General features: G+C 42.8%; 3 protein-coding genes, 1 long non-coding RNA gene and 1 other non-coding gene across 13 annotated transcripts; 4 read left to right on the forward strand and 1 right to left on the reverse strand.

Annotated features, from left to right (window-relative positions):
- Window positions 1–10,051: 10,051 nt before the first annotated feature.
- On the forward strand, window positions 10,052–10,210 carry LOC125081562 (U1 spliceosomal RNA). Its single transcript, XR_007121755.1, has one exon. It is a non-coding gene; the product is annotated as a U1 spliceosomal RNA (small nuclear RNA).
- A 58,135-nt stretch (window positions 10,211–68,345) lies between these two features.
- NFE2L3 (NFE2 like bZIP transcription factor 3) lies at window positions 68,346–97,392 on the forward strand. 2 transcript variants are annotated; one of them, XM_047695506.1, is made up of 4 exons: window positions 68,347–69,206; window positions 88,803–88,979; window positions 92,742–92,825; window positions 93,418–97,391. In XM_047695506.1, exons 1-4 carry the CDS (start codon window positions 68,622–68,624, stop codon window positions 94,621–94,623), a joined length of 2,052 nt encoding a protein of 683 aa, XP_047551462.1. In that variant the 5' UTR covers window positions 68,347–68,621; the 3' UTR covers window positions 94,624–97,391. The 2 variants fall into 2 exon arrangements, with proteins under 2 accessions (XP_047551463.1, XP_047551462.1); XM_047695507.1 differs by lacking the exon at window positions 88,803–88,979 and having other exon boundaries at window positions 68,346–69,206; window positions 93,418–97,392.
- A 1,396-nt stretch (window positions 97,393–98,788) lies between these two features.
- On the reverse strand, window positions 98,789–109,428 carry HNRNPA2B1 (heterogeneous nuclear ribonucleoprotein A2/B1). 5 transcript variants are annotated; one of them, XR_007121580.1, is made up of 13 exons: window positions 109,214–109,393; window positions 106,185–106,220; window positions 105,977–106,087; window positions 105,640–105,786; window positions 105,123–105,333; window positions 104,880–104,981; window positions 104,718–104,798; window positions 103,944–104,006; window positions 102,498–102,617; window positions 102,116–102,238; window positions 101,408–101,490; window positions 99,890–100,027; window positions 98,789–99,342 (listed from the first exon to the last, which is right to left on the reverse strand). XR_007121580.1 is itself a non-coding variant. In XM_047695509.1 (12 exons), exons 1-11 carry the CDS (start codon window positions 109,217–109,219, stop codon window positions 101,429–101,431), a joined length of 1,062 nt encoding a protein of 353 aa, XP_047551465.1. In that variant the 5' UTR covers window positions 109,220–109,393; the 3' UTR covers window positions 98,789–99,342; window positions 101,408–101,428. The 5 variants fall into 5 exon arrangements, 4 of the variants coding, with proteins under 4 accessions (XP_047551465.1, XP_047551464.1, XP_047551466.1 ...); XM_047695509.1 differs by lacking the exon at window positions 99,890–100,027; XM_047695508.1 differs by lacking the exons at window positions 98,789–99,342; window positions 99,890–100,027 and adding an exon at window positions 100,751–101,251 and having other exon boundaries at window positions 109,214–109,392.
- On the forward strand, window positions 104,688–104,930 carry LOC125081081 (uncharacterized). Its single transcript, XR_007121581.1, has 2 exons — window positions 104,688–104,793; window positions 104,875–104,930. It is a non-coding gene; the product is annotated as an uncharacterized LOC125081081 (long non-coding RNA).
- Window positions 109,429–110,129: 701 nt separating the features above from the next.
- Window positions 110,130–121,692, forward strand: CBX3 (chromobox 3). Of its 4 annotated transcripts, none has more exons than XM_047695514.1 (6): window positions 110,133–110,269; window positions 111,713–111,764; window positions 114,639–114,781; window positions 117,203–117,365; window positions 119,712–119,806; window positions 120,172–121,692. In XM_047695514.1, the coding sequence occupies exons 2-6, from the start codon at window positions 111,741–111,743 to the stop codon at window positions 120,296–120,298; spliced, it is 552 nt and encodes a 183-aa protein (XP_047551470.1). In that variant the 5' UTR covers window positions 110,133–110,269; window positions 111,713–111,740; the 3' UTR covers window positions 120,299–121,692. The 4 variants fall into 4 exon arrangements, with proteins under 4 accessions (XP_047551471.1, XP_047551470.1, XP_047551468.1 ...); XM_047695512.1 differs by lacking the exon at window positions 110,133–110,269 and adding an exon at window positions 110,410–110,544; XM_047695513.1 differs by lacking the exon at window positions 110,133–110,269 and adding an exon at window positions 110,548–110,688.
- The last annotated feature ends 20,297 nt before the right edge of the window (window positions 121,693–141,989 follow it).

Genomic DNA, 141,989 nt, shown 5'->3' on the forward strand with positions numbered 1-141,989 from the left:
GTATTTCAGGCTCAGTGCTCTGAAGGTACTGGTCCACCCTTCGGATTCCAGAGAGAGTGGAAGAGCCCCCTGCTGGCTGAAAGAGGAAGCGCCCCGGATGGGCCCCGTGGCGGTCATTTTGAGCTGCCCCGTTTCCCTCTGTTCTTTCATTCTCCCCGTCAATATTTGTGGAGGCTTGCTGTGTGCCCTCACTGTTCTAGGCGCTTTTCTAGGCTCTGGAGGTACCGTGTTAAAGAAGACAGCCAAGGCCTCTGCCCTCTTGGAGCCCTTACGTTGTGGAAGGGGAGAGACATATAAGGAAACGTGCAAAAGAATGTCGAATAGGAGGGCACCTGGGTGGCTCAGTGGGTTAAAGCCTTTGCCTTCGGCTCAGGTCATGATCCCAGGGTCCTGGGATCAAGCCCCGCATCGGCCTCTCTGCTCAGCGGGGAGCCTGCTTCCCTTCCTCTCTCTCTGCCTGCCTCTCTGCCTACTTGTGATCTCTGTCTGTCAAATAAATAAAATAAAAAAAAAAAAATGTCGAATAGGGATCAATATGACCGGAAGACCCGTGACTCACGACAGAGCAGGGGAAGGAGTAGAGGAGGATGGGAGGCAGATGCTGCTGTAGAAGGAAGACTGAACGTTTGAACGGAATGAAGGGGGGTGGCAGATCCGTGGGATTCCTGGCGGAGGGCACAGCCAGGGAGAGGGCTTTGTGGGGGGCTGTGCACCTGCTGTCAGCACCGCAGCCAGAAAGCCAGGTGGCTGGTATGAGGGAGGCAGAGGGTATCAGGAGATGAGGCCAGGGTTAGGAACCCAACGATACAGAGCCTGGCAATGGTAGGAACTTGGGATTCTATAGGAATCCACTGGAGAGTTTTGAACAGACAAGTAAATCTACTTTCCATTGTAAATAGGTCATTCTGGGGCCCCTGGGTGGCTCAGTTGGTTAAGCTACTGTCTTCGTCTGGGGTCATGATCCCAGAGTCCTGGGATCAAGCCCCACATCGGTCTCCCTGCTCAGCTGGAAGCCTGCTTGGAACTCCTCTCTCTCCTGCTCCCCCTGCTTGTACTTCCAGGCTCTCTCTCAATCTCTCTGTCAAATAAATAAATAAATAAACAAACTCTTAAATAAATAAATAAATAAATAAATAAATGGTCATTCTGTGTGTGACAGGGAGAATTAACCACATGAGGGAAATGACACCCATCAGGAGGCTGTTGACATGGTTTTCAAACAATGTAATCAGTGAGGTTAACCAAATTCCTGCCTTTTGTGAAAAGGTTTACAGATTAAGATGATCTCTGTCCTCAGAGAGCTTTCCATCAGCTTGGGGAGATTATGATTATGGATCAGCAAAAAGGCCAATGAAAGAGGGAAGAATTAGAAGGTTGGGAAGAGAAGCAAATTACTGACAGGGATGGAGAAGCAGCTGTGAAAGGCTACTAAGAGATATAGGATGACTACGGATGCCTTTGAATGAGATTAGTGAAGTCATGGAAGTTCCAAACGCGCAGGTTATCTTGAAGGCCTCTGCGATGTGTCAGTCATGGATGCGGTGCTGTGCTACCCACACTTCCCCCTCTGGGCCCAAGGGCTTATTCCCCAAGGAGCACTGCAGGCTGACCACTCTCTGTTGCCTCTACTGAGGAAAGCCACTTTGTCCAAGGTCATGGGGAGTTTGCATCAGGCTATCTGGTTGCCATGGGGGTCTCAAGATCTCATCTCACAATTTGACTTCCCGGGGAGCATGACAGCCATGCTGTTTTATGGAAGTCAATAGAAATAAAAATGATAATATCAGGGAAAAGTTTGACATAAAGAGATCAATATATAAATAGTATTTAACACATGAATAAGAATAGTCTCTTCTAAGGAGAAAATCTGAAGTGGAAAGGAGTTAAATCAGAGGAAAGTTCATTGAAAGGGGCTTTTCTCCAGAACCCCAAACCCATCAGACTTGCAAAAATGAAATGGTGCCATTTGCCTTTGGTGAGAATAGAGCGCTGGGTTTCGTAACCCGATTGATGATGCTGTCACCCTACAACCTCACAATCTCTTTTAATCTCCGCACTCTTGTCACTTTGCTGCCATCTGGGAAGAGGATTAATTTCATTTGTCCCCAAGGAGATTAATGTCTCCTATTGGATTCCAACACTCAGAGGGACACCACTCTCTAACCCATCAGCACTAATCTGGCTTCAGCAGCTGCTCTGAGACTCCCCTACCCGCCATCCACCATCGGGAACACAGTCTCCAGGTCACCGGCATTCTCTTCACAGCTGAAGGCATGGACATGGACAGGGCACTAAAGTCCCTTCTGCTGCTCCCCAAGAAGGAAGAACTTCTGGGGATCCTGGGACACTGTCAGTGTGATGCCTTGCAAAGTTCTCTTTCATACTGGGTGATCTTACTAGAGCTGAGAGATCTCTCCGTAAACCCCGTGGGCTTTCCATAAGCTAACTGTGTGTTTGGAGGGGTACAGGGAAGGGCTATCTTCTTATGTAAGAGAATGTTCCATTGTACGACCAGGTACACTCTCCCACAAAGCGAGGCCTCCCTCCACAGGACTTTCTGGAGAGGCCCTGAGCTCTGGGACACATGGCCTCGGGAGGCCAGTGAGGCCTCATCCTTGTCCCAGGACACTCCATCAGCAGATGGGCCAGCCAGTTGGGCTGTTTTTTAAAGACCCATCCACGGACCTGAGTTTACTTTTTACTTTTGGCAGGTGATCCAAGCTCCTCGGAGCACAGCAAGTGTTCAAGCTCTTCTTGATTTTTCTTTTTTAATGGAAAGTGTTATTTTCAGGCTAAAAAAAAAAAAAATGCTAGGAATGGCAGGAACCACATCTGTTTGCTCACACCGTAGCCCCCCAAGAACCCAGTGAAGTGCCTAAGTACATAGCAGGTGTTGATTTTAGAGTGAATGAAAAAATGGTACAATATGGATGACTAACAAAGTAAAGAAAACAATTGGCAAAAATAGATGATAAAGATGGCTAAAGACAGTTTGACTCCATGTAACTCCTGACTAATTGGATTCCCCTTCCTCTTCCTGTAACCTCGGCATAGATCAGGCCCTACCTGTCCCTCAGTGATTCAGGTGCCCATGCAGATATGTAATAAAAGCCCCCTGGACTAAGTTAAATTATAATAAAATCTTATTGGTGGGTCCTAACAGCCCAGGCTCTTCTAAAAGGGCATACTCAGTCACGTCAGTACCTCAGAAGAGGATTTGTTCAGCACAGAGGCTAAGAGAGCCACAGGAAAAGAGAAGGGGACATTTTCTAATAATGAAAAGGAAAAAAATCCGAAGGGGTAAATTTTAAGAAAAATCATCAGTGTTCCACATTCATTGAACCATTCATTTTAAAGCTTTAAGTGTTGATCTGAGGGAGCTCCATGAAATTTGCTGTCTCAATGAATCATCATGAAGTAAAAATAACACATTAGAGGTTCTCAACAGTCCTAGGACCTTAAATGCATTGTCATTTCATCTCCTTGATAACCCCATGTGTTAGGTTTACGACTACTGCCATTTCCATTTTTCAGATGCGGAAACTGAGGTTTAGAGAAGTTAAACGACTTGCCCAAGGTGACACAGCTGGTAAGTGGTGCCACATCTTTAGAAAGAATGCTCTTGGACAACAACTGTATGACACATTGAGGCCCTAGAAAGAGTATTTCTAACATCATGGGCACTTAAAACAAAAGAAAAGAGAAAATAGACTGAGTCTGAGGGCAGTGGTTTTTGTCTGTTTTGTTCACAGTTAGCCCAAGAGCCTGGAGTAGTACCCGGCACATGATGGGCATTTGAAAATATTTGTTGAACTTGTGGTTGAACCAAAACGAGATATGCAGCATCTCCTACACAGGTACCATAGAACTTTATGGTACAATTAAGATCCAACCTGAAGGGCATGGTTTCTTGGAGGAATCCAAATTGCTAAGTCTCACTTCCCATTTGCTTTGTATTTTTTTTTAAGATTTTATTTATTTGACAGAGAGAGATCACAAGTAGGCAGAGAGGCAGGCAGAGAGAGAGAGGGGGGGAAGCAGGCTCCCCGCTGAGCAGAGAGGCCGATGCGGGGCTTGATCCCAGGACCCCGAGATCATGACCTGAGCCGAAGGCAGAGGCCTAACCCGCTGAGCCACCCAGGCGCCCCTTGCTTTGTATTTTTATTTGAATCATTCTGTGAGATGGTCAAGGCAGTTTTATAATGGTTAAGGAATGTCTCCAAAGTCACACAACTTGCTAGAGGAAGAAATAAAGAGGACTAGAGCAGAGGTCTTCTTGAATGGCCTAGCAATGGTGCAGGTATAGGACATGCTTTCTTAGCACCACGAACCCAAGTTCAAGAGTTGCTTTGTTAGTTAATCACTCAATGACTTTTTACTTGTATACTGAGGCAGGATTATCTCCTGGTTAAGAGGCACAGGCTGATGGTCTGACTTAGGCACACTTCTTAATGCCTCTGAGCCCTAGTTTCCTCATGCAGAGAACATGAATACTGTAGTACTTACCTCTGTCAGTCAGACTCCACTCAGGACAGAAGCATCACTCCAGACATCTCAGAGACAGGGCACTTAATATGGAGAACTGGTTACCTGAGTGATGAAAGGGCTTAGAAGCCAAGTAAGGTACTGAAGAATCCAGAGACCATCTGCACCAGGAAGCCACCACCACATCTAGATGGTGTCAGGACAGGTGTTGACAACTGCCCAGAAGCCAAGGCCACCACCTGCAGCAGAGCAAGAAAGGAGAAATACTCAGGGCACCTGGGGTGCTCAGTCAGTTAAGCATCTGCCTTCAGCTCAGGTCATGATCCTGCGGTCCTGGGATTGAGTCCCATGTCCGGCTCCCTGCTCAGTGGGGAGTCTGCTTCTCCCTCTCCCCCAGCCCCTCCTCCCCCGGATCATGCTCTTTCTCAAATAAGTAAATAAGACCTTTTTTTAAAAAATAAAATAAATAAAAAAGAAAAGAGAAATACCCTCACCTTTTCCGCCTTTCTGCCCACCAGCCTATACCATTGCCTCTTCTTGGTTAAACCTAACTAAAACCCGAGGAACCTGGGAAACAGGGTACCGAGCAGAGCAGGGGCAGGACAGAGACGGATCTGGGAGCACAGAGGCAAGCAACCAGCTCAGGACCTCACGAAGCCGCTGTGAGATTAAATGAGATACACATAATGGGTTTAGCACGGTGCCTGATACGTAATAGTGCTTAATGAAAGGTATTGTAGTTATGATATTTAATAGGCATGAGTGATGAAAAAGACAAACTCTGCTGTCCATAGCAAGCAGTCTGGACCTCGTAGCCCATTTTTTGGCTATGATGCCATCTGTGGGCCTCTGGAGTGAAATCTTCTAGTGGGTGTCACCCCGCCATATCGGTTCAGGTGACCAACTTGAAAGCACAAATATCTCATATCAGGCATCAGTGATTACAGAGAAAAACAGACCAACATTGGCCTAAAAGTGTTTTCCTCTCCTAGAATAAAAAAGGTCATTAACAATGCAAAATATTTTTGTGTGAGACACAAAATGTTGTGTCATTAAAGCAGGCATCAGCTCAATCAAGCTCCCTGATAAGACAGTGACTCGTGATGCATGATTTGCACAGCTGACCACATGTCTGATTTAAAAGGACTTGATGCGCTCCTGTCACAGAGATGGCTTTACCCTTGGAAGTTTATTTTGAGAAAGAGTTTTCTCAAATAAAACATGCGCGCCCCACTGCTGACAGGAGCCCTTGGGTGAGGGGTTTTAGCACCCTGGTACCAAGCAGAACCCATAGATGCTGCTCTCTGGAGGCCAGGAAATCCTATCTTAACATCTGTCCTTCTTTATCCCAAGCCTCTGAGTTACAGAATATTAGTGCTACCGCTTGAAAAACACACTAGTGGGTTTCACCAAGATGCAGAAACCACTCCGAAAGCAAAAATGCCAAGAACTGCTACTATTCATGGTCCGTGAAAGAGAAGTACAGAGACTGAGATAGCAACTTGACTGTGGCCTTGGGGCCTGGCCACACCGGGGCAGCATTGGATACTCCCTGCATTCTCATCCTGTCTCCATCAACTCGGGGAAAATGGGCTGTGGGGGAGATTTATACTCTACTTTTGAAGTAATAATGCTACCTTAAATAACAGGCATTCTGGAACATTCTAATTAGGTGAGAAGGCACCAGAAGGTATAATCTGTATCTTCCAATGGATGACCAAATGAAGTCACTGAGAGCTTTCCACTCATCTCTAAAGAACATGAATGAAAACAATATTTTATACAGAGAAAAAAAAGAGGTGGTAAAGATGGAGTGAGTTTCCAAAACTTATGGGTAAAATTGAGCTGGATTAATAACCTCTTTCCTATACAAAATGAATCAGCTTGACAACCTAGTGACTCTGAAGTCACCATAGGCTTAAGACAATGGAATGGGTGATTCTCCATGCTCATCCAAAACCTTTCAACACGGAGAGTTCCTGGACACAACAAATTTCATTCTGATATTGTTTCCTGGTTCTGTCTTTTGGGTCCCAGTATAAATGATATCATTGGTCCCATTAGTTTGACATGAAGTACTGCCAACTCGTAATTACAAATGCCTCCCCACCCCCACCCCCACCCCAGCATTCTGTTACATGGAGCTGTCAGTGAGTCTCATCTCCAAATTGTAATGGCACTATTCACTTTATTTAGGCCTGGGTGATACAGGATGGATGCCCTTCTAGAAAAGCATGTGCATTTAAGATGGCAGAGCAAGAATGATTTATACAGGGAATAACTCCTTAGTCTGTCAAAGACCTGGCAGAATCTTGCTGGGAAAACTAATTGCAGCCAGTGCCTTCCACCGCTGAAGATGAACTGTCGGCATCTCTCCCGCTATCATAAGATGCAATCTGCCAGCCATAAGAAGAGAGGAAACCAGATTCCTCATTCTCAACATTTGCACAGGCCTGATGATGCTAAGTTTCTCCGAACCCAGTTCCTGAGATTTGAACGTCCCCTTGACAAACATACGCCATCTTCCTTTGATCATTACAAAATCGCACAACCTTTCTGGGCCATTTAAGATGCATACAAAAATAATTGTTATCCTACAACCCTGCTGACCTAGTTGCTGTGAATGTTGGGTCTGTGATGCCTTGTGCTCTCATAAAGGGTAGAGACGCAGGCTGCTCATTTGACGGAGAAAGGCGAGGAATGAGTCTGTCCTGAACTTCGGGGTCCAGAGAGTTTTCCTGTTCACTGAATGTTCTTTCTACTCTCCCTCTCGTGGTTCCTTCTCCCCAGACCCCTCTCCCTGTCCACCCTTCAGTGGGTCTGAGAAGCACATTGGACACTCTGCTCCTCCACAACAGTGGACAGGAGGTAAGGAAGGGAGCCCGGTGTCGGCCAGTCCCCTTACAAGACCTGGAGCCACCAGAACCTCCCTGAGTGCTCCCTGGGAGAGGCCTGAATTCAATCCCGTCTGATCAGCTAGACCGGTAGTTATCAACAGGGGTGACTTTCCACCAGGAGACATTTGGCAATGTCTGGAGCCATGTTTGGTTGCCCCAAGTCGGGAGCAGGGGTCCGCTCCTGGCATCTAGCAGGGAGAAAGGAACAGCACTTTTTAACATCCAGCTCTGCCCGGGACAGGCCCCCTCGACGAAGACTTGTCTGAACCAAAACGTCATGAGTGCCAAGGTTGAGAAATCCTGATCTCGATTTTAATCGAGGCGTGTAAATCAGAGGATTTAGGGAAGCCGTTCCCTCTTCCAGTTGGCACAAAGCCCCACACGGAAGCTACGCCCCATGCCGGAGCCCTGCTGAGGCCCCACAGTGGCCTGATTCAGCAGATCACACTTTCATAATGTAATGCAATTCTTCCTCATTTTTTTTAATGTTATTTGGGCCCTTTAATATAATTTGGCAAGCTATTATAGTTGTTACAGCTGCTAGTTTTGCCCTCAATACTGATTTCACTTATGACCTCAGCCAGAATAAGATTTAAAGTTTGAGATGATGTAAGTGAATAAGGATTATTAGATTTATTCGTATGGCAATTTAAATAAGAAACTGCCTGGCTTAGAATAAGTGGTAAATGAAAAATGCTAGTGATTTATAGACCTGTCCATTTTAAAGATTTATATGATGTGTGGGATGATTAAGTAAGAGACAGGCCTGATTATATGAAATATGTAATTTTTGTAAATGCAATATTGGAAGCAAGCTGCTAAGCAGTGCTGGATGGCATCTCTCAGCGAAGCAATTTTTATTCCATGATTATTGTAAACCGGTATGCAGAGTCATGTGCAAATTACGCATGGAGTCCTTGCTCTAATTCTTTATAGTCAGATGGGAGTGTGCTCAGAGAAAATGCATCGAGCTTCAGCCTTGAAACATCAGTCCCATTGGTACCCAAAAGACAGGGCAGGCTGCTGATTTCCGACCTGAGTCAGTGACCGCCCACCTGAATAATTCTCTTTCATAAATGACTCGGCCACTCTGTTCAGGTCACAGCCACCGACTTATGAAATGGACATTATCCATTTGTCACATTTTAGTGACACACTTTGGGGAAAATACTCCTGACTCTGAAGTACAGTGAGTCAGAAAGAGAAATGCAAGAAACTGAGATGGACTCTCCTTTCCCCACTGTGAATCCTTCTCTCATCAAGGTAGCACCTCGAGCCTGAAAACTCCTGAGTACTTGGAGGTGATTCATCAGCTCTCAGGAGCCACCCCCCGCACTCCCTCACCCCACCCCCACCCCCGGGCAGCAAGCCTCAGGATCCCCCAGGGAGTGGCAAGGCCCAGGGCCTCCCTGAGGTTTCCTGCAGAGCTCCAAAGTCAGCCAGAGGATTGCCGTGGAGGAAGGAGCCACAGTTGGATTCTTCTCTCTCACAAGTGAGCGAGCGGGGAAGATGTAAGAGATATTATTAATATTTAAATTACTTTGACAGCTGTTCAGTACAAACAAAAAACAAACAAACAAACAAACAAAAACACCTATCCTCAGAGAACAGAGAGATGTGGGTGGCGGTCATATTTCTCCCACAAATTGAGTGTAAGACCTTGGATAAATTGTCCAGGACCATAAGCTCAGGGCTGTAGTTGATACAAGGTGCTAAAGGGATCCTTGAAAGGAAAGCCCTGTATAAAGCGAAGGGCAACATCCAAATGCAAATAAAGAGGCTCAGAAGAGAAACAGAGGCCAAAGCGGAAACAGGAAACACCTTTGTTCAATAAACATCCGTGAAGGCCCTTAGAGTAACCAACCAAGAAGGGCAACTCAGGAGACCTTGAGAGAGCTCAGGGCTGAGCTGGGGATTATCTCCATGCCGCAGTGTTTAGACAACAGATTAAGTGCTGAGGGTCAGAGTCCACAGATGTGGGGCTGGGGGCTGGTTTAGCAAAGTAGGAAACTTCACTGAAGAAATAACATGGAGACATTCAGCTCCTGCAGAATGTGGAGGAATTAGACAAACAGAGAAAGGAGACTCCTAGTCTGTCCCCATGTTTATCCAGACTGGCTCTGAGATCACTGTCAGAAGGTGAAGGAAACTACCCACTTCTGTTTGGGTTGGTATCAGGAACCAGGAACACACATACACTACACTTTATAGAGGACAGGGACACAGGGTTTTGCAGATCTAGAAACTTGCAGAGCTGGCTGGGACCAGAAACTCTTCCTAAGATTCCAACTTTGTCTTGAAATTTAATATGCTTTGCAAAATATGTGGAATTTCCAGTGCACTATAGCAATTATGCCCACACCATTCATTACTCCTCTGGTGAAATATTCTTTTCAACTTTTAATGGGGCCATGGATTTTTAATCACTAATTTAAATTCTCCAGTACAGTGATTTTAATAAGATAAATATTTTTCTTTCATTTAACAGTAAATGGTTTGGTCCAGAGTCCTGATAAACTGATTATTACTTCTGAAAGGCTCATGTTGCCCATATTGATTAAATGTGATGGCACAAAGAAAGAATCGTATTTATATGGAATGATTTTTAAACATTCAAAATATATATCTAACCTTTTAGCTCTGGATTTCTTTTAATAACCTTGAAATTGATACTTACCTGGCAGAGGAGATACCGTGATCATGAAGGTGGTTTTCCCAGGGCAAGGCTTATCCACTGCACTCCAGATGTGCTGACCCCTGCAACTTCCCCAAATATGGGAAACTCGACTGCATAATTTGTGGTAGCGGGGGACTGCATTCGCGCTTAAAAATAAAAAATAAAAAATAACCTTGAAATAGTATGCTCAGCTTTTCCAAGACAGAAGAAAAGAACAACAAAAGGAACCTGATCTGTCGAATTACAGCTAGCCTCATTCAGAAAAGAGAAATATTTTTAGTGGCTAACTAGACACATTGCCACAGAACAAAAAGTATAGGTCAAGAGAGAGAAGAGCAAATTAAATAATAAGATGCATTTGTTTGCTGGAACTTTATCACCACACTTTTTTAAAAGACTACTTATCCAAAAGAAGTAGGTTTTAGATTTATTTCCTAATTACTACATTAACAGATCCCTGAACATTTTCCTGATCAGTTTTATGAATTGATTAATAAGGCAATCATAGTTTGGGATAGCTTTTATATGCCACTTGATATTGATGTCATCCATTTAAAAAATGGCCAACTGAGCACCTGATATCCAGTAAAGGCATGTTCAAAAATTGCAGTCTTAGAAAAATAATGGAATGACCATGACCTCAAGTACCTCAAGCCAAATAGCAACTGTCAACTCCTGATAGCAGTATTTGACCTCAGAGCCAGGTGACAGAAACCAACCTGAAACAGCCATTTTCTCAAATTCAGTTAAAGATAATAAACCATGTTGGGAGAAATCATCCACCTGAGTAAGGAAGCCTCTTGTAATCAATGACCTAGAAACGGGCACCATGATTTGGGTGGAAAGGATCAGTTGCTAAGGGACTCTGGGAATTTGTTGCTTTAGATTGAATGCGTGCTAGAGTTTGGCAGAGTTTTTGGCTGAAGAAAGCAAAACAGTAATTTGCTTTCTTCAGATTCATTTTTAGCTCTTCTCAAGGAGTATTTCAACATACATGAAAGTAGAGAGGACAGTATAGTAATATCCCCATCTTGACCCATCTTGGCACTCCAGGAACTACCATCTAAGGCCACTCTTGTTTCATATATACTTGGGCATCATATCATTTTATCCATGAATTTTAAGTGAATATTTAAGTGCATATTTCTAAACCATTTAAGTACACATTGCTAAAAATAAACTTTAAAAAAAGTACGAATCGCAAACCATTACCACCACTAAATAATTAGCAATAATTCTTTAGTTTCATCAAGCATCCACACAGTGTTCATTTTTCCTAGTTGTCTCCTTAGTGCTTTTTTTTAGTTTGCCCAAATCATCCAAATAAGGCCCACGTGTTACAGTTGGCTGTCACAGCTTTCGATCTTTTTTTAGTCTATAGGTGCCCCTCCCCCACTTTAATTTTCCTGGCCATTCAGTTATTGAAGACATAGAGTCATTTGTCCTAGAATTTCCCACATTCTGGGTTTTGCCCTCTGTGTCCTATTATTTTCCGAGAGGTGATGGTTAGATGGAGCGCTGATTAGATTCAGGTTTGATTTTTTTTGACAAGACTACTTTATTAGAGGTGTCATGTGCTTCCATGAGAAGCGTCATGGTGCCTGGTTGTCTCTTTCTGTGATGATGGTGGCCACTGTTGATCGATGGTCTCTGTTAATACAGGCTGTTTAGAGAAAAGCATTGAACCACAACCCTGAGGAGGTTCTGTTTGAAGAAAAAAAAATTATTACAAAGAATTTTACTCTGTGCTAGGCACTGTGTTCTGCCGCACACAGGCCTCACGTAATCACTCTAACGCCTCTATGAAGTGGTACTACGGGAGAATTTGAACCCCCAGTCAATTTGAAGCCCACTGTCTTAGCTACCACAGAAACAAAGCACCTTGAGAGGGCGAGGTGAAACTATAGCCAAAAGATTTATTCTTTTACAGTAGACCAAAGTACCACTTGGTACTTGGTAACCGTTTATTAACTGGCAAACGCAATCATTGAAAGGGCCTATCATCTGGTGGGGGATGTGAGTTTGACTGTAGTCAGCGCCATCTTGGAACAGGCAGGGAAAGAGGCACAGGAGGTTCAGGACAGCCTGCACCGGATAGCCCCAAGAATGTCACCAAAATGACTAGAAGCTATGAAGTGCTCTTTCAAGCCGGCTCCGCCCTCTGCACAAATCAGCTTAGAGTTATGTTACCCACTCTCCATGTGCAAGGGTTGCCAAAATTAGAGTCATTTCATTAATCTCCCATGCCAGGGAGAGGTGGCTATATATCACTCCAGGTTACACTGACAGCAAGACAATAACATTACATTTCCACAGTGCATCAATTAGCATTTCCCTCAATTCATTTGCCATCAGAGTCTCTACAAAAATACCTTACAGCTAAAATAGGTCTCTCTGTCTTTTAGACTTCAACTAGACTCATTTCAAGATAAACATTTTATTTTTTGATATAAAGGAAGAAAAGTATGGAGACTTCACTTCAAATGGCATCTCTAAGCAAATAAAAAGATTAATATGTTTTTTCAAATGCTTGTCTCATTCCCACCAGGGAATGGTGCCATATGATTAGGCGGGGGAAGAAGAGGAGACAGGGTAAGAGGAAGGAAAGGAAAAGAAGAAAGGAAGGACTCAAACTTATGGTATTTAATATGCTAGCTTTTAGTAGAATATTTACAGAATTTAAATAAGTGTCAAAAACAAAACGAGGTAACCTGATAGGGATGCTTTGTCATATAAACGTATCTTTAAAAACAAATGACCAAACAAACTCAAAATTCCTTCTTCTTCACATATCTTCCTCTCTCACAACTCACTTCTAATCACTTTGTTTAAGACTCTAATTCAATATTCTGCATAATTTATAAGCTCTGAAGGGGTCGCCCCAACTTCCTCAACAGTGTTTATTAACAAGCAATAGTGTCATGGTAGACATTTCTAGAAACTCTTCTCTGAAATAGTATTCCTTCTCAGTTCTTTTTTAAGAGAAATTTAAAGACAATCATGTACGATAGGAAAAGAAGAATCATTTTTAGTAGAGTAAGATATTATTAAAAATAATGAGATCTCAAAGAATGCATTATAAAATAAAAACCAGAGGCAGGAGAGAGTCAAGGGATTTGTGCTATCATCATTTCACTATTGCTACAACCTCCAAGAAGTCTTTACATTGCCCAGATCCACATATCTGGTTCTTTCAACTCACGTAACTCACTAGGTTTTGAAGTGTTTCTGTAACAATTTATTAAATGTTAGTCCTTGCATACAGTTCCGCTGCTCTGTTATCCAGCTTTTTGTCTTTGCCCCATGGACCATTTCATGTCACAAGACGGTGAACATAAATTTTGATAACACCAAACATCTCTCATACTGTGCTCTGAAGCAACCACTCAGGGAGTGAGTAAAGGTCTCGCAAAGGATGCAACAGACAGGAAAACAAAGCCGGGCTGCTTCAGACCAGGACGCGCAGAGCCCGGCTGCAGACAAAGGAGAACCGAGACTCCCGGGGCGCTGCGGGCCTCGCGCATGCGCCCTGTTAGCGGGATCAGGTGGCACGGGGTAAGGGGGTGGAAAGAGCGGGGACCCGCTACGGTCAGCAGTCCTGAGCAAAAATGCTGCTCTGCAAGTCACTAGCTCTGTGGGTCGGGGCAAGTAGCACAATCTCTCTTAGCCTCAGTTTCCTCATCTGAAAAATGAAGAAAATACCACCTTCCAGATCTCCACCTTGGAGATAACATGCATAGCTTCTTAGTATGTGGTAGATGCTCAATAAATGGTATTCATTATCATATACCGTTATAGCTCTGATCGTCATCCCACATGTGTAAGGGACATCACCATAGCAACATTGCTGTCGTTAGACTGATTATGTAGAAGACTAAATTGAAACAAATTTAAATAATGCCTACCCCTCTTTCAGACATTCTTTTAGAATCTGGGCTGTCTGGAACTGATTCGTGTGAGTAGGCTGCCCGCTCACGTGCTTCCTCTTGCCTGCCTGTTCACTGCTCCCTTCCTCTGTTCAGACAAGAAGAGAAATTCCAATCTGTGGGTGTAGCAAGAGTACAGTCTTGAAAAAGCTCCATGGAATGAATGGAGTCACCATTTTTCAGCAGCAATAAGTCTATCTATAGACCTCCAAACTCAGAATCCAAAACGTCATTATTAGCCTTAACATTCTGAATTAATCAATCCACCCTAAATCCACACCTCTGAGACAGACACAAAAGCTGAATATACTTCCCACTCACTATCTGCTTCAAAATGTTGTTGAAATATTGATGAGCTTTGAATATAGTGTATTAATATAAAGATATTATAGGCCACATCTGAAAGCCAAACTTGATCTTGGAGGTAAAAGGGATCAAAGACAGATATTTACTCTACACATTTTCTTTCTGAAGCTATGTGGGAATACCAATAACATCCAGGCCAACTATTCATTTTACTGGTTTTGTTCCTCCCCGTAAAAGAAGATTTCTGGGATTATTTTTTTTTTTAAGATTTTATTTATTTATTTGACAGAGAGAGATCACAAGTAGACGGAGAGGAAGGCAGAGAGAGAGAGAGAGAGGGAAGCAGGCTTCTTGCTGAGCAGAGAGCCCGATGTGGGACTCGATCCCAGGACCCTGAGATCATGACCTGAGCCGAAGGCAGCGGCTTAACCCACTGAGCCACCCAGGCGCCCTTTTTTTTTTTTTTTTTTAAGATTTCTGGGATTATTAAAGACTACCTAAAACTGACCTACTCTGAGAATAATAAAAACAAAACAAAACAACAACAAAAAGCTCCAAAGGAAATAAAAATCAACAGTTCTTTCCATTGTTTTCCCAGTTCCAAACACATACACACACCACATATATGCACATCTACACGTGGCTGAGAAGAAAAAAAATTAGCCTTTTAACAAAAAAGGCCATTTGCTTGGGAAAGTCTAACTCTGTGAGAATAATGATGAGGCATTTCTTCCTATCTTACTCTGCCTTAAACATGGTCTTGCTGAATATTTCCCTTCCCCAGTTGAAATTACCACAGGAATACTACAGAAAAAGCTCTGTCCAGTCATAGGGTCTAGGCTGGATCCATCATAAAACGTATTTTCCCACCTTTCCAGGAAGACTTATGACAAAGACCTATATTTATTCTTGGGAGGTAGACAAGGGGCTAAAAGAGATGCAGACGGATCTGGTAGGCTCAGAAACATATTCGTAGTTGACATAAGATTAAATGTCAATAACTGATATTTGGGATGGGAGAGAAGTACAAACAATTCCAAGAAAGCTCAGGAAACACAAGACAGCCAGGCGAGCCTGCTTCCCTTCGAGAAGACTGGCGTTCTGCTTCTCTGCTCTGTCCCAGGGCTTCAGACAACCTCCCCCACATATGGTACTTGGGAACGGCCAGATGGAACTAAAAGGACCACGAAGCTGATGCAACATCTTCCCATGGGCTGTCTGGCCACAGAGGGGGGGCGTCGAGGGTGGCTGTCACCGCAGAGGAAATCTGACTAAGGGACCAAGGAAGAAAGTCAAGCCTCCTGCATCTGGCTGTCAGCAATTCAATCTTATCAGTCAGTCAGAACTGTGAGTTCTGAACCATCTTGGCCACGTCAGCCTGTCTGGTGAAGAGCCTTTGAGGGTTTTCACAGGATGTCCTCAGTGGCCCATCCCTATCCACATCCAAACTTATCCAGGGGCCTGGGAAGCCCTAGGACTCTGGCCAGGGCCGGCCTCACCTATGGCTCTGTCTAGGTGTGATTTTAAGGGTAATAAGAATCTCTTTCTTGAAGCATCATTTTTCCCATCCCCAATGCCCCTCACCCATCATCCCAGGCTGAATGCTTCAGAGAGGCCAATCTTTGAACCGCTCTGTCCAGAAAGAAACTTTCTTTAAAATGCAAATGCATTAAGGCCAATTTTTAGAAAGCAATTTAGCTGGTGCCGGGTCCCTGAGGAAATGGAAGGCAGAGGACAGGGAGGCAGGAAAACTGCTGGGGCAGGCAGTCTATGCGGGGGTCCCCTGGGGGTCTCTGAGCACCCCAGGAGAGCAGGGAGGCTCTGGGTGTTGAGAGAGTGGCCTCGGGTGACAAGTGACAAAATGCACTGTGAGCATGAGAATTAAGGCAGACAGGGAGGCCAAATTTCTCCCCATCTTTTCATTTGGGCCCTGGCTGAAGTCCTAAAGGATCTAGAATAGGTTAGGCAAGCCTGTTATAGACATTTTTCATTCTCCCACAATGGGTCCTGTTTTCAATGATCTAAAATAAGAGATGGTCAACGAGGGTCTTCAGGCTAAATCGGGTCCACCACCTATTCTGTACCTATGAGCTATGAATGGTTTTGACATTTTGTAATGGTGGGAGATAAAATCAAAAGAATGACATATGAAGGGGCACCTGGATGGCTCAGTGGGTTAAAGCCTCTGCCTTCGGCTCAGGTCATGATCTCAGGGTCCTCTGATTGAGCCCTGCATTGGGCTCTCTGCTCAGCGGAGAGCCTGCTTCCTCCTCTCTCTCTCTCTCTGCCTGCCTCTCTGCCTACTTGTGATCTCTGTCTGTCAAATAAATAAATAAGATCTTTTTAAAAAGTGACATATGAAGAATGAAGAAGGAATAACATATGAAAATTGTATAAAATTCAAATTTTACTCCTCATCAGTAAAGTTTTATTGGAACACAGACACACTCATTTGTTTACATATTACCTGTGACTGCTTTCCACTCTCAAAGCCTCAAATATTTATTATATGGTCCTTCATAGGAAAGGTTTTTGGATCCCAGATCTAGAAAGTGGTTAAGAGCAGGTGCTCTGTGGCCAGTGGTCGGGGTAGATGCCCTGGCCCTTATTAACTTCTCAAGCTAGTCCCTTAATTTCCCTATCTGTAAAATGGGGACAAATCCTTGTAGACTGAGGGTAAGAACTAAACTAAGTGCCCAGCCTAGGGTCTGGCGCATTGTAAGCGCTCAATAAACGGTGAGCCATTATCGTGTTTTAACATGAAGTACTAGCATGTAATATCAGTTTTCTACACCTCCCTGTCCTCCATTCCAAGTTAGAATACATCTTGTGCTTGAATAAGATGTCCTTGAACAAGACTCTGGAGTGTAACCCGCTTCAATATGGCCGCCACCACCAAACGTTTTCAGGAGAAAACTTGCACAGCAGGAGTTGACAGTCATTTTGCACCAACTTGTAACCCCTTGAAATTCGACCTTTTATTTATGTCCCATGACTTCAGGTAAAGCAAATAAATCAGCTTATAACCGTCTTAACAACAACAGAAAGTTAATTAAGGCAGAGAGGTGATCTGACTCACAAACACCTCTGACAAGGTTAGGCTGACTTAGCAACAAGAGCTGAAATGAATCACTGCTTGAAGAGCTCTCTCACCAGAGTGAAAGCAACCAGTTGAAAGTCAGGTACCTTGGGGTAGAAGCTCTTTGCTTTAATTCAAGAATTTCCAGTTTTTTAAAATGCTCATTAGTCATCTGAGGCATGTGTGAGGGATTAAGTTAGAGAACAAACATTGGAAGGACCAAAAGCTCAGAGTAGCCTGAGGGTAAAAAGGGAATGGAAGAATTCTTGAAGATGTGAAATGAAGGGTGTCAGGAGCTACTGTGGGCACTGACCTTCTAGAAGCCACTGAGCACCACGACAGAGGTGGTGAAGGCAGGCCATGGCCACGATTTTCCTTGGTTCTAGCCTTTGAGCTAATATAAGAGGACAAGGGACAGATTCTAAATACCTGGGCCAGGCCGGGAATGCTAATAGCTACCGTTCTGTGAACTCTCACAGTACAAGTGCGAGGCCATCTGCTGGGTATTTCGTAGGCATTATCGTATTTAATCGGCCCAGTCCAGTCAGGTGGGCTTTCCTGGCTCCGTTTTACAGATGAGAAAACTGAGGATTCAGAAAAGCAAACAACTTTCTAAAACTTACACCGCTAGTAAACGGCAGAACTGGAATCTTTTGAATTTTTAAACGTGTGGACTTAGACATATACGCATGTGTAACTAAATTCAAAAGGCGTATAGTGAAAAATAAGCGAGTAAGTCTCCTTTCTTCTCTCCCTTCATAGAGGAAGCTGCTAGTGCCAGTTTCTTTTGGATTCACTCAAAGAAACTCCGTGCCATTAACAAACGTGTGCGCATGTTCATTCACTTGCAGGTTTAGCAGAGTAAGCGCACTGCCCTGTAGTTTGTTTCTCCCTACCTTCAACCCTTAGTAATATTTTTTTTCGAGAACTTTCTATGTTGGTATATGTAAAGCTGGGACTCAAACGGGACTACCCAGCCCCCAAATCTGTGCCGATGAGCACTTTGCCACATTGCCTCCACCTACCAGTAAGGAGGGACCCAGAAGGCACAAGTGCAAACCTTAGAGTCTGGCTCGTAGGGGGAACTCCGCATTGAGCACTTGCTATTTCTAGGACACGGCAGTTAATCCAAAGAACAGCAAGACCTAGTTTTTCCCTCTCTTCATTTGGATTTAAGCTGCATATGCTTACCATCAATCATGCAAGCAGGGAGTTCCCCAGCACAGACAGAAGGTGCCAGAAGGTTTCAGGGAGAGAAATCGTGGGAGGTGAAAACCATTCAGAAAGGAAGAGAGAAAGCTCAGAAGGGAAGGGAAATGGCATGAGGAAAGGGGAGGCTGGTGGCTGGGTGGCAGGTGTGGAGAGCTCATGAGGAAGGTGTAGCCTGGTCAGATGAACCTGCTTGTCAGCCGTGGTGTGATCCCAGGCGGCTGGTTGTGGTATATATTGCAAGTACTTTGCTATTAACAGGGGAAAGAGTCTCAACTTTGTGTGCACTTGCAAATACGAAAGTGGCTCCCAGCTATAGTGAATTTCAGAAGGTAGGCCCTGTCCTGTCTCCAGGACAGGTGGCGGGGAGGGGGGGATTACTTGAGAAGCTGTTCCACTTCTGTTTCCAAGACTTGTCACCAGATATTCTGAAGGTGTGTTGAGAAGGAGCAGCATATTTTAAAAATAATTCCACATCTAACCCCCAGAAGCCTATGTGAATGTCTCCCTCCCTTGCTCGCGGTGTGATGGGCTTTCTTGAATGCAAGTAAGAAACTGCATCATCTGGGCTCTGTACAGGATGTAGGGAGACTGTGGACTCAGAACTCATTTGAAAATGATGAAGGGTAGAACTGTAGTTTCTATCCAGTTCTGGATGGACACTCTAGACTGCCTAGATTTTGTACCTATCCACTATCTTTCCAATGAAACAGAGTAGAAGATATCAAAGGGCATATGGATAGATTTGTTTGTTCACTGGGTATATTTATACGTGTGTGTGTGTGTGTATGTGTGTGTGTGTGTTTGTATGGACTCTGAGTCTCAGCATAAAATGGATTTCTTACACTAAGTCATGGTTCAAAATTGTGAAATCCATGATCTGCTCTAGAATACGCTACCTCCTGGAATGCAGCAACCTGTTCCTGAGGAATCCAGGCTACTGGACCATGCCTAGGTGAGCAGATCTCATACCCAAAGGAACTTGAACCTCATTAGGAAAGCCAAACATCACAAAGGCCGAGAACAGAAGGGGAAGACCCCATTGGTGATATAACCCACTGCGGGAGTGTGTGAAAACACCATGCTTCAGGACCGAGTCCCAGGGAGTTGGCATCTAACAAGCCGACACTGGTAGTTGGGGCCGTCCAACGAGCCAGAGCCGAATGGCATCGGTCTGGCCCTTTTGGTGAAGCTCCGGCTCTGAACCAATGGAGAACAGGGTTTGTCTAGCCCGTGTGCGTTAATGTGAATGGGACACGTGGGCCAGGCTCCGCACACAACTTTAGTGTATAGGGGAAGTACCTGGATGCTTGTCAAACATCCAGGTTCCCAAGCCCTACCTCCAGAAATTGTGACTCAGAAGGGGGTAGAGTTCACAGCCCACGAACATGTGGAAACCACTGGAAAAGCAAAGCATTCCATTTCCATGATGACAGTTAGGTCAGTTTTCATCTATTGGCAAGCAGAATTGAGCAAGTGTACGGGGCTGGGGGGTACGAGGCACTGATAGTTTTTGAAAAATAGATCTTCGAGGGGCGCCTGGGTGGCTCAGTCTTTAAGCATCTGCCTTCGGCTCAGGTCATGATCCCAGGGTCCTGGGATGGAGCCCTGCATCAGGCTCCTTGCTCAGCGGGAAGCCTGCTTCTCCCTCTCTCACTCCCCCTGCTTGTGTTCCTTCTCTCGCTGTGCTCTCTCTGTCAAATAAATACAATCTTAAAAAAAAAAAATAGATCTTAGGGCCTTGTGCTTAGGAGTACCCTAGCGAACTGTGTGTAGAAGTGTGTGCATATGCACATAAGTAATTTAATTCAGGAAGGGCAGAAAATAGGGGACTAGGAAGAGGAAGATGACAAATGGGTAAGGGTATGGGCTTCCTTCTTTCTCATATAACATTTGGGGGACAAGATCCAATCTCCTCCATCTGTCAATTTAAAAAGGGTAATGATATGAATGAGGTTGAGGAGTTCCTTGGAGGCTTAGAGGCTCTTTCTAAAGAGGAGCAAGTAGAATAACTCACAGTCCCAGAACGAGCCCGTGGAGCATCAGATCAGGACCAGGAGATGACATTGTTCACATCCAGGTCTGATGTGAATAAGAGAAGAGACAGAGGACACATACCTGACCAGTGTACAATTTAAACTACAGTTGGTTCTTTTGACAGGTAGTGAAATAGAGAAACAAACTTTATAGAGTTATTATCCAGTAGAGGAAATAAAGGTTATTTGCTCAGAGCCATTATGGTTGAGCCAAGATATGCATTCAAAGCTTCCCTGATGAATATATTTTATATATATATATATATATATATATATATATATATATATACACACACACACATATATATTTAATTTATATTTAAATATATATATATATTTAAATTTAATATATCTGCTTATTCTGGATGTGAATGGCTGGCTGGCCACATAGGTAAAAATCAAGTTAAGGCCAGAATTGACAGTATAGGGTGTATCTGGTTAGCACTCAGCAAATATTTGTCAAATGAGTTAACGTCTTGTTTACGAGATACACGATGTCAGGTCAGATGGTTGTGAAGCACTTGAGCCTAGCCTGATAGCTTCTCTGTGACTCCTGGGCGATGATCAAACGAGCTGTTATCGATCCCTTACTTATGTGCCCAGAACGATAATAGCTAACGCTTCTTGAACACTTTCTAGGTGCTAGGCGTTTGCTTTGTATCTATTGACTGACCTCATCTTTACCACTATCCTCTGGAGCAGGAGCTGCTACGATCAGCATTTTACAGAGCAGGAAGCTGAAGGCTAGAAAGGTGGATTAACACAGGCCCTCGCTATATAGAACATATAAAAAAAATGTGAGAACAAGTAAATTCTAACGAATGGTTGCTGGATGGGATTCACCCATGCAATAGGAACTTAGAATCGTTGGGGCCATAGGAGTTAGCCCTATAAGGAAAACAATTATAGCCCATAGAACCGGAGAAAAGTTCATGGTGGAGGTAGTATGTGAGCTGCATCTTAAAATCCAAGCAAAGGGGTCCTGGGTGGCTCAGTCCACTAAGTGTCTGCTTTTGGCTCAGGTCGTGATCTAAGGGTCCTGGGATCAAGGCCCACATCAGGCTCCCTGCTCAGCAGGAAGCTTGCTTCTCCCTCTCCCACTCCCCTTGCTTGTGTTCCCTCTCTCACCATATCTCTCTCTGTGTCAAATAAATAAATAATATATAAATAAATAAATACATAAATAAATGAAATATAATCCAGGAAGTAGGAGAGTGAGGCATAAGAAATCAAGGAGACAGGGTAAACCAGGGTCCAGAGCCCAGAATGGAGGGGGTATGCTCAGAGGGCCTTCCTGCCTGGAATGGAGACTGTATGTCACGGGTTTGTGAGAAGTCAGTTTGGATAATATGGAATGAGATTATAAAGGACTTAGACCCAGGCAAAGGGGTTAGCTGCTTACATATGAAGCTTGTCCCTGTTCTTTTCTAGAAAATAGCCTCAAAAGAACTAAACATAAAGGACATTAGCTCAGCAACAGTCTGTGAGAAGAACAAGATTAGGCAGCAGCTTAAAGGCCCAGAGACCAACATGGCAGTGGCTGTGCTAAGCCAGGTCTGAAGACAATAGACAGGAAAGAAAAGAACCAGCTGTGAGACCCTATTATTAAAAAATAAGCAATCATCCTGAGTCCTCCTGTAGGCCTGGCCTTGCGCTACGAGCCTCTGAGCTCATCTTGATGCATTATCACAGCAATCCTAACAGTGGTATTATTGTCTCCATTCAAAAGAAGAGAAAACTGAGGTCCTGACTCCAGAGCCTGTGGTCTTAGTGACCGGAACAGGCTCCAGCAACAAACCAAGTGTCTCAGCTTCTTACCCAGAATGGCTCCTGTGAATGGTTTCTAAGACCTTTGAAGGCAGGGAGGCAGTTGGAGGTGATGAATTCTGTTCAGGGTTGGTTGAGTCTGAGGTGACCTTGTGTTTGTTCAGGGAGATGAAAGTACTAGATGAAGAACAGAGCTAATCTCTAAGCTTGGAGGCTCCTGGCCAACTTAAAGGTGGTGACTGTGGCTATGAAGGTCCTAGGAGCCTTTCTCAACTGTGCCTGACCTTTGCACCCCAAAATCTCATTTAAGCCATGTAACAATCCTAGAAGGGGGTAATGCTTCTGTAAGTTAACTCATTGAGAGTCAAGAAATGAGTCAGTAGACATTGGTTAGACCCTAGTCAAACACTTCCCATTCCAGAAGCTGCACAGTATGTTCTGTCAGCTGGATGAGGAATGAGTGACCCCGTTCTCACAAATCTCTGCTCTTGGGCCTTCCACTGCAGACTTGGGACCAAAAGGAGTCAGACAAGAAACATCCCTTTTCTGAAAGCATTCTGGCCTCCCAAGCCAGGTGTACTCAAGAGAAAGTCTCACCAAAGCAATACAACTCAGTAAACTGTATAATTAAGTTTAATTTCCTTTTACTAAACAGTCTTATTCCATGATTAACCAACAGCTCTTTTAGAAAGGAGATAGTATAAATTGTAAAAAAGTTGTCCATCTTGCAAACATTCCCCCTTCAGGGGCCTTTGGGGCATCTGGGAAAGTCAGTCTGCCAATTCACCAGCAGATGTCTCTGTTTTTCCTAAATGAGTAACACTCTCTGTTCTCAGCCACTACGTTTCAGATCCAATTAAAGAAAACCTTTCTCAACTTGTCCCCTGAGATCCCAAAACACATTTGTCTAAAAATCAAAAAATTCCCTTCCAACTTAATTTTTAAATGGAGAAATATAACGAGATCGTTTCTATATCTCCTTGAAAAAAAAATTCAGCTTTTAAGTCTCATGTAGCCATTTTCTAATAAATCTTTTTTTTTTTCTTTTTTTTTCAAGATGTTATTTGTCCCTTTGATGGGAGGCGGGGGTGGGGGGTGGAGGGTGTGGAAAGCACAAGCAGGGGGAGCAGCAGGCAGAAGGAGAGGAAGAAGAAGGCTCCCTGAGGAGCAGAGAGCCTATGACCTGAGCTGAAGGCACACAATTAACCAACTGAGCCACCCAGGCGCCCCTCTAGTAAATCTCATAAAACCAAGCTTATCCTAAAGCATATGCTACCCTCAGCTTTAACCCTCACTGTAGATACTACTCATTGACAAGTTTTGCTACAATTGGCAGAAGTAACTTGGGAAAGTAGACACATCTCAAGGATAAGATTTTATTTTATTTGTATTATGGGGGGGGGGGTCGCAGAGGGAGAAGGAGAGAGAATCTTAAACAGGCCCCATGCCATCGCAGAGTCAGACATGGGGCTCAATCTCACAACCCCAAGATCATGACCTGAGCGGAAATCAGGAATGAGGCGCTTAACTGACTGAGCCACCCACAACTTTTCAAGGATAAAATTTTAAAATCTGCGTGCTTGAAGTAAAAGTTTCTGAGTGGATACCTTTTGTTAATAATTAAAGCAGCCCCTCTTGAGTAGACATAGAACACCCCGGTTTGGAAGTCCTTATAAGAGACAAGATGCTGAAAAAGAATTTAACCTTATGGTGGAAGCAATCTTTCATATAAAATATTCACACATGGGGCGCCTGGGTGGCTCAGTGGGTTAAAGCCTCTGCCTTCAGCTCAGGTCATGATCTCAGGGTCCTGGGATCGAGCCCCGCATCAGGCTCTCTGCTCAGCGGAGAGCCTGCTTCCTCCTCTCTCTGCCTGCCTCTCTGCCTACTTGTGATCTCTGTCAAATAAATAAAATCTTTAAAAAAAAAAAAACATTCATACAGTATGGGGCATATGGGTGGCACAGTTGGTTAAGTCTCCAACTCAGGATTGTAAGTTCAAGCCCCATGTTGGGTATACAGATTACTTAAGAATAAAATCATTTTTTAAAAAGTACTACTACTTTCTTCCTGCTACGTCTTTTCTTCCCAAGACATCTAATTTTACAATTGCATGAAAAATATAATTAGTATTTGTTGAGTTTTTTCCCCTGAACAAATGGGGGTCCCATCTTCAATATGCCCATATAGGCCTTGAGTAGTGGCTTTCCCCATGTCAAAGCAGGTCAGTCCTGCTGGAACACTTTTCAGTAAGCACGACCCTCATGAGGCAGGAAAACCTTCTCACCCAGAACTTCTAAGGCCAAGTACCAAAAACTCAAAGCGTTGACTTGACCCTGGCAAACTGTTCATGTCAAGATTCAGATTCAGGTTTCTATGGTGACACCTTCTTACATCCCAACCACTGAGCCAAACTCATGGATTCCCATTTCATCACTTAACAACACGCAGCTACATAAAAAGGAGCACTGTAGGAATAGACTTGACCTTAACGGAAGTAAGGCCTCAAGAAGGTCCAATAACTATGCAGAAGATTTCAAAGTTCCACATAAAATTCAAATTCAATTAAACAAGTCAGCTTATACTGAAAAACACATTTTAAAATGAAAGGCCTATGTTTTTCCAGCAGAATCTTGGCCTGAGCCTTTCATTACTTACCTGTCCTGTGAGTGGAAAAGAACGTCATCCTTGGACATGGCATTGATCCAAGGAGTCTATGCTAAGCATGTCTAGATTTCACTTTTTCATTGTGTATCACTGTCTTACGTATTCAAGAGATATACTGCATACCCCCGTTCTGCTTCAGACTGTACTAATGCGTGACCAGAATTTACTGCCATGTTGGAAGACAAGGACAGCTGTGCTTTAGATATTTCCTTGTGCTGGAAATCACAATGAGGATGTGTCAATCAGCTGGGATTATCCCACCAATGGCAAATCACTGTCACTTACCCTTTTCTATTTTTAGCTCTTAAGTGACAGGTGAATATGATCCGTCTATTTTTTTTTTAAGATTTTATTTATTTATTTGTCAGAGAGAGAGAGGGAGAGAGAGCAAGCACAGGCAGACAGAATGGCAGGCAGAGGCAGAGGGAGAAGCAGGCTCCCTGATGAGCAAGGAGCCCGATGCGGGACTCGATCCCAGGACGCTGGGATCATGACCTGAGCTGAAGGCAGCTGCTCAACCAACTGAGCCACCCAGGCGTCCCTGATCCGTCTATTTTGAATGCTGCTCCCCTTATTGAAGACTTCAGGGAAATTTAAAGCTGGAAAAAGGTGCTAGCGATAGAGAGGACTCTTGGTCACATGGTAGAGGTGGTCACAATGTTAGGACAGGCCTAAAAGGAGTGGTTACTGCAGGCCCTCTGAGTCTATACTCTTGGGGGAGGAGGTGGGAAATGGAAGGCCCTCTAGTTCTGTAGCTGTTGTGTAAAAGGAACAAGTTTCTCCAAAGAAAATTCCCTCATGACCCAAGGGAAAAGGACCCGAGGCCTGGCAGGGAGGAGCCCAGGGGAAGGCTATGAGGTCATGTCCAGGCAGGCCTGCTTAGAGCCTGTTTGTGTCACCTGTAGCTGGGCGGCCTTGCACAAGTCACGGAAGCCCTGAGACCACAGTTTCTTCTTTCATCCAATGTGAATTGCAAAATCCATCTTACAGGTATAATGGGGATACTTTTCTGTACATAGTAAACAGACACTATCTTAGCAAACATTTTGATGAAATGTATTGATAGAAAAGTTGCACAAACTATAAACTCAGTGAATTTTCACAAAGCAAACACACCCAGGTCAAGAGACAACAGCCAAAAGGCAGGAACAACCCAAAAGCCCATCGGTAGTTGAACAGGTGAACAAAACAGGACATACACATGTAATGGAGAATTATTCAGCCATAACAAAGATGAAGAACCAATACATGCTAAAATGAGGATGAACCTAGAAAACATTTTGTTAAGTGCAAAAAGAAAAAAGACACAAAACATCACATATCGTATGGTTCATTTTATTTTAAGTATTCAGGGTAGGGAAGTCTATAGAGACAGAAAGCACACACTGGTGGTCATCAGGGGCTGGGGCAGGGAAGAAGGAGGACTGACTGCCCCAGAGGTACGGAGTCTCCTTTGGGATGGAGAATATATTTTGGAACCTGATGGAGGTGCTAGTTGCACAATACTGTAAGTCTACTAAATGCCACTGAATTGCACATTTTTAAATGGCTAACTTTATGTTATGTGAATTTCACCTCAATAAAGGAAAAGAATGAGAAGAAAAAAAAAAAACATAATCAGCACCTCACTCCCTCCCCAAAACAGCCACTACCTTGACATCTAACACCACAGATTAGCTTGTTGTTTTTTTGGTAAGATTTTATTTATGTATTTGAGAGAGAGTGTGTCCAAGCAGGGGGAGCAGCAGAGAGAGGGAGAAAGCAGGTTCCCCAGTGAGCAGTGAGCCCAACTCGGGGCTTGATCTCAGGACCCTGGGATCACGACCTGAGTCAATGGCAGATACTTATCCGACTGAACCACCCAGATGCCCCACCATAGATGAGCTTTGACTGATTTTGAACTTTAAATGAATGGGATCACACAGGATATAGTCCTTAGGTCTGGCATTTTTCGCTCGGCAAGAAATTTCTCTGATTTCTCCCATGTTGTCGTGACAGGCAGGATATTGTTCTTCCTCAGTGTTGTGTAATGTCCCGCTGTATGAAATATCATAGTTGTTTTTTTTATTATGTTATGTTACTCACCATACAGCACATCATTAGCTTTTGATGTCGTGGTCCATGATTCATTGTTTAAGTATAACACCCAGTGCTCCATCCAATCATGCCCTCCTTAATACCCATCATGGGGCTAACCCATCCCCCCACCTTTCTCCCCTCTAAAACACTGTTTGTTTCCCAGAGTTCATAGTCTCTCATGGTTCATCTCCTCCTCTGATTTCCCCTTTTTTTCATTTTTCCCTTCTTTCTCCTAATGTCCTCCATGCTATTCTTTACGTTGATGCAAAAGTCGGATCCTTTCTGATGGCTGAGTAATATTTCATTGTATATACAGACCACATCTTCTTTATCCACTCATGTGCTGAAGGGCATCTCAGTTCCTTCCACAGTTTGGCTATTGTGGACATTGCTGCTATGAACACTGGGATGCATGTGGCCCTTCTTTTCACTACATCTGTATCTTTGGGACAAATGCCCAGACATACAAATGGTTAACAGACACATGAAAAAAATGTTCATCATCTTTAGCCATCAGGGAAATTCAAATCAAAACCACATTGAGATACCCCCTTACACCAGTTAGAATGGCCAAAATTGACAAGTCAAGAAACAACAAATTCTGGAGAGGATGTGGAGAAAGTGGAACCCTCTTACACTCTTGGTGGGAATGCAATTTGGTACAGCCCCTATGGGAAACAGTGTGGAGGTTCCTCAAAAACTTAAGAATAGAGCAACCCTATGACCCAGAAATTGCATTATATTATAGTTTTTTAAAATCCACTTAAGTCAAACTCCCTTGCAGCCTGCTTCCTCCAGGGCCAAGCCACAAGGTGTGTCGTGTGTGTGTGTGTGTGTGTGTGTGTGTGTGTGTTTAGATAACAGCTTTATGAAGATATAATTCACATACCATAAATTCATCCATTTAAAGTGTGTGATTCAGTGACTCTAATCATATCCACAGAGTTGTGCAACAATCACCCCACCTTTAGACTGTTTTATCACCCCAAAAAGAAAGCTGTTCCCTCTAAGCAGTATCTGCCCAGGCACTTGTCCTCCAGACATCAGCAACCACAGTCTGCCTCTGTATCTATAGAGTTGCCTTTTCTGGGCATTTCACCATGGATTTATACTGCAGAAAACCTGGCAGGAATGACCTACAACACAGAGGCCAATAAGGAACTTTGAATTTAAAATCTCTTATTTTTATGTTTATGAAATAAGACGATGTTCATGAAAGCCAGATATGGTTGAGATTCAGTTGATTTCTAAACTCCATTAGCTCCCATTTAATATATCCCCACCAATATATCAAGGAGGATTAAAGGAAGGAAAGGAGGGAAGACAGGCAGTCAGTTCTGTCCTGACCTCCCCCATCTCTGGGCTCCACTTGCAAAGAGGAGAGGGAACTTGGTGAGAGGTGAGTTGAAGAGAAGGCCAGGGTGATATGGTATCTTCCTGTCTCTCTACAGATGGAAAATCTACTCAGACTGCCATCCCAGTGCATGTGTACACATCAGAACAATGTTCTGGTGCAGCATGGCTAGCCTGACACTTGCTTCCCCTGTTACCCTGAAGCTTACCACAGTATCCAGAAGCTCTCAGATGTCCCCAGGGGAGGACTGCAAGATGGAGCTGTGAGTCTGGCTAAGGAGCTTGGCATAGGTGGTCACCATGGTAGGGGTGAGGAGGCTCTGTAGGTAAGAGGCAGAGGGTAGACCTGAGGCTGTCCTAAATGGAAATCCGAGCCAGACTTTGGGGGGATCCATAATGCTCTCAAAGAGAGGCAAAGTCTGCTTAGCAAAGAGAACCACCATGTCCTAAATGAGGTGAGATCTAGGCAGTGGGTAAAAGCAGGATGAGAAATGGGACTGGGCCAACCGAACCTCACTAGATATCAATCAGTACACACCCAAGGGTCAATGCCAGACCAGGGCCCCTCTCCCGGTCCTGTGTCATGAGGTTTCATAAGCCACATATCCCCCATTGAGCTAGTATCTAGGAATTGAGGCAAAGTGCAATTTGGCAAGTCTGATCATTTTCTCCCACAGGGACTGAGATTTATCAAAAAAAGATTGTTTCACCTTTTGAACTGGACTAAGGTTGACTTAAATATCAAAGTTCTTGTATACTTGGCAGAGTGGGGATAAAGACCAGGTCAGCTCTAATGAAGTAAAGATACTGCATTTTCTTACGTATATAAGTGTGTAAGTGTGATTGGATTTGCAAGCCTGATATAAATGATGTCAGGAATTAAAGTATTGACAACACCTGGCACATAGGTACTCAATAAAAAATAGATATTACCACTAGTATCATTATTTTACCATCTTTATCACTGTTACTACCGCAAAAACTCACATAACCCAAAGCAATTCTATTTTCTTGGGCATTTTAGAAAAGCACCTCCCCGCATACTTCTTGAGAGTCTGTGCTTGCTGCCCATCGAGGAGAAATTATCCACGGTTCTGTTAACTGTACAACCTCCCCCCGTACAATCTCCCCTAGACCCCACCTACCCCTTTATCCTTCTTCCTCTGCCTTCCTTCACCCCACCTGTCTCACTCCTCAGCCCACAGCAACTTGGCCACTTTCTTCCGGGAAACAGAGTACTCTATAGCTAGATGCTTCCTTCAGTTAAAGAAAGAAACCAGAGGCCCCAAGAAGGGGAAGCTAGATGGTGGTCTTTTTAAAAGTGTGTGTGTGTGTGTGTGTGTGTGTGTGTGTGTGTGTGTGTGTGTGTGAAGAAAAAATGATGATTAAGTTACTTTTGAGCACTGATGATAGCTGAAACCCGGAAAATGTTTGATCTTCCACAGCTAAATTGAGCTTAACATACATATTTGCTTAAATAAATCCTTGCCGACATAACCTGGATGTCCATACCTCCGCCCCTCTTGAGTTATTGAGGATCATGAATTTGTAATCAGATTCTTCCTCTTTTGCCCGAACTTTGAAGGCCACCACATTTCTATTCCCCACCCCTCCTCACCACCAACTTTTGACGAGATCCAATACTATTCACCTTAGGAGATCCAAAATCTTATCCATATTTATAACTCGCTTTAGACACTCTCTCTCCCCATGCCTAGAGCTGCCAAATGCTGAGGATTTTCCTGTACAACCCGAATGCTGAGTCTTTCTTCCACCATTCCCGTAAACTCACTCATATTTTCACACCGTGCTGCAATTTTTGTGTCCTGAAAAGATGGTCTATGTTTCTATTCCCATTCTAAAAGAGGCCACAGCAAGTTTCCCACACCGTGCATACAAAGAAAAGGGGAATATTTAGGGACAGATTTCCAGAACCTCATCACAATCCCCCACTACTCCCTAGGATGGATGTCAAAGAGACCATTCTGTGAATCCAGCTGGTCATAAAATCCAAGCAAGAAGCCAGAGGACTGGATTTCCTGAGCTGTTACACTGGGGTAGCATGAGCTACCTGGTGCTTCTGGGCTATCCTCAGCGCCAGACGCACTGATGGCTCCTCCGTCAGCAAGGGGATAGTGCCCCATCTCACTTTACCTCTCCATCAAATGGGACCAACAAGGGTGTTATGAAACATAATTGCTGTTTATAGAGAACCTCAGGATCTAAGATGAAAGGCATCAGAGCTGGGCAAAGCTTGTCCAAGACAAGCTAACACTTTGATTAGTGGAGTCCAAGGAAGAAAAATACATCCCATGTCATCTGAGAATTAGCCTGCCTGCCAGGAGAAGCAAGGTTTCACTTTTCAGAAGACTTAATGGGGACTTTTTGTTCTCGTTTCAATTGTGCTTGGAATCCTTGAACTTCACATCAAGTCTGAGATTAGAGAAAGTCCTCAAACACAAAGGGAAATACAACTTTTAGAACCACAGATAGGACATCCAAAATATTCCTTCCGCATAGCCACACACTGAGTCCGCGGCCCAATAAATTACTTTGTTTGCTCAACTCTGTCCTAATGTCCGTGAAACAGGCTCCAGGAACCAGGTGAGCATAACAATTTCAAATCACCAAGAGATGAAAAGTCACATAAAATTACATGACGTAGTTATTTCGATTTGCAAGAAATGTTCACACTTCATGGAGAACAATTGAGAAAGCCACACAGCTCTTCCCTCAAGCTAAAGTCAGCATGCAGACAGCGAACTGAGAAATGGTTCAGAGTATTTGTACTGAGCCTAGAGAGAAAGAGAGAAAGTCTAAAGTAATGTGACAGATTTTTAAACAAACACATGAAACGTACACATGCCCCTGAGTGCAAACTTGAGGCTCTCCCTCTCGTTCTACCAACGACGGCACTCCTCAAAGCACTGGAAAATTCCTCTTTAGAAATTTTATACAGAGCCTGAGGCCTCTCCTTTTTGAAATCTGTTATCACGGCAAATCTTCATGTTTGGAGGGTACATTTGATTCTTTTCGACAATGGGCTTCAGGAACAGATGGGCGAGTGAGTGCTCCACATTATGAACCAAAGGGGGAATGGGACTGTGATGTAATCCCAATTAATTTTCTCACATAGCGGCTACACTAGCCCTAAAATGCAAATCTGAAGCAGAGTTCCAGAAGCTGTTTCCAAGGGTTGCTGTGGTAGATCTACTCACTCCTAGACAGGGGACAAGATCACCAAGGAGAACACGTCGCCAGTGTCATTCTACTGAACACTTGGGTGTCAGGACTGTCATTTACAAGGTGTTTCAGCATAATAGACCCACCTGTGCCCTTCACCACTGCCCCATCCCAAGTCTGAGTACAGACCCATGATGTGTATAGTCTCAAAAAACACCTACAAAATACAACATCGAGACCTTTTTTTCATAGCATTCTACAACTAACATGATAAATCTTTAAATACTCAATAATGAAAATATACCAGTAATCCTCAATTTTGCTAAGTCTCCCTAGCAGTCAAGTGAGTCTCCCCAGATCCCCAAGGGTCTCAGAAAAAAGTACGAGATCTAGAAGCCAATGTGCCAACTCAGCCTCAGGGACGAGAAAGTGACCTTTCTGCTAGGTGACCCTCGACACTTCCTCATCCCATACAATGGCTGAACCAACACAACCAAGGGGGAAAAACAGGAAGTGGAAAATGCACAAGAAAGGTAAAATCCTAATTCCAGATTAAGTATCTTTGTTATTATCCTTATAGTTGGTATTTCTTAGTATTTCTTACCTCCAATGCTTTTCTCCCAGACATAATTGTTGCATCAGAACAACCTGTCAGACGCTCATAAGCAGCCAGAAGAATTTCGAGGCTACCAAATACTACCCTAGATCAGTTTTGAAAAATATTGCAGGTGAGAGTTTAAGTAGTGTTTTCCGGTGGCACCAGGTGGTGGGGTGCACACGGGTAAATCTCTGTCATTGGGTTACTTTTGTCCTGCGGAGACAAGTCACTCCTCAGTGGTTGTCAAAATACATACTGAAAATCAAAATAATAGCTCTTTGTGCCCGTAGCTGTTTGCACGCGGAGTTTAAAGGGCACTTACTCAGTTTACCCGTGAGTGGTAGGATATAAATGTTTCCTAGGGTGACTAACTGTCCCAGTTCGCCTGGAACTGTCCCGGTTTTAACACCGGAAGACACACACACCAAGAAATCCCTCAGTTCCAGGCAAACTAGAGCAAAGCATTGATCACAGGAAAAAGGTGCCCAGCTGAGGGTCTAAGGTATATTACAGCTGCCCATGGAGAGTGGAAGTCAGCTCTCCTGCCATCATCCATTAGGCCGTTTTGTCTACTTTGGCTGGTGCTCACCTCCAAGAACTAACTTTCCCTAGCAAGGAAAGAATATGAAGGCTAGATCTGGGCCCCAACTTCAGCATGATATGTGGGCCACACCATACTACCCCCCCTGGACCTCAGAGCCATCCTGTGTAAGTAAGGGGCTTACACATCAGTGTTTTCAAACCCCAGACAGTAGCTTGACTTTCATGGGTCATGAAATTAATTTACTGAATTAAAAACACCATTTGTAATTAATGTGATAAAATGGAACAAAACAAGTGGAAAACACTAGAGGACATTACACATAGTAAGGAAGTAGTGTTTGTAAAGCATGTTTCAATGACATATACACATCCACACCTACTGGGTCTCACTGTTACACTCCCTGCTTAGTGCGGGTTGCAGCCAAACATTTAAAGCCAGCAGAATAGATAATCTCCGTTTCCTGCTGGTTCTAGAATTTTACAGTCTTACAGAAATCATTTTTATAATTTTTTCTCTTTTATTATTATAAAAGATCCTAGAATAAAAGTTATTGTTGCCTCATTTACAGCACCCAGCACAGAGCCTTACAGTTAGTTTACTCTCAGTAAATGTTTCTTATATTCCAACACCCACAAGAGCACACTCCAACATGATCATTGGTGCCATCTTTCACCTCCAGCAAAAGCAGAAATCCCAGGGCTGGGTGGCTGCCCAGTCAGTGGGAAAATGGCCTCATGAATATCGTTGCCTTTCAGCTTGAGAGAACTCAGAAAGCCCAGTAAACACCACAACCATGTGGGCAACAGTATCTGCAGATACAAACTTTGACACTGAGGTGAGATGCTGGCTTTGGGAACAATCTGGTTCAATTGCTGGAGAGATGAACACTCTAGCAAGGGAGATGCAGAAGAGAGAAAAAAGGGAACAGACATATCCTAGGACTGACAAACAGATCCACGCCAACTACACATCAGCAATGACTTCTAGGAGCATGAAACAGGACAGGTGCTGCTGGCAGGTTGCTAAGGAAAAGAACAAGAAGTGTAATTTTTATGGATTGCCACTTTTCAATAGCCGGGTAAAGAAAACATGCAAGTTGGCATTTTTTAACATCAGGAATCATAGGGAACACCTTTGTTTTTCAAAGCACCCCCTCAAATGAAGTTGTACGGGACTTTCCATATAATCAGGTCTTCAAGTTCTGGAATTCAAGAATTCCAGAATTCTGGGGCACCTGGATGACTCAGTCAGCTAAGTGACCAACTCTTGGTTCTGGCTCAGGTCATGATCTCAGGATTGCAAGATCAAGCCCTATGTTGGGGCGGGGGTGGGGGGTGGGGGGGTCCATGCTCAGTGGGGAATCTGCTTGAGATTCTCTCTCTTCCTCTCCCTCTGCCCCTCCCTGACCCTGCACACTCACTCTCTCTCTCTCTCTCTCTAAAATACATAAATAAATCTTTTTTAAAAATTTAGCCGAAAATGGAGAAAAATGAAGAAAAATGTCATTTCCTTTTTTTTAATGGTATTTCCTTTTAAAATCACATTTGGTTACTCCAATGTTAGTTAAAAAGATGGAAATGCAGAAGGCCTAATCTTTTAAAAATTAGGAAGTGCTATTTCTGTTCCAAAATAGAAGAACAGAGCAGAAATAAAAACTTAGCATTTTACACTGAAGCCTAAATCCCAGGCTACCCAGGAAGCACGGTTGGTCACGGGATGGGTTCATCCCCGAATGAGGACACCTGGGACCCTGCGGCCTCATCGCCCAGGGGTGAGGGAAGCCCAGCCGAGTTAGAGAAGTAATGTTTCAGGGAGTGAGCTGACAGGGGTGATGGGCTGTTGGACCGGGTGAGGAGGAAAGTGGAGTGTAGACACGGTAGGGACGGCAGGGATACACACATTCCCTGCAGCTGGCCAGTGCACTGTGCTAGTCCGGACTTGCAGCCCTGGGGAAACAAGGGTCACGGGAAGGACAAGCATGCCTCCAGTTGCAGGAGGAGAGGGTTAGCAGAGCTTTCTTTCCTGCTGCAAGTACTTTTTACTCATTCCTTAAAAGTAGGTATACATGAAACAACTTCTAAACTACAATCCCCTCAAACTACCCAATGAGCATGGCCTCTCAGCTCTCCTCACTCCAAACTCCCAAACTCCCAAGACAGGCACCTGGCTCCCAGCAACGGCCACACGCAGGCCTGTGTCCAGAGGGCTGGACGGTTCTTCTCGGGGCCACTCATCCCGTCAGCAGCTGCTGGAGGGGAGAAGGGAGCACCGCAAGGCCGGTCCCCCTCCTCTGACCACCCGGTCCAGGGCAGGAACCGGCTCCAAACCCAAGGGACTCCCGCTGCCGCCGACCCTGGAGGAGCAGAGAGCGGAGCCCCAGCAGGGATGCTGGCGCGGGAGGACGACACAGCTACGGAGGGGGTAAAACTGGGTCACAGGAGGGAGGCTTCCTCACAGGAGGAAGACAGCTGAATGTGGGGTCGCTGAATGTGGGGCACACCGTGAGCAGATGGCTGGGGACAGTCGCAGAATGGCCTCCGTCGCCGAGACCCAGCCCCGCAGCCCTGCACGTGGTAGGAAATTCATAAAGACCATCTTGCTGTTTCATCAGCGAACCCGGCAGCCTCCTCAGCTGCCGCGGGGTCAGCTTGGCCGTGGAGGACAAAGCGAATCCGGGTGTGAGTCCGCGCTGCGGAGGACCACGTGGGACCAGGCTGGAAAGGCAGATCCCGGCTCCAGAAGGGCCGCTGAAATTCCTGAGCTTCAGGGGTTGATTCCCAGGAATCTGTCCCTCTCCGCGGGCTACGCCTCGGTCCTTGTGCCATCTCGTTCCCCTGGGGAAACTATGCTGTATCAGAGTCTGTCTGCCCTCAACTTCAGCTTCAGATGAATCTTTCTTCAGGGCAACAAAATGGAGCCACTGATAGTATCGATAGCAACGTAGCTAGTGTGGTTCCCTGAAATGTGCCCCCCGCGCCCAGAGTGGGGGGACGGTTGTCTCACACCCTGCTGCATCCCCTCCCTGGCTTTTCCCAGACTGCTGAATTCACGGGCACCAGCTCCAGGGCCGGTGGGCCCAGTTCTGCCGCAATCCCAATGGCTGGATGTCAGCCCCACCTTCGACCCACTTGGCTGAGAATTAGATCATCCTTTCCAGACCTGACACCTGGGGACCAACCAACCCCGCTCCTAATTGTTCCCTGAAGGTGCAAAGAGCCAGAGTGCAATGGGGAGCCCTGAGGGCCTATAGATCTCCAGGGAGCAGCATCATCCCTGCCCTGGCCCTCTCTCCCCCAAGCACCCAGACCGTGTTATCGCCTTCATGTCCCTTACTAGTTTCTTGTCTTTTGCAGAGACAAATATCTGTGGAGCACCCACTGTACCCCAGGCCCTGAGTCAGCAAGATGAGAAAGTCCTCAGATGCACGGGGGTCTGCCGTTCTCCGAAAGAGTGTTAGTTGTGGGGGCTCCTGGGTGGCTCAGTGGGTTAAAGCCTCTGCCTTTGGCTCAGATCATGATCCCAGGGTCCTGGGATCGAGTCCCGCATTGGGCTTTCTGCTTTGCAGGGAGACTGCTTCCTCCTCTCTCTCTCTGCCTGCCTCTCTGCCTACTTGTGATCTCTGTCAAATAAATAAATAAAATCTTAAAAAAAAAAAAAGAGTGTTAGTTGTTCTTGTCCCTTAATTCATCTTTTCATTTTGCTGATAATCCTTTTTAAAAATCCGGTAGTCTGCCCAACAACCTAGAGTTTATATTTATATTTATAAACGCATTCTCACCAAGTGAGAGCAATGAAGATATGAAGAATATGAAGAACAATGAAGAGTCCAAAACCACCAGAACAGTCTAAGTAGTTAGAATGCCAAGCACTCTGGGACCCAAACTCAGAACCTTGTAGTAATCAGAGCCACATTCTCACTCTCTTCGTAAAGCCCATTTTGTACCTACCAGCTTGTAAAAGTTCATTTATGGAGAACGTAGCAGTAAGGGAGCAATAAAGAGCTTTTCTGCTTGTCCTTCCAGCAATAATGCAACAAGACACTCACTTAACTGCAGATTTCCAGGATGCGGCAATGCGAACCTTACTCTTGAGTGAACCAGACAATTCCATAGAGTTATCAAGAGGCACCGCATTAAAATCGCCACTTCAGGAATGCTCCAGGGCAGAACTTTAAATAACTATGAGGTCTGATTTTTCTGAACTAGCAAATAGGGCCAGTGTAACAGGCATTGTCTGCGTTAGCGTTGAACCCAAAGGCCAAAGTAAATCCAGACCGAGACCTGAGACCACCCTGTTAAACCCAACATGACCTGTTAGTTCCGGAACAGAAACCTCCTCTGGCGCATTAATTGGCTTACTTGAATACGATTGGTTTTGCAGATGTGTTTGTGTTTCATTCATACGTTGGCTTTGTTCTTATGATAATGTAATAGCTTGGTACTTACTGAGAGCTTATTACATGCCAGGAACTGTATTAAGCGCTTTATATCGATTAGCTCATTAGATCCTCACAACTCTGGCAAATAGGGAGTATGACCAGCACTTTGCCCGAAGCGAACTGCAGCAGAGAGAGAGCTTGCCTAAGCTTCCATACCACACAAGTGGCGGCTCTAGGATTTGAACCCAGGCAGGTTGGGCTCCAGAACCTGTGTTCCTAACCATAACACTACTGTTCTGTACATATATCGTTTTATATGTATACACATATACCCCTATATATAGGACCTGGGGCGGCATGGGATATATATATCCCATAGACAGATGAAGATATGGAACAATAGAAATACTGTGTGCCAAAATGTATATAGCTTTGTATTTTTACATACTGAAATAGCTACAATAAAAACCATTTGATCCAATATTCAGCTTGTAAGGATTTCTTATTTTATTGAGGTATAATTGACATGTAACATTAAATTGGTTTTAGGTGTCAACATAATGATTCTGTATTTGGATATACCGTGAAATTATCACCACAACAGGCCTAGTTAACATAGAATTCCTTTCCCGATTAAACAGACAAAAAGGTCTGTAGTCTATTCAAGTGAAAGAAATGTAGGTTTAGTGGTTTCTGCTCAGGATATCTGGTACCCAGGCTAAATCCCAGGGGGACTTGCAGGAGGAAAGGGTCTGATGCCGGGCTCAGTTCTGCAAGCTCTCCTTCCTCACGTCTCCTTCTCCTCATTCCCCAGCATTCCCTCTTCACTTGGGAAGTCCTACTGTGTATAGACCCCTGAGCTCATCTCTACTCACTGAGCTCCAGACATTCTCAGGGCCAAGGTTACCATCAAAGGTTATACTGTGGGGCGCCTGTGTGGCTCAGTGGGTGAAGCCTCTGCCTTCAGCTCAAGTCATGATCTCAGGGTCCTGGGATCGAGCCCGTCATCGGGGTCTCTGTTCAGCAGGGAGCCTGCTTCGCTGCCTGCTGCTCTGCCTACTTGTGATCTGTCAAATAAATAAAATCTTAAAAAAAGAGAGAGAGAGAAAGAAAAAAAGGTTCTGCTGTTAGGTTAGATCTGGTATGAATGGAAGCCTGAGTCACAGCAGACTCTGTGGTCTTTGAACCCAGTGTATTGTTCAGCCCTCCCCCTCCCACACTGCACATGCCCCAGTCTGCAGGGTGGATAAGTCCCAGCCCCCCCCACCTCCCATAGCTGGGGTCTCTATCAGGATCAGCTTGCTCATCTACCTCCCTGCCCAGTCTCATGGTTCTGCAGTCCAGATGCTTCTCCTTGGGCTCAGTGAAGCCTCAATAGCATATTTGACTGCTAAAGCCTGCAGCTCTCCAGGCTGGTATTACAAAAGTGAATTACACTACTAAAACTGCATTTCAAGGGCGCCAGGAAAATGCAAGCAATAAATGCTTCTCTTCTGCTGGAGGGCCCAGGAATTACCATCCTCCCTCTTTGCAATCATGGAAGATACGAAACATAATTACAAGTTAATGAAACATTTTTGCATGTGTCGTGGGAATTATGAAATTATAGGGCTGAGAGCACACTTGGACTTAGATCGTTCAGTTACAAATCATATCACTTGTTTACTAATGCAAGCACTTTTGCTAGCAGCGATGATTTCAACCTTAACAATTAAACCTCGGTGATCTTAATGCTCTGGGGTAGATTCCTGTCTACTGTCCAGTCGCAACTTCTTGAGTGCTGAAAGGCAGTCACAGTAACAGCTAAGTGCCTTCATGGTCGCTGTCACAGCTGAAGCATTTTATTCCTTTTTTTTTTTTTTTTTTTTAAGATTTGATTTATTTAGTGCGAGCGGAGGGGAGGAGCAGAGGGAAAAGGAGAGAGGGAGACTCTCCAGCAGACTCCGAAGTGAGCATGGAGCCTGACGCTGGGCTCTATCTCATAACCCCGAGATCATGACCTGAGCGGAAATCAAGAGTTGGAAGTTTACCCAACTGAGCGGGCAGGCGCCCCTGAGGCATTGTGTTCTTGAAGTCAGCTGTCCCTGTGATGGTCTACTAATGGTCTGCCTTCCTGCTGTTGGCAAAAGAAGCAGCTCTCCTGGCAGACCCGTTGGGAAGTGTGTTCCAAAAGCTGCTCGTTTCTCTAGCCTTTCATTTATATGTTCCTAATTCCATGCATCAAATTGCTTTTCTGCTTTAAATGCTCAGAGTGGTTCATGTTCTCCTGACAGGAGCCTGGCCTGATATACTTGCATTGGTTCAGGTAATGCCAACAACAACCCTATGTGGGAAGCACTATTACCCCCTATTTACGATCTGAGGAAACCAAGGCATGAGGAGGTTAATTAACTTGCCTGAGGTCCTATTCAGGAGTGGCGGAGCTGGGTTTCTAACTCAAACAATCTGGCCCACAGCCCATACCCCAAAGTCTGCACAGCTTCCTCAGCAGGCTACATTGAGTGCCAGGAAGTCATCGTGCTTCACTGCATTTAAACTATTTTTGTGACTTGATGTTATTCCACTGGTGACTTAAATTCCCAGAAGAGTCTCACTGACCCAGTTTGGGTCTCAGGTCTCCCTTCAACCCCTCATTGACAGTTCCATCACTTGTGCAGTGAAATATGGTGGTTCCACCGAGAGAGTCTGTTTCCCAAGGACAGGAAAAGGGATAGTGGTCGGACCAAAACAACAGATGTCCCAAACTGATGTGAATCTGGCCATTGCTCGAAAGTATTGTGGAAAAAAAGAGACAAAAAATGCCCGGATGTTAGGTGGAAACTTGGCCTTTGCCCAGTCAGTAAATAGTCCCATATGGATCTTGAAGACGACTCATGAAATGTGAAGACTTTGGTAGATCACATAGGCATTGCCTCAAGGCTGGCATGGAGCAAAGTCAGATATTCTGGAAGGAAAGGTGGAAGAGAGATGACTCTGAGAGGTGTGATGACCAGGAGACTGCCGTCAGCTCACCTCACAGCCACATGCACCTCACAGAGGACTTCTGGGAAACTCTGGTTGAAGGCATTTCACACGTTATCATGGTAACTAGCTAGACAAAGTCCTCACGCTGCAACTGGACAGGCCACAGAGAGGCCCTCAAAAAGCCTGGTTGCCAAATGAGAAACCTGACGCCCAAATTCCCAACTCAGAATGAATTTCTGGGCGCTTGGTGGATTCCTCCATTTCCTGGAGATTGGTCATTTGATTTCAGAGATCTGTGTCACGGTGTACCTGAGTGGTCCCAACACCTCTGATGTCATATTTTTGAGTTTCTGTTTAAAGATTTTTTTCCCCCAGAACTTTAAAAATTAAAAAAAAAAAGCCCACAACTCTTTCTTCCTCTCTCTCTTTCTCTCTTTCCCTCCTTCCTTCCCTCCCTCCTCTCAGTCTCTTATGTATATAATACTATCTCAGGTAAATCCCTAACTGGATTGTTTTATAATCCCTTGTTCTTAAGACCGAAAGGAAAATTCAGATTTTTAAACCCCAGAAAGGCACTCTTTGCTGCTTTTTGTAAAATTTCCCCTGCCCCATCACGCCCTGGGATTTCTCCACTGATAGCCTTCCACTGCTCTTCCCTGCTTTCTGCCAAATGTTGATTATGTGGCTGAGAGTTGGTTACAAAAACATATCCCTGAATATCACATTTTCCCAAAGCTTTGCCCTTCTCCCAGCCCGGACTTCATATTTTCACTTTCCCCTACAATATAAGCAATCTCCCAGCTACAAATTCCTAAGCCTCTGTGGTGGAGACTTCCCTCCCGCTCTGGTCATTTTCTAAACTGACCAGAGTAGGAGGGTCTCAGGCTTCCTTTTATGATCACCGCCTTTCCCACTGATCCAGACCAAAGGACGCAGTCAGTATAGAAGGGGGAAGAGGATTTGCTCTAGTGGAGGTCCTCCTCCCACAGTAGTCAGCAAAGCAGCCCTTTGTCACCAGCAGAAAGGATGCTGATGCTTTCTCTTATCTGTATGGACACAGTCATTGTACCCAGGAAAGAAGCAGAAATATATAAATCCCTGGGCATTCTTCCTTCTTTCAGAATAGGAAGGAAGAACTTCAGGAAGGTTGGGTCTTGCCTGATATGCCTGATATCCAATGAGCAGAAATCAGTGCCGTTTACCCTATCAGCTGAGAGAGATAATGTGTCGGGGAATGAAAGGAAGCAAACATTGTCCCTGACAGTGGTAAACAATCAGGTCACCAAGAGTCAAGCGCTTCCAGGAGTCAAAGCTCTCTGGACATCCAAGGAGAATTTCTGGAAGCTTTCCCTAAGTTGCTAAACAAGCATCTTCCAGTAGCAAATAATTTACATCAACCAGGAGGACAGTAGGGACCTGCATCAATACATGGAGAGACAGATGACCTGCAAATGACGAACGAGCAGCAGAAGCAGTCACACTGGTACAAACTGTGACCGTGGCGGGAGCCCCTTGTTAGGGAGCTCCAAAGCTGAGCACCCTGTTACTGGGACTGCATACTCAGAGCTGCCACAGCTTTGCTATGGCAGACGCCCAGTTCTTTTGCTTGGAAGTGCCAATAACAAGACTTCCCTGAATGGAGATGCTCCCTTGAGTTTCTTAACTATGTGTGACCTTGAGCCTGGGCACTTCCCTTCTCTATATCAGACATTAAAAGGAAATAAGAAAATGTATTTCCTCTTTTCATATCAGGATCCCCCGAAACTTATTTTAAAATGTATTTAAAATTTATTTAAAAATTTATTCTACCACCTCTTTTTTATTTGTTAACAAAATACACTGATGTAAGGCTAATGTTAAGAAGATATTTGGAGGGGCACCTGGGTGGCTCAGTGGGTTAAGCACCTGCTTTGGCCTCAGGTCCTGGGATCGAGAGCCCCACACTGGGTCCCTGCTCAGTGCGGAGTCTGTTCTCCCTCTACCTCTGCACCCCCCATGCTTGTGCACTCTGTCTCTCTTTCTCAAATAAATAAATTATATCTTTTTTAAAAAAGGAATGGAGTTTTAAACCCTATTTGGGGAATATTTACTATAAAAGCTCTTCATGACTCCCCCAGATATAAGCATGAGGCCAACTCAGCTGGATTAATTAACTCCTGCAGAGGAGTATAGGGGCTTCTGGAAAATTCCAGAAGCTGGAGCTTTATCATAGGACTGGGACTAGGATGAGAGGAGTAAGATATCTACCTCAGGGGCACCTGGCTGGCTCAATGTGTTGAGCCTCTGCCTTCAGCTCAGGTCATGATCCCAGGGTCCTGGGATCGAGCCCCACATTGGCCTCTCTGCTCAGCGGGGAGCCTGCTTCCTCCTCTCTCTCTGCCTGCCTCTCTGCCTACTCGTGACCTTTGTCTGTCAAATAAATAAATAAAATCTTTAAAAAAAAAAAGATATCTACCTCAGGTGCAAAAAGAAAACAACAAAAACCTCTGTATGAAAAATGTGGCCCATAATTAGTTATGTTTAATATTGTTTGTCTTTTGCCTTTTAGCATCTAAACCTTTAACAAGAACAAATTTTTTTCTTTTAACCACTACTTGTGTGTTATTTTTTTTTCCCTGAAAAAGGAATAAATGTATTTGGTTTTTAAAAAATTCAAAACAGAGCAGAGTATCTTTAGATCCCCAGACATCTACCTTTCATCAAGAAGTAAACATTACTAATAGTTTCTTCTGTGTCTTTGCAGAATTTTTCTTTGTATATACATGCATATTTACAGGAGCATGTCCCTTTTTATTGCTTACACAAATGAGGGCACACACTATATTGCATTCGCTAGTTTTATTTGACCTTGGATCTCAGATTGATGGATCTTGGCATATATAATCTACTTCATTATTTTTTAAAGAGGTGAATAGCTTCCCACTATATGAAAGTGCTATAATTTATTTAACCACTTCCCTGTTGAGAAACATTTTCATGTTTCTAGATTTTTGTTTTTGTTTCTGTTTTCTATTACAAATAATGTTGTAACCGTAATAATTTTTGATAGATTCAGGGCAACCAGAAATCTTCAATTTCCTTAGCAATCTTAATTTAATATAATAAATTATTTTCATATAAAATAAAGTAACTTATATAGAATCCAGAAAGATATTTGATAAAACTTAACGTTTTATTTCTGATTTTTTTTTAATTCTCAGAAAAGAAAAAAAATATTTTTGTATTTGTTAAGGAGATGATAGAAGCTATTTTTGTATTTAATAAGGAGATAATACAGGAGATTTAATATTATTTTTATATATAAAATATAAAATAACTATATATATATAATAATTATATTATATTATTAATATTGTATTTAATAAGGAGATAAAAAGGCAAAGATGCGCATCCTCCCCCACTGTTCTTTAGCATTACTCTAGAATTACAAGTCAATGCAAAAGGAAAATAGAATTAAAATTGGAAATAAGGAGGGAAAATTTTCCTTATCTGCAATGATGTATTTTATAACTGGAAAAACACACAGAAAATCAACAGAAAGACTATTAGAATCAGTAAGAGCATTCAGTAAGATGACCCTCACATTCTCATGACTGATAAACTGGCTCAGCCCCTGGGGTGGGGAGGAGGCATTGGAGGGGTGGGATTTGGACCATCTATCAAAATTAAGTGCGCATATCGTCAATGAGCCTGTTAATTTCACTTTCAGAAATGCACTCTTCAAATACACTACCCCACGGATTCAGAGACTCGTGGCACAGGTATGTATGGGGACAGACATTTCATTAGAGCAATTTTTTTTTATGATAGCAAGAAGGCCAGAAACAACTTGCTTTTCAAGAATCTGCTTGCACATGTATGAGGTGGTATGTCATACAAGCATTAAATATTTTCAAAGAAGAGCCAAGAAATCGGTCTCAGTGAATATCTCTAAGGAACAAAACCTCGAAAGGATAAGAAGGAGCTTTCTTTTTCATCATACGCCTTTTGAATGGTTGGAATTTGCCCTGTGCCCCCTAAATGCAGGCCTTTAAGTAATTTACTTTTTGTACTATTTGTAAGGCTTTTCTAGTAGATACATTTATTTCCCCCAAATCCTTGATCAAACCCAGAGTTGGATTCCCGGTTCAAATAGATGGATGGCCTTGGTTTGGTTAAAAAAATCTATTCATTAACATGAGGGGGAGGGAAACACACTTTAGTTTTTTAGTGTTTTGTTGTCATTGTCGAGGTGTACTTGTTAAGTTTTTTAGTTTTTTAGTGTTTTGTTGTCATTGTCAAGGTTGTACTTGTTACATTTTTTTAGTGTTTTGTTGTCATTGTTGAGGATGTACTTGTTACATTTTTATTTCTTTTATGGGTATATAACTGAGGGTTTTAGTCTTGATAGCCTTGAAATGGTAAGACTGTATCTCGATTCATCAAGTGACTTGACAGGTCAGTGTTCAAGTCCCGTGTCCAGGTACCAATTCCCCTCAGCGAACACGCTGAACTCTTCTAGCATGTAACCCAGGACGCATCTAGCTCTCCTGAAGGTCTTCAGGGACCCAATGGAATGGAAGGACATGACCCAAAGAACTTACTGCAGACCAGGCTAGCAGGAGAGAGAGAGCACAGCTCATCAGGTCGCTGCTATGCCTGCTGTTGCTGGCTCCTCGGTTGGCAGTGATGACACAGTTCCAATGTAACCTCCTTCTCTTCGTTTGTCCTCCTCCTCCGAAGAAGGGAGAAATGCTTGGGTAATTCTAGTGGGCAAGAGGAGGTAAAGATTTAAAGACGTGTGGTGTTACGAACAGAATATTATATGGTTAATGACATTAACATTACCCAGTATTGATCAGTTCCCAAACCCTAGTCCACCAAGAAGAGAAGCTGGGTTGCCCCTAAACCACTGCAGCAACAATGAAATACAAAAATTCCCAGGCCACATCCCCCAGAGATTCTGCTTCAACGGGTCTGGGGTGAGACTGGGGAATCTGTATTTTTAGGACACTCCCTAGGTAATTCTGATGGGCAGCCAGGCTAGGCAAACACAGGTATAAATTATTCAGTGACCCCCAAATTACTGTGAATTGTATAACAGTCTAATAAATTTTGATGTGACCCTTTGGGGGGAAAAAAGTCCCAAGACAAATTGTTTTCGTGAAAGAATTAAAGTAATCCTCAAGAGTGAGTAAATTAATCCCAGTAAACACATTATAGTTACTGCATTAAGTAAAAATTTTGTCTGCCTAATCAATAATGAAATAAGCAGAGAGAGGACCTTTTAAAACCTGCAGGAGATATAATTCAAACACTAGTGTAGGTCTGATAAATATTTTATAGACAATCAATTTTATTTCATTCTCCCTGAGAAATGAGTAAGGGCCTACATTCCTATCTGGCAACGTCAGGTTTTTAAAATTGAATTGGAAGCTTAGAGAGTTAGTTCAACTCATGTGAATTTCTCCCTTAAGGTGAGTATTAGCCACCTCGTAACTCAAAACACCTGGTCACTCTCTCCCCTCAGGGTAGGCCACTTCACGTGCTCTTTTGGCTCTGGCTCTGAACTGGGGTTCCTTCCGCCTGCCATCTCTTCAGTAACAGTGTTGAGGGAAGCGTCCCTGCTCTCCAGAAAAGGCCAGCTCTGTGCGTCTCTGGTGCTGGCAGGACCCCGTCCTGGTCTTCCCTGACTTCCTCCTTCTGAGAATCTTGCCACACCTCAGGTTCTTTTCATTCCTTCACTGACTGAACCAAAACAAAATGCGTCTGCCAACGGTGAGTTCATGAATACACACCCGGGGGTTGGGGTGTGAAAATGGGTCTGTTTCGGCTTTTCTTCCTCATCCTAAATTTCCCATCCGGGTGTTTTATAGAGGATAAAATCAAGCCCGCCTAGAAGGCCTTCAGGGTTTGACAAACATATGGAGATGTTCTCTAAATTACAAACAAGGAATAGAGACTGAAAATTAGGTGTTTTCGGGTCTCAGAAAGTTGCAGGACACGGCAGTTCAACTTCATGTGAAAATGTACCAGAGAAACTGGCTGTCAGAGTTACAGCTGAGATTCTTCTTCTAAGGGAAATCATGACTTTATTTTTTTTTAAAGATTTTATTTATTTATTTGACAGAGAGAAATCACAAGTAAACAGAGAGGCAGGCAGAGAGAGAGGAGGAAGCAGGCTCCCTGCAGAGCAGAGAGCCCGATGTGGGGCTCGAACCCAGGACCTGGGATCATGACCTGAGCCGAAGGCAGCGGCTTAACCCACTGAGCCACCCAAGCGCCCCGGAAATCATGACTTTAAAAGATTGTTTCCGGGTGCCTGTGTGGCTCAGAGCGTTAAGCATTTGCCCTTGGCTCTGGTTGTGATTCCAAGGTCAAGGGATCAAGCCCCACGTTGGGCTCCACCTCAGCAGAGAGCCTGCTTTTCTGCCTTCTTGTGCTCTTTCTCCATCTCTCTGTCTAATAAATAAATAAAATCCTTAAAACAAAACAAAACAAAAAATAAATAAATAAAAGAGCGTTTCCCCATTCCCCGGACCCACCTCCCCGGGGGCTGCTTACACTTGGTGTCAAGACCAGTGAGAACCTCCGCGCGATTTAACTGGGATGCCTGCGCTGGCCTCTAGAGGTCGCACTTCATAAAAGAACTCGGGCTTTGGGGGGAGGAGGGGAAAGAGAGTAGGCGATCAAAGGTCCAGCCCAGGGGTCGGAAGCGCTTATCAGCGCCTCAGTACCAATATCTTTATTATTAGAATCTTGGCCCTCAATTGTCCCTCCTTTAGGGGTGGGGAGGTTGTGGTGTGTACTGAGGAGAAAAGGGTAGCTATAGGTTGCTACTGCATTTCTCATATTTCTGTAATTATAATACACAGGAATACATGGCTGAATAAATTGGATAGAAAGAAAGCATGCTTCTTTGAGAATTAGATGATAATTCATGTGTGAGAATTATATGAAAACTATATGAAAATTCAGAGCCGCAGCTCTTTATTAAGCAAAAAAATATTACTTCAAGTACTTTCAGTATTGCCAGGCACTGGGCTCAGTCCCTTTTAATCTTTCCAGCCACCTTCTGAGGTAGGTATTATTATCCCTTTTGCATAGATGAGGAAGTTGAGGCTCAACGAGGTCTTGAGAATTTGTCAGAGTCACACAATGAGTAAGTGGCGACGCAGTTCTCAGCCATAATATCTGCTTCCTGTTTGGGACGGTCAACCTTGGCGTTCCATTGCGTTCTGATACTAATGCTGCCGTGAGGGGTCTCCCCCGTTATGTTTCTCATGGCGCTTCAGCTATTCCTCAGTGAGCCCACTTGTCACATTGCCTCATCAGGATGTACACGTGGGTCCGTGAGCTCATGAGAGAGTGCGTGGCCCATACTTTATTCCTCCAGCCCGCCAGTTCTAACCACCCAGTCCGCACCCCTGCGCCCTTACGATACAGCATTGGAAGTGCCTAATCAACCCAGCATCCCTGTCCCCTCACAGTAAAGAGAAGAGAAGCCATTAACATAGATTAACCGCGTGAGCGAAGAGGGAGCTCAGAGGCAGAGCGAACATAGCTGCAAACTTGCCATATGAGAGAAGGGGCAAGGTGAGATGGGAGGGGTCAACACGCCTGGTTACCTCGTGAAGAGGAAGGAACCTCTTCACCCCATCATACACCAGGCAGAAAAGTTTATTCTTTTTTTTTTTAGATTATTTATTTACTTATTTGATAGAGAGACAGTGAGAGAAGGAGCATAAGCGGGGGGAGTGGGAGAAGGAGAAGCAGGCCTCCTGCTGAGCAGGGAGACCGATGTGGGGCTTGATCCCAGAACCCTGGGATGATGACCTGAGCTGAAGGCAGACGCTTAATGACTGAGCCACCCAGGCACCCCATGAAAGTTAATTCTTCATGGAGTAAAAAATTCCATGTGAAAAAACAAAACTTTCAAACCTAGAAGATGATGAATAATTGTAATGGTGACTGGGAAAATTAAGACTTTGGTAGGATAATCATTTTAAATCCTCTAAATTGTCCAAAAAAGAATCAGAAAACTGATAATACTTAGTGCTGGTGAAGATGTGGATCACTAGGAATTCCTAATACGCTGCTGGTAAGTATATATATTAGCCAGTCATTGTAGGAAAAAGGTTGGCAATAGCTAATAAATTACCTTATACTTATAGTAGTGCACAGTTTATGTAGGAAAAAATGAGGGATGTCTGGGTGGCTCGTTCGGTTAAGCGTCTGCCTTTGCCTCAGGTCATGATCTCAGGGTCCTAGGATCGAGCCCCGCATCAGGCTTCCTGCTCAGTGGGAACTCAACTTCTCCCTCTCTCTCTGTCCCTCACTCTCACCCATGCTCTCTCACTCTATCTGTCAAATAAATAAATAAAATCTTTTTAAAAAAAAGAAAATAAAGAAGCTGGCTCAGCTGCTGTGGAAAACAGTATAACAGATCCTCATAACATGGAATTACCATATGGTCCAGTAACTCCAGTTTTGTGTATACACCCAAAAGAAATGGAATCAGGGACTCGAAGAGATATTTGTACACCCATGTTCATGGTGGCATTATTCTCTAGAGCCAAAAGGTGGAAGCAATCCAAGTGTCCATCAATGGATGAATGGATAAACAAAATGTAGTGTGTGTGTATGTCTCAGTGGACACTAGTCAAGGAAGAAAATTCTAATGCATGCCACAAGGTGGATGAACTTTGAAAACATCACACTAAATAAAATAAACCAATCACAAAAGGACAAATATTGTGATTCCACTTATCAGGCATCAAGAGTCAAATCCCCAGAGACAGAAAGTAGACTAGAGGTTGCAAGGGGCTGGGGGCAGAAAGGTTGGGGGAGTGAGTGTTTAATAGGTACAGAGTTTCAGTGGGGAAAGATGGAAAGTTTTGGAGATGGACAGGGGGACTCTTTCATAACAGCATGAATGTGCTTAATGCAATGAAACTCAATGCTTAACAGTCGTTAAAGGGTAAATTTTACATACATTTTACTGCAATTAAAAAAAGTGAATGAGCAATGTTCTCTACTCATTCTCCTGTGAGTGGACGTTTAGGATAGTTCCAGTTTTTTTTGTTCATTTATTTTTGTTGCTACAGCTGACAAGGCAACTATGGACATTCTTTTACGTGTCTCCACTCTTCCACCTGTGCAAGAAAATGTGTAGAGTATGGCCCTAAAGATGAAATTGCTGAGTCCATTTTACTATGCGCCATTGTTTTCCAAAGTGGTTGTACTTTTTTTTTTTTAAGATTTTATTCACTTATGGACAGACCAAGATCACAAGTAGGCATAGAGGCAGGCAGTGAGGGGGAAGCAGGCTCCCCGCTGACCAAAGAGCCCAATGCGGGGCTCAATCCCAGGACCCTGGGATCATGACCTGAGCCCAAGGCAGAGGCTTTAACCCACTGAGCCACCCAGGCACCCCAAGGAGGTACTTTTTGACATAATTTACATCATAAAAATAATTTATAAAAGATGTTCAGGACATGTTAAATAACCATCAGAAGGACCCAGGCGAATCTTACCTGACTATCTAGAAGTATACTGCCCAGAAGAGGGGGCTCTGACCAGACTATCAGTGCCATCTTTTAGTTCTTCGCTGGGGATCCCTTTTAAGACCTTTGACTAATTGATGCCAGCTGGTGGTGGACCACCAGGATAGCAAGAGGTCTGGAAACTTCGAAAGGAAGGAAAGGCTGAATGAGAGTGAGGGGAAAGCACTCATGAACTTGTTGGAGAGTTTAATTCAGAAGCACAGCTACTCTCTTTGTTTGGTTAACGCACTGTTCTCTTCTCTCTGGGAAATTCATCCTCTTTGATTAAGTGAGTTACCTCAGCAGGAGCCAGATCCACAGAACCAGCTGGAAAAGGAAAAGAGCAAGTTAGGGGACACATGAGACCCAACGTCAACTACTAGAGAACCTGTCTTAGAGACATGGATTCACTCTCGGATGTGCCAGAGGGCAGGTCCAGTGTTTAGAGGCCACAGGGGAGCTGGGCAAGCACCACCAGATAGGCTGCCTGTGAGGTCCTGGGCATGTCCAACCATCTAGATGGTCACAGACTCCAGAACTAATGGCTGGCAAAGCCAAAGAAAACGACAATGGGTCCTCTTCCACTCTGTGATAGTGGTTCACATATCTCCAAATGGAAGGCACCCCACCCACCGTAATAGCACTTAGCCTTGAGTCCACTCTGTCAACACTGGAGTTGGGTTTTCTGTCTAATTATTCCATTACGCATTCTGATGTTACCAGGAGCCAGATTAGCCCTTTTCATGTAACTTGTGGTTGCTGGAGAATTAAAACTGCTGCCCAGGCTTAGGTTTTACTATTTATAAAGTAAATCACACATTCCACCAAGAAAAAGTGGCTTACAGCAGATGCATATAGTTGTTGTTTTTTTTCTATATCCCAGACAGGTCATCATTTTCTACCTCTCCTATAAACAGCCTACCATCTTTTCAAGATTTTCTCCCACATGCACTTTAAAGGTTCTCCATATTCTGCACACAGAAGTGTTTTGATTACCTTTGATGGAAGCCCACTAGATACTGAACTTAAAGATTTATATAAATAGCCACAGTCCTCCTTTGATACGGTGCAATGCAGCCCCGAAGAAGGTCCCACAAATAAGTCAGAGGATTTCATGCACTTTAAAACCACTGAATGTCGAGTAAAGGCTGCTGAAAGATTTTGATCAATACTGACTCCACCCTGTACCCCATGAGAAATGTGAAGCATGAAGCCTATATCTTTTCCCAAGTCTGGCAATTTCTTTTCTAAGCAGTCATTAAATCAGTGAAAACAATACAGATGATATGAGTTGCCCAAATTGTTTTAGCAGCAGTCCCGGAACCAAAACCCCATGGATCCATTTGACAAATCTGCAATTGGCAAATGTTTAAATGTCAGGTCCATGCTAATTTCTTTTGCAAAACTACTCGGGGGAAGTCAGATATCAGCCCAAGCCTTCCCGGCTGGTCAGAGAAAGATTTCCAAAAGTCCTCCCTAGCTGATGTCAGAGCCCAGAGGGCTTTCTTTGTCCCTTCCCTGGCACCATTTGGTGTCCCTGTGAAATTTTCTGCTCCTGCTGCCGGTACGGGCATCGTGTCAAATCTGGTTCAACCCTTGAGTGTGTGCTGAGTCAGAGCGGGTGCAGGAATGAAGTAACTGCTTTGCAGCCATATTTGCATCTTTCAGCCCCTGAGCAAGCTGGCTCAGGTGTGCTTCCTCCTTTCATCTGCCATTGGCCTGCTCAGCCCAAGACCAGACCGGTTGTCTGCCCAGCAGGATGTGAACCGGTTGTTTCATCCTTGTCATTTGATGAATGACTGACAGCCTGTTTGAAGCTGTCCTTTCATTCTTTTTTTTTTTTTTTAAAGATTTTATTTACTTATTTGACAGACAAGTAGGCAGAGAGGCAGGCAGAGACAGAGAGAGGAGGAAGCAGGCTCCCCGCTGAGCAGAGAGCCCGATGTGGGGCTCAATCCCAGGACCCTGGGACCACGACCTGAGCTGAAGGCAGAGGTTTTAACCCACTGAGCCACCCAGGCGCCCCGCTGTCCTTTCATTCTTAAGAGGCAAATTCTCTCTGTTGTGGAATTTCTTCTCCAGGCAGAGCCTAGGGTTTGGGACCCCCACCCCCTCAGACTTGGCCCTGAGCCCAGGACTGGAAGCTGTCATAACAGGGAGGCAGTTGTGTCTTTGGCCATGGGATCACCTCTCCACGTTTCTCCTCACCCAGAGCAGACGCACAGGGAAGCACAGACCTCCTCCCTTAGAGACCCAGTAAGAGGAATAAGAAGCTGACTCAGAGCCCCAAAGAACTTCTCAATGAAAAGTAAGAACTTCAGCATCTCGTGCTTTCTAAATGGGCATTACCAAACCCTTTCCTACTTTTTAATGTTAATAGTGATTATGAATTATGGGGCTCGCAGACTGACATGGGCTGTGGTGCTGCCGATGAGGGAAAATCAAAGCAGTCTACTAGAGACATCAAGGTCTCCTAGACGCCAGTGAGGTTTGCTTTTAACACACCAAACTGCTCTGTGACCTCACAGCAGGAAGGTCTGAGCCAAGGGCTGAGATCCACTGGAATGGTATGGAGGTAGTGCTGAGAGAAGGCAGTGCCGTAAAATCAGAGGTGAGCGGTGAAAAAAACTAGATGTGTATCCAGAATGCTTTCACGCACAAGTACAGCACTGAGGCCGTGCCCTAGAAAGGATCTGGCAGAGGGGAGAATGACAGCCCATTGACAGAGTTAGAGGGGAAGGCAGTTGCATTGACATTCTCAAAAATAATTTTTGGGGGGATCCTGGGTGCTCTGTCATTTAAGCGTCTGAGGAGGCTGGATTTTGGCTCAGGTCACGATCTCAGGGTGGTGAGATTGAGCTCTGCGTTAAGATTCTCTCTCCCTCTGTCCCTCCCCACCTCTCTCTCTCCTTCTCCCTCTCTCTAACAAAGAATAGTAATAATAGTAATAATAATTTTAACGAAAACCAAAAATGTATTTTTGGAGCCCAAAGTGGAAAGGACTAAATTCTTCTAAAACAAAAACGGGAGTGGGTAGATGAAGGAGGCAAAAGGCTGTCAAAAGCAATCCTGGTCTGGTATGACCCAGTTCTCTAAGAAGATGAGATAGATCCCCAGTCATCAGGAGGGGATAGAGCTGGGGCCCTGAACTGAGCGGGCTGGTGAGGACTGGTACTGAAGGGCCAGTTTCCTTCCCGGGAAACTGGGGTCCGTGGCTGCAGAAAGCCCAGCAGCCAGTTGGCATGAAGGCATCTGGACATTGTGATGTGTGGACACAGTTCCATTTGCCTGGCAGTTTCCGGCACACCCTGCCGCCCACCTTCACCAAGCTATTATCCAGAGAAAGGAAAGCTATGTTTAAAGATCTTAGAGAAGGGTTTCCTTTTCTCTAGAATGAGCCAAATCTTTTCTCCTCTAGAAAAGAAACAGAAAAAAAAACAAGCTAAGTCATCAGAAAAAATTATAATCTGATACGAAGTTTAGTTGAAACTTTAGCTACCACTCTAAAGAGAACAGGATGAGAGACACATGGGAACTAGTGGAGGAGGAGGCCACGAGGGGAAATCAGGTAACCCAGGGATGCAGACACTGAACTTGGCCACCACCACTTTGAACCTAGAAAATAGCAGAAAACCGTGAACTAGGGCTGTCATCAATGAAAGGGGGTGCTGTAACTGTCCCTATTCCAAACTGCCGGGGTGTCTGGTGAGTTTAAGACCCATTTCTCCCCACACAGTCCTACTGACATGCTGTCTCTCTTCCCTCCCTGTTTTTCTGGCTGCCCATCTTCTCCGGGGCACCTGCCGCTCCCCCACCCCCCAGCTTACCCAGCTCTGCCCTTAACTTCCAGAGCTGCTCTCTAAGCCCACGATGAAATAATTACAGGTCACACTTGGCACTTTACCATGTGCCAGACACTGCTCTGAGTACTTTTGCTTGTCTTAACTCCTTTAATCCTCGTAACAACCCTGTGAAGTAGGTACTATTTTAATCCCTATTTTACAGATAGAAAGACTGGGGCACAGAGAGGTGGAGGGACTGGCCCAAGTTCACACAGCTAGTGAGTGGCAGAGTGATGATTTGAACCCCGGAGGTCTGGCACAGACATCTCTGCTCTCAGCCATTGCCTTACCTCTCAACACCAGCCTGTCCTAGAATGCCAGATGTTAGTCTGCTCAAGTTCATTTTGAGGCCATATGAGTTTAGCCAGTGAGGGCTCCTACAAGCACGGTCCTGCCTAATACCTGAGCCCATCAGGACTGAGGCAGGTGATGGTTGGAATCCTGGCATCCTGCCCAGCTCTTCGCAGGCCCCTTCCCTGGGGGCCTGGCACAAACTGTCTATCCCCAGCTACTGACGAGGGTCCCGCTGAGCGTGACCCCTCACCTGGGGACCCTCCACTGTACCCTGGCTGACTTCGAGTCAGTCTCTGGCTGGAAGCCCCGGATACAGAGCACCCGTCACAGGGCTGGACCCTCTTAACTGAGAGGTGCCCCAGCGTCACCACTGTTCCCCACACTGGATCGCTCCCTACTCATCCTGCCACCCGCTCCCACCCCCTACTCCTCACAAGCCCCCACTTCTGCACTGAGCCCACCTAAATTGTGAGGGGCTTCAATCTCCTGTGAGCGCAGGCACTGTCTTCTGCTTCTCACCTCAGAGGTGCAAACAGTCAACACTCCAGCTAGTGGACTGGCAAGAACCTTTTTAAAAACGAATGGGGAGGGGCGCCTGGGTGGCTCAGTGGGTTAAAGCCTCTGCCTTCGGCTCAGGTCATGATCCCAGTGTCCTGGAATCGAGCCCCACATCGGGCTCTGTGCTCTGCAGGGAGCCTGCTTCCCCCTCTCTCTCTATCTGTCTGCCTCTCTGCCTACTTGTGATCTCTGTCTGTCAAATAAATAAATAAAATCTTAAAAAAAAAAAAAAAAAAACGAATGGGGAGGTAAAACATACTCCAGGGGGACATTTCTTCCTAGAGGCCACATGGATGGAGTGTGGTCACATCTCTGACCTCCTGGGGCCATAAGTGGCTCATCGGTTAAGCGTCAGCCTTCAGCTCAGGTCATGATCCCGGGGTCCTGGGATCAAGCCCCACATGGGGCTCCCTGCACAGTGAAGGCCTGCTTCTCCCTCTCCCACTCCCCCTGCTTGTGCTCCCTCTCTCACTCGCTCTCTCTCTCTGTGTCAAATAAATAAATAAATAAATAAAATCTTTAAAAAAAAAAAATCTCTGACCTTGGAGAGTCATTCAGGAATCCTCTGGATCCTCTCTCCATGTGACCTCCATGTTTACCGTCCTCGAACCACCCTGACGGGGCCGGTGGTGAGACAGAGTCCACAGCGGTGTGACCCAGGGAAAGACACGAGGAGGGGGGCCCTGTGTGTGGTCTGGGGCTGTGTGGAGTACAGCAGTGAGGAGAGGAACAGCGAGGAACGCCATCCCCGAGGCCTTGCCCTAAGGCTTATCCTGTTTGCAGGTAACCCAAGGCATCCGGCAAACCCCCAGGGACAGACGGGATCAGTGGCATTGCTATTTCCTTGCTTGGCTTTAGCTTTCATCCCCAGGAACATAATCGTAATTTAAAGTTTCCGAGAAAGTTCTGCCAGAAATATTGCCTGTTCTGCTGTCCAGGGCTTTCCCAAGAATGCAGTCCTCTTTTGGCCCCTGAGGCAGCCTGTCATTTTGCTTCCAAACAGCAAAGGAATACGTGCCTGTCTTACTATGTAATATGACTGTACGTATCCTAGACATAAGACAAGCATTCTCCAGAACATGTCCTAGGTACGAAGAACTGGAAAGAAAAAAAAAGTGTAGGAAAGGCTACATACGATGGACCCCCTTGCTGCAGATCCCAGGGCCCCCTCACGTGGTGAGGCCGCTGGGAAGTTCTGCAGCCACACAGGCCGTGTAGTTTCATTTAATGCGGCATTTCCCTGGGCTGGGAGCCGGAGCAATTGGAGAGTGATGACTTCATGGGTCAAGGGTTTCTCTGGGGGGTGATAGAAAAGTGCTGGAATTCGTAGTGATATTTGTACAATATTGGGCATGTGCTAGATGCCACTGAATGGAACCCTTTACTATGGCCAAAATGGTAAATTTGCTGTTATATGTGTTTTACTGCGAAGAGAGAAGGAGGGGGGTGTACCTCCTGATGGGGCACACCAGGAACTGGGCAGTCTTGCCACAAAGTCCAACTCGATTAGGCCTCTAGAGCCACCAGTTTGTAGGAAAAACAGGGGAAAGAGGACTCAACAACTCCCTGCAGAGGCATTCAACAAAATTAGAAAATGAGGAGCATCAAAGGAATAAATCACTGGGTTTCTTTAACAACTAAAAGGTAAGGGGAAAAAAGAGGGAGGGTGAACAGTCACAGTTTAAAAGATGTACAGGACCTATCAGCCAAATGCAGTGTGTGAATCACGTTTGGATCCTGATTTAAACAAATCAACTAATTTTTTTAAAAGATTTATTCATTAAAAAAAAAAGTTTATTGGGGTGCCTGGGTGGCTCGGTTGGGTGACTGCCTTCGGCTCAGGTCATGATCCTGGAGTCCTGGGATTGAGTCCCACATCGGGCTCTCTGCTCAGCAGGGTGTCTGCTTCTCCCTCTGACCCTCCCCTTCTCGTGCTCTCTCTCTCAAGTAAATAAATAAAATCTTTTTAAAAAAAAGTTTATTCATTCATTCATTCATTCATTCATGAGAGACAGAGGGAGAGGCAGAGATAGAGGGAGAAGCAGGATCTCCGGTGAGCAGGGAGCCTGATGTGGGACTCAATCCCAAGACCCCGGGATCATGACCTGAGCCGAAGGCAGACACTTAACCGACTGAGCCACCCAGGGGCCCTCAACAAATTTTTTTAAGTATTAATACGACAACCAGGGGAGTTGGATTACTGACTGGATTTTTTATGGTATTAAGGAGTTATTGTTAAATTTATAGGTGTGATAATGGCATTATGGTGATGTAATAAAGAAATGTATTTTTGGAAATACATAGTGAAGCATTCATGGATGAAAAGATATGTCTGGGATTTGTTGTAAGGTAATTCAGAATAAGGAAGGGGAGGAGAGGCACCTGCGTGGCTCAGTCAGTTAAATGTCAGACTCTTGGTTTCAGCTCAGGTCCTGATCTCAGAATGGTGAGATCAAGCTCCATGTGAGGCTCCGCGCTCAGAGCAGAGTCTGCTTAAGAATTTCTCCCTCTCCTTCTGCTCCTCCCTTCCAAACTCTCTCTTTCTCTCAAATAAATAAATCTTAAGAAAAAAACAAAAAAAGGAAAGGGGAGGAAAATGGATGACAGTTTAAAAGAAACAGGACTAGCCATGAATTGATGATTGCTGGAAGTTGGGTGTTCTAATTTTGTATTAAGTTTGAAAATGTACATATAAGTAGTATTTTAAAAATACATTGCTAAGCAACAAATGAAAAGAAGGACCTAAGTCTTGGACATGGTGTAGTTTTCTAATAATTAAATCTCTGGTAGATGTAGGATGTTAAAATTAGCCCTAGAGATTTTAAGATCAGGATTTTTATATTTGCTTTCCATCCTTCCTGCCGTATTAGGGGAAAAAAAAATACCATGCTCATAAAGCAGGGTAGAGTCAAGGAAAGCAAAAATAAAAGCATTTCTTAAGTGTTTGCTGCGTGTATGTATTAATTTCTTGTTCACAGTCCTCTAATAGCTTCCCATCTCACTTGGAGCAAAATACAAATTCCTTACCATGGTCTGTGATGGGTCCAATATGACTTGGCACCTGAAACCCGTCTCCCTTCCTACTGCACTGGCCTCCCCACTATTTTTTGAAAACAGCTGGTGCTCTCTTGTCTCAGGGCCTTTGCACTCACTATTCTCACTGCCCAGAATACTCTCTCCCCCAGCTAGCTGTGTGATCCTCTCCCTAACCCGCTTGAAGTCAGACTTTCTCTAGGCACTTCCTTATGTAACATAGGTGTGAGCTCCCACACACATACCATCACTCACCTTTCCTTGATCTCTTTTCCCTTGCTTTGTTTATTTTTTAGCATTTATCACCCCCTGACAAATTATTTGTTGATTGTTTTTCTGCCCCACATGGACTGTAAACTCCAATAGACCTAGCCTTTGTTTATTCAAACAATGCCTGTTTTTTTTTAGCACATAGTAGGTGCTCATTAAATAGTTATTGACTTAATTTAGTGCATACCCACAAGTGTTTAGGTAAACATGCCCCCCCATGGGGGGCTGACATGTATTTCCATACTGGCCAAGACCCTCCTGGATTAGCTGGAGGTGCCTGAGCTGGGCCCAGAGGTCTGCAGAGCAGCCAAGTGCCTGGCAGTGATAGAGGGCTCCTAGTCCCTTCAGCCTATGGGAGGGACAGCTAGGGGAGACCTTCTGAGCTCTGTTGGGGCTGGGAGGACTGTTCTTTCCTTGAGAAGAGTGAGATTAGATGAAGGTCCCACTGAGGGGTGGTAGCATCTGCTGGAAATAAACTGGGAAGAAAGGACACAGCTAGATAGAGTGTTTAGGGGTCACAAGAGTGCTATGGACTCAGATGCTGCAGACGGTTTGAGGTTCTTTTTCTTTTATTTAAGATTTTATTTATTTGAGAGGGAGAGAGAGAGAGAGAGAGAGCAGGAGCAGGGTGAGGGCCAGAGGGAAAAGCAGACACCCCGCTGAGCAGGGAGCCTGATGCCCATGTGCGGCTTGATCCTGGGACTCCAGGATCATGACCTGAGCTGAAGGTCGATGCTTAACTGACTGAGCCATGCAGGCGCCTCTGGTTTGAGGTTCTTAAAGGAATTTGTTTTCAGGTGAGAGTTGGACAATGCATGAATGGATAAGCAATTCTGAGTGCTAAATATTCCACAGAGCAATACTGTGAGTATTGTGAGAACTGTGAGAACAGGCCCTGCTATAACAGGCCCAACTTATTTTGAAGAATTTCACTTCTATGCAAGTTAACCTTCTGAACTACTCTTTAGGTTGTTGTCCAAATGAATCTGGGTTTTGTTTTTTGTTTTTTGTTTTGTGTGTGTGTGTGTGTGTATGTGTGTGTGGTTTTTGTTGTTGTTGTTTTTTCCCAAAGGAATCCAGGTAGCTAAGACCCTCCTTTGGAACCCAGCTCAGAACTCACACTTGAGAAGCTGGGCATTGTGTGTTCCGCCTCCCCCACAAAACTGCCAAGGAACTGAGTTTCTACACGTGATAGAAGAGAGCAGTGAGCTTCTCTGCTGGGGACAGCAGGGCTGAAATAGTGGAAATCTGGGAGGGGAACTACATCTCATCAGCGGCTCACTTCCTAAAAAGCTGTACAGCAAAATGACTTGTTAATGATCCAAATGTTTAACTCAACAAGGAGATCCTGCTGGTTACAAGATTCCTATAGGAAATACTTTAGGAAAGTAAATAATCCTTAATTTGCAGTTTCAAACATGAAACACGCGTCTATACTTCCAGTTTTCACATGGCAAGACATTGCTTTACATCAGCCAGTTTCTGATCTCTCAGCCACCTTGCTGAATTCCAGTGTCAGCTATGCCAAATAATCATCTCTTGGCTGTGAAAAGATTTCCTGGCAGGCTCTCCAAGACAAGGACAGATGGCATCCCACTGGGGGGTCCTCCCAGCTCTTTGTTTCAGCAAATATTGACGCTTTTGTGGGAAACAGATCCAGATCCTGTTTTTTCCTAACTCATCTTGGCAATCCTGAAGGTTTGGAGACACGTAGTTTGATAGAATTGGGAAAGTACACTTGCGACTGACATACATTAAGGAGGGTAACATTCATGGTTAATTGATGTTTGTAAAAGTCACAAAGTGGTAAGCAATATTCTGTGATCACAAATCACTTCTGATCAGAAATGAGGGAGGATAGTCAGGGAGAGGGGGAGACAAGCGACCCAAAAATTCAAACATTTTTTAAGATCCCCAAAATATGTATAAAAAGTTTATCACGGAGTTATAATAATGGAAGTATGACAACAACTGAAACATTCATCAGTAGCAAATTATTTCACTAGATCAAATACACCCACATTAGAGGATATTTTGCCACCTACAGAGATGACAATGTGTGGCAATATTTGTTTAATACGGTAAGATGTAATCAATATTGGCAGTTTTTAAAAAGCAGGCACAAAAAACAATTTGTTACAAAACGAAATTATTTTTATAAAATTATTATAGAACTCCCATAAGTTATAGAAATTATAAAGAAATTATTTTTATAAAAATGATGTGTGTGTGCGCAAAGGTAGTGAAATTCTAGGTGATTTTAACTTCCAGTTTCCTTTCTGTATTATCTGTTCGTGGTGTTTTTATAAGGAGCACATATTGCTTCTATCATGAGGAGGCAAACTAAAAGTTATTCCAAGTTGTAAAAAGGAAGTCACAGATAACTTTTATTTTTTTTTTAAAGGTTTTATTTATTTATTTGACGGAGAGAGACACAGTGAAAGAAGAACACAAGCAGGGGGAGTAAGAGAGGAAGAAGCAGGCTTCCCACTAAGTAGGGAGCCCTACGTGGGGCTTGATCCCAGGACCCCAGGATCATGACCTGAGCTGAAGGCAGATGCTTAACGACTGAGCCACCCTGGCACCCACAGATAACTTTTAATCAACTTCTCCCACAAAAGCCTGATGTGGTATTTTGTTGGGGCCCTGCAGCGGGAAAGGGGGGAGGAACAAAACAAAGGTCAGGGCAGAGGGAGCCTTGAAGGTTAGACACTGGGATGAGGCAAAGTGTTCAGAGGGCTTCCAAGCCAAGCCTCCTGCCCATCTGCCCTGACCTGAACTGGCCTGAGAGCCAATGTGGAAACTCCCTCTTTCAGCAACACTCCCTCCCATGCCCTGGCTCTGAGGTTGCCATGAACTTGGCTGCCATGAACTTGCCATGAACTGCCATGAACAGAGTATCCCAATCTTGACTCAGGGGAAAAATAGTTCTTACATAATAACAAGAACCACACAAGAACTAAGGGAAATAGAAAACTTATCTGTACCCGTTTTCTAGAAATGCCCCCAGCAAATTACCACTCCAACAGCCTGGTGACTTGAAATGGCACTGTATTTCTCACTTGTGTGGGAGGTCAGGAGTCTGAAATCAAGGGGCTGGCAGGGCTGTGCTCCCCCTGCAGGCTCTTGCTAAGAACCATCCTTGCCTCTTCCCACTTCCGATGGCTCCTGGCGCTCCAAACAACATTGCTCGTGTCTCTGCCTCTGTCTTCACATGGCCTCCTTCTCTGTGTGTCTGCTTTTCTGGTTCTTATAAGGACACTCTCAGCAGACTCAGGGTCCACCCTAAACCCACATGATCTCATCTCAGTCCTCACTTTACATCCGCAGAGACCCTATTTCCAATTTAAGTCACAATCGGAAGTTTGGGGTGGATGTGAATTTGGGCAGACACTATTTGACCCACTATAATATTGTAGACAATATTTGTTTAGGAAGCAACAACTCTGATGAGAATTTATCTTTCTATACAGGAGGTGGAGGGCTGGCAGGGGATGGCAGAGGGCTCGGAATAGGCTCTATGGGGCCCAGAAAGCCTGCCTCTTTCTTGTAGTTTGGCAGTCAGCAAGCTGCCTTGGAGTTAAGATCTGATAGAGTTTCTGGAGTCCAGGATAATAAAACTAGAAATTGGATAAAAACAGCAAGGACAAAGATACAGTTAAGCAGGAATTGGTTAATGATGTGAATTAGCACAGAGAACATTACAGCCACTATCAAAAATGCAAATATGCTTGAAGGAGAAGATCAAGCAAATGAGAGAATTCAGGTGCTAAACTAACCATCAGTTCGGGAAATAAAAAACGCATCAGCTTCACTAAATAATGATCAGAGCCGTTGGCCTCAAAACTAGCTTTTGATAGCAAAGGGGCAATAAATCAGGCCGCTAGAAATCTGGACTTCTATTAAGTCCTGATTACGGATTCTTGGGTTTTCTACTTTCTGGATGATCAGTGACCTTCCTCACAACCCAATTCATGTGCGGCTTCCCTATCATCAAATAGTGGGAAAGTGCAGAGTGAAGATCAAGGTGATAAACTTTCCAGACGTCATCAGGGAGGTACACGTACTAACCAAAAAAGCGGGGAAGTCGCATCATAAAGTCAGAGAAAGATGCTTTCGTGTTCCCCATCCAGCTGGAGATTGAATCTGGAATAGAGTGTATCTTATTTTCCAAACTATGCGGTGGTGTTTTCAGAACTGAAAGCCTCATAGGCAGGTGAGAACATGAGTTTGATAGTAAGTAGTTTAACAGAACTCCTCATTCACGGCCAAGACTTTCAGACACATTGAAGGCCAGATGGGAACTTAGAAACCTGTCCAGTTCAAGTTCTCTCTGTGCAGGTAAGAGGTCCAAGGTCTAGATATATAGGTACCCCTTCCAAGATGACTTGCTTGGGCTAAACTAGGATTAGAACCAGGAATCCCAAGCACTGTTCATTTGAACATTCTCACCAGGTAGTCTTCCTTAAACACCTAGACTGTCAGAGTAAAGTGCTACTCTGCTTTGAATAAGCCACTCTGGGTTTGCATAAGTGTATCAAGTCACTGTGAGGGGCTAAAATAGTATCATCAGTCAAAAAGAGCTAGATACCAAGTAGGTGCTGAACGAGTGGTTTCTAAATGAAAAGAATTCAGAATAAGACCAAGGGACAGCGACTGCCCAGATATGCCCAAGACTGGTATCCATGGTTTCCTCTTCGTCTTGGGCACACCACAAAGCCCACCTTCCAGCTTTTCTGGCTTTTAAGCATGGCCATGAGGCTGAGTTCTGGCCAATGGAATGTGAGTGGAGTCACGGGGGCCACTTCCTGGCCTGGCCCACAGATTCCTCCCATGCTTGGTCTTCACTCTCTTTCTCCATCACCAGCTGAATGGAGGAGATGCTGAGGACCCAGAAGAAGATGGAGCCACTGTAAGGATAGGGCCTGTGTCCTCAAATGACCTGGAAAAGTACAGACACTCCTTATCCCAAACACTTTTTTGATCAGCGAAATAAGAAAGAAGTAAACTTGCACTGGGCCAAGCCATTGAGATTTGGGGGTTATTTATTATAGTGATTAGCCACTCTGATCAGGTTTGTGTGGGCAGTTAACCAGAACCAGGCCCAGAATAGTTTAGTGGCTAGACACTTTGGTTGTGATGGACAGGACCAAGGTTGTCAATGCTAATTCCCTGGGCTCCCAACTGTGTTTGCTGCAAACCTGCAGGTTTCTCCTTCCCTGCTGTCAGCCTCACTCTGTCCCCTCGACCTCTCTTCCTGATTCCCTTTCCATCCTCTGCAGGCCCCTTACACACGTGCACGTGTGCATGCCTGCACACACACATGTGCACACAGCAACTTCAAACTCTGAAAGCTTAACTAGAATTTAAAAATTCTAATTCACGCTACAGAGGTGAGACGGGAGGCAGCAAAGCTCCTTTGCTTGGGAGTTCCCTGGCATAGGCCTGGCCTCAAACCAATTGATTTCACACAGGAGGAGTCTTAGGTTTCCAGATCCGTGGTGTGCACTTCATCCTGTGAGCACGGAACTCAAAACTGTGCCCTAAATCCAGGAGTGGTTATTTTTGTGCAGGAGATAAAAAAGGAAGAGCATCCTAGGAGGGACAAACCAATACGTTATTTTCCCTGAAACTTCGCCGAGAAGGTTTTAGCAGGTTTGACACTTTCAAAAGTCATGGGAAGCATGCATTGACTGAAGAATGACATTTCCTCTTGCTGGAGGAGGAGGGTAAGTGATGAAGAAACCAGCCAAACAGCCCAGAGGAGGTGTGGATTGCAGTGAAAAGTGGAGAGATTGTGGGTTTGCATTCTGAGTATGTCATTGCACATGGGAAGGTCTTAGTACATAGTGGGGATCAGCACCTCGCTTCTACTATGAATGCTGCGTTCGAGCGCATCGAGGTCGGTCATCATCATCACAACATTCAAAACAGCTCCATAGTCAAACTTTCAGAAGATTCTGGACTAAACGAGAGAAAGAAGACAAACTCTTCCTCTTGATTAGGTATCAGCTGATTCATCGTCACGAAGGCGGGTACTAGACAGCAAATGAGGCCATTTATAAATCTGTTTCACAGAAGCCTTTGGCAAAATGTCTCGATAATTGCAGAGTCATTTAAATTCTAGTGATTATGCCTGGTTGGAAACTAGCTATGCTGAATTCTTCCTCCTAGATAAAATGACTTCTATCTCAATTCATATCTTGGACTTTGAATAGGCTCTTTTGCTCAATCCTGGAGTTTCCTCTACAAATTCAAAATTGCCTGTGGCTAACATTAGCAGAAACTTTGAAAAGAAGGATGCCAAAGTTCTAACCTGTTTTCCTCTTTGCTGGTTTTGGATCGATACTTATAAGAAATTGATGCAGAAGGCGGCACTGGTGCTCAATTCACAGCAGCTGTTGATGGCTGTGTTTTCATGGTAACTATCTTTCATGCCAAGCTACAATCTTACATTTTAAATTGGGGTAAACTAGATTATTGTGTCTCAGGACCAGCATATACTACTGCAGTGTTACTTCATAGTTATAAATTATTCATTGACTATCTCCTTAACCCACAGGATGTGTTAGTTATGGAGGCTGTATAACAAGTTACCCCAAGACTTAGTGGCTTGAAAGAATATTTATTTTCTTTAAAGGTTTTACTTATTTATTTGAGAGAGAGAGAAAGCTAGAGAGATTACAGAGGGAGAGGGAGAAGCAGACTCATTGCTACGTGGAGAGCCTGATGCAGGGCTTGATCCCAGGACCCTGAGATCATGACCGGAGCCGAAGGCAGACACTTAACCACCTGAGCCACCCAGATGCCTTTTGAAAGAATATTATCTTCAAGTTCTTTTTGGGTCAGGTATCCATGTGCCATCTAATTTTGTCCTATGGTTTGAGGGTCTGTCACAAGGTACAATGGAGGCGCCAGAGAGGGCTACAGTCATCTCAGATCTCAAGCAGGGAAAAATCTGCTTCAGAGCTCACTCGAGTGGCATTGGCAGGCCTCAGGTTCTCACTTGGCTGAAGATGCTAGTGTCTCACCACCTGAGCTTCTACTCAAGATTACGTACAACATGGCGGCTCTCTCCAAGAAGAACAGAGTAAGAGATGGAGAGAGGAGGAAAGTGCTGTGGTTGGATTTTTTGTGTGCCCCCAAAATTCATGTGTTGAAATTTAACCTCCAAGATGATATTTTTTATGTAGGGCCTCTGGGAGGTGGTTAGGTCATGAGGGTGGAACTATCATGAATGAGATTAGTGCCCTTATAAAAGTCACTGGGCAAGCTCCCTTGTCCCTTCCACCATGTGGGGATACAACAAGAAGTGAGCAGCTTACAACCTGGAAGAGGGTTCTCACTAAAACCAGCCCGGGCTGGCACCTTGATCTTGGATTTCCAGCCTCCAAAACAATAGATTCCTGCTGTTTATGAGCCACCCAGTCCTATGGCATTTTGTTATAGCCACCAGAACAGACTAAGCAAGCAAGCAAGAAGCCGCTGAGTCATTTTGTAACCTAACCTTGAGGATGGCATCCCACCACTTTTGCCATATTCTATTTGTTGGAAGTAAATCACTAGGTTTGGCCCACACTCAGGGGTTGGGAAGCACTGGGAGTCATCTTAGAACCTGCCTATCTCACAGGAATGCCACTGAAGGCAACGCTTTGCCAACTAATCCTGGTGAAGGACCAGCTTTCTTTTTTTCCCCAGTCTGTCATAGGTCAGTGCTTTTGTAATATAAAAATTCATTTCTAAAGACGAGAGCATAAAAAGGGAAACCCACTGATCATGTGTTGGATGTCGCACAATGTCAAATTGCTATAAAAATGTCTAAACTCTCTCAAGTCTATTACCAACCTCATCTGAGCCAGAAAGTCTTGGACCAGTCTTGGACCATCCCTTGACTAATACTGATTTAAGGACTTTAACAAACATAGGTGACTTTTCAAGGCTTTTACAAGATAATGGTTTGCACTTTTCATTTGGCTATTCCTGGATGGAGGGATTTTAGAAATTTTAAAGAACCGAAGTAGAAGTCATTCCTTCTAATTGCACTACTCTCTGCAAACCTAAAATTGGGACCTCTTGTGATTAAAGTCAAGAGCGTGTGGGATTGATTCTGAGTCTCCTGTTTAAGATTTTACTGCAGGGTCCTTTATGTGTTCCCCTCTTCACCAGTCTGTAAGCTAGAATTAAGACACTTTTGAATGAAGCAGTCTGATAAATATGATTATCTAAGCACATTTTTAAAGATGAGAGGGGAGGGGCACCTGGGTGGCTCAGTGGGTTAAAGCCTTTGCCTTCGGCTCAGATCATGATGCCACGGTCCTGGGATCGAGCCCCACGTCGGGCTCTCTGCTCAGCAGGGAGCCTGTTTCCCGCCCCCCTCCCCTCCTGCCTCTCTTCCTACTTGTGATCTGTCAAATAAATAAATCTTAAAAAAAAAAAAAAAGATGAGGGGTCAACCCCCTTCCCAATGATTGTTACACAGGAAGTTTGAATGCTTTTCCCGATGCTAGTCTACTATTCAGATCCCTCAAAACACTTCTCCAATCTAAATTCCTCAATTCAACTGAAAAAATATATATTTTGAGCACTAACTCTGTGTGCAAGATTCTGGAAGCTCTGACCCTGAAGAAAACACCATCCCTGTTCTCACCTGGTTTACAGCACTTCCTTTATTGTCATGTACATGTCAATATTTTGGCACGTGAGTACATTCTTTTTCTAGTTTCTGAGTGTTTCAAACACCTCTATCTAATCTCCATAATGAAATCATAAACCCGCCGAGAATTTCATGTTCTTCAGTCTTCAACACAGCGGCCGGTGGTGTAGTAGACATTCAGTTAAAAACCTGAGTTCAGTGGACATGAACTGAATCCAGAACATGAATCCCATGTCCAGGGACCAAGTGCTGTGAACAAGGCTTCAGTCCCAAACCTCACTAGCCTGGCAAGCATCTCTCCTCTAGCCTTTTTGCCACCCCCTAACCCATCCTTCAGGGCTTAAAGAGAAGCAGCTTTAAGAAGTCTGCTTCTGTCCCCCTAGCTCCCAGTGGGAAAAATGAAATCTAGTGTGAACTTTTCATACTTAGACCCAGAAGAGAGAACCAGGTAGAGAAAGGGACCTTTAAAAACAAGTCTTTCTTGGGGCACCTGGGTGGCTCAGTGGGTTAAGCCTCTGCCTTCGGCTCAGGTCATGATCTCAGGGTCCTGGGATAGAGCCCCACATTGGGCTCTCTGCTCAGCAGAGAGCCTGCTTCCCCCGCCCCCCACCTGCCCGTGCCTACTTGTGATCTCTCTCTGTCAAATAAATAAATAAAATTTAAAAAAATATATTAAAAAAAAAGTCTTTCTTGATCAACTCCTTACACAACTGCTAACCCTCAGTTGCTCATCTCCTCCTTCTTCCTCCCCCATCCGAGGAAGGGAGTGAGGGTTAGTAAAAGCTACATTTGCAAGGCCAAGGGCTGAGTACCGTGTGGGCAAAGAAGTGAGCCAGACAGGTTTGTTTTTGTTTTTTGTCCTCAAGAATTTACAATGGGCGAATGAAACCAATATTCAGCTACAATACAAAGTGCAATGTGCCAAGTGTTGTAATGTTGGCGTATGGAGAAAGCGCTGTGGGAGAACATATGGGGGAAGAGATTAATTCCAAATGGTGTAAACTCAGGGGGATGTATCTTTGGGGTTAAGCCTTGGAGGATGGGTAACATAAATAATGAGCAATACTTAAAAAAGACTTCCTATACCAAGTGCTGTGGTTGGTGGTTTAGATGCATCTCATTTGGAGTTCACAACAGGCCTGCTGGGGAATGTGTATTATCATTCCCTTTTTACAGGAGGAAACTGAGGCACAGAGTAATTTATCCAAGGTCGGGGCTATAAGAGGGGGAGTGGAGGATTTGAACTCATAGAGGCTAACTCTAGAGATGGTGCTCTTAGCCCTTAACAAGCAAAGGAGACCAGATGGGAAGGTCTAGCAGTGTGCAGGGAGGGCCCAGGGGACAGTGAGGGGTTGTGATGTTGGAGCACGGGACCTGGAGAGGTGAGGTGGGAGATGTGGGGGTGTGGGTGGGAACTAGGGTTTAGGTGGAGTGCTGTTTGATCTCAAAGGCAGCTGTGGAATCTGTATGTCAAACTCTGGGCTTTACATAGAATATTTCATCTGACTTAACCACATCCCTATTGCACAGGTACTCTTATCCCCATTTTACAGATAAGAGAACTGAGGTACAGAGAAGTAACCTACTCAAGGTCACACGACTGGCTGATCAGGGGGCCGGGATATGAAACCAAGGGTCGGACTCCAGAGCTCACTGTGCCAGCCAGTGTTCTCACGTGAGCGGTAGTCCTTTACATGCCGCCCAGTGTCTCTACTTTTCCCTCAGTCTACACATCCTGTCCCTTCCCACCCACCTTTACTCCTGACCCCCTATCCCACCCACCACATTCACCTACAGCCGCCCCGCCCACAAGCACTGAATTCGGACCATCTCTGGCCCCAACACTCTCTTCCCCCAGAAAGCTTTGTGTTTTCCCGCATAAAGAGCTCTTTAGCTGGGAAGCCCCGCCCCCTGCGGGCCCTTCTTACGGGCGCAAGCCCGGGGGCGGCTGTGGGCGTGTCCCCGGCGGCTGCGCCCGCGGCTCGGGGCGGGGCCTAGCTGGGAGGCGGAGTTTGGTCGCGTAGCTCTGCTGCCGGGCGGTGGGGGAGGCCGACTCTTCTTGCAGGTGGCTTCTCTCCCGCCTCTCGTGACTCCCCGCCCCCAGCGCCGTGCGGGCTGCCGAGGGAGCGCCCTTGTGCCCGGCCCCGAGAGCCCGCGACGGCTGCTACGCACCCGGGTCCATTGTTTCGCTTCTCTCTCTTCCGGGCAGGTGCCCGCGGCGCTCGCACGTGCCAAAGCGGCGGCAGGAGAGCAGGGACCCACGGGCGCCGGCAGGGGCGTCTCGGGCGCCCGGCGCGAGATGAAGTACCTGAAGCCTTGGTGGTCGGACGGCGGCGGCCTCCTGCACCTCACCATCCTGCTGAGCTTGGCGGGGCTCCGCCTGGACCTGGACTTGGACCTGGACCTCTACCTGCTGCTCCCGCCGCCCACCCTGCTCTGGGATGAGCTGCTGCTGGCCAGAGGCCCGACGAGCTCCGCCTACGCGCTCAGCCCCTTCCCAGCCTCGGGAGGGTGGGGGCGCGCGGAGCAGCTGCACCCCAAAGGCCGGGAGCCGGACCCAGCGGCGGATCCCGAGGGCCGGCTGCTTCGGGAGGTGCGCGCGCTGGGGGTCCCTTTCATCCCTCGCACCCGAGTGGATGCGTGGCTGGTGCACAGCGTAGCGGCCGGGGACGCCGACGGGGCCCACGGGTTGCTCGGCGCAGCCGCCGCCGCCTCTTCCGCGGAAGGAGTCGGCGCTAGCTTGGAAGACAGCAGCCAGGCTGCACCGGGGGATGGCGGGGACCCCCGAGCGGTTGCAAGTAGCCCCTCGGCCGCCGGGGAAGAGGAGAAGGCGCCGGCAGAACCGACGGCTCAGGTGCTGGACGCCGGCGGCCGCGCGAACCAGGTAACCGGAGAAGGGGACGCTAGCGCAGTGCTGGGGTAGCTGGCCAGGAGCCCGGCAGGCTTGTGACGGACCCACGGAGTCCACCCGCTCTGCTTCCACCCTCCTCCCCTGGGTGGTTGCAGTTTGGAGACCACCCTTGCCTCCCCTTTTTGTGAATCCAAACGAAAGCTGTTAGTGCGGTCGCTACGGCTTTTAGGTGTTTGAGAAAAAGTAGGCGAGACCATCCGTTTGGTTGTAGAGGACACCTTTCCTGTGTTCGGTGGCCGTCAGGAGTAGTTCGGGCCTGCGGAGGGGAGAAGGCATGCTGATCCTTTTCTTGCCTACGGTCTTCGTTCAGTACCTCATGTACACGGAGATGTCTTTTTCTGGAACCAGCGGATCCAAAAGGGGCCTTTGCCACCGGAAGGGCGCGTTTCTCTTAAGAATCCATGCTCCCGGTCTAACGTGATGGCCCCTACCCAGATTTTAACCCAGTTGCATTTCTTTTTTAGCTATTTACCCTTGATTAAGGAACCGTGGCCAGCTGGCAGACAGTGCTGCTGTGACCTAACCATCCCCGGCGCCTAACGATCCTCCTCCCTTCTGGACCATGTGTAACTTTTTTTTTTTTTTTTTGAGAGAGAGAGAGCAAGAGCAGGAAGGAGGGGCAGAGGGATAGGGAGAGAGACAAGCAGAGTCCTGCTGAGAACGGAGCCCGACCTTGGCAGGGTCCCAGGTCCCCAACACCATGACCTGAGCGGAAGTCAGTCATTTAACCGACTGAGCCATTCAGGCACCCATGTGTAACTTCTTAGGAGCATGAAGAAATCAGGTACCCTGACGGTCACCTAGTGACTTAACAAGTGCCCTTTGGTTTATGATTTCAAATCCTTCTATTTAACATCCTTCTGAAACAAAGTTCACTACGATGGACTGATGGAGTGTCTGGTGCTCCCACGGGCTCTTGGAGTCTAAAGACACTTATTACCAATTACCCAGGGTGCCTTCAACGGGGCCTTTTTAATTATCTTGTGGCCCAAACCTTAGTGTTAGCAGTCGGTATCGATCTACAGGTGTTCCTTGGATTTTGTTTTCGCGGAGTGCAATCTTATGCAAAGTGGGAACTAGGGCTAGACAGGTTTGTTTGCCGCCCTTCAGAATTGCCCTGTTAGTGTAGGTGGTTGCCAGACGAGCTTCTCCACCCTCTCCCGGAGGGGTCATTGTGCTGAAGTGCCTGTGATTCACTGTTATGCAGATCCGATTCCTTCCTCTTCCTGAGGCAGGAACTAATGGTGGTGGTGGGGGGACTGAGTCTTGGTGGGCTTCTGTCCAAAACAAAAAGTAGAAGGTTCTTCCTGCTCTCTCATCCGGTCTCGACCTTCACCTGAAACCTCTGCGTCCTAAGGAGTGGTGTGTGCTGCATTCCAGCCTTTCCTGATTTTGTAACTGGGGTGTGTGTGTGTGTGTGTGTGTGTGTGAGAGAGAGAGAAACCCAGTGCCCTGTGCTGTGGCAGATGCCACCCACCTTGCAAAGCATACCAGGGCCTGCAGGGAGGTGAAGCTGTTCACTCTGGGAGGACTTCCTTCCCCTTCTCAGCATTACTACCTATTTGGGCTGGCAAATCTGCTTAGGGGGAAGCTCTGGGGGCCAAGGACTGACCACATCTCCATGGAGAGTTGAGCCCCACTTTCCTGGGGTGTGGGGGGGAGGATGAAGTTTATACGGGCCAATCTCCTGGCCATTGCCTTCCGCAGCCGGCATGCGTGGACCTGCGGGATCGTGATAGCTGCTGGGGTGCCCTGGTTAGGTTGTTTTGGCCATGATCCGCTGTGGAACACCTTACAGTTTTCACCTTTATTGGTAATGCTTTTTAAAAACAAGCAAAGAAAAAAAAACCCAAGGCGCTTCTATCTGGTAGTAAGTTCGTATAGATTGGTAACAGAACCTGAGCTTCCTGACTCCCGTGTTAGCATGTTAATTAAGCACCTATGCTGTACCCAGCATACAGCTGTGTGGGGTGATGCCCCCGCCTCCCCTCCCGAGCCTCAGCACCACTGCTCTCTGATGCTGGACTGAATTTTACAAGCCGATTGCACCATCCATCAGTTCCGAGTTTACAATCTGAAACCTTGACTGGGGGGACAACGGCACCAGGGTTTGCAGTCAGCAGACCTGGGTTCAGGGCTATTACTTACTACTGTCAGGTGATGCTTATTTTAAGGTTCGTGCAAATTAAATGGAAAAGCATACATGAAGTGCCAGCTCAGTGCCTGGAATGTGATTGTTTCGCCTCGGATCTCCCGCTGCCCTCCTTAACCGGCCCCCACTCACTCTTCTCGCCTTTATCTTGTTGATGAGTCTGCCCAGGTTGTTTGCTTGCTCAGGAGGTGTGGTGTATTGCAGCCAGACCGCCTGGTTTTGAATCTCAGCTCTACTACTTACCGCTGTGTGACCTTGGGCCAGTTTCCTCACCTGTCTCTGCTTCAGTTTCCTGACCGGCGCAGTGGGAATCATGAAGGTACTCTCATCGAGGTACCTCCCCCGCCCAGGGGATTGTGGTGGGCCTTCGTTCATTCCACATCAGAGGCTCAGACATGTGCAGGGTCCCATCTTAAGCACTTGATAAAAGTTAGCTACTGGTATCTTTGAAAAGAGGGAAAGCTTTGTCCTATGGGAAAATCAGGGGTTTATGGTGTTTGTTTTTAAATAGATAATTCCAGTGGCTTATATTTGAGTTGTACGAGATTCTGGTTGTATAAGATAATTTTCCATAATTTTTGTCCATTTGCAAGAATGTGTTGGATTGGGGGGTTTTCCAGGTATCAAAAGAGGTACCGCTTTGGTTTCACTTTTTAGTGGGGGTGATCATTATCTGAAAACAGTATCCGGAATTCCCCGGGGCAGACCTGCTTCCCTTCAAAACCATGGGCATTCTCTCACAACCGGATGTAGCACATGTTTTCAAAGTAGTGCCTGGGTTAAACCGGGACTTGAATGGTTCTTGCAGATTTGAATGTGTGAGCATATTTGAAGACGAGTGACTGCCTGGAGCTAGCCCCAGTATTTGAGAGCGCTTGTCTCCATGTTGAAGAGGAGAAGCTTGTAGTCTTCTTTTTTTCTTTTTTTAAAAGATTTTATTTATTTGACAAAGGGAGAGCAGAGGGAGAGGGAGAAGCAGGCTCACTGAGCAGGGAGCCAGGTGCAGGTCTCAATCCCTGGACCCTGGGATCATGACCTGAGTCTAAGGCAGACTCTTAACCCACTGAGCCACCCAGGCGTCCCGCTTGCTGTCCTTTTGATAATGGTTTAAGCCCCAGAACCAGGACAGTGCACTGGGTGAGACCCCGGCAGGACCTCGTGGGCTGGACGGGGTGTCTTCAGGTCACTGGAAGAATCTGATACAACAATCAGTACTCCCTTCTAAGAGTAAAGAAGATGAGGAAGCTCCTTGATTGTTAGAGTAAAATTTGTTCTTCATTTCAAAAGCAGAGTTAATCCCTGGTGCCTGGGCAATTGGAGATAGACGAAATTTCAAACACTTGTTTTTAACTCACAACTGTGATACAGATAGAGTCTTAGACTTTCGTACAATCCAGTATAACAAAGCTTCAGAGAAGGCTCTTTGCTAAAAGACTCGGTAAAAATTCACCTGTGGTCTTATGGGGAAGGATGGCATAGGTCACACATGAGTGTCCTGGGGCTGCAGTAACTGGGTGGCTTGAACAGCAGAACCTTACCGTCTCCAGTTCCGGAGGTGAAAAGTTGGAAATCAAGTTGTGGCTCCTTCTGAGGCAGTCTAGGCCTCTCTCCTAACTTCTGGTAGTTTGCTGGCAATCTTTGGCGACCCTTGCTCCCTCCCTCCCCTCCTCCCTTCCTCCCCCATTTTAGTTTTAAGTAATCTCCACACCCGTGGGCCTTGAATTCACAGCCCCAAGATCAAGAGGCGACCCTTGGTTTCCACTGTGTCACCCCAGTCTCTGCCTTCTTCACAAGACATTCTCCCTGTGTGCTCATCTGTATCCAGATTTCCCATTTTGTTAGGACACCAGTCATCCTGGATTAGGGCCCGCCCTACTATCTTAATTACATCTGCAGTGACCTAATTTCCAAATAAAATCACATTCTTAGGTACTGAGGGTTATGGCTTCAACATGTGAATTTTGAGGGACACATGTCAATCCATTACACACTCATGCCCCTTTTCCTGGCAACTCTTGGGGTGTTCAGCTCGCTTAGCAAGTAGGCTGCAACAGTTTCTGGAAGCAGCTGGTCTTAGTATAGGATCATTGGCCGCAGGATTTGGTGTATGCTCTTGAGCGAACCTGAGTTGGTTGGTTTGTTTTGCTGACTTCATGTGCAGCTAACCCCAAGGAACCTTACTTCAAACTTTTTCCAGTCAATCCACCTCAGTTTGTGGTTTACAGAACTGTCCCCTCTTCAGTGTCCCTTGTATCCTTTGGCTGCTCTCCATTTTCCCTGCTTCTCAGCTCAGAAATCCAAGTATAGGGCCCAGGGCAGGCTGAGCTGGTGGGCAAGTGTGCTGGGCTCTGGGGTCAGACCAGCTGCTGCAGATCTCTGCCCCACAGCTGCCTGGCCGTGTGGTCTGGGGCGCACTCCTGAACCTCTCTGTGCCTTCATTCCCTTCTCTGTGAAGTGGGATGGTAAGAGTACCTTAGGGAGTCGTGGTGAGCATTAAATGAGATCATACACGTTAGCCGGGTTGGTACATAGCACGCCCTCAGTAATGTCAACGACTGCTGTTCGTTCAGCTGGGCCTGTCATGCCCCTTCCCCGATTTATTCCCATTCGTTCTCTTGCCAGGTACAGGTTTCCAGAGCTCACCTTTTCTCTTCACTCATCTGGGGAGCCTCCACCAGCTCACTACCTACCTGCCGATTTGATATTTTGTCATTCGAGGCTCGGCGTTTGGCTCGTGTGACCGAACTCCCAGCTCCCCTAGCTGAGCTCACCTCCCACTACCCGTGGCCTACTTTCCACCTCACACTTTCTCCCTTCCTTTTCCCCAGACAGCCCCGCAGCGCCTCACTCTGTTACCTTTGCCCAGAATGCATCCTTTCATTCCTTCCAAGTCTTCTATTGTTAAGATCTCAGACTCATCTCAACTATCATCACCTCATCGACAGGCATTTCCTGTTCTTCCTCCAAGCCCTGTCGCACTCTGTACCGTTTCTTCTACGGGCCTTGGTGTGCTCTACTTGGAACCGCAGTGTCTTGAGCATGGAAACTCGGTCTTCATTTAACCTGGAGGTAGCAACAGAGACAGGGTGAAGAGCAGACACCCGCCCCGCCAGCCTCTCCCAAGAACTGCTCATCTATCCCCCGCACAGGCCTTCCAGAACTTCAGGATCCTGTGAGTTTGAATGTATCTTGGGTCATTCAAGGCTAGAAAGTAGGTCAGATCTGAAGTCCTGATAGGCTGTCTGACCATTTAATGCCAGTTTGAGTGGATGGGGGCCGTGGAAAGCTGACTCTCGGGCATTGTAATTAATCAGGTGGTGAAACTTAGGATTGCTTAAAGTTCTATAGCAGGTTAGTGACCTTACCCAGAAGAGAACAAGTCAGCCTTCTCACGCACTGAGTAACCCGCCTCCCACCCACTACAAAACTCCAGGCTTGTGAAGGCACACTTCCCCCTTTGTGGCAGCCTTTTGATATGAAAAAGTTATTCTTGGCATCTCGTTGTTAAGGATCTGTGTGAATATTCACATATGCTTCTGGGCAGCTGAAGCGGGCCAGGGCTCCCGCACACCCCCGGGTCGGTTCCGGTTCCAATAGTTTTGGCAGAGTGTGGACGGGGGCATGGAAGCAAGGCACGGCCTTCGGAGGTTGGAGAGAACTGGGTTCCCCTCGGCATCAGGGTTCTTCAGAGAACAGAACCAGTATAGTCAGTATACGTGTATGTTTCAGAGATTAATTTCAGTTGGCTGGTGCTGTCATGGAGGCTGGCAGGTCCAAACTCTAGGGTACCTGGAAACCCTCCGTGGGCACTTGCTTCTGCTGCAGGCGTGAGGCAGAATATCGTCCTCAGTGAAACCTCCGTTTTGCTCTTAAGATTCTTCCACTTGGGGGCACCTGGGTGGCTTAGTAGGTTAAGCCTCTGCCTTTAGCTTAGGTCATGATCTCAGGGTCCTGGGATCGAGTCCCACATTGGGCTCTCTGCTCGGCAGGGAGCCTGCTTCCTCCTCTCTCTCTCTCTCTGCTTGCCTCTCTGCCTACTTGTGATCTCTCTCTGTCGAATAAATAAAATCTTTAAAAAAAAAAAAAAAAAGATTCTTCCACTTGTTGGATGGGACTCACTCAGATTCCCAAGATCATCTCTTCCTGAAAGTCACTTGGTTGATGTAGCTGTTAACCACATGTCCTGAATAATAGCCTATCAGCGACGCATTGGTTAGCGTTGATTGCGTAACGGAGGGCAGTACCCGAGCCACTCTGACACATGAAACCAGCCCTCACACCACCCCAGCTCCATCTTTGCTGGGCAGCCTCAGTGAGCCGTGGTTTCCAAATTGCAGAAGGGGAATATTAACCTGTTTCTGGGAGAGTTCGTAGGAGGATTACATCATGCCGTATGTCACAGGGCCTGTATAGGTCCCGGCATGTTATTAGATGTGTCACAGAATTTGCTGATTGCCCCGAGCTGGGGGTCGAATCTCCAGGAAACCGCTGTCCTCTGGAGGACCATACCAGACTGCTGGGTCATGCTGGGGCCTGCTTTGGTGTGACAAGAGGAATCCTTCTCTCCATGAGGGGGAAATCGTGCTGGAAGTAGCTGAGTGGATTGGGGATGTTGCATGCTGAGGGACTGAGGGAGGAACACGACGGGCAACTCAAATATTTGGAGAGCTGTTATGTAAGGAAGGCCTTGGAATTGTTGAGGAGGTAGACCCTGAACCTGAAGGCTCATCTAAAGGGAAAACTTGAAGGTAGGCTCTATGCCTAGTGTGGGGCTTGAACTCCCAACCCTGAGATTAAGAATTGCATGCTCTTAAGGACCGAGCCAGCCAGATGTCCCTTTTTTAGCCTTTCTTTCTTTCTTTCTTTTTTTAAGATTTTATTTATTTATTTGACAGAGACACAGCGAGAGAGGGAACACAAGCAGGGGGAGTGGGAGAGGGAGAAGCAGGCTTCCCGCTGAGCAGGAATCCTGATGTGGGACTCCATCCCAGGACCCTGGGATCATGACCTGAGCTAGCTGAAGGCAGAAGCTCAGTGACTGAGCCACCCAGGCGCCCCTTTCTTATCCTTTCTTAATTGCTGAGTGTTCTTGGGGCGCCTGGGTGGCTCAGCCAGCTAAGCATCTGCCTTCAGCTAGCTCAGGTCATGATCCCAGGGTCCTGGGATGGAGCCCCACATCAGGATTCCTGCTCAGTGGGAGTCGGCTTCTCCCTCTGCCTGCCTCTCCCCCCTGCTTGTGTTCCCTCACTAGCTCTTTCTCAAATAAATAGTCTTCAAAATATAAAAGAGCTGAATATCTCCGAGGGTGATCAGTTACTAAGTTGCTTGTTAAAATGCAGACATGGGGGCCCACCCCAGACGGGCTGAACTAGAGCCTCTCAGGTGGGGGACCTGGGAGTCTGCAGTTTCCCAACCTCCCGGTGATCCATCAGCCCAAGCCTGACCTCAACCCTAGTGCTCCTCTCCCTTGACCCCCCAGTATCCCACAGCCCCTGCCTGAAACGGGGGCCTGCCTGGTGAAAGCCTGCCCTTCCCCAAATTTAAGGCCCAGCGAAAGGCCTGGGCCGCAGGGTTGGGGCTAGTGGTCAGGTTTACCAGGTGCTTTCAAGCTGAAGCCACATCTCTCTAGATTCCTGCTGGAGGATGGGGAACTCGCTGCCCAAGAAGGTAATAATAATGAATGCAGAATGTCAACAATCAGGTTGGGGTCCTGACCCCACACATAGTTGAAGATCCATGGAGAACATCTGACTCCCCCCAAACTTAACTACTAATAGCATAGTGGTAACCGGAAGAGTGGAGGACAGGTACTCTGTGGGCTACGTGCATTGCGTTCTGTGCCCTTGCCATAAAGAAAGCTGGAGGAAATACAGTACGGGACTGTAGGAAATCCACGTATAAGCGGCATCCACGCAGTTCAAACCTGTGTTCTGGCATCAACGGGAGCTTGCACAGAAGGGCAGTTTAAAGCTCTTGCTTAAGTTCTAACACAGGCAAAGCCAAGGTAGAAACATCAGAACAGCAGAGAACTTTCTGGGCAGGTAGAAATGTCCCACGACAAGTGGAGATGTGAGCCAAGTGGGCGCCTCCGTTGATCAGAATGGTACAGCTGAGGCGTATGCATTCCTGCCTGTGTGAATCTGGCCTAAAACCCCAGGTGGACAGTTCTTCGGGGAGCCCGGGGACTGGTATTGATGACAGAAGCATGTGGGCACGAGACAGTGGCTGACACCGGCTCCAGGGAGATTTTATGTGTTTGAAATGTTCGATAGTAAATATACAAAAACAGTGTGTGTTTTGAGGCCCCCTTGGCCCGCCTTGCCTGCCTGGGTTAGCCGGCACAAAATTAAAGACTCATAAATGAAATTCTCCTGCTTACCTCCCTGCTCCCCCATCCCCTCAGCCCGCGTGAAGGGGCCACGTGGCAGGAGAAACAGCACCTGTTAAAATCAGAGCCTGTGAGTTGGTGCCTGTGCCCTTGTGGCCCAGGTGTGGGGGCTCGTGCTTAGAAACACGGCTTCTTTTTACGCTTGCCTTCCAGTGGCCCATCACACGGAATGTGTTCGTTGTAGCCACAGGGAGCATTTCTGCCAGGTGTCCCGCTGCCCACCCCAGGCACCTCCAGGGGATTCAGACAGGAGTTTAGCCTAGAACACGTGTTGTTAGGAAAATTCTCAAGGGTCTGTTCCAAGAGGAGAGAACAGGGACTCGAGAGATAGAGCCTCCAGGCACTATCATCTCACAGTTTGTGGCCAGTCTTGTTTTTGTCCATAACAGCCCTCCCCCCACCCCCTTATTCCGAAACAAATCCCAGACATCATTTCTTGTGATTTTTGTGCCAGTTCTTGGCAGGGACTTAGCAGAGAGAAAAGAAAAGCCCAGCTGCATCCCGTTCTTAATCTCTCCACGACCTTTACCGACTCCAACAAACTTCTGTAAAGATTTCCATATATGGAAGAACTCCTCTAAACATAACCAGAGGACAACCATGAACACCCCTAAAAAAGAGTCAACTCTTAATTCCTTAATATCCCTACATTGCCAGTCGATATTCAGGTTCCCCCCGAATACTCCATGGCTCCTCTCTCCACCGTTGGTGTGTTGGACCCACAATGGGAACAGGATCCACACCTGCCCCACAGACCAGTGTGCACGTGGAAAAGTGACGCTCACACTGCCAGGGGGCGTCGTCTCTGGCCCCCTCCCGCCCACCCACCCCACTCCCACCCCCAGGGTGGCGGAGGGCAGTCCTTCCCTGCACTGATCTCCTGCTCAGGGTGGGGTGACCCAGTGGCCGTGTGGGTGGGGGCCTGGCAGGAAGCAGAATGTTCCCTCGCTGGCCCATGTGAAGGGACTTCATGAATGACTTGGTACAGGAGCGGCGGGGGGTGGGGTTATTGTACCCGAGTTTTTGCATCCGAGAGACCACCAAGGAGCCAAGCACCGATGCAATCACACAAGAGTTTGTTTGACAAGCTTAAGCTTGGGCCCAAGTATACCCGACACAGCGGAGTAGGGACTTGGACCCCGAGCTTAGTTAAGGCAGGGGTATTTATGGGTTCCTGTTACTAAAGCAGGGTGGGGGGTCTCTGGAACCAAAGCAGGGTGGGGCTTCCTAAAATAGGGTGGGGGTCCTTTGAACTAAAGTAGGGTGGGGCTTCCTAAAGTAGGGTGGGGGTCCTTAGAACTAAAATAAAGTGGGGGAAAGTTCAGCCCTTGGGCACAGGGGTCTGAGATGGCTGTACTTATGCTAAGGTTAAACCTGAAGTGGGATGGCCTTGATTTTTCTCGGCCTCCACAGGGTGGGGGGGTGAGGGGTGTCAGAGTGCCCAGAGACCAACCACGGAGTGGGAGGAGAGGCGTGAAAGTATTACCAGAGCGTAGTGAGGAGGGTGCAGTCACCAGTCCCTGAAGATCAAGGGGGAGAAATGCCCTGACCTCAGCCTTGTTCACCCTCCAGTCTCGGGCCTCTGCCTCCCACTGGCGAGCCCAGCTGGAAGGCAGCCTGCTCCGGAGCCCCAGAGCTTTACCGGGGACAGCTTCTGCAGGCACACCAAGATCGGGAGGGGTAAGCAAGAACTAGTACAGTGGCCAAGAGGCAGCTAGGAAGTCTGCAGAGGTCTGCAGCCAAATCCTGGTTCTGTCACTTAAAAGCTGTGTGACTTAGGGCAAGTTGCTTAACCTCTCTGGGCCTCTGCTTCCTGCTCTGTCCCAGGAGGTAACAACAAGTCCCTATCTTACAGGGATGCTGAGCAGCATAAATGAGATCATGTATGGGGTGCCTGGCCCACAGCAAGTGCTCAATAAATGTGAGCTATAATTATTATAAACAGCTATTAAAAACCACCCAGGCCAAATAGGACACAGCCTCTCTTTATCTGGCTCCTTTTTTCTCTCTAGACCTGATGACTCCAGCTTGCCTCCAGCCTAGAGACAGGCCACACAATTCTTTGGCCTTTACCCCTCTCGCTCTGATGTCATGCTTCTCTGTAGGCACTACATTGTTCTTTGTCTTTGAAGGTTCATCCAGCCCTAAAGGTCAAAGCAGGTCTCGGTTGATCCTCCCCCAGAAGCACAAATGAAAGGCCCAGTTAAGGCAGCTGGGACTGTTCACAAAGACTTTTTTCAGGGTCAAATTCTGCATCACAGTATTCAGGTCCCAATACATTATAATAAGTACAGGCTTGGAAATCATGTTGCCAGTTATCAGGACCGTCAGAGAGTCAGCAGAAAGAGAAGCCCAGCTTTGCTCCTCTTGTCCCCTTCCCACCACCTCCACCGACTCAGAAAACCTGAGTGCAGGGTTCTGCCCCTTAACATTGGGGGCAGAGGTGAATAACAGCTGAAGGACAGCTTTCGTTAGTTTCCAGCCCCTCAGGAAAGAAAAGATCCAAATAATTGTCATTTTAGATGGAGTAGGATGGATAAGTGTTGTAAGGGAAAATCTGGAAGCCATTGTATTTGAGAGGAGGGCTGAGTTTTAGCCGAGGCGCCTAAAATGGCACGTTCTGGACCCATGCAGAGGAAGAGATGAGTCACCTCCCAGCCAAGAGGGCTGTGGTGGAGAGGACCTTTCTGGCCGGTGCCAGTTCAGCCCAAGTCACTGGGTTTTTTAGCTCTGATTATTAGGCGCCACAGCTCCCAAGTTTACGATGGCTTCCTATGGCAAGCATGGAAACTTCCCTTTTTTTTTTTTTTTTTGAGTCTCAACACCACAAAAGTAAAAATCACCTGCACACAAATAAAAAGTAACTTAATGATAGGTTTGAGTGACCTGTTCTTCAAGAGCACGGCCCATAAATCTCCAGTCTATACAACCATGCTTCTAAAGCACATATACTCTGTATGTATCCCAGGTCCATGTCACCGAGTGGAGAAACAGGAAGAGAGCAAAGATAAGAATTACTGGTGCCAGGGCCTTTACTCCTTTCTTGACCTCCTGATGGAGTGGTCAGCAGTTAGTCTTTAATTGCAACTCTTCAGAATCACAGAGTAGAAAGGAGTAATAATCAGTATAACATCTTAAATGTATAAAGTGCGTTTCCTCCTCTAATTCCTTAAAATGTTAGGAAATATCCTTTCACTTTAACGGACACGGAAACAGAGGGTCAGAGTGGCCCAAGGTCATTCAGCTGATAGGAGTAGGATAGGCCTTTTTACTCAGCCATTTTTGGATCTGAGCCCTCCAAATGGCCTTTTTTTTTCTTTTAAGATTTTATTTATTTTGAGTGAGCACAAGGGGAGGAAGGGGAAGAGGCAGAGGGAGGAAAAGAATCTCAAACTGATTCTGCTGAACACCAAGCCCCACCTGACCTGATCCTGACCTGAGCCGAAATCAAGACTCAGACTCTTAATCACTGAGCCACCCAGGCACCCCCCATAGGGCTTTCGAGGCCCTTTGTACTTAGACTACAAATGCAATAAGCCTTTTTGTACTTTTTTTTTTTTTTAAGATTTTATTTGACAGAGATCATAAGTAGAGAGAGAGAGAGAGGAAGCAGGCTCCCTGCCTAGCAGAGAGCCTGATGTGGGACTTGATCCCAGAACCCTGAGATCATGACCTGAGCTGAAGGCAGAGGCTTAACCCACTGAGCCACCCAGGCAGTCCCCCTTTTTGTACTTTCTAAATAGAAATGTTATAATATTGAATCTTCTACTCCTCCCTTCCTTGAGATCTGGTCTCCTTTCTTCCTGCCAAGATAAAATTTTTAACTGTGATGTCACAGATTGGGTTCCCTGGGAGGGGGACTCTGAGATCAAGTGCCATGGGCACTACAACTAGAGAAGGGAAGATAAAAAGAAAGCAGGATTGGACAGAAGCAGAAGTTAAGCTTGATGCAGGCTAAAGAAACCAGGAGCTTGGGCGCCTGGGTGGCTACTTGTGATCTGTCTGTCAAATAAATGAAAAAAAAAAAAAAAAATCTTTAAAAAAAAAAAAACCAGGAGCTTGGAGGCTAACGTGGTTCATTATGGTCATCCCACACTGGGCCAAGATGGCCAGGCCGTTATACTCTCCCCGCCCAGGGGAAGGGTATGACATTAGGGGAAGTGGCTGTCAGTAGTTGAGGTGTTCTTAAAGGCACAGCTAGAGGCTCTCTGCCCATTTGTCCTTCCTTGAGGGCAATCTGGGCTACACAGCTCCATGGGTGGCACACTAACCCAAGGAAAATTCTTCTCATTTGTCACTTCTCATAACACATCTCTGTTAGCTTTATGGCAGCTGTCAGTAAATGATAGTTGAATGAATGTGTGAAGAACCAGCTAAGAAAATACTGAATATCTAAGGCTGTGCATGTTAAAGCATCTCTCTTCCCCATGTCTGTGGAATTCCACCTGCCATCAAGATTCCCTTTTTTTTTTTTTTTTTTTTAAGATTTTATGTATTTATTTGACTGAGAGAGAGAGCACAAACGGGAGCAGCAGAGGCAGAGAGAGAAGCAGGCTTCCCAGTAAGCAAGGAGCCCAGTGCAGGGCTTACTCCCAGAACCCTGGGATCATGAGCTGAGCTTAAGGCAGACACTTAGCCAACTGCAGACCCTTAACCAACAGAGGAACCCCAACCACCAACAGCTTTCTTATTGCCAGTTCCCGTGAAGACGTTTCTGTCCTTACCTTGTGCAGCCTCCAAACAGCATTCAACACCATCAGCCACTCCATCCTTCTTGAAACACTTTCAGATTCCGAGACATTACTGTCCTCTGGCTTCCCCTGTACCTCACTTCCTACCCTCCTCAGTCTTGGCTGATTCCTCTGCGTGACTGCAGAATGTTGTGGTTCCTTGGGACCGACGCCAAGCCCCCTTCTCCTTGCTTTGTACTCTCTTCCTAGAACCCTGTGGGGTTTTGTTGTTGCTGTTGATGGCGTTCCGTTTATACCTCCAGTTCAGACATTCACTCTCAATTCCAGATTCCCATCTCAGCAGTGTAGTGGACATTTCTACTTGACTTTTCACATGTCAAATTTAACATATCCAAAATGGAAGAACTCACTGTGTTTTTTTTCCCGTTCTCTCCATAACTGTTTGCCAAGTTATTCAAGCCAGAAATCTAGGAGTCATCCTTCATTCTTCTCTTCACTTTATCTCCTACTTCCTGTCTGTCAGCAACCCTGTGTGTGCTTTCTCTGCAGTGCATGGGTTCTTCCACTTCTCTTTCCATTGCCACCGCCCTCTTCCAGATTCTCCTCTACTCTCTCTTAACTTATGGCAGCAGCCCACTCACTGGTCTCCCCACTTCTACTCTTGAATTTGTACAGACAGAATGGGAGGAGGGGAGTAGAATTCTGTGCTATTAACAATAAGAAAAAGACTGACAGCCCAATTAAAAAAATGGGCAAAGGCTACAAATAGTCACAGGAAGGAAGTACAGATGCTTTAAAGCTTGTGAAAAATGTCCAGCCTCACTCAATAGAAAGTAAAATTACAATGAGATACCAATTTTCATCTATCAAATTGGCACTTTTATCCACTGGGGGTATGAATTTAAATTACCACAAATATTTTGAAGGGCTATTGGGTAAAATCGAATAAAAAAATGCACTCATCTTTTGACTCAGCATAAATTTTGGAAATTTATTCTACTTGCACGTGTATGCAAAGAAGGATAGATGAGACGTTTTAATATTGTTAGAAGGAAATATTGGAAACTAAGGAAGTAAGTTATGGTAACGGCGCAGGAGTACACTGGAGGTTATCTGCGCCTTCAGTGCCTCCCTCTCTTCACACAGCTCCCTTCTGTTTCTTCAGATCTCAGCCCAAATACCACCTCTCCTCTGAGCCCTTCCCTGGCCTCCATTCTAAAGGAGGTCTCCTTTTTCTTTGACTTGCCATCGCTTGCGTTCATTTGCATTTCTGGCTCCCTCCCTTTAAATGAAAACTTGGAAGTGCCAAACAATGTAGGTTTTCAATGTTGTATCCCCACATCTTGTGTAGTGTTTGGCATTCGGTATGTATGAATTGAATGAGTGACTAAAAAAATTGTTGAATCTCAAAGTCCATATATTGTCCTTACTGGTGAGCCATTAAAAGCATTCCCACTGAAGTCAGGAGCAGAGTGAGCATGTCAGGTACGATTTTCTGATTTAACGATGTATTTGGTCTTCACCCCCCTTTCTGGCCCAGAGCTCCCAAAACTGTGGGTTTCCTAAAAGTTAAGAGCAATGGGAGCATCTTTTGCTATGTACTATCTGGTCTTTTGTCTTCAGTTCTTAAAGTATCTCCAGAGCCATAAAGGTAAAAGGAGTGTCTTTTTTTTTTTTTTTTAAAGATTTTATTTATTTATTTGACAGACAGAGATCTCAAGTAGGTGGAGAGGCAGGCAGAGAGAGGAGAAAGCAGGCTCCCCACCCAGCAGAGAGCCCAACGCGGGGCTAGATCCCAGGACCCTGGGATCATGACCTGAGCCGAAGGCAGAGGCTCTAACCCTCTGAGCCACCCAGGCGCCCCGAGTGTCTTGTTTTTTATAACAAGCCCGCTGCAAGCACTCTTGATCTGTTAATAAGGTGACTTTGGAAAGTCCCTAAAACGGAGCGTGCCAGGGCAATCAGCCAGATGATTAGAGGTTTGGAACTTTTGGCCCCTACCTCTCAGACCTCTGGGGAGGCAAGAGCTACTGGGGACTGAGTTGATGATTTATTCAGTTATGCCTACATAAAGAAGCCTCCGTAAAAACCCTGAGGGATAGGGTTCAGAGATCTTCCAAGCTGGTGAACACGTGGAGTTGCCGCCCTGCGTCTGGAACTTCTGTGAACTTGGTCTGTGTATCTCATTGTTCCTGAGTTTATCTTCTATAATAAAACAGTCACCTAGTATGTAAAATTTTCTCTCAAGATCTGTGAGCCACTCTAGCATATTAAATAAACCCAAGGGAGAGGATTATGGGAACCTCCAATTTCTAGCCAGTGATTCTGAAGCATATGTAACAACCTGAACTTGCACTTGGCATCTGAAGGGAGACGAGTGGGCAGTCTTGTGAGACTAAGCCCTTAACCTGTGGGATCTAATGCGGTCTTCAGGTAGGTAGTGGCAGAATTGAGTTAGCTTACAGGACGCCCAGCTGGGTTGCAGAAATTGCGTGGTGTGTGGAAACGCACATATCTAGTGTTGAATGAAGTAGTGTTGTAATAAGAGTATCTAGACACACCAATATTGTTTTCCTTGGATCAGGTATCACCGTTATTATTGAACATTACTCTGGAAGCATAACAAAAGAAATTGGGCAAGAAAATGAAATCTGAAATTTAAATGTTGGAAGAGGTGAAAACGATAAAGCAACTGATAAGACTACTGTACACTTTGGGGAGAAAATACAGGTTAACAAGATTTAATGCAAGAATATTTAAGACAACCTTTCCAAAGTGATTTTGCCATGTGTGGATTTTTAGGGCAACTCATTAGTGAGATGTAATTTCAAACTTTAAAAAAGTTGCAAGAATACTATATATCCTTTACTCAGATTTACCTGTTTGCATTTTGCCCCATTTGACTTTTCTATTTTGTAATTATAGTTACCTATCCATCTATATATATTCTTTTTGTTGGGAAACATGTAAGAGTGAATTGAAACCATTTTGTCCCTCAATACCCAAATACTTAAGTGTGTATTTATCAAAATTATCAAAATCAGGAAACTAACGCATATCTACAACTGTTATCAAATGTGCCCATAGTCTTTTGTCCCAGAAATGTCCTGTATAATACATTTTTCCTCCTGGCTCAGCATCTAACCCAGGATCACATTTTATGTGCCAGGTCTCTTAGTCACTTTTAATCTGGAAAAGTTCCTCAGCCTTGGTTTTCCTGACCTCTGGATTTTGGAAGAGTATCAGTCAGTTGTTTTATAAAATGGCCCCAATTTTTTTTTTTATTTTTGATGTTACCTCATGATTGAGATTATGAATTCTGGACAGGAATAATGGAAGTATGGTATCTCTGTGTCAAGAGGCACATAATATTGGTTTATTTCCATTCCGTGATGATGGATTTACCACTTGGCTGAGGTGGTGCTTGCCAGGTTTCTCCTATAGTGTCACTATTTAAATATGTTTCTCATCAAACTTTACTTACTCCCTAGTTTTAGCATCCATTGATTATTTTTTAACCCTATCATTCTCCCTCTGTATTTATTAGTTGCATTCTACTGTAAGAGATTTTCCCCCTCGTTATTATATTTTATTTATAAAATTTATTTGTATATTTTTGTATATTTGTATAATATATACATTTATACTCAAATGGACTAATTGATTATTCCTTTTAGTTCCGTTTAATGGTTATTCATTATTATAAGATAGGATTTTTAACCAATTTCTGCTTCTTGTAAAGTGAGTAGTGTTCATACAGAATTTCTCTATATCCAGTTTGTCTTTTCTAGAGTTTTTAGGCAGGCCATTACCACTCTCAAAGTTTTCCCCAACCCCCTAAAAAAAATCCTTCCCAGACTGAAGTTTACTTGGTTTCCTTATGGGCTTTATCCAGGCCTATAATAGTATCTGTTCCCTTTGTTTCATTTGTGTAACGTTAGAACATCGTCTCGTGTTTGCAAGTTCATGTGTTGTAACTCACATACTACACACTACACATTAACAAGAGACTTTGCTTCACAGCTCTAAAATAGGTCATGCAATTTAGAGTTCAGAAGCTCTTGTGCCCACTGATAGCAAATTTATAAAGGAAGTTAGCTGCCTCAGGATTCCAGAATTTTGGATTTGATTAAGCAGCTTGCCTTGGCAAAAGATAGACCTTGAAAGACTGATGACCAGTTACTTTTTCCTTCCTTCCCCCAATTTAGATAGGAATCAGAATTGTAATTGCAGGAAGGAGCAAGATAATGACAGTTCACCCATTGGAAGAGGATCCCTATCCAAGTCTGTGGATATTATGTCTGGGAGTTCATCTGTTCATCAAATACCTAGTAAGGGTCTACCATGTGGCAGGTTCTTGGATAGGCAGTGGGCATACAGGAACTAAACAGCCTCTACCCTCAAGAAACTAGCATTCTAGAAGGATAAATGACAGATAGATTCAGCTGGTGCTCAATGCTATGAAAAAAAAGTAAGGGATATACTAATGGGAGAGATGTCTTTTTTCTTTTAATAAAAGATGGTAATATTTGAATAGAGATCTAAAGCTTCAAAGCCATAGGGCTGGGGATGGGAGAGTGAGCAGAGGGAGAGAGCCCTGTAAGCAGGAAGAGCAATGAATAGGAGCTGAAAGATGGGAGAATGCCTGATATGCCTGAGGCTGAGCTGAAGAATCAGCCAAAGAGTTGGGGCGCCTGGGTGGCTCAGGTCATGATCCCAGGTCCTGGGTTCAAGCCCCACATCGGGCTTTCTGCTCAGCAGGGAGCCTGCTTCCTCCTCTCTCTCTGCCTGCCTCTCTGCCTACTTGTGATTTCTGTCAAATAAATAAAATCTTTAAAAAAAAAAAAAAAAGAAAGAAAAAAAAGAATCAGCCAAAGAGTAGTTGGTGAGGTAGGATAATAGGAAAGGTCCTTGGATGCCAGGTAAAAAACCTGTTTCCAGGAGGAGGGAGTAAGGAAGGGAAATGCTGCTGATGGGTCTGGTAAGGTGAGTGTGGAGAACTGTCAGCTTGGAGAGTGCCTGTTGAAATGTTTCAGAATGCCCACTGGAGTGGGTTCAAGAGAGAATGCAGGGAGTCCAGATGACTCTTTGGAGGATTATGCTCTAAAAGGGACCAGAAAAATGGGATTGGACCTAGAGAGTTATATGGGACACCAAGGGAGGGATTTTTAAAGGAGAGAGCTTAGCTGTTGGTTAGTGGTGAGAGTATCCATAAAGAAACACTGGATGCAGAAGAGGATAGAGCAGCAGCAGCAGTGTCCTTGAGCACATGAGCAGGACTGTGCACAGAGACTGAGGCAGGAACAAGACCAAAACCGTATCAGGAGGGAGGCCTAGTGTGTCAGTTAAGGGCAGTGAATAGAGAAGCACGTAAAATCAAGTGCCCGCTAGCATGTCAGCTTCCTTTTTCTGCTCATTTTATCTCCTTGCTTCTTTATCTGTAGATTTTACATTTCTTTGACCTGTGTGTGTGTGTATAATTAGCATTTCTTTGCTTTATAGTGTGGGGGTGGTGCTGCTGTCCTTGAGTTTAGTCCAGTGTGCTATGCTGCTGAAAGAGAAAATTTAAACATTGATCTTCTGAAAAGAGTTTGAGAGGCCTTGATGTTCGAGGGGGGAAAATTGTGCGCTTTCCGTATAATTAAAAGTATCAGTATATACAGTGTATGCTAATGGTTAACTTTTAAATCTCCAGTTAAATTAAAAAGTAGGACTCATCTGGGTAAGTAAGCATAGTTGAAAATATCTATGGAGATGATTGTTAGTCTAAGCTTTGTTGTTAACTTTTTTTTTTTAATAAAAACACACTTTTCCTGACTTTAAAAGAAACATTTGTTGTAAAATATTCAAACAATAATGTATAAAGTGTAGGCACTTCTTCTTACCCACACTTCCCCAACCTTATTCCACCTTTTCAGAGAGAACAATTAATACCTTGTAATAATACTTTTCCAGACTCTTCTATATATATTTAATCACTGTTTCCAGCTTAGCTGTTTGATCTATTTTCAACAGAAAATGAAGTAAAAACTGCCTATTGGCCACACTGATTTCTAAATCTAATCAAATTTTTAAGTATTTTAAACTCCAGGCTTTATAAATGCTTATATAATTTAAATTATGCAGATTCAACAGCCTGTGTCTCAGTGAGTTTCTTGGGCTTTGTTTCAGAATTAAAATGTTTCTTAAATACTGAAATAATGCAATGCAAATCTTAGCTTTTGACTTAACAGTTTTTATATCACTGAGCAGTAAGTATAATGCAGTTTTAAAGGTTGTTTTGACTTCTTTGGGGAAGTATGAACTTCTATGTAGCACATTTTTGGATACTTTTATAGGAGAATGAAGTACTAAGAGAGAGGCATGAAGCTATGGGTCACAGCTCCCAGAATGAGGAAAATGAGCAAAGAGTATCAGCCCAAGAAAAATCACTACAGCAGAAGAATGAGGATGAAAGTAAAATAGCAGATAAACCTGACTGGGAGGCAGAAAAGACCACGCAATCTAGAAATGAGGTAAGCATATCCGAGTAGCTCGGCCTTACCATTTTGGCTATAAGGTTTTTTTTTTTTTTCTTTTTAAGATTTTATTAATCTTAATAAATCTTAATAAAGAGACAATGAGTGCACAGGAGTGGTGGAGAGGGCCACGGGGAGAGGAACAAGCAGACTCCCCCGGTCAGCAGGGAGTTCGATGATGATGATGAGCTTATGGGTCTAGATCCCAGGATCCTGACCTGAGCCCAGGGCAGATGCTTAACCAACTGAGCCACCCAGGTGCCCTAGTAAGATAGATTTTATGGCTTTGACAATATGTGTTGGTAATGAATTTTCCATGTGTAAGTGCCCTACTATAAGCAAATCAGATACATGAAAATATGTATTTTTTTTTAATAGTTGTGGTAGTAGTTATTTGATTTACAAAATAATCAGCCCATAGAATTAGTCATCTTTGGTTAAACTCAAGATTGTGTTTAGTGGGGGTGTATTTATATACACCCCCCCCCGGAAGTTGCTTCCTGATTTTGCTGTTTTGCCATGGCAAGGGATAAAGAGGTAACTGCCATGCTAAACCCAGGAATCCTCAACCAGCCCTCTGTAGAGGCACCAAGCTGGCTAGGTCTGGGATAGTGAGGCAAAACAACTTGAAGGCAAATCACCCCTTAAAACCAGCTGGGTCTTGGGCTCAAATCCTCACAGAAGTCTCCATGCTGAATTCAGCAGCTCATTTTGTACCTCTGGCCAGGCCAAGTGGGACAGGCTCCTTGGCTATTCTAACCATACCCTTTGACTAGTAGAAGATGTATTATAGGAAGATGAATTCCAGAGGCCAGGCTGAGAGATGGAGTCTTTCTGCAGCCTGTGCTTCCTTTCCTTCTACTCTGGTTTCTACTCAGCCCTGCTGACATCCTAGTCCATAACCCTGGCAAATAAATACTCCGGAAATAGGCCTGGAGGTTCGAGAGACCCTTAACCCATGTGGCACTTCACTTGGAAGGTGTACCCTTATAGGTCTTGCCCTGATGACTCTCAGCCAGTGACTTGCCCCAGATGGGGAACCATGTTTTTATATTTAACATGACGTTTTAGTTAGAATAGTAAGAGTGAGAGACTGACCAGGGTCTCCTGGGTGGCTCAGTTGGTTGGGCCTCTGCCTTCGGCTCCGGTTGTGCCTGGGATTGAGCCCTGCGTTGGGCTCTCTGCTTGGCGGGGAAGCCTGCTTCCCCCTCTCTGCCTGCTTCTCTGCCTACTTGTGATCTCTGTGTCAAATTAAAAAAAAAAAAAGAAAAAAAAGAAAAAAAAAACTTTCTTGGCAATCGAAATTACACTTAACAGGCTGCCTGGGTGGCTCAGTTGCTTGAGTGTCTGCCTTCAGCTCAGGTTGGGATCGAGCCCCATGGACTCTGTTCAGTGGGGAGCCTGCTTCTGCCTCTGCCTGCCATTCCCCCAGCTTATGCTCTGTGCCTAATAAAGTCTTTAAAAAAAAAAAAAAAAATCACACGTCTCGGTTAACTCAAAGAATGTCTTTGTTGTCCATTTTTGTGTAAGATCTAATGTCTCAAAATTCTTAAATTTAATAGTAGACAGAAGAACTCTGTTGCATGGACTTCAAAGAGGTGTAAAGGCCCTTAACTAGAAAGCATGTAACACACCTGATGAGATTCTAAGGAGAAGGAGTTTTCAGGGCCTGGCTCAGTAGGAATCAGCCTCTCAGTTTGCCATCTCCATGGGCACTGAAGGGAACACATAAAGGTTTAATGAAACATACCTGATTGGCCTGAAGGATTAGTCCATAATTCACTTAAAGCAGAATGGGCTTCATACTCTACCTATGTTCTAAATATTAAGGCTTTCTTTTCTGCACATAGTTTTATTTGACCTACAATTTTAAGATTTTCACAGGAATCCAGATTTGTGCTGATACTCTTGCTCAGACACTTCTGACCACCTGCAAATTTTGGTCAGTGGTTGGGCCAGGACTAATGACTCAAGTTTGGGATCATTAACAGAAATAGAACTCTTCTGAAATATCTTAAACTAAAAACCATTTTGAATTAACAGTCAAGTTAGCAAATAAGTCTCCAGCCCACTAAGAATGTATGATTTGCTAGTTAAATGAAATCTTATGTACCAGCTGAGCTTAGATGGTCCTATAGCATCTATAGACACAGAAAGCCTTAGATTTATTGTATTTTATGTGCCTTGAAAACATTGCCTCATAGAACCCAAGGTATTTAGTGGAAAGGGAAACCAAATATTTGTATACACTTAAAACAATTAAGTCTAACACTGGCCTGAACCCTAAAAAAGCGGGGGGGGGGGAACCCTCAAGTACAAAGCTAGGGGAGGGGAGTTCAGGAATGTGAACTTACTAAAAAGTAAAGATAAAACCCCTATGATAGACCAGAACCAGAAATCTTGAAAAAAAGTATTTTAAGTGCATAACCGAACACAAAAGCCAGAAAGGGAACTCTGTAAATACAACAAAAAGGCGACTCAAATCCATAACTTAAAAGCTAATCAGACAACCAAAACTGAAGCAGCTCCAGTGAAAAAATGGATACAGATGTCACAACTGAGACTGGGGTTAAATGAGAAATGAGGTCTCAAGCCCATACCTGGGGATACCAAAATTCCCCTCTTAAAGCTCAGAATTTAAAGACTCTTCTGTTAGGAGATGGGACTAGGACAATCCCAGAGACATGAGCAGATAAGTAGTCTCTCCATCCTAGAAATCAGAACCCCAGATGAGCCTGGTGTTTGAAGTCTGAATCCACACTACCATTACTATCAGGAATCCTGATCCAAAAAAGCAAGGTCTACAAAATGGTATCAAAACTAGTCCTTGCAGAGAAAAAAAAAAGTTTATAGTTGATGGGTAACCCTCAGTATGTGGGATTCCTACAGAAAAAGTTACCAACAAAGATGAGCTCACCCTTAAATATAAAAAATTAAGACAGAGTGAGAAAAATCTGGGATGAAGATAAAGCAGTCTTCTGAGTGTTTATGGCAAAATATTTTGAAAATTAAAGTGATTTTAGGACTCAGATTAAAGGAGTACAGAGTCCCAACAAAGTGAGTAAAAACATTAAATCTCCAAAACATCAAACTGAAGTTAAGACAGCAGACTACAGGAGAAAAAACCTTTTAAAATTACTGGAGGATAAGAAGAGATTGGCATCAGTAGCAATACATGCCTTAGTGCAAAACATTAAATTTGATCATCTTACCACATAAACATGGTTAAGCATGAAAGCAAAATAAATCCAGGTTACAAAAACTGAGATTACCATTGGTGGAGCCTCTCTAGAAGAGCTGTCAAAAGGAGTTATTTCAATAAGAAACAAACCTGAAGACTGGGATAAAGCAACAATGAGTTAAGTTGTCAGAAACATTGTGGTAAATCTAAATATTTAACTTGTAAAAATTGCATAATCTTATAACCAATTTGGAGGGTTAGCCGTGGTAAAAACAAGGCAGGATGAAGAATACCAACCAAAAGTTATATGGAAGATGAACACTGAAACAGGAATGTAAAAATTCCAAAATAGGCATAAAAATCCAGGAGAGAGAGAAAACCTGGTTATCCTTTCAAGATTAAGCATACTGCTTTCAGCTCAGGTCATGATCCCAGAATCTCAGGATCAAGTCGGGCATCGGCATCCGCATCGGGCTCCCAGCTCCACAGGGAGTCTGCTGCTCCTTCAGTTGAGCCTAAAGCCTCAATTAACCTCTTCTGCCTTTTAACTTAATGGTGAACCTTATGTTTCTTTATAGAGATCTCTGAATGGGACAGAAACAGCTTTCTCTCTGGACGACTTATGTCAGATGCTTTTGTCACAGCCTGAAAACTCACTGGAGGTAATTAGAACCTTGGCTTTCATTCTTGTAGGAAATCACTGATCCATGAATGTTTAACCTCTTTAAATGGGATGACATAGTTTATATACTTTAACAGTACTACATTATGTAAGTGCACAGACTGAGGATTACTTTTTGCAGAACTTTAATTTTAGAGAATTAACCAAGTATGTATACTGTTCCTCTTCCTAAATGATCACAAGGATATAATAAAATTTGGGATTCACTGAATCAAAAACAACAGTAAATACTTGACAAACTAAGGCAAGATTATTTTTCTGGTAGCATTTATGTCATACTCGACTATACTGCTCTGATTTACTACCTTGCCCAGACTACTTTAGTGTGGATTTATTGCCAACAGCTTGGTTGATTCAAGACCAACTTTTATATTAACTGAATCAAACTAATTTCCAGGATATACCAAAAAAAAAACACTTTTCCCTACATACAGCATCATTCAGATTTGGGTTCACACTGCATACTGTATTTGCCTAGATTTAGTAAACTGAGGAAAGAAGAGTGCTATTAACTAGTTACTGTACTGCTGCTGAAATAGATTGTGTTTAAAGTGTTTTTTTTCCCTTTTCAGGGCATCTCACTTGGAGATATTTTTCCAGGTAGTATCAATGATGGCATGAATTCAACACATAACATAAACTTTAGCCAAGCTATAAGTCACGATGTGAATCTCCATGACGCCATGTTGCTATGTCCTGACAATACATTTAGAAGAGAACCAACAGCAAGGACTTCACAACCAGAAGAACCATTTCTGCAGTCAAATTCTCATACTACCAATCCTGAACAGACCCTTCCTGGAACTCATCTGACAGGATTTCTTCCCCTTGTTGGCAATCAGATGAGGAATCTAAGTCAAGACCTTCTACATGACCTTGATATAAGCATATTTGGTGAGACAAATTTAATGTCCTTGGCCACAGAAGGTTTTGATTCAATGGAAGTGTCTCAGCTTTTTGAAGAACTGGATTCTGATTCTGGGCTTTCCTTAAATTCAAGCAACAGTACCTCTGTCACCAAGTATAATTCCTCTTGCTCAATGTGTGAAGGCGGTGCTACAGGTTATAGTGACCTGGAAGGAGCTGTAGGAGGCTACTACCCAGATCCCAGTAACCTTTGTCACATGGGTTGGAGGAAGGATTCTGGCTTTCATGGGGACCTTGCCATTCAACACATACATCATAACCACACTTACCACGTAGAGCCAGGTGCTCTAGATTCCACCCCTAGATCTTTTTCACAGCATGGGAAGTCACAAAAAATAAATAAGCACCTGAATGACACAGACAGAAACTTAAGTCGCGATGAGCGACGTGCTAAGGCTCTCCATATCCCTTTTTCTGTAGATGAAATCGTCCGTATGCCTGTTGAATCTTTCAACAACATGCTAAGCAGGTACTACTTGACAGATTTACAAGTGTCACTCATGCGTGGTATTAGAAGAAGAGGGAAAAATAAAGTTGCTGCTCAGAACTGTCGTAAACGCAAACTGGATATAATTCTGAATCTCGAAGATGATTTATGTAACTTGCAAGCCAAGAAGGAAATCCTTAAGAGAGAACGAGCCCAGTATAACAAAGCTATTACCACAATGAAACAAAAACTGCATCACCTTTATCACAGTATTTTTAGTAGGTTAAGAGATGATGATGGTAGGCCTGTCAATCCAAACCACTATGTTCTTGAGTGCAGCCAAGATGGAAGTGTTTTGATTGTACCTAAGGAACTGGTTACCTCAGGCCACAAAAAGGAAAACCATAAGGGAAAAAGAAAGTGAAGAAACTGAAGGTGGATTCCATTATGTATGAGTTAAACTGATACACGGCCACAAACCACTGAAACTGCTTCAAAGTATTATCTTTTACTACTGCTACTTGAATCACTCAGGACTACATTTCGAAACTCTTATGGATTAAGTTTGTGGAAAATTTTGGGGGAAGCCACAACTTTTCATCAAGTCCAACTATATTTATGCAGAACTCAAATATCTATGTACAAAGAACAGGGTGACATGAAAAGCAGACAATCCAGTCATTTGGTTGCCTTTTTTTTTTTTTTCAGTAACATAGTCACTTCAAAGAGCAAACACTGGATGTAAATTGTTTTTAAACATTTTGGTTTTTTTGACTTGAAATGCAATGTAATTTAGCTTCAAGTTTTAATTTTTTAGCATTGTAGTTACCACTGAATATACGGAGCCTTAACAAAAGCTATTTTATCTTTCTATGAACACTTAAATTGCTTTCTGTGGAAATAAATTTGAATTTATAAAAATTTCTTATATAGAAATTCTAACCATTATTTACCTTGGATATTCTCCATAAAACCCACATTCAGGAATACAGGTGAGTATGTAGCCAATAAGGCAGCATAGTGTGGGTTTATTTGCACAAGAGACTCAGGCCAAACTAAAGTCATCCCTTTGACTTGGGTGCCAAGAAAAAACTGGACTTCAGAATGAGAATGCATTCACAAGAAGTTTATGCCTCTTCTTAGTACACAAAACAGACCTACCCAGCAAGTTAAGCCAGCCTGTGGAAATTCCACATCTAGAACATGGGCCTCTCCCCCAGAAGGCCTCATGTAACAATGTGAGAATGTTACAAGCCACACAAGAACACAAGCCAACAGTAAGGGGAAGTCAGTAGAGCATGGACTTCACACCCAAAAATGTGATCATCTGGTTAAGAACAGGACAGTAAATAAATACTAGAAATGGCATTTGAAATGAAAGCTCAATGAGCTTATTTCAACAGCAGTATGGAGATTTTCAGAAAATGTCCCAAGGTTTGCCAACATTAACATGCATACTAATGTTTAATTCCAAAAGTATAGTCAGTGTTGTCAGATGTTATTTCTGCCATAATCGTCTGCCACAGAATTATCACCAAGTATCACCTTGGTTTAGAGAAATGCAGTGCTTTCAGTGTTCAGATTTTTATAAATGCTTTTAAACTGAGCCTAGAAAGGCATTTAAGTCTAGATTTTGCCAACAAGATGCTTCTAAGGTTGTTATAGTTGGTTTTGTACAGTAACAGTCTATTCAGATTAAACTCTTCAAGGGAATACACCTCAGATTGTAACTTGGTAATTTCAGCTGCAAGGAGGGCACATTCCTACAAAGTCCTTCACATCTACAATTTAATGTTCCATGGTACAAACTTACCTATGAGTAGTCTTATCTACCCAACTGTTTAACACTTATAAGACTGGGCATTATCCTCAAATCCCTCAAAATATCAAGCACCACAATGAACTATACACCAAAGGTTCAAACTGAAACTCAAAACAATGGTTTGAAATCTGGAAGGTATATGGTGCATTGTGACCAAAGGTAAATGCACCAAAACTTCCAAAGAAAAATCTGTCTTCAAAGGATGTAAACTAGAGCTGCTTACTCTACTCTCATGATACACATTCCAGCAGTGGAAATCCCAGGCCAAGATTTTAGTCTAAATTCCCTTGCAGAAGAAATGGGATACCTGAAGGACTAAAATATTCCATCTACTGTTCTTATAGATTATCCTGGAGCTCAGAAAGATAGGTGAATGGTTGAAAAGGAGAAATCTGATCTGGCTTCTGACTATGTTCAAAATCTCAAAAGTTCTCACTGAAGTTATATGCACTTTACCTGGCAGAATCTGAACCAAGCTGCTCCCTTAGCTGCCACTCCTTCAACTGCTGTATCCCTCCCGTTACTCTAAGACACGACTAACAGTCAAGACTGTTTAACTGAGAAAGTTTTATCAAAATAAGGTTCTGATGGTGGGAGGAGTAGGTGACCTCATACCTCTAGTGTTTCAGCTTATTTGGTATAGGGTTTACAAATGCAAATTTCAAGGGGATCAGTAAGACAGCTGAGATCTGTATTGCTTATTACATTAACTTAAGCAACTAGTTTATTAACCCTTAGCTTTTAAAGACCTTTTCTGGTGAGTACCCCTTCCCCTCCTGCATCTGCAGTGGATAGGCCCAAACTTACAACCCAGTCTGAATTGGTCCCAAAAGGAAATTAGTCTTACCTTCTTTACCTATGGGAAATAATTGTTAATCTGGAAGGGACTCCTCCAATTATAAAGTTACAAGGGAAGAAATCTCAGCATCTCATTTGTCCTTTTCCAAATAAAGCCTTCATATTCCAAAAGTAGCCATCAACAGACATCCATGCTGAACCATATTACAGGTGAAATTGTATTTTCAAGTGTATATTAATTTCCATGCAACATGTACTAAAGAATGTCTGGATAATTTGGATTCCTCTTAAGGCTGACCTCAGTTCAACCAGGACCTTTTGAACATTCAGAAAACCCAATACACACATATTCAAGCCCCAGAACACTCATAAGACTACACTGTGCACATATTAAGACTTTCACACTTTTTATGTCTACATCATTCTTAACATCCCCCTTCTTGGGTAGTCTACTCACTTCACTAGTTAGATGCATCACCCAAAGATCTGTTATATCTAAATGATCGGCGCAGTACTAAATAGTGTCATTAAAACTGAATGGGGTCTATCAACCATCTAGAAGCAGTCATTCCAAAGACCTGAGATCAAATTTACATCCAATGTTGCCAAGAATGTGTATGTTTTTAGTATATTGTTAGTGTTGTCTCCCTTTTTGGAAAGGAACCCACACTTGTAAACTAGTAATTGTCATTACTGAGGAACAGAGAGAGGATTCAAGTTTCCTTAAATTAACTCAGTACTCTGGACACTTAGTGCAAATAGTTATAATCCCTTTTAGACCATCTTGGCTTGTATTCATACACCAGTTATTGAAAACCTTACATGCAACAGAATAAGTTTCAAAACTTCTAGTAAAGATTAATACTCCTAATGTGGAAGCCAGCCCTCAAATATGGCTCCCAATGATGCTAGTTTCCCAGTAGTCCAAGAGTAAACACCCTCCATTCACATGATGTGATCATTAGGATATAAGGTACTGCCAAACATTGATTCTGTTGAGGATTTTTTGACTGCTCCAATAGCTAAGTATAGGGAAAGGAAATAGCCAGCCCCGACAGTATGCCCTAGTGAAGCTTTTCCTAAAGGCAACCTTGAACTTGAGCGAAGTTCACATAGCTAAGTAGTTTGTTTTCAAGTTGTTGACCTGCAAATACTGTGGAAAGTAACAAATTCATTGTTACTCCAAACTGCCTAATATTGAACTTAAGGATTAAGCCTTATATAGAAATGTAATGCAGCAACATATGCAAAAAATATGTTCTTGTGTGGAAAACTTAACTACCTTAAATCTGAAGTTTTAACAGAAATTAGCAGCCTAATATACTTACACAAGGGAATGACCATGTGGATTATTCAACATTACCTGCTTAACTACAATAAGCCAGTTCTTTTCAGACTATTTTGTGCTATTATTTTTTAAAAAGTTTGTCCTGATTGAGGGTTCGGTACTTCAGGTTGTGCTGTTATACCAACTTGATTTACCTCCTTCAAAACCTTCAAATTATGTACCCGATTTTCAAATACTCTAAAGTTTAGTTGATGGACGCATCTACTGTATTTTAAACAAGTTAACAATGTAGCTTATCTTCTGTTAATCATCAGTCTGACTTACCTGTGAGATACACCTCATTATCCAAAAGAAAAAAAAAAAAAAAAAGCCAAACAGGTTTTATCAACCTATGTACCTTTCCTGTTTTCTTTCATTGTTTCAGGTAATATATACAAGAAAGCTACTGCTTGTTAAATTCTGTATACCATGTTTAAACCTTTAAAAAGACAACCACTCCGTTAAGATGCATATAAGTCATCAACATTTGAGTAGCTACTATGACAGACTGTCTCAGTGCTTTGCAGTCCCTTAACTGCGACAACTCTAGCGGTTTAAAAATATTTTTAACAACGCCACCAGCAATGTTTTACATACAAGGTAAAGCCAGAAAACTAGAGCAGTATTCAAAAACGCTGAATGTACAGTATATAAAGAATGGCATTTTATTAGGGACAGCCAATAATGTCCACAAATCCTTTTCTTATTGGACTATCAATACTGAAAGAAAAATGGCAATATGCATAGTTTTTTCAAACTGCTTTGAAAATTCTAGGGGATGGCAATCTTTTAGACAACTGAATGTTTATAGAACAAGATTCACACATTTTATGTGTAAACATTACACCAAGTATTTTAATACAAAAGTGTTTATTTTATAAACTTTATATTTAAAATAGAATTTTTATCTGTCTACTCACAAAACCTAGTTTAAAACATGATACATTTCTCTCTCTAGCTTATCTGATGTTACTCTTTTACAAACAACACTCATTTTGTAACTGTTTTATATTAAGAACCTGTACTAAATGAAGTTTGTATTTTTCAGAAAACATTTCCCCTTAAACTTAAAGTGCTTTTTTTTTTTAAATGAAGGCACCAACAAGAACTACTTTCAGATGGTACAGAATTTCTTATTTCTTGAAGACTCTGTGGTTGACCACTTCTTCATTAGTTACCTGCAGCAAGACACCTTCCTGCCAAAGGAAAAAAAAAGTATCTGAAGAAGTTTATCATGTTTGTCCAAAGAACCTAAATAACTTCAGTGGTGGTCTTAGGATCAAAGAAGACTCACTGGTGCATACAGTAGAATATGCCCTGATTATCACATTCCTGAAAAGGCAATAAAGCCAGGCAAATCAAACTCTGATGACATTTAAGAATTTCAGCAGCCAGCCTACATCTCTCCTATAAGATACGGGGTTGGGAAAAAATTATCACATTTAAACCCAAATATTTAGTACTGGATACATACAGGATTTATAACGTAGACACTTTATTTGTTAAGTATAAACTATCATCTGGAAATAGTTTCAACCATTTTACCCTACCTTCTCCTGAACCTGATCCTCATAAGCATGTAAAACTAGAACAACCATATAACAGAAGAACAAAATGTCTTTATTTTTAATAAAAACCACTAGAGTTCACTCAAAATGCTTGATCCAAGAAACGTGAATACACAAGGGTGTAATGATGGGTAATCTCATGATTTATTGAACTTGCAGCCTAACTTTTACCTACCATTTTACTACCAACACCACTGAAGGAACCAAGAAAAGCTTTATTAATGATCACTTGGCTTGCGCCTCAGCTGTTGAAATGAAGCACTTTACAGTCTTTGTGGCAGCAGAATATACTTGTCCATGGTTCATATCAATGCTAAAATTCCAGCAGGGAAAAAAATGATATGTTAAGCACCTGAATCTTCATAGAGGGGGAGGGGGTGGGAAAGAAGGAAAAAAAGGGGGGGAAAAAACAACCAAAATAATTTAAGTAAATGACAGATTGGAAAACAGGGTTTATAAGATTATTCTCTTGAGTTTATAAATTGTTAAACTCAAATTTATAGCTATGTTAAACTACATAAGAACCACTATACTGAAAGACCATTGAAGAGTAGTATTAGTTTATCTTTTGGGGAGGAAAATTAAGAAAGGAAAAGTAAATTAAGATCTTACCTAAAGAAGTTTAACTGAAGCTTAGAACTATTTTGCTCTACACCCTCAGCTTTCGTTGTCATCCTTATCAACTACTGTAGTTTAAAGCTTTGCAGAAACAGCACAGTTTTTTAAGACTGGCTGAACTTAGTAGCCGTCAAGAGTTCTCTTGTACTAGACCTGTATCCCTGAAGAGTACCTCGCTGGGGTTATTTCCTTTCCTTGCATTGAAGAAGCAGCATCTAAAAGATCTAAAAAGGTGTTTCTCTTTGCAGAGATATCCCTTAAGTTATCTAGATAATTTAATCCTGATGAATCGCAGACAACACACTTATATCTGACCAGCATTTATCTTACACAAATATAAACAACAGCTTTGCAACGGACCTTAATTATACTACCCACTCCTTAACTTATTTAAAATAAAAAGTCTATAATTACACAATTTCCTTTAGAATTATTTTATTAAATCATAAATGTACAACAGCTTCTTAACTCTACACACGCACTTAAATTTTTTTAAAGGAAAAACGTTATGTCTTATTACACCATGATCCTGGCTAATAGCTTTTCAAAACTTTGAGAAAAATCTTAAAAAAGGTTTCACATGTCACCTGAAACTTACAAATTTAACATTATCAAAGAAGGAATGCTTCTACACTCTTACAAAGACCACTAGAAAGAAACAACAATTAAAAAGCTAAGAAACTGTCTCAAAGGCATTTTTTTTTTTTTTTACAATCCTTCCTCCACAGTAAGGTAATGTTATTAAATAATCCAATCCATTCACAAAATGGCTCTCTGCATCTGCTCTGGTGTCTTCTGCCATATCACTGCATATTTATGCATGACTGAGATAAGAGTTTCCTTAACATTGTTATTTCGATAACCTGAAGCTGTTCTGTTACCTCTGGGCTCTCATCCTCTCCTATTTATACAGTGAAGCCTGTTTCAACAGAAGTAAAGAGTAAAAAAAAAATAGGTTATGAAATTATCCATCTAACCAGATTTTAAGGAAAGATAACATGATCCTAAAAAGCTTTTACTCCTGGCAGCTAGATCTCCCAAGACAATAATAATGTAAAACTCAAAAGCTACTTACCCATGGCAAATAGGAAGAAGCTCAGTATCGGCTTCTCCCTCCATAACCCCCACTTCCTCCACTGCCTCCAGGACCATAGTTTCCTAGAATTAATGAAACAGCAAGAGAAAGCAAACTTATTTCCAATTTCCATAATAAGCCTGATACTATCTATAGCTAGACATAACCCTCCTTGAAACACAGCTCATAACCTATTATTTGCTTATGGTTAACCTACAACCTGGGAGATGAATTACCCCAGACTCACGAAATTTAATTTTTCCCTTTACAATTGAAAACATCTTATTGCTGCTATTCCTTTATAGAGCTGTCAGTATAGGGTTAAAAAAAAGGTATTCCAAACATAAGTGGCATAAAAACATTGGTTTAGTACTACAACTGTCTCCAAACCTTAAATAATACTTTAGTAAGTAATCCCAAGTTTTTATTCAATTAATTTTCAAAGAGAATTCCTAGAACTTTATACAACTTATAATGTATTCAACTTCTTTGGCTTTTTCATAGGAAATAATTAGCCCCAAAAAAAGGATCCCCACCTGAAGTACCCAACCCACTTTCCCAAGTCCAAAATATTTATACCACTAATATCCCACCATTTAATACTGAATTAGAATATAAGTATTACTCAAACTAACAATCAGATATCTTCATTCTTAAAGTCATGAAAGTATCCTTTAATCACAAAATGTAAACAATCTAACAAATTACCTCCACCATATGGTCCCCCCATGTTCCTGCTACCACCAAAGTTTCCACTCTTCATTGGACCATAGTTAGAGGGTTGCTGGTTATAATTTCCAAAATCATTGTAATTTCCACTTCCATAATTTCCTGTGAAAAAATTTGAATAGGTTTTGCACAATGACCTTCAAAATAACATATTCAAGCATTAAACCAGTGAAACATGGTAAGCATATTAAGAACAAATCTCCCAGAAAAACAATCATCAGAATAAATGCAAGACCCCTATCTACAACTCTACAGTTTTTTAAGACAACTACTGACAACATTGTAATGCAAAATCTCATGTGTTAAAAGTCATTAATTCCAATCCAAATTCCCACATAAAGGTTGCAGGTGAATTTATTACCTCCTCCATAGTTGTCATAACCACCTCCGTAGCCCCCACCCTGGTTGCCATATCCAGGTCCTCCACCACCATATCCTCCTCTTCCTCCTCCATAACCAGGGCTACCTCCAAAATTGCCACCTATTATAAAATAAGCCTTTAAGTAATTACTTAATATTTTCAATGGCATTTGAACTGTCTTATCACACCCATTTCCAGCTTTCCAAAACACATTCTTATAAACAAAGTACTTATTTTATGAAATCTCTTCCTTAACAGCCTCAAGGGCAGAACAGAGTACCTATCCCCGGTAAACATTTAGGGGCAGGGAGCACTTGTTCACAAACTGGATAAAAACCTTTACAGAGACAAATACTTGCAATGCCACAGCTCTCCCCTGACAGCAAAAACATTAAGATTCTCTTGAAGATATCCTGAAACACTTATATTTTGCCTAAGGATTGTGGGAGCAGACAAGAGGCACAGGGTAGCAGGACCAAAAAAAAAGCCACATACCCCTACTGGTCCAAAAGATGGAAGTTCCAAGAAGTTGTTTCCCCATAAATTCCCATGTCTCTCAAATAATAAGCCCACTACACCCGTTTTCTGAGTAGAAATGGGGGGAGGACCAGAAATTAGCAAACTTGTATGTAATTCAGAAACTTAAATGGCAGTCTCCAATTACTGAAATACAAGAACTCATCTTTCTCATAATACCAAATTAGTATTTGGATTTCAAAGCAAAACTGATGTAGTTAGGATGTAGGATTAACTTAAGCGTACTCAAGGAGTGGCAAAACCAGCAATCAGGTCTATTACTAGCTCACCATTTTTAATATCCCATTCTTAATAGGACATTTATCAGTAAGCATGTAAACTTTTCTGTACTCCAACAGAACATACATCTAATACATCCCTTGTTATGGAACAGTGGATCACAACTTGAGCTGGTCCCAAGAACACAACTGTACAATTATGTATTTTAGGAAGTTCTTTCAGTTACTTTTTAAAATAAAATTACTGTGGGGGATTTATCCTGGTAAGGGACTAATTTTAAGATAAACAACCGATCTTACATATACCCCTCCCCTTACATGTTGACCACGATTATTACATCCAGTGGTCTGTTTTTCAGGAAAACAGCATACAGAATACATCTAGATCTGATTCTTTGCTTAAGAAACAATGGGATAGCGTAACAGCAGAATCTTAAAAGCTCTATATTAAAATCTTCCTAAATGATTTTGCAACTGGTATTTAACACGTATAAGCAAATAATACTTTCCACAAGATATACAACTAAAATGCAAATTATAAAGGAAGAGCCAAATAACTGAACCAGTACCACCTTAGTCCTTTACAAAGGAAAAAATGCAGAACATTAAAAATTAATGTATAACATGCAACTATACCAATATATTTTGCTTAAGTTTTTAAATCACAAACTAAAATGCAGCAGAAACTGACCTCCAGGTCCTCCTCCATACCCATTATAGCCATCCCCAAATCCACGACCACTTCCATATCCATCTGTTAGAGACAGAAAAAAAGTTATACTCTGTTCACCCTGGTTTTAATTTCTTACACCCTTTCCTCTGCATTATTAATACCTCCGAATGAAAATTATTAAGAACACCCTCTTTGTGCTAGAAAAGTACTGTTACTAATTTCTTTAAAGACAAAGGTGTATACAAACAAATCTCCTAAGGCAATTGTCTAATTTATGGGCTTAGACTTGGCAAGACATAATTTTAAGAGATCCCATTTATTTATGCGTAAGATCACTTGTTGGCCTTTTGGCTAAAATCAAGTTATTTATGCTTAAGAATGAGACTCTTGATTATTAGTAATTCAAATACATATGAAGTCTAAAAGAAAAAAAATACATTAATTGATACAGACCTTTTAAAGCCTACAGACAAACTCTCTACAGGTCTTCATTTCCCACTCAGGAGCACACCCATTTTTTTAAAGCTAGTTTCAAATCACAAAACTTTTTTTTTTTTTTTTAAGCGTACTACCCTAAAAAGGATCTCTGTAATTGATTTGTCTTGGATTACATTTTTTAGATTACGTTAACTATAACCTCCTACCTGGCAAATTTAAAATATTCCACTAGGATATAATCTACTTAAGTCTTAAAAAAACTTTAAAAAATTAGACTGCACTTCCTCTAATTCAAACTGAATGAGTTTTTAATTTGGCATATATACCCTTATAACATTTAGAACTCAAACTTACCAGATCCTCCTCTAAAGTTACTTCCTGGTCCTGGTCCAAAATTTCCACCACCACCACGAGAATCTCCAAAACCAAAGTTACCTGTAGTAAGTGACCAGGTTAGTAACAAACATTTATTCAAGTAAGTTTTAAAAAGAAAAATAAACACGAGTTAAAGGTTACCTCCTCTTCCACTTCTAGAACTTTGGACTTCCTGCATTTCTTGTCTAGACAGAGCCTTTCTTACTTCTGCATTATGACCATTGATGGTATGATATTTCTGCACTGAAATGAAGAGTTCACACTCCATTATATAAAAATTCTTTTATCAGTACACAACCTGTGCAATCTACCCTTTAATAAAATTAACAAACCCAAAAGCTTGTATGTAAAGAGCAACACAACCTACTGCTTATAGACACTTACACACGATCTTATCCACAGGATCATGATCATCAAAAGTAACAAATCCAAAGCCTCTTTTCTTTCCAGACTGTCTATCAGTAATTATCTCAATGGTATCAATCTTTCCATATTCCTCAAAATAATCTCTAAGATGATGTTCCTCAGTATCTTCTTTAATCCCACCAACAAACAGCTTCTTCACAGTTACATGAGCCCCCGGTTTTCCAGATTCCTGAAATGGGAGAAAAAAAAAATCTTAACAGAAGAAACCAAAACACGATTTAAAGCACGCTATCTGGGAACCAAAGACAGCCTTTATTCTACGATAATGCACCAGATAAAGCAACATCTTACAACTAAGAACCCAGTTTTTTTTTGGGGGGGGGGGGGGGGGAATAAATGTAAATCTAAGAAAAGCAAAGAGTAGAAAACTGACAGAGCTTGTAAAGATCCAAAACTTAATTCTTTCATAAGTTAGTCTAATCTTCAGTGGGACAGAATATTCTTTGTATTAACGGTACAGTTATATTTTGCTCACCTCTCTTGCAACAGCACGTTTTGGCTCAACCACTCTCCCATCAATTGAATGAGGTCTTGCAGCCATGGCAGCATCAACCTCAGCCATGGATGAAAAAGTTACAAAGCCAAATCCTCTTGATCTTTTGCTTGCAGGATCCCTCATAACCTTAAAACCAAAGGGGAAACTTTAGCCCCTCATTTCATTACTTATGTTATGAACTAACAATTTAAAAGACTAGTAGTTTTCCCAATGAACAGACATCAAAATAGTTTTCTCTGTATTTTACTCAACGTCTTAAACACAGTAACCGAACAGTTTAAAGACTAGTATCTGCAGGCGCTTTTCCATAACGTACCACACAGTCTGTAAGTTTCCCCCATTGCTCGTAGTAATTCCTCAAACTTTCTTCTGTGGTTTCAAAGCTCAAGCCACCAATAAAGAGTTTACGGAACTGTTCCTTTTCTCTCTGCAAAGGAGAACACCATTTCAATTTTTATTTACATTTCCTCTTTGTATGCAGGAAATTAAATTCTTAAATATGAGGTGACCTGCTGGCAGAGTACCTTTTTCCTCTCCAAAGGAACAGTTTCTAAAGTTTTCTGGGGGGGGAAAAAAAAAACTTACATCAAATTTAAACCATATGTTAAACTGCATATTAGTTGTGTTACACCAAAAAAATTGCCCCAGCTGATCTACACAAGTCTCAAAATCATTAATGCTCGATCTAAATTTACATGACATTAAATTATTTTGAATAAATTTAACATCCCTTTATCTTAAAACTTTCTGAAAAGAGGAATAAACCTATTCTCTGGTCATTGAAGGTTTAAAGGACTTTTATCAAAATCTGCATTCAATCCTATTGCCCAAAACAAAGAAATTGGCTTTTAAATATGCACTGTAAATATACCGCTTAATACAAAAACTGTTGTTTACTTATAACCCACAATTTACCATTTCAGGATTCAGTGTCTAAACAGTCACATTTCTTTTTTCTGCTCCCTCTGGTGGTGATTCTAATGCATCGCAATTAGGGGAAAAAAAAAAAAAAAACACAAAAACAAAAAAACAACAAAAAACCCCACCAAGAAAAATCTTTCCCCATATATCAACTCTCCATGAAGAACTTGGGGGGGGGATGGATGACAAAAAACTTAAAACATTCAATGTATGTACCAAAACATCCTTATAAAATCTGCCCCCCCCCCTTTGACCAAGGCACAAATAACTTATGACCAATGCTGGATATTCAGAGCTTCAATAGTTTTTAATCAATAGTTTTTAACCTACCTGCGGTTTTTGTGGGCTTATTTGTATTTGGTATTGACAGGACACAGAACAATCTGAATTATTACTGAACCATTAGTGCAGTAAACTTTGCTGTAATCTAACCTTTCAAAAACCATAAAACTTTAAATGATCACTGTCAACTACTCAGTAGTTTTGTACTGCTATGATTTACACTTCAGGGAAGGGAGGGAACAAAACCAACCACCCACAAAAACTCAGGTGTACTGGCCATCTGGCAAAATACACAACACAAATGTCTCTAATTTTACAAGTGTGTGTGGGGGGGGGGGGGGGGGGGAGACAGGGGACATGGGTAAAAAAATTCTAAGTACTCTAAGCCACCAAGCAAATATGTTGCATTAACAGCCCTGTATTTCTGGCTATCAGTTAAGAAAAAAAAAAAAAAAGTTATACTGTGTTTTCAGAAAACTAGGTTAAAAAATTAAAATATTCAAAAACCAGAATAGGTCATAATGTCCAGGAGCCACTATTATTAGTGTATAATACAAATCAAAGATCAAATATAACTTCCCATATAAGAGAGTATTATCAGCAAATAATATTACACCTCTCTCAGTTCTATGGAGGTATCTCCCTCCATGCATGAATTTCCAAACAGCTCAAAAAACAGTGATAAGCATTTAATAAAGATTTTTTTCCCTGCAGTTCTCAGAATTGTGAAAAAATTTGAAAGGTGAAAAAAACTATGAAGCTCCCAAAATACTCAACTCGTTAAGCGATTATCTGACATACTGGTATTTAAATTATGATTTATCTAATTAGCGTTAAGTCAGTCTTTTTACAGGTCTTTTACAATCCACATTTACGCAGTTAAAAAAAATAAAGCATTTACAATAATTCTTACACATCACTAACAAAAGGCAAAAACTCATTACTTACCTCAGTTTTTTCCAAACTTACCCGATGTCCACTATCGATTACAAACAAAGTTATTTTATAAGTGTGCTTAAGGTCAAAGAAAATACCCAATCAGGCCCCCTTCGCTTGAGACCTTATTCTTACAATGATCAACCATCATAGCAAACATAGATGAAAAAAGCAAATGACAAAGTTCAAATACATAATGGCCCAGCCGTTAACTCGTAACGAAGGACTGAACCACGTTTTAACCAAAGAACCGAAGATAAAAATTTTCACTTTCCTCTTAATTCCTACCGTAGCTCAAGAACCTCTGGTATTACTCAATAAAGACTGTTTCCCAGCGAAAATATTAAAATACGAGTAATTCTACAGTTCAAAAGAAATCTTTCAGGAAAATAATTGTGAAATCGACACCCCCCCCACATTCCCCACTGCCACCCAGTCGGTACTAACTTAATGGCTCCCAATTTTTATTTCTAAAGTTTTCTGCGATTCGACTAGCTTTTTAGTCACGGCAAACCCAGATAATACTGTTAAAAAAAAAAGAGAAAAAAAAAAAAGAAAAGAATAAAAAGGGGGGGAATCCCCACGACAGTTGAAAAGCAAAATGTTCTTTGTAGTACGGCTCGACTTAAAACTGGGCCCAACACCCTGGGTGGTAGTTTTACCTCCTCCTCTTAAACCGTGTGAACCAGCCCCGGGGAACCGACTCCCCCACCCGCCCGCTCTTCGGTGTGGCTTCTGAACGCAATGGCGCCATTTCATCGAGGGGAAGGGAAAGGGACTCTAACGAGGTGCGCAGGACTTTTAAAGATCCAAGCTCACAAAACACTCGGAATCCACCTCGAAACGGCATGAAAACAGCCCGAAAAGAAAGAAAAAAGGTTAACCACTTCTGTTCTTCGTTAAAGGGGTCAAATTAGCAGGATCCAGAGATTGAAAAGAAAAACGCCGCGAGGAAGGAAAGGAATGAAAATGGCGGCCGCCAAATCCGGTTCCCGGGAGAGGGGAGGGGGAGGGGAAGCTCCGCAGCCTCGCTCAGGAGGATCCGAAGCCCGCCGAAAAGCTCAGATGCGGGGACGCCAGGCCCCCCAAATAAGCGTGCTTTGAAAAGAGAGTAAGAATTCCCGCCTCCGCGCCCCACTTTTCGCCGAAGGAGGGCTGCGTCCGCCATGTGGAAGTTCCCCATCCCCCACCCCCAGCAAAGGGAAATGGCGCCGGCAGGCTGAGGGTGGGGAAGGTACTGTTCAATCAGGCCTCCGCTAACGAACCCTCTTCAAAAATATCCTGAAGCCAACCGCATTTGAAGCGGCCCTATTTCACCGCCGCTCTCAGACGGAGACGGGTGGCTGACTTCTACCGAGGCGCCAACGGCCTCGCCATGCCCTTTTCAATAACTCATTGATTTCAAACCCGTTACCTCCATCGCGGACTCAGTCGCTTCAGCCCGATTTCCCGCAGCCGAGCGAGATGAGAGAGATCTCCGCGGACGAACACGAACCGGACTCGTCCTGGCGCTGTAGTGAGAACTGCCGCTGCTCGAGAAACAACACCGCTAAGAGCACCTCCACACGGGACTCGGCGCTGCTGCTACTGCCGCTAGAGCCGCTGCCGCCGCTTTTCTAGAACCTTCCCCCCGACTAACGCGTCTTCCCCTACGTCAGGCCGTTGCGTAAACGCCCTAACCGCCGCCAATGGCGGGAACGCTGTACGCCCTCCTTACGCCAGATACGTACTCCTCCCCCCCCTTACAGCCAGTAATAGCGCTTGACGTCACTTGCGTAAATGGTCTCAGTGAATTGCGGAAGGCTCGAGTCCTGCGTATTTCTCTCTCAGGGAATTGGGTCCAGCCCCCGCCTTAGCGCAGGGCAGGTGAAAAACGGTCGCGCAGTTTGAAATTAACGCTGTCGGGAGGAGCTTAAAGCACAGTCCTAAAGTCCAGCCCCCTCAACCCAGGAGGTGGTCCCCGCCGCAAAGCCTCTGATAATCCGTGCCTCCCGCGCCCCGCCCCTGATCTCCCGCCAGAATAATCTTAGCGGCCGAGGCCCCCCCCCCCCCCCGCGATTTCCCTCCCTTAACTCTCCATCCGCGCTGAGGACTGACTCGGCCCCTTCCGGAAACACCCGAAGTGACTCCTAGTCAACACGTTACACTTCCCGCTCCACCAACCTATTTCTGACCAACGTTTTTGGGAGTCGACCCCTCGGATTCAAGAGAGGTCTTGGGAAAGAGTGGCCTGAGAGGGGCACTCCTTCTTAGTTCCCAATTCTCCCCAACCAAGTTTCTCTTTACTCCCTCACCCCTGGCGTTTGGAGGCACCCACTTCTAGGGGCGAGAAGTGGGCGGAGCCCGGTTTTGGCGCCAGGCGCTGCTGCTGCGAAGCAGAAACGCCTCCGTCTAGAAGATCAGTTACTGTCCTCGCCTCTACTTCCCTTTCCCTCCCCTCCGGGGACCACCAGGCGCCACGCCGCGAACGGTAAGTGCCGCGCCACCGCAGCCTTCCACCTGCCCGGGGCTCGGGTTCCCGGCGGGCGCGGCGCACGGCCCCTCCCCCGGCCTGGCGCGCGCACCCGCCCGCCCCGCCCCGCCCCTCGCGGCCGCCCGGTGTGGGCGGTGCCACCCCCCCCCCTCCAGCGGCTGCCCGGCGCGCAGCTCCCCAACCCCCTCCCCCTCGGATGTGGCTGGAGCTTGAGGCGCGCAGGGCCGGAGACGCCGCAGACCCGGGACCCGGAGCAGCTCGGAGTCGGTGAAGTCGGTGTCTTTCTTTCTCTCTCTCTCTCTTCTCGGTGGTGGTGCCTAAAATACCACCTGCGCCCCAGTGATCCCCGCCACCCACCTCCCCGCTTTCCGCCCTTCCCCACCCGACCCCGAGTGGGGAGCTGGCGGGAAGCAGCGGTGAGTCGAGCGGAGACCCCGCGGCGGGCCTGGCGCTGGGCCGGCGCCTGGAGTTAGTGGTGGGGGAGGGGGAGAGCGAGACTGTCCTAGAGAGGGTAGAGAGCCTTGGCGACAGCCGCCTTATTTCTAGACAAAGCGCATTTCCTTTTCCCCTCCCCCATCCGCGATCAAGATGAGGGGCCCTCCTCCCCCTCACGGCCTGGGTCGGCGACTGGGGCCTCTAGTGAGGGCGGTGCGTTCTCCCGCATCAGCGCGGCCCGCTGTTCCGAGGCTGCGGCGGGCGCTCCGTTACGTGGCTACCGCCGGGTGGGGGAGAACGCGGGCCCGGTGGTGCAGTGCCCTTGAGCCCCCGGGCCGCGGCCTTTGTTTCTCCCCGCGGATGGGCTGACCACGAGGCCCGCGCTCCTGGGTGGGGGGCAGGGGCCGGGTGTTTAGGCCTCGTTAAGCAGGGTGGGGCTTATGGGGAGCGGATAGAATAGGTGGTTTGTTTTTTTGAAAGTGGCACGAAATGGAACTGAAGCATCTCGATATGGTGTTTTTCCTTTTTCAGTTTTTAAACTAGTGATTAGAAAGGGGCAGGGTTTCTAAGAAACCAAGTTGGGGTTATATAGGCGCCTCTTTGGACTGTTAAAAGGTCTAAAGGGAAAATTCACAATAATGTATCATTGTAACTGGGTGGTCACGTCGAATTTGAACCAATTATTTGGCCATTTTCTTAAAAAGGCTGGGTATGACATAAATTGGATTTAAATTGGAAAAAAAAATGTGCTCTTTTTATCCTTTGTAAAACTATCTCAGATATTAGGTACCCAATAAGGTTTTCTAGACCCACCTGGTTAGAGCACTGATGTACTCAGTAAGGATAGATCCCTAATAACGCAGGATCTCAACCCTGCATCTCTGGATTTGAGTACAAGTTTTACAGTATACGATACATAGGTGGGGGTTGGAATCCAAACAAAACTTGTGTTTAGCTACCTTTTTTCTGTCATGTAAACTTCTTAACTGTCATGCATTTTTCTAGTAATAGCTCTTCAAGTCTGCAATAAAAAATGGCCTCCAATAAAACTACATTGGTAAGTTAACGAAAACCTAAAATATGTAAGGATCTAACTCAAATTTTTTTCCCAAAAATTATAACTTAGCATCTCTGTAGTTGAGATATTTACATCCACATGTATTTCCCAGTCCCCCTCCCCCCAGTGTTGTAATGGGGAGAGTTAGAGGCGAAAACGAAATCATTACATTGAGATACTTACTGTCTTGGCTTAATAGTGTCTTAATCCAATTAGAGAAACCTAATCTTGGGAGGATAGCACAATGAGTTTTATAAATACTCTTAAAAGTATTTTTATCTTGAAATAAAAATAAACTTTTGCAACATAGAAGGAGCATTAACAGACAATGCTATAAAGCCCTTGCTGTTTGGCGTAATAGTTCCTAACTCACCCTATGATGAATTCTAGAGAAACCAGGTATTTTCAGTATTGTTTAAAGAACAGGTACCTTATACACCTAGATTGGAACAAAGGTCATTCAATTACTTTGCTCATGTTGTCCCTTTCAGACTTATTCTAAAATACATAAACCCCTTAAATTCAAATCATTGCCATTTTTTAAAAAATACAAAATAAACAGAATCAAATCTGTGTCCAGGAAGACTAGATCTGGATCTTTTGAGCAATTAAATTGTTTCTCCACTTTCTTAAACCCTAAGTTTGCATTCTTAACACTTTATTAAAAGTTCTGTGAATATGTAAAGACTTAATGTATGTTCAGGCATATCAAGTTAGATTTTTTGAAAACACAGAAATACATAAAAATTGTGAAATTCAAAGTTAATGTTCTCACAGTAATTCTAACACATTTCACCAATAATTGCAATCATATTAAAGGTCAGTATTAACATCTAAATAAAGCAAAAGATTTGGGTTTTGGTTTGTATATTCTCCCCTTGGGTTTCACATTAAAGACAAGTTTGGTTTTCACTTTTTGCCATCATAATGTTGCACATTTTACTCAAATATCCTGGGAAACATTGAATAAGAAACAAAGTCTGTGGCACAGATGATTCCCAGCAAAGCCATCAGTGGAAAATGCACAAAGCATGTTCTGTGCTCCCTCAGGATTGAACTGTACTTCAGATTTCATAAGCAGTAAACCAGTGTAGATGATTGAATTGACTATATGGTTATCTGTGACCTTCAGGTATTGGAAGAAGGAACTAGTTGTCCCTGTGGCTTTGAGGATGAATAGAGATACAGAAAGCAAACATAGATGTTTCTGTTGCTTTGGCAGACAGTTTTGATAGTCTTCAGTGTCCATAACTGAGTGACACTTAAATATCTGATCCTTTGTTAAAGGCTCATAAATTGACAACTTTGAAAGCTTTTCTTAATCTACCTTTGAATTTTGAGAGGTGAGGTGTGTTAGGTTAGGTGGGAATGTGGGCGAGTTTTTTGAAAAGAAAAAGGTGAACACTTGTAACTAGCTTGTGAGTGCCGTGGTAAATACTTCATATTTTTGTGCTAAGGTTTTTTAATCTTAGTGTTTATTCTTTTCACTTTGTGTTTATTTTTGTTATTCTCTTTATTCTATTAATCTCTTACTTTCATGAACATAGTTAATTTATCACTTAGGATCAGCATTAAATAGGCTTTTATCTACAACAGTTTTTCTTTTCTCTTGCTACCATTCCTTGTACTGTACAGAAGCAAAGAGCTCTCTGACTGGTTGCAATACCCAAGTGTCTTGACTAATGAAAATTATAAGAAGAAAGAAAATTGTAAGGCCTAACTTGGAGATGGTATCCAACAAAATCAGATGTTTGCTGGGTTATTTTAAATTCTAGAGAATTTTTACTTTTTATAAGTGTGTACACCTCTCAATAATTACATAATTTTAATGTCCTTTTGCAGTATTGAGTCACTGCTGTTGTTACTTTTCTGCTTGTATGATTTTAATGACTAGGCAATTGAGATTTTAATAACGCCACTGAAATTATTTTAAAATTAACAGAGATATCCCCCCTTAGTCTCTTCTAATTAACCATTTCAGGTTTTTGTTTTATCTGCTTTCAATTCATAACATGAGTTACTGGGAAATACTGATTTTAGCTTGGTCTTTTGGCTTTTCTCATAGTGTTAATACAAAAAAGAAAAAACTAATCTTAAAAATTTGTTTATAAAGTGAATTAACTGGGCTACCTTTTAACACCTGAGAAACCAAGAAAGAAGGATTTTACATTAGAGAATTAAAATCCAGTATTTTGGCCTCTTCAAATGACAACATTATAATTTTGTTCCATGTGATCTATAATAATATATACAGACATTATGGAACAATAATAGTGTCCTTTTTAACCTATTAGTGGTCTTCTTAGTTCACTCTACAGTTGATGTCAGGATTCTGCACTTATCTCTTTCTGTATAATTGAGACTTTTGACATTGGTATTGAGTATTGAGAAATTGGTATTGGTATTGAGAAATAGGATTGTTAGTGTTTGGAGGCTATAGTTTTTTAATGGGACTATGGTTCACTTAATAAGGTCTCTTATTAGTATTTATTCTCTTTGTACCATTGTCTAATACTTTCTAGTTGTTTGTTGCTGTGTTGTAGTTAAAATGAGTGCAAACTCTAATAAATAAATTTGGTCTTGTAGACTAGGTAAGGCATTAGATTTGGAAAAGATAAATAGTATTTTCCACATAATGTTTTTGATTATTTTTATTATTTCAGCCATGAGGATGGGTGATAGGTTTGAGCTAAAATGGAATTAAGTATTTTTTTGATTATCTATTGACTTTTATCTTTTCAGAATGTGTCTGCCCTGGGATATAGAAGTAAAAATATAGATGTCAGATGCAACAATAATGTAAACAATTTAGTCTTTAAAATATACCAAAAAATGAAAAAAGATGTTTCTTAGGTCTTTTTTGTTTTATTTTAGCAAAAAATGGGAAAGAAACAGAATGGAAAGAGTAAAAAAGTAGAAGAGGCAGAGCCTGAAGAATTTGTGGTGGAAAAAGTACTGGACCGACGTGTAGTGAATGGGAAGGTGGAGTATTTCCTGAAGTGGAAGGGTTTTACAGAGTAAGAAACCTGGTGCTTTTATTATATGTTTAACTGCATCAAAGTGACATTTAAAATTTGCTTTTAGTCTGGGTTTTTAAAATCCATTTTCTCATAGATTTCTTTACACGTAAAGACACCTTTAATCCAAGGTACTTTGAGATCTTTTTAAAAAGTCACATCTTGTACCCTTGGGACAAATAATACATTACATGTTAATTCTAAAAAAATTTTAAAAAATAATAAAAAGTCATGTTTTTAGCCTACAGTCATAACCAATCAGATTTGAAGTTAGTTGATTGCCTTGGAGAATCAAATTTATAGGAGTGCAGTTTATTATATAGTGCATTTTAGTGTAGTTAGATATTGTACTGATTAGAATATCTAATGGGCATTGTTTTCTTACGGAGGACACTAAAAATATTGAAGCTATATATAAAGTAGACTGGTGGGTGTTGAATAGAAGTGCTTATCATCCATGATTTAGACCAGGCAGTAGGTTTACTGTATCCTAATCTAAGAAGTGGTATGGGCATTTTTTAAGCTCCTTAGTTCTTTATGTTCCTTGTTCCTAATTGCTCTTAGAATTATTATAATGTTAGCTGTATTGTGAATAACTCATGCAGAAATTCCAGTCTTAACATTTACCATGTGCTAAATCTACTTTGATTTTTCTGCCTTCTACCACAAAAACAGCAAGGCTCTGTGGTCAGTGACTTATTGAAAATGGATAGGTAGAGATAGACAACAGTTTTCTGAGCATGGCAGAGATGGGAGAGTGTGCTAGTCAAATATTTAGGCTTTGAATATCTGTTACCTACTACATGCCCCACCATTTACATTTAAAGATGTTTCCATAGCAATTTGGGGATTACAAGTTGAGGGGAAGTTTTAAGATTCTTTATTTTATCCTTCTAATATCCTTAGTTGAGCTTAAATACTGTGTAAGTTCATATTTGCCACGAGAAAAATTTCCTACAGATAGCAGAACAAAGCAAAATAAGTCCTGAACTATTCTAAAATTAGATTTAGCTAGTATGCCAAAAAATTGACTATCATCATATGATAGGTTTTTTGTTGTTTGTTTTGGAATCTCATGAGACATTAAATGCTATTTGTCTTTGTCTAGCCCATAAAATGCTGAGGAACTTCTTGTCTCCCTCTTTTTCTCAAACTTAAGGCCATTAGTATGGCTAAGAACCTACTATCTGCAGTACAATGTATTAGGTAATATAGAAGTCTGTAATGAAGGTAACACTACAGAATGGAGGCTCTGCTTCAACTCTTTTGTCCTCTATCCTCTGATTCAGGTTTGCCAGTTTTAGCATCTTAGCATATCAGAAGACCCAAGCTGTAACCAGAAGTTAACTACCTTTCTTTTCCATCGTCTCTAAAATGATTAATCTCATTCTGTCTTGTTCTGTAAAGGCTTTCTGGATCACAGTACACAAAGTTAGCAAGCCTACAGGGCACCTGGCTGGCTCAGTTAAGTAAAGCATGTAGTTCTTGATCTTGGGAGTAGTGAGTTCGAGCTCCACATTGGCCAATAGAGTCTTTTAAAAAAAGTGAACAAGTACATCACTAGTGTAGGATTATCTGACATTCACATTTGGTAATTGATACTCATTTTCTTTCCAGTCTCTGAAAAACACATGAAAATAGTCATCTCAGCATTATATCAGGGGTTGCCAAACTTTTTCCTTAAAGAATCATGTAGTAAATACTTATGCTTTGTGGGCTATAGACCTCTTATAATTACTCAACTTTGCAAATATAGTACAAAAGCAGCAGTAGACAATTCGTTAAACAAACGAGGACAGTTTTGTTCTAATGAATGGGCCCTGATTTCCTATAATTGTCATTTTGAAATTTTTTCCCAATTAAAAATGTGGAAAACATTTTTAGTTGCCCAACATACAAAAGCTGCATTTGACTTTTGGGTTGCCAACACCTGCTTTTTATCATTGCCAAATTTGAGCATGCAGCAGAAGTTGAAAATACTGCCTCACGTATAGAATGCCTTAGAATTTTTGTGTTTTCAAACATGGTGTTGAAGGTCCCAACCAGAGGCATAAGCTAACTGATCTGAAAAAGTAATTTGGGGTGGGAATAGGGAATCAACATTTTTCAAAAGCCTTTGCAGAGAAATTCTGAAGTGGGTTGTCTATGTAACTTGGGAAAATATTAGTTCCAATTATTCTGCTAGAGCAGGTATAGTCAACTTGGAGGTAATACAGCAGACTGTCCACTTACTAGAGGCTAAGAAAGTAGACCCAGGAAGTATAAGCAGATTTTCTCAAAAGAATATGGGGATAGGGAGAAAATGGTAAGCATCTGCAGTATAGCAGACTTTTTTTTTTTCATGTATATGTTAAATGAACGTGGATAATGGTGATGAATCATATTTAATTGATTTTTTTTTTTTTTTTAAACCAAACCCAGTGCTGACAATACTTGGGAACCTGAAGAAAATCTAGATTGTCCAGAGTTAATTGAAGCGTTTCTTAACTCTCAAAAAGCTGGTAAAGAAAAAGATGGTACAAAAAGAAAATCTTTATCTGACAGTGAATCTGATGATAGCAAATCAAAGAAGAAGAGAGATGCTGTAAGTATAAGATATTGCCCGGCAGACTGACTTGGTAAAAGGTTGATGGCTTGATTTTTAGAATGCATTTAAGATACTTTTAAAATTTCAAATATTTTAAATGTTTAATATTTAAGACAAAAAGGATAGGCATGATCTAGTCTCCATCATATAAATGTTCAGTAATAAGTGCGTATACCACTTACATTGCTGTGCTAGTGTTATTTTGAGTAGATTCATGGATTTGATCCCTGATAAGAGCCATTTCCTGTGATCCAGGACTGGCAGTCTTAAATACGATGAACACAGAGATTATATCATTGCAGTCCCTTACAATATAGTAGAAACAATCCACGTGGCACATCCTGATAGACCTTATAGATCCTTATAGAACACAGTGACATTGACCACTAGAACATGCTTTCACATGTGACCTTTGTTTTTTCAGAATATTGCCAAACAACATTTTGATTTTGAAGTATATAAATCTTTAGTACTAGAAATTTTTAAAATATTTTTTGGTGTGAATTGAGACAGCTGGTTCATTAACTACATGGGTATTTTGATCCAGTCTTTGCTTCACTAATGTGTGTGTGGGGCTTTGGGCAAAACACCTAACTACTTGCTTAAACCCTCAATTCCAAAACATTGTATTTCCCATGCCTGCTAGCAATTTGGGAAACGGTCTTGATTCTGAATTAGTATTTAGGCTTGGGAACTAAACATAAAGATTTATTGATAAGGTGTTTGGGTTTAAAATTGGATCGTTTGAATTAGATGCCAAGTAGTTTACAGATAACCTGTTAAATCTTCATGGCACATCTGCTAAGATTATAGGTATTATCCCCATTTTCCAGATGAGAAGCAGAGGTTGACTACAAATTTGGTTCTGGGTGCTTTAGCAGCCAAAGCAAAAAGGTAACAGTGTTAAGAATCCATATGCGTAAATTGAAAGTCAACCATATATTCAACAGAAGCACTGTTTAGTAACAGTAGTTATCCTACACTGAGCTCTTACAGTGTGCCCAGCAGTGTTCTACATAACTTAATTTGCATTTTTTAATACTACAAAATGTCTATGAGACCGATAGTATTGTTATTCCTATTTTATAGGTGATGAACCTGAACCACAGATTAACTTGCCCAAAGCTATACAGTTAGTACAGTTTGGAGTCATCATTCTAACTAACTCAGGTAGTCTGGCTCCAGAACCTGGGATATTGATAGAAAAGTCTGGTAGGGAGAAGGGATTTCTTAATCTAAGCAGTTCTCAAACTTTTTTGGTCTCAGAACTCCTTTAATACTCTAGAATTTTGAGAATGCCAGAGAACTTTTATTTACATGTGTTATGACCATCAATCCTAACTATGTTAGAAATTAAAACAAAGTTCTGAAACATTTGTATATTCAATTAAGAAGGACAAAACCTATTGTATGTTCATAACTTATGAAAAATAACTTTAAATGAGAAGAGTGGCATTTTACAGGTTTGCACATCTTTTCAGTGACTTGGTTAAGACAGTTCTGCATTTGATTTGTTGTCTTAATGTTGTTTGGTGGAGGCATATGAAGGTACTCCAAAGTCAAAGATAAATGAAAGGGGGGGACCTTGCAGATAAACAGACACCTACTAAAGGTCTCAGGGATCTCTAGGGGTCAAACCTGTGGTTTATGCTAGGTATTTTTTAATACTATAATGGAGATTGATGACAATACTGATCAGTCTGACTTTTGAAGTTTTTACTATTTTGCTATTTGTATTTTGTGTGTGTTTTAAAAATATGTGGATAATTTAAACAAATTCCTAAAAGTGATTTGAAATACTAACTAGAAAGAATTCATAATTATTGATGAGTTAGCAGAAATAAAGGGATTAATTTGTGTGCCTACACAGTTCTGTTTTTTGATGTATTAGGATAATGAAGGGTATTTGTTTTCTTGCCTCAAGATTCAGAATACTTTTAGATACCTGGATTTGTGTTTTAGTAGTAGTAAATAAGGGTTCTTTCTCTTGTCATTTCTTTTCCACTTTCACTTGAAAGCTGTATTTCATGAAAACAAATAGGAAATTAATATTATTAGTTTGCAATATGGAAAGTGGGTGAAACATTTATGTAAATAGTCATTTAACAGGGGCGCCTGGGTGGCTCGGTGGGTTAGGCCGCTGCCTTCGGCTCAGGTCATGATCCCAGGTCCTGGGTTCGAGCCCCACATTGGGCCTTCTGCTCAGCAGGGAGCCTGCTTCCTCCTCTCTCTCTGCCTGCCTCTCTGCTTACTTGTGATTTCTCTCTGTCAAATAAATAAATAAAATCTTTAAAAAAAAAAAAAAAAAAAAAAAAAAATAGTCATTTAACATCTTTTAATCAGGCTGATAAACCAAGAGGCTTTGCCAGAGGTCTTGATCCTGAACGAATAATTGGTGCCACAGACAGCAGTGGAGAATTAATGTTTCTCATGAAATGGTAAGTGTGCAGGTGATTGCTATTATATTTTAAAGTGAGAGTAGATTATTTATTGTAATTTGTGAAGCCTTATCTAGAAAAGGTTCTGTAGTTTTCCTCATTAGATAGTATCTGCTGAAAAGATGATTCTAGGATTTTTGTTTTTTGGGGCGTGGGGGGGTGGTTGGTTTTGTTTGCTAATGGTGTTTTAAAGCAAAGATTGGCCTGTTTTGGAAAATGTAGTTTTACTGGAACACAGCCACGAATATCACATCCTTCTGAAGCACTTAAATACCTTTTGATTGAATTATGATTTAAGTGAAAGATTCTCAGTTGGCAAAAACAGTTGAGACTTTTGACTGAGCATTTTTTTTCCCTCACGACAGGAAAGATTCAGATGAGGCAGACTTGGTGCTGGCAAAAGAGGCAAACATGAAGTGTCCTCAAATTGTAATTGCTTTTTATGAAGAGAGACTAACTTGGCATTCTTGTCCAGAAGATGAAGCTCAATAATTGTTTGCATTGCTTTTTATATATATTTATATATATATATAAAATCTGGGTCTTTGTTTTTTGATTTATTAGTGTGAAGAAATAACATTCTAATGAAAATCAAGTTTGATATGTTTGTTTTGGAGTAGTATTGGGGGAGTTGTTGGGGTTTTTGCATCTATAGCACTGGTTACTTTAAACAAATAAAAGCTTTCTGTGGTTGCTTCCTTTATCAGAAAAGAATATTTGAGACCATGATATATTATCCCCCTGCATTAGAGAACCTTTTCTAAATGTTGGGGGAAATCTTCATAGTCTTTACTCAGTCAGAATTTGTGTTTAACTCCTATATGCCTAAGGACCATTCTGGGTTTTTTGTTTGTTTAGGGGGTTTTTTGTGTGTATACTTAAAATACATACATAAGTGGTTTTTGTTTTTAACCTTCACCAAAACAAAAACAGCATTTTATAACCATGGATAAGCCCATGTTTCCGGGATGCTACCATTTTCAGCATTTTAAGAAATAAATCACTTAAACTGAAGTTTTTCCTGAGGCCTTACCTTTCAAATTTTGTAATTAATTGGACAATTTAAATATAATGTAAACAATTTAAATTGGACAATTTAAAAGCAGCCATATCAGAATCCATATCCTTCTCTACAGCCATATAAACGCAAGTTTATTTGCAAGATCCCTGAAGGGAAAATTTTATCACCACCACCAACCTCCCCACCCAAATGACAAAACTAGACAAGTCCTGGTGTGTTTTACTTAGGTAAGCAATACTTTAGTTAAATGGACATTTAAATGTTCCTTCTAGTGAACCATTCCTTTTTAAGAAGTTGAAATTCTCTGTGCTGTATTGACTAAAAGGTCATGATTCATGGACTGTCTACAACTTCCTTCATGGAAACTAATCGTAATCAGATGGTTAGAGATGTTGGCAGTTAGCACCTGCTGGAGTAAATGGGTGGACAGGCTTCTATAATCCAAATTCTTCACCTGCATGTTTTTTCTTTACCCCAGTTCATTCCTGACATGTAGGCTCAGTCTTTTCAGTATTTGAGTTACTGGTTCAGCACAAACCAGGAAAAACAGTAACTTTGTAGTCAGAATGTTATCCAACTGTATATTGTTTACTTTATTGTAAATACTGGTAAACAGTGGTCAATAAATAGTTTTATATTCCTTTATGTGATTAGACTTTTTATTAATCTGATTTTCTAGTGGGAATAGACACATACCTTAGAATCCTGTTCATGTTTATAAATAATACTAAAGCATTAGAGTACATGTCTTAGATCTTTTGAGCTGAGGAGTTTCAAACTTACTAATATATGTATTTCCACAAAAATGAAAATTGATTTTTTGGGGTGCCTAAGAGGAATCTGCTTCATTAAAATGAAATTTTGATACTTAGAATCTAGTTTGTTGAAACTGCTGTCTGAAAAACAGGATAGATCCTGTTGTGAGAGACAGATTTCTACTAATCTCCAAAATTCATACAGAGAAAAGGAAATCATTTTGCCGTATATCTAAATATTTAATTAATGTTGTGTATCTGAAACTGATAGGTTATATGTCAAGTTATACCTCAATTAAAAAACAACTTTTTAAATCCTATCTATACTAGGCTATTTATTACTTGTCTCTTTTTGTACCTAGCACTGCTCTCAACAGTGGATTTATAGGTGGTACCAAATTCCCTGTTGATATTCCCTATATTAAACTTCAGTAAGGGAATTTCTGGAGACCGTATTGTCCACATACTACTTTTATTACCCCTTATTGTGTTGTGTGTTTCTTTTTGGTGCTGTAAAAAATTGCTTCATGTTTAATGGCTTAAAATAACATAAATTTACTATCAGTTCTGGAGGTCAGAACTCTAATTTGTCTCATTGACCTGAAAAGGTATACGCAGGGCCACTGGTTCCTTCTCGGGGCTCTAATGGTAAAATCTGTTTCCTTGTCTCATTTTCAGTAGCATAGCCACCTGCTGTATAATGGTTCCCCAACTTAACCAACCACTGTAGATAGGTTAGGTTGTCATTTTTTCGCTATCAATGTAGTGAATGTTCTTACATATAATGTGTAGTTACACTTAAGTAGATAGAGGCTACCATGTATTACTGAAGTCAAGCTTGCAGTGATTTTTCTCTCCCCATTGGTCACCATTATCCTATATCCCCACTTGTACTGTAAATTAATAATACTGACCTTACTTTTTTTTTTTTTAGCCAGTTTGATGGTTTTATGTTTTAATTTGGCATGTCTATGATCTTTTCTGAGCATTCTTTTAATGCTTAATGGCTATTTGCATTTCCTCATCTATAAACTGCCAATTTTACAAAAATTTTTAATTGGCACTTATTCTTGTAGTGAGAATAATAACACCTAAATTTTTTGTGTTGCAAATATTTTTTCCCGGTGTCTATATTTTGACATGATTTATGGTATCTTTTGATTGTACCTTTTTAAAAATTTTTATATGGTCAACTCTTGTCAGTTTTGACGTCTTCTGGATTTCCTGTCATGTTGAAAAATGTTTCTCCTGTCCTGAAGTTGTATGAATAGTCCTAAATTTTCCTAATTTTCCCTGTCATTTTTTATAGTAAAGTCTTTAATCAGATTTTGTTAGATACTGTGATGAAGCCTTCTGATTTTATTTTATTTATTTATTTATTTTTTACCCCCAAGATGGACATCAGTACCACTGAAGAAGTGAGATGTGTGGGTAACAAAGTTTGCCTAATCCTTTGGATCAAAGAAAACCATATACCACTATAAAAATGTTGGTCAGCGTTTAAAACTGAAGTTTTTCTTTCTCATAAAGGGCCTGAAATCTGTTCAAATACCTGGACGGGTATTGGTGTGGCAAGATTCCTAGGTTTAATACCATTGAGAACAGAAGGGAATATTGACCTGCAGTTTATTACCATTATCAATAAGCTACTTCTAAAACCTCTGAAGTTTTAATAATGTGATTCCTCACTACTCTTTCCCTTCCCTGTGCTTTGCTTTTGTGTTTGAAAACAAATTATATATCTCATTTATAAGCCAGAAATCTGGTTCTTGGTTCTAACAGGACCTGATACTTGATACCGCTCAGGTATTAATGTAGTAAACAACATGGATAGTAGTGCAAGGTAAGAAAATCAGTAAGGGGAAGTAGTCCTTTAGGGTAACTATTAATATACTACCTTACTCTTCTTTCAAGTTTGAACCTTAATTAACTAGGCAATGAAGGTAAATGTTGGAAAGAAAAATGTAAAGAAATATGAGTCTGGGCTTGATTATTACATTTTCTTTTTCTATCTAACAAAGAACTCAGGTTTCTTTTGTCTTAAACACCCCACCCATAAGCTTACGTTGGCTACATTCCCTAGAACCCTAATGAAGAGAAGTGCTTAATACTACTTCGATATTCCTGTGTGTGTGTGTGTGTGTGTATGTGTATTTTAACAGATAGCACTGAGTGGCTGTCTTATAATTGATCCTTACAATATGCATTATTTTTATGTTTTATTAAACCAACATAAAAGTTGGGTATCAAGCAAAAGAATCTAATATGAAGTGGAATATAAATAATATGTATATTTGTATGTAACCTATAAGATACATTAACTCTTTCATGTTCTGATGAATAAATGAATTTGTACCTTTGAATATTCACTGAACAAGAGCTATTTTAACAACTTAAAGTTCTAGTAGTTGATTTGATATAATCAAGGAAGTTGATTTTAAATGTTAGTGTAATGTGCTATACTTTTCAAATACATGGCAATCTGTAACATATCTGCTAATAGGGAATAAGGAGGGGGGATTGAAGGTTGTTGGGTTTGTGGGGGTGAGGTTTTGTGTGTGTGTGTGTGTGCGCTAAGAATTTATATTACGTTGAAAAGTCACCTGGAGAAGTACAAAAATATGAAGTCGTATTCATCTGAAGACTTTCATTTCAGTTCATGTTTTTGCTATAAAAGCATTGCAAATCTCCATGAGCACATACAAGAGTTTAGTTCCCAAAAGAAATACCTAACAGTTGTTGAATACTGTGCTGTTTTCCATACTCTTTCTTCCTCAAATGCCCTATGCAGGGTAGGTGTGATTGACCCCATTTGACAGGTGAAGATGCTAGGGCACAAAAAGGTTAAATAAGGTTAAGGGCATTTGTATGACTTCGGACATTAGTTGTGGGAATAAAGAGAAGGGAACTGATTTGAAGATCTGGTTTTGTCCATTTTAACTGCCATATATGTGATTGTAGAATAAAGTGGTTTGGGATATAAAATGAGGTGATGTGGAAGTTGAGAAGAAGGGGATCCAGAGTGACTCCCAAGATTTCATTTCATCTTGTAAGGATGAAAATGTCATTTAGTGAGAAAGGGAAGGGAAGCAAGTTCAAGGAGGAAGATAAAGTGGCTTTGGACATACTTTCAGGTATTTTTCCTTACTTTGATTAGTGTATTACTTAATATACCTACAATGCATATATATTACATAATTTGGAAGTACACAATAGTAAACTCAAAACTTGTTTGATAAGGGAAATTGCTCACTGGCTTAGAGACAAAATAATAATGTAGTTCAGAGCACTGGCTCTGGAGTTTGACCCCAAGGGTTTGAATCCCAGCTCAGCTACTGCAGTTACTTTAAGTTCCCTATGCCTCAGAATTCTCTATAAAGCTGGGAGGACCTAATGGTATTTATCTCATGGGATTTTCAGGATTAAATGAGAAACATGAAAAATACCTAGAGCTGAATGTCTTGTACTTAAGAAGGACCAGTTAAGTCATTGCCAGTCTCCACTGTAAGCCTCAAGATGACTGGGACCCTGGAGTGGTATAATCCCAAGACTAGCCATCTCTGGTGGCTGGCTCTCTGGAACTAATCTCCACAAATCCGAAACAGGTGCTGGCAAAACCCAAGTCCCCAAGTCTGTCTCTACAGTGGCACTGAGGTTTTCTCTCTGCTGTCCAAGGGTCCACAAATGCCCTCTCTGGAACTATCAACTAGAACCAGTTGTGTGGGGAAATAGGATTGGATCAACTGCGGAAGAATCATTTTCAGAAAAAAGATGGGAGCTTTATATAAACAAAATGTATAATTAAAGCAAAGAATTTCAGCCAATTTGAAAGCACCTCTTTAAAATACCCTTTGTCCTTGCTTTTTAGAAGACTTCTAATGTGAATATTGCCGTGTCCTGAAGCATCATAGAACTTCCTATCAACTCTTACCCTTTTTTCAAATGAGGATTGAAATCTGCCCTTTTCCTTAAATTTGAGTGTTGGGGAAAAAATCCACTTAGGAGAGCAGAACAAGAACATTGATATTTAAAGCTGCTCTTGTAGCTCCGTGAATGTACAGAGAATTTTTACTTTTTAAAAATGAAACCTATCCTTATTCAAAAATTCTGCATATTAGCTTCCTAAAGGAGAAAAATAAGGACACTGAAACTAATACTAAGTGACTTTTCACTGCAGCCTTTTTCCTTACATTTATTTCAGTGTCTTTAAGGATCAAGCTCAGTGCTATCCACTGATTCCTACCTCCCCCCCCCCCCATGCACTTTTTTTGGATACTGACAACACCCTAATTTACTATCCTGAAGTGGTTGTTCTGGCATAATAAGCTGGTATTTTTAGAGCTCCAGAGCCACTTTTTGGTGTCTCAAAGCTCTAAGCCATTTTGATGAGCAGTAGGGGAAAAGTGGGAAGAGAAAGTGGAGATATGAAGAAGGAAAGTCTAGACAAAAATGGGCATTGGGGAATTTGAGAATGAGATTGGTAAACCAAAGAAGATGCATACTGCATTTGGGATCCACGCCAGTACTCAACAAGGCATGTTGGTAGCTCAGGAACCGAAACCTTTAGATCCCAGGATGGACTCCCATTAAAGTGAATTCATTTCTAGCATAGTGTCACAATGAGGTTCCTGTTACACTTTCTCATCCTCGGGTCTCTGTTTCACGCTCCTGGATATTTGATACCTCTGCACTAGGAAAATTTTGAGTACGGTAATAGAAACTTACCTGATGTGCTGAAAGGGATAAGAACTTGGGACATTTTGCAGTGGGAACGCTTCAGCTTTCTTGCAGTTTCAGAGGGGCAACAACAAGGGGTAACTAACTCCGTTTTACCCCAAAATCCCACTTTTTCTCCCCAGAAAGTCAGGCTCAGCAAGTTTCTAGCACCAGACATTACATCTTCTAATTGGAGAGGATTCTTAAATTACAGTGCACTCTTATTTTATCACAAATAGGGTATTTGGCTCTCTGCAGGTGTTTGTTATGCAAATAAGGGCAGAGAAGGCCTCAAACTTTGTTTTCTCCCCCTTCTGAAATGTAGGGGGTCACTGGGAGAAGTGTTTGTCTTTTTCCCTGGCACCTAGAAGAGGTCAACGGAGGAAGGGAAGGCCTTGGATTTGCTTTAATAATAGTGTTTCTACCACTTAAAAACTCCAATAGGATCTGCCTAAAGAAAATCAAACCCCTAAGGGCATATGGGTGGCTCAGTTGGTTAAGCATCTGTCCGCATTCAGCTCAGGTCATGATCCCAGGATCCTGAGATTGAGTCCCACAGGGGCTCTCTGCTCAGCCGGGAATGGGGGTGGGGGGGTGTGTCTGCCTCCCCCTCTCCCTCTGCCTGTTGTTCTGCCTACTTGTGCCCTCTCTCCCTCTGTCTCTCAAATAAATAAAATCTTTTAAAAAAAAAATCAGGGATGCCTGGGTGGATCAGTGGGTTAAGCCTCTGCCTTCTGCTCAGGTCATGATCTTAGGGTCCTGGGATGGGGCCCAAATCTGGCTCCCTGCTCAGCAGGGAGCCTGCTTCCCCCCCCACCTCTCTGCCTGCTTCTGCCTACTTGTGATCGAGCTCTCTCTCTCTCTCTCAAATAAAATCTTTAAAATAAAAAAAAACAAAACCCTAAAATAGAGTAAGTTCATTTATGGATCATATATTAAGGCTGGAGAAGTATATTTTTTTAATTTAAAGGATTGTGGTTTGGGGAGTCAAGTGCCTAAATTAATAAAATAGATCTGGAAAGGTACACTTTCCCCCCCAAACATGAACCCTACTTTAATTTACTGCATACAATTTATAATAACCCTCCTTCTGCTTATCATTGTTTTCTAAACTTGATAATTTCTCTTTCCATTCTCATTTGTCTGTCTAAAACCATATTTGTCTTCAGTAGCAACCTTGTGTTCCCCATTCAGTATATATATATATATATATATATATATATATATATGGAATATACATATTCCATATATATATATATATATTCCAAGAAAATGTATATATGTGTATATATATTCCAAGAAAATGTATGTGTATATATATGTATATGTGTATATATGTATTCCAAGAAAAGCATACTAGAATGGTCCTGTTTTCCTATTTTGACCTGAAAGGAATGGAAGGGAAGAGCTGTAAGAAGAACCCAGAGATTGTGAACATAACGTTCATTTTCAAGGACAAACTAAATCTGTGATGGACATTAACACCATTCCTTTTAACAAACAGGTTCAAATTAAAAATGGTACAGTTATCATGAAATAGTGTTGGCCATTTGCTTTGTTCTTGCTCAGTACTGCCCCAGATGTTGGACCCGGGTCTATTTTAGACAGATACCTCTGACTGGTGACATTTACATCTTAAGATGGGCACTGGTAAGAACACTCAGTTGACCTGAAAATAAAGGACTGAAGAAAACACATGGAATTGTGACCCCTTGTTCAGCCAGCCCGAAAGACTATGCCACATTTAAGAGCCATACCGCTGGTCATATAAACCTGCAAATATATTTGAAGCCTTTGAATTGTACACATCAAATGGGTAAATTGTATCTCAGTAAAGCTGTCTTTAAGAAAAAAAAGGGGGGGGGGAAGCCGAGGCATAAGAAAGCTCTTAGTTAAAAAAAATACTTTAAGAGGAAAATCATACCTCTTATTTTTCTTCTTCGGAAGTTCTTCAATTTGATCATGCCATCATTTTCGGCCTTTGAAATGTTCTCTTCTACTCTTGCCACCATGTCTTCCCTTCCACACGCTTGTATGATGTCACGTCTATAAAACAGAATATTATCCATCTCACAGAGTTAACAGAATTATAATGAAAGTATTTGGCACACAGTGACCTGAATTGAGAAAACACTTGAGTCTTGGAAAGCCCTCGGCTCCACAAAGCTTAGCTGGGGGTGACAAATTCTTTCAGGCAGATTTCCGACTCAGTTATTAGGGAGATGAAGATGTGTCTACTGTCTAGTATCTTAGGCCAAGAGAACCCAGATGCTATGTATGATGTTGCCAGCAAGAGGACCCAAGTTTGCTTTCCATTCACAGCCTCACTCTTGGCTACAGACTGGAATTCAGTACTATTCTGGGGTGGTCTTTTGGGGCCCCCATTAGATTGATCTGACCCTCCTGGGGCTCCAGTGATTTCCTGCAGACTGGAAACTAAAGTATCAGTTAAGAGAAAGAAATCAGAATGAAATGCATCTTCCAAAGATTCCATCAGAAAATTTTAAAATAACCCATTATTCACTATTTGTTCATGGGTTGATTTTTACTGTTTTCTCCTTGCCCTCCAGAAAACAAATCCCAAAATCAAAAGGCAGAGCAATATCTAAGGTAGCCCAAAGAAGACCCCGAAATAAATAGCTAAAACAACCTGGTGAATTTCAAGAATTCTTTCTCCTAAAATGTCAAATTAACTATTAATACCAACTTTTTCCTGTGCAGCAACAAATAAAGACTCTAGTTAGAAGACTGTAAGCCATAAAAGTCCTTAGACTTTGACAGAAAATTTGAAAGTCCTCATATTTCATGCTTATTGAAAGGACCCTTGTACTAAAGTGACTGACTAAATTTAGAAGGAAAAAAAATCACCGTTGATTGCCGCATTACCCCCATCTGTAGCATAGAAGATGCTCGAGATGCTACAAGCCCCCTGACGTCTGACAGAATGGCTGCCCATCCCCTGCCATTCAGTTCCCCTCCCTTCTCTAACTTAACCTCCCCCACTTCTTACCTACTTCTTTCTGCCTGCAGTTACTATCTATAATTTGCATTTTCCCCGTAAAAATACATTTCTGAGTTCAGACTTCCTACCGTGAGCTTCCTGCCCACCCCATCAATCTCCTTACCTCTCACAGTATTGTAATTGTCTTCCTATCTTCTGTCTTCCTATGACAAGCCCTCCACGGAGGCAGGAACTATCTCTTGCTCTCTGTTTGAGCCTCTGTTCCTAGCCCACACCCAACCTGTTCTGATTAACCATTTGCCAAAGATAGGAATAAAATCCCAACCAGTTACCTGTTCAAGCCCCACATGCAGCCATGTGCTCCCAGAGCCTGAAGACCATTTCCATCTAACTTCATAGGTTCACGCTTTGCAATGTCCTTACCCACCGTTGGCTAAAAATTCAACTCACTTCACAAAACAAACACATTTAGCCCTAGACAGATGCCGTTCATGTATGTATATAACATCTCATAAAATCCCAAATAATATCTCTAATACAGCAGTGCATGTGCATCACAAAGTGTTCCTACATCCCAGCAACAAAGGAAGCCCTGCTCTGATTATTTACAGACAGCACATCAGGAATTCATAGCCCTTTTCTTCCCACATACAGAATCCATTGTTCGCGAAGAGTCAACATCTAGAAACATGAGGTGGATGCCCAAAAACCTGTGAAGAAATCCACTTGCGACGCCTGGGTGGCTCAGTGGTTAAGCGTCTGCCTTCCGCTCAGGTCACGATCCCTGGCTTCAAGCCCCGCATGGGGCTCCCAGGAGCCTGCTTCTCTTTCTCCCTCTGCCTACCACTCCCCCTGCTTGTGCTCTCACTCTCTCTCTCTGTCAAATAAATAAATAAAATCTTAAAAAAAAAAAATAGGGAGGGAGAAATCCACTCATCCAACAAAAAAACCCACAGGAGAAAGGACAAGTTGTCTAATTTTTAACTAGGGGGCTAAAAGGTCTACGACTTATCATCTCCTGATGGCAGTTCTGAAGCATCTTCACGGTATTTTTTAAAACTCTAGTAAATAGTAAGGTTTGGGGATCACATTACCTGTTCCCTCTGTCTCAGTCCCGGCTCTTTCTTTACTTGTTCCTGTTTTTCATTTCCATGGGTACTGAGGTTGGTTGCTGCATAAGTGTGAAGGGAGACATGAACTGGAATCCTGGGGTGCCCAGTGTGGCCTGTGAGTGGGCTGGGAGTGCAGGGGACAGGAAGGGTCCGGGAAACACAGCAGTCCCCCAACAGGCCAGGACTTTACCCTCCTCCCCCTGCCTGACTAGGGCCACCCTTCCCCCACCAGAATATGAGTCCACTTGAGCTTAACTGTTGGGCTGCCCACTAAGCTTTACCGCCTAGAATAAGCCCAAGGACAAGCAGATGCTTGGCAGATATGTGGGGAATGAATGAGAGCTAGGACTGGCTCCAGTTCCACACTCAGCGGCACCTTTTCCTTCCTATCTTCCCTGGCTTGAGTCAAGCTGGCCTTGGAGTACAGAAAATCACACATACCCTCGGGGCTCATGGCTAAGTGTTTCTTAATGGATTATACCCACAACTCAGCAACTCTGGAGCAGATCTGTCAAACATTGTCGCGGCAAATCTTTTTTTTTTTCTTTTTTCTTTTTTTAAGATTTGTTTGAGAGAGCGCACAAGAGGGACGTGTCAGAAGGAGAAGCAGACTCCCCATTGAGCGGGGAAGCCCCGAGGCAAGGCTCCATCCTGGGATTCCAGGATCACGACCTGAGCCAAAGGCAGACAACTGACTGAGCCACCCACGTGCCCCAATGGCAAATCTTTTAATAGGAAATTTTACATTAGGATACAACAGTATATGTACCCCCCTGCACAGTGTCCAGAACTACAGTTTCACAAAATAATACTTCTACATGTTTTCTGTTTTGTTGTCTTTTATTATGATAATTATTATTACTATTTTGCTGGTCCCACACCACCACTAATTTCATGTACAACCCACTAACAGATGGGACCTGCAGTTTGAACAACACTGGCCTGGGTCCTCTCAGTCCTGCCCCGCTAGTTCCTAACTGGCAGTCAGTGGAGACTGGCTCCCTGAGAAGCAAGCAGAAGAAAGGCCACCGTTTCTCTAAGCTGAGAGACATGAGTGCAAACTCTCATTCCACTATACGGTGGAAGTAGGGCAAGTAACTGTTCTCAGCTTCAGTTCCTGGAAAAGAGAGCCAAGAAAAGAAAAGTGTCCTTGTGTGGAAAAGAGGAGGACAATATCCTTTTGGACCTTGGCAAGCACTAGAGACAGTGTTTCTCAACCCTGGCGTGAGTGACATTTGAGCCTCCCAGTTCTTTACGGTACGGCCCGTTCCACACATGGTACCAGTAGCACCCCTCCAGTTTTGACAACCCAAACTATCTCCAAATGTTGCCAGTTTTCCCCTGGGGGGCAAATCACTCCTGGCTGAGCATCCCAGGTGTATTCCTCTCCCAACCCTTCTTGCTTTAAGGAGACTATGGTTAGTCCATGGGAGAGGACCTACAGGAAACGGCACCAAGCTGCGTGTCCATCATCGTAAGTAAGTGGTGGCTGGAAGACAGGCATACACCAGGTCATCCATGCCACCATGAGAGCCCAGACAGTTTGGAGTTGGGAGGAACATTCCATGGTGAGAATGCTGCCTTGCATGGGGTTGCATTACAGTGGAGGCTGTGGGCAGAGGAAATGATGATCTGAGCCGGACTCAGGTGGGCTGATGACTGGAGGTAGAGGACAAAGAGACTAAAGCAGAAGGTCAGCAGGTACCCCCCACCTGGAAGACTTGGTGGGACCGAGGATAGCTCAAGTTGTTAATGGGAAAAATAGGAATGGGCTCGTAGAAGAAAGGTCAAAGGTCGATGGTGAGTGTGGCTGTTTCAGATTTCAGGGGAGACACTATCTTACTAGACAGTCTTGAGCAGAAAATAACACACTGTTGGCTATATGACAGAACTCTAGAATGAAAAAAAAAAACACCCCTAGAATGGACAGCTGATTGTCTGTGGGGGGAAAACAAAAACAACACAGTAGTCATTTCTCCATTTGCATAAAGGCCCAGAAAGGAATTCCTTGAGTACTGCAACAGTGGGTATATTTCCTTGGATGGCATATAGTAATAGTCGAATTATTCAAAATTATAGAAAACAAAAAGAAAACTACACCATTAAGCAAACAGAATGTCTGTTTCTATTTACAGTTCCTTTTTAACCCAAGGTTGCATTATTACCATCACAGTGAATAGCCTTTATTTAAGGGCATTTGTATCTTTACAAGAAACAGAATCCTAGGACCACAGGATACAAGCTGAAAACAAAAGTGTTAATACTTTTTCCATAATCTTTCATTCTTGTTTATAGAATATTAATTGTAAATACTTTTCAACCATAGATTTTTAAGTTACATTGTACGTTACCTAATAGAAACATTTATTTAGGCACAGAGGCAAATTTAAGAGTAAATTCTACAGCAGCATTTTTATAGTCATGCAAATGCCCACAAGTGGTAAGTGTATTTCTTTTCCAATACATGCTGGAGCATGTGAATTTGAGCCCACAGCAAAACAAAGACTCTATGAAAAGATGTCATAATTGTTATTAGTGTTAGCGCCTATTAACATGTTTCCAATATTACCTTCAGGGAAAAGAAAAATGATATAATGTATAAAACACACACACACACACACACACACACACACACACACACCCCACCAGTAATCTTATAAATAGTTAGAGGAACTTCTATTACATTAGTTACCATAGTAGAGAAATAGAAACCTTATAATGAAGTAACTAATACCAGCAGTGCATTGTAGACAACATCCCAATGTTAGATAAGCACAACAAAAAATGTGTCAATATGCCAATTAAATATCATCAAACAGCAAGGAAACATCCACTCCCTGCAGTATATGCCTCCATAAACCACACAGGGCTTGGCAAACCATGGGTAAGTTCATAATTCCCAAAGTGACTGAGTAGAAAGTACTTAAGCTTAAGTACTTAAGTAGAAAGCTTATTGTTTAACAATAAAATTGTGTTCCCCTGTTTCTATTGATCTTCTGGAGGCATAGGCAAGCCACCTTGGTTCACTGTTGTCCTAGCCAGCCTCCAAGATGGCCCCGTCCGACTCTGTCTCCTGGCATTCATACCCGTAGGTAGTTCTCCTCCACTTGGTACTAGCCTTGGTCTGTGAGATCGAAAGCAAGCGGGCGGCAGAGGGCTGGTGTGCCCCTGCCAAGATTAGGTTGTAAAAGACGGCAGCTTCTGTTTTTGCTGCTACATTTTGGAGTTATTCATTCTGCAGTGATAGACACCTAATCCAAGTGTCTTCCTTGTTTTTCCGTGAGACAACTCTTGGAAAACAAGAAGAATCTAGTTTTGCTAGACCACCAACATGGGGGGAAAAATACATAAACCCAAGAGAGAAAATCAAACAAATGAATATTCCTTAAAGGAGGAATGGCATCTCATTCAAGAGTTCCTATAGTGTTTATCCCTTTATTAAAGGAGTATTAACATCCATATAATCTCATTAAACCCATGACACTACACGAGGTTGAGGATGTCTGTTGAGAAAGAAGAGAGAGAAAACATTTGAGCATCTCCTCTCATCTGTCCTCAGGAGGTTGAGGACCCACTCAACAATTATCTGTTGAACTCCTTATAAAACTATTAAATGGTAGATATTTGCTTTGCTGTGTCTTCTGTATGGCACATATCACTTTTATAATAAAAAGAAACAAAATAAAAATCAAGACATGTTTCTCTGCCCAGTAAACCATCCCAATGGCAGAACACAAACAACTGTCAGAATGATGTCTGTGACAAACCAGACCTCTAACAACACAGTCCCCCTTATCTGTGGTTTGCTTTCTGAGGTTTCAGTGACCAGGGTCAACGGTCGCCAGGAGGCAGATAATCCTCCTCCTGACATGTACAGTAGCCTGACTCCACATCACAGTGCCCCTGTCACTCCCCTCACTTTGTCTCATCATGGAGGCGTTTTACCATCTCATGTCATCACAAGAAGGGTACAGTCTGACAGTCTGTTGGAAAGACCACATACACGTAACTTTTACTATAACATATTATTATACTCATTCTATTTTATTAGTATTGTTATTAAGCTCTTGCTGTACCTAATTTATAAGTTAAACTTTATCATAGATGTATATACATAGGAAAGAACACAATATATTTACGGTTCTGTACTATCCATGGTTTTGGGCATCTACTGGGAGTCTTAGATTGTATCCTCCACAGATTGGAGCAGGAGGGCCTGCTGTATACATTAAGAATCAGCAAAAATATAACACCTACTGCACTCCTACTCATGACTCCATTTTTAAAACTTTCAAATTATTTTTATTTCTTTGTGAAGTAGGGGCCATAGGGACAACACATGAGTTTGTGACTGTTTTTTAGTTTGGGATTGGATCTGTGATAAGAATAGGGGTAAGACACCATAGTATGACCCCACCGAGGGTGGTGCAGAGAAGAATCCTTACAACCAAGCATGTCAGTGAGAAGACTTGCCAGGGAGAGATGGGGTTAGTGCTGTTGGTATTTTGGAAAGTGGGATCATTTCTTTGGATTAATCTAGTAAAATGTATTATGATCTAAAAATAATGTTCTTGAACCCAGTAATATCACTTTGGAGTAACTGTACATAAGGAAATCATTCTCAAAAAGAAAAAGCTAGGGGGTCTGGGTGGCTCAGGCAGTTAAGTATCTGCCTTTGGCTCAGGTCATGATCCGGGGGTAGTGGGGGGGTTTCCTTGCTCAGCAGGGAGTCTGCATCTCTGTCTCTCTCTGCCTGCTACTCCCCCTGCTTGTGCTCTCTCTCTGTCAAATTAATAAACAAAATCTCTAAAAAAAAAAAAAAAGAAAAGAAAAAGAAAAAAGGCTAAATGCCTCAGGTATTTATTATACCATAACACTGAAGAACTGAAAACAATCTGAATGCCCAAGAAGTGATTGTTAAAATTGTCTGAAGTTGATAAACTAGTATACAGCCATGAAAAATGAAAATTATAAAAAGTAGGTGCTAATAAGTTATTAATAAAGTTATAATAGGAGCACCTGGCTAGATGAGTCAGTAGAACATGAGACTCTTGATCTCAGGGTGATGAGTTTGAGCCCCATGTTGGGTATAGAGATTACTTTTTTTAAAAAGTTATAATAAAAAAGACAAAACAGTAAGTATGCTGTAACGACATAAATCACTTATGTTTAGAGACAAGATTTGAAAAGAAAAAAATGAGAAAATTTTGTTAGAATTAAAATGATATTATTTCATGAATTGTCTTTACTATTGATATAATATGTTTAGTGTAATTTTAAAATGTTAAAAAAAAATTTAAACTAGAACTTTGATTCAGGCAATTCTGTTTCTAGAAATGTATTCTGAGAAAATAATCAAACATGAGAAAAATGCACATTTAAGATTACTCAAAAGAGGGGGCCTGGGTGGTTCAATGGGTTAAGTCTCTGCCTTCAGCTTGGGTCATGGTCTCAGGGTTCTGGGATCGAGCCCCGCATCAGGCTATCTGCTTGAAGGAAAGCCTGCTTTCCCCATCTCTCTGCCTGCCTCTCTGCCTGCTTGTGATCACTCTCTGTCAAATAAATAAAATCTTAAAAAAAAAAAAAAGATTACTCAAAAGAAGCCTTATTTGTAATAAAGAAAAATTAGAAATAATCTATGCTGTTCAAAATAGAGGGCCAGTTACACCCTGAGAAATATGTAGTTATATCATGAGAACTCTGTGAAGGGTGATGAAGATTTATGTATATAAATATGGACCAATGTTGCTGATAGGCTGCTAAGCTAAAGAAACTGCAGAGTTATGCATATACAATAACACAGCGGAAAGTCTACAAGGATGTATGCCAAAATATTAACAGTAGCTATGTGTGAGCAGTGCTGTTTTGATGATTATTATTTGAATTTTTGGCTTATCTGTATTCCGGACTCTTCTACAATTAAAATGTATAGTTCATGTAATTTTAAAAAGGTGATGGGAATCTTAGACATGGAACTGTGCTGCATATTCTTTTCTTCTCTTCTTTCCTTAAATTTAGAACCAGAGACCAGTTTGATGCCCCAGGTAGCATGCGGACAGTTGAACTGAGCCCCAGTACTGACCCGTCAGAGGCACGGATGGGAGGTGCTATGGGAACTTGTGGCCCAGAGGAATGAGCACGAAAACCAAAGCTCACTTTACTTCTGTCCCTATTGCTTCATGGCTTTGAACAAACCCCTTAATGGCCACCTCAAATATTTTTTAGAAACAGCTTGAGGGGCACCTGGGTGGCTCAGTCATTAAGCTTCTGCCTTCAGCTCAGGTCATGATCCCAGGGTCCTGGGATCCAGCCCCGCATCAGGCTCCCTGCTGGGCGGGAAGCCTGCTTCTCCTTCTCCCATTTCCCTGCTTGTGTTCCCTCTCTTGTTGAGTCTCTCTCTCTCTTTCAAATAAATAAATAAAATCTTTAAAAGAAAAAATCTTGAAAATAAATCATAAGTAAAATTAGTTAATTTCTGGGTCTTATTTCCTTTTATTTACTAAATGAGGAAAATAATGCTGGCCCTTCCTATCTTGCAGAAGGGCTTTAAGAATCAAAGTGAAAAAAAGAAGAAGAATTATCAAAGTGAAAGGAATAGGAAAATACTTATCAAAGCGTCATCATCATCATTTTAAAATGACAAATAAGCATGTTATGCAACAACATGGAAAAGTGTTTTCAAAGTAAGTGGAAAAGAACACATCACATACTTGCATTAGGATAGGACAAGAAGTGATATTCTTTTTTTTTTTAAAGATTTTATTTATTTATTTGACAGAGAATCAGAGATCACACGTATGCAGAGAGGCTGAAGCAGGCTCCCAGCTGAGCAGAGAGCCCGATGCGGGGCTCGATCCCAGGACCCTGACATCATGACTTGAGCGGAAGGCAGAGGCTTAACCCACTGAGCCACCCAGGCACCCCAAGAAGTGGTATTCTTTACAGTACCTTATTGAGATATACATACATGTGGTAAAATACATAAATCTTAAGTGTACAATTCGGTGACTTTTTTTACATGTGGATGTAACTATAGGACTTGATCAAAATAGAGAACATTTCCTTCTTACAGAGTTCATTCAAGCCCATTTCCAGTCAATCCTCACTCCCATCCCAGAGGTAACGAACATTCTGACCTTCAGACAGTACCATTTTAAGAATAATGTTAATGCTCAAATTTTTTCAAAATCCATGCAAAAATATTTGACATAGAACCTGAGGGCTGGGGTTCATACCTGAGATCTGCCCTTTACCAGCTATGGCCTATGAGGAAATCACAAATGTTTTTTGTGCCTTGCATTTACCATCTGTTTAACGGGAATACCAATTCTCCCTCGGACTTTCAAGGTTGTGGGGAAATTCAAAACCCTATAAAATGAGCAGCTGTCACAGTGCTTGCTCATGGGAGGCATTTCACAAACCACTGTTTCTTGTGTATCTGTCCTGTAATGATGAACGCTCCAGAGCTGGAAACCCCAGGATTGGATCTCTGTGGTCTCACAACCCACCTAAGTGACCTCGGTCAACTTTTAACCTACCCCTTGATTTCATCAACTGTAAATTAAATACCTTATTGTTTTCAGAATATGTACTACTCTGAGAAAGACAGGGGAGCCTGACTGTTAAATATTTTGGAAGCTGGATTTAGGGCATTATTCTGAACACTGGGAGGCCTTACCAGGTCATTTCGGGCTCCCAGGGCCTCAGACACAGCAGACAAGTGACGAGTGTTGGAAGTCAGGTCAGAATTTTGTCTAGGGCTCCAAGTCACCTCCAGGTTTGACCTTCATCCCACCTGCCATTTCTCCTCATAGCCATGTGACTGAATAAAGAACAATGAAAGCATAACACGTTCTATGGAAACCATTGTCACTTTTTTTTTTCACTCACTTAATTTTTTAAAAAGAGGACTACTTTGTCTCAGACTGCATAGTTGCTTATCCTGCTATCACATACTTTTAAGCCAACTCAGTGTTAGCTATATCCATGACAACGGGTTCTAGAGCTGACTTCTGCCTTCACCATGGGAACATGGGAAAACAAAAGCATAAATGAGAGAAAGATCCCCATAAAACTAGATTTAATATAAAGTGGAAAAGATCAGCTCGGCAAAGTCAACAGCTACGATTACAAACACCTTCACAGTAGGAGCAAAGTGGACAGATTTACAAAATGTTTTTAAAGGCAAAGCAGGAAAAGTCATGCTCAGAAGCATTCCTAACAGAACTATTTTTTTTCAAGTCCAAAGGTAATTCCTATTCATTCTAGAAAAGAAATCAAAGAAATGGATACATTTTAAAAAATTCACTACGTGAATATTTTGGTATATATTCTTCAATCTTTTTCATGAATTCTTTTTAAAATCTTAGAATCAGTCATATTCGATAAAAACTCAGTTATGCAAGAATTACAACTCTTTAAGTTCTGCTTAATTAAACTTACTATTGTTTTTCAAGCCCCTTCCATCTAGGAGCAGAAGTTAAATCTCACTCTCTCTCCCCAGGGCTGAGGGGAGGAAAGAGAAGACGGCTGTCTACTCTGAGTTCATTCTCATCTATCTATAATATACTTTGTTTTTTTGACTCTTGTAAGTATTTTTCTCTTCTGTTGAAAAAAGGGATTTTTCTTGTCAGGTGGTACGTACATTTTTAAGAATTTTGAAACATTGGGTGCCTGGGTGGCTCAGTGGGTTGAGCCACTGCCTTCGGCTCAGGTCATGATCTCAGGGTCCTGGGATCGAGTCCCGCATCGGGCTCTTTGCTCGGCAGGGAGCCTGCTTCCCTCTCTCCCTCTCCGCCTGCCTCTTTGTCTACTTGTGATCTCTCTCTGTCAAATAAATAAATAGAATCTTTAAAAAAAAAAAGAATTTTGAAACACAATGTTAAATTATCCATGTAAAGATGATAGGAATTTATACTTCCATCATCCAAGTAAATTCCTTATTATTTACAAATTCCACCCACACTCACTCTTTTACCATCGAAATATATCAAAAATTAATATACGTGATTTAAAAAAAACTAAAGCTGTACCAAAGTCCCATTAGTAGAAAGTGAAAACCCTATTCTCAGGGTGCCAGCTGGCTCAGCTGGTAGAGCACTCAACACTCGGTCTTGGGGTTGTGGGTTTGAGCCCCATGCTAGGTTAGAGATTACTTAAAAATAATATCTTTTTAAAAAACAACAACAAAATGACCTGTTCTCCTAACATTACTTTCCACTGTTTTGTCAATATCTTTCCAGGGTATTTTCAGATAGTAAGGTACAGAGAGACAAATATAGACAGAAAAGAAAGATTAATGTATATATTTAATATAACATCAAGAGACACGGATTTTGGGGAGCACCTGGGTGGCTCAGTGGGTTGAGCCTCTGCCTTTGGTTCAGGTCATGATCTCAGGGTCCTGGGATCAAGCCCCGCATCGGCCTCTCTGCTCAGCAGGCGGCCTGCTTCCCTCTCTCTCTCTCTGTCTGCCTCTCTGCCTACTTGTGATCTCTGTCAAATAAATAAATAAAATCTTAAAAAAAAAAAGAGAGAGACACGGATTTTTTTTTTTAAAGATCTTATTTATTTGACAGACAGATATCACAAATAGGCAGAGCAGCAGGCAGAGAGAGAGGGAAGCAGGCCCCCTGCTGAGCAGAGAGCCTGATACGGGGCTTGATCCCAGAACCCTGGGATCATGACCTGAGCCAAAGGCAGAGGCTTTAACCCACTAAGCCACCCAGGTGCCCCGAGACACAGATTTTTAAAAACAAAAAATAGGAGCATGTATATACCGTTTCATAACTTTTTTTTTTTTACCTACTATAAACATTCATTCATTCAATAAACAATTATTGAACATCTACCATGTGCCACACATTGTTTTATACAATAGATATTTTCCATGTCAATAAATATAAATCTGTATAATCATTTTAATGGGTGCATAGTGTTCTGTCGTATAATACATCATAAAGAAGTAACCAGGGGCATGTGGGTGGCTCAGTGGGTTAAAGCCTCTGCCTTCGGCTCAGGTCATGATCCCAGGGTCTTGGGATTGAGCCCCGTATCTGGCTCTCTGCTCAGTGGGGAGCCTGCTTCCCCCCTCTATCTGCCTGCCTCTCTGCCTACTTGTGATCTCTGTCTGTCAAATAAACAAATAAAATCTTAAAAAAAAAAAAAGAAAGAAAAGAAGTAACCAGTCCTCTGTCATTACCATTTAAAGCTACATTCGACCCTTGTATCCTATGTATACATCTTTGTGTATTTAGATTATTATTTTTAAAAATATTTTATTTATCTATCTGACAGAAAGAGAGAGAGATAGCACAAGTAGGCAGAGCAGCAGGCAGTGGGAGAGGGAGAAGCCCGCTCCCTGCTGAGCAGAGAGCCTGATGCGGGTGCTTGATGACCTGAGCAGAAGGCAGACACTTAATCCACTGAGGCACTGAGGTGCCCTGTACTTAGATTATTTTAAGTTAAATTCCCAAAAGGGGAGCTGCTGAGGCAAAGGACATGGACATTAAAATGCTGATCCATATTCCTTGATTTATCCCCAGAAGAAATGGTTGATTTCACTAACAATGTATGAGAATCGATTCTCAGTATCAATACCCAAATGGGCCCTTCTTTCCTTTTTAATTCTTACCAGAGTATCACACAAAAACCTCAATTTGTTATTTTATTTCACTTTTAATCAGTATTTAATTCTACATGCATTTGAGAAAGCCAACAAAACTTTTGAGCAGGAAAGGATTTTGCTTGTCCGTGTGAGGGCTGGACTTGAGGAAAGAGGAGTAGAGACAGGGAGACCCGGGTGAGAAGTGCTTGGGTCTGAAACAGGCTGTGAGGCTGGGATGGACAGGACTGTAGTGTGCGGGGTAGTCAAAATCCAATGAAGATCATCCGGACGAAATCTCAGGGCACTGTGGTCTGATGCAGATCGAACTAAGACAGGTCCAAGTGCATCACTGACATTGTGGTTTCGGACAGAATTAACAAAAAGGGGGGAAATGCATAGTAAGTTTGGGTGCCTTTAACCAATTCTATGAAGGGAAGAGGGAACCCTCATGCTCATGAATGAATGAATGCTTTGCCCTAGTGTACCTTTGGGTGGAGCTGGGGAGCTCATCTGAATTACCATTACTGGATTTTCTTCTCTTCTTTTCTCTTTTAAATCCAGCAGAATAATTCTTTTTCCCCTAGAGGAAATCATGCTCATGATATAATAACAACAACAACAACAATGAAAAATGACTGGAGTTTATACAGTGAAAAGCAAGTTTCCTTTACACTGCTGGAGTTCTCTAATTGACCACAATAAAAATAAACAAATTTAAAAAAAAAGATTGTCAGACTTAGGGACTGTTCTCCTTTCCTCGCTGGGCCTAATAATACTAATAATAATAGCTCACCTTTTTTTAGTGGTTACTATGTTCCAGAAACCAGATTTCCTGCATATATTTACTCACTCGAATCCCCTACAACTCTCTGAATATGTTCTGTTCACCATCCTCATTTCTAGACAACCTTTTATCACAGAGAAGCTCAGTAACTTGCCCAAGGTTGCGTAATTTATGAGCAGTGGACCTGGAAGTGCAACCCAGACAGCCTGGCTTTCCAGCCTGTTTGC

The sequence above is a fragment of the Lutra lutra genome, chromosome 11, assembly GCF_902655055.1.
Source record: "Lutra lutra chromosome 11, mLutLut1.2, whole genome shotgun sequence".
NCBI lineage: Eukaryota > Metazoa > Chordata > Mammalia > Carnivora > Mustelidae > Lutra > Lutra lutra.

Coding starts and splice junctions, on each gene's coding strand:
- NFE2L3 (XM_047695506.1), top strand. CDS start 68,622: ATGAAGTACCTGAAGCCTTGGTGGTCGGACGGCGGCGGCCTCCTGCAC. Junction 69,207..88,802: donor CCGGCGGCCGCGCGAACCAG/GTAACCGGAGAA, acceptor ATACTTTTATAG/GAGAATGAAGTACTAAGAGA. Junction 92,826..93,417: donor AGCCTGAAAACTCACTGGAG/GTAATTAGAACC, acceptor TTCCCTTTTCAG/GGCATCTCACTTGGAGATAT.
- HNRNPA2B1 (XM_047695509.1), bottom strand. Junction 105,334..105,639: donor AACGTGCTGTTGCAAGAGAG/GTGAGCAAAATA, acceptor CTCCCATTTCAG/GAATCTGGAAAACCGGGGGC. Junction 104,799..104,879: donor TTCTAGAAGTGGAAGAGGAG/GTAACCTTTAAC, acceptor CACTTACTACAG/GTAACTTTGGTTTTGGAGAT.
- CBX3 (XM_047695514.1), top strand. CDS start 111,741: ATGGCCTCCAATAAAACTACATTG. Junction 111,765..114,638: donor CCTCCAATAAAACTACATTG/GTAAGTTAACGA, acceptor GTTTTATTTTAG/CAAAAAATGGGAAAGAAACA. Junction 117,366..119,711: donor CAAAGAAGAAGAGAGATGCT/GTAAGTATAAGA, acceptor TCTTTTAATCAG/GCTGATAAACCAAGAGGCTT.